Genomic DNA, 120,618 nt, shown 5'->3' on the forward strand with positions numbered 1-120,618 from the left:
ATTAAAAAGGCGGTAAAACGTCAAAGACAAAGCACACAACCCAAAACGAGGCATCCATACATATCCCATACTTACTTACTTGTATATCACGTGACATATCAATATACATAACGAACACGTGACCGACGTGACTATACAGGTAAACTCTCTCTCTCACGGACATAGTACAAACGTATATACGACAAGCTAACAATACTTATAGACGAACACACAAGAAGAACATCGCATGCGCGGCGCGCTATATCACACGCATACAAAGTTAAAATAAAACAACATTTAATTAATATTTTAATTAAAACTCTGCTACATTAATTTGACTTTTTAATCTGTGACGATTATTTGGTTCCATCAAATCTGTGAATTCAGAAGATAGATTTTTGAAATGTTATCCATTTTGACCCCTTTTGGGCCCCACCCCTCTGGCCCCTGGGGGTCGATCAGGACCAATATGGATATGATGTTAAAATGCTATCTTAGGCTAATAATTCTAACCCAGATTGACTAATTTCCTATGAAAACTAAGCAAATAATGTTCCTAAATGTGTTTTTTTTTCCTATATAAACTATAGTAAATTTGACCCCCTCCCCAGAGGGAAACATGAGACCCCAGGGTCATATTATTCGCAATTTTTGTAAAGGACTTTTAGACCTTTCCATCTATGTTTTCAGAAGAAGATTTTTGAAGTTTTAGCTTATTTGATCCGTTTGATCCTTAAGGCCCCTGGGGATCAGTCATGGAAAATTTGGTAATGAGGTTCAATGGCCATCACATAGGGGTAATTCTGACTACAATTGACTAATTTCCTATCATAATGACTAAATAATACTCAAAAATGTGTTTTCCCTAATAAACTACAGTAAACTTAACCCCCTCCCCAGGGGGAAACCTGAGACCCAAGGGACATATAATTCACAATTTTCATAAAACACCTTAAGACCTGTCCATCTATGATGAGTATTTGATTCTACCATTTCCAGTATTTAAGAAGAAGATTTTTAAAGTTGTAGCCTATTTGCCCCTTTTGGCCCCACCCCTCTGCCCTGAGGGGGTTGACCAGGACCAATATAGATATAATATTAAAATGTTATCTCAGGCAAATAATTATAAACATGTTTGACTCATTTCCTATGAAAATTGAGCAAAAAAATGCTCATAAATGTGTTTTCCCTATATAAACTATAGTAAACTTGACCCCCTCCCCATGGGGAAACGTGAGACCCAAGGGTCATATAATTCACAATTTTCATAAAACACCTTAAGACCTGTCCATCTATGAAGAGTATTTGATTCTACCCTTTCCAGTATTTAAGAAGATGATTTTTGAAGTTATAGCCTATTTGACCCCTTTTGACCCCGCCCCTAAGGCCCCTGGGGGTCAGTCATGGAAAATTGGTTAATAGGATTCAATGGCCATCTCTTACTGATAATTCTGACAATATTTCACTAATTTCCTATTACAAATGATCAAATAATACTCAAAAATGTGTTTTCCCTATATAAACTATAGTAAACTTTACCCCCTCCCCAGGGGGAAACCTGAGACCCCAGGGTCATATAATTCACAATTTTTGTAAAGGACCTTAGGACCTTTCTATCTATGAAGTGTACTTAATTCCATCACATCTGTGAGTGGAGAAGAAGATTTTTGAAATTTTAGTCAATTTTACCCCTTTTGGCCCCTCCTATAGCTCCCTGGGGGGTGGGGACCATATAATTCACAATTTTGATTGGCCTTATGCCTTAGAAGGTTTGTGCAAAATTTCATTGATATTGCTTCAGCAGTTTTGGAGAAGAAGTCGAAAATGTAAATTGTTTACGGACATACGACAGACGCCGGACAAAAGGCGATTAGAAAAATAGATAATTTAAACAAATCATCTGGGGGAATTTGGCACCCACCATAGAAAGATCTTTGTCAGTCAAAGGAAATTTCTCTTCTTTCCCTTTTTAAAATACTTTATACATACAAGACAAAGTCTGGATAGCAACAAGACAAGCCATTGTTACATACTGGGCATTTACCGGTAGCCCAGCTGTGCTTGAATTTGCTAGAATAGATGAACTAGATTTGAATAAAGCAGATTTTAAAGTAACTTCTCAAAGGACCTATTTGCTACTTTTTTTTTAAATTATTTTTTTCCAAATCAGCCTCTTGTTTTCAGATCAGATTGAAATTAACAAGGAACTAAGGGAACATAGAAACATTAAGATTTTATGAAGGACTGTCTATGAAATAGTAATAACAAACTTTGATTTTCAACAAGAGATCCCAGAGGGATCTTGGCACCCACCAAAGAATGATCTATGTCTGACAATGGAAAGAGGGATCTTTTCCCTGCTTTTCAAACTTTTTCAAGCATATATATATTACATATGAAATTTAAGACAGAACGCTTCATTACTTTCTGAGAAACAGCGGTGAAATCAAAGATGGCGGCAGGTTGGCCATCTTGTTGACCAATCAGTCCCAAAGTTACTATGCACAACTAGGGCCCAAGGGGAACCTATGCATGGAATTTGAAAGATATCCCTTCAGTAAATTCCGACAAATAGCGGTAACTATCAAAATCAAAGATAGCTGCCAGGTGGCCATCTTGTTGACCAATAAGTCCCAAAATGCAATATGCACAACTAAGGCCCTAGGTGAACCTACATGTGAAATTTGAGAATGATCCCTTCAGTACTTTCTGAGAAATAGCGGTAAAAAACTTAAATTATCTAAATCCAAGATGGCAAGCTGTCAGCGATCTTGTTGACCGGTCAGTTCCAAAATTGCAATATGCACAACTAGGGGCTAAGGGGAACCTAAGTATGGAATTTGAGAGATCCCTTCAATACTTTCTGAGAAATAGTGGTAACAAACTTCAACTACCAAAATCCAAGATGGCCGCCAGTTGGCCATCTTGTTGACCGATCGGTCCCAAAATGCAATATGCACAACTAGGGTCCTAGGGGAACCACTTTCTGAAATTTGAGAAAGTTCCCTTCAGCACTTTCTGAGAAATAGTGAAACAAACTTCAACTATCAAAATCCAAGGTGGCAGCTAGCAGCCTATCGACCATCTTGTTCACTGATCGGTCCCAAAATGCAATATGCACAACTAGGGTCCTAGAACCTACATATAAAATTTGAAATAGATTCCTTCAGTACTTTCTATAAAATAGCGGTAAGTAACTTCAATTATCAAAAATTAAGATGGTGCCCTTTCGCCTATTTTGATCATGGATCGGTCCCAAATTGCAATATGCAAAACTAAGGCCTTAGGGGAACCTGGATATGAAACAGATCGCTTCAGTACTTTCTGCATAACGGTAACAAACTTCAACAAGGACATAGTCATTCAGATCCCCCGCCAATGGAGAGCTAAATCAATTAATGCATTAATTTTATATGCTAGTAAGAGTATAGGGAAAGTATTTTAAAACCCAACTGCAATTGAAGAATATATACAAAACATATTTATGGTTTTTTTTAACAAAGTGAAACCAACTTTGAAAACATTTGCTTCTTTGAAAAATACCAGAATTGATCTTAGCTTTAACAAAGTTCAGCAGCTAACAGTGCGATTTTTTATTTGTTTTAAACAGCGACAAGTCACATAGGAATTCAGTGAATGTTCATAGTAACCGAGTTTGATATATCCGAGTTTTACTGCATGCATATTAAATAAAAAGTAAAGCATAATACAAAATTAGAAGTCCTACATAAAATGTGTCTATGAAGTTTCATGGAAATATGCTGGTTTTAGAGTTGTGATCCGGAAACGATTCTTACACAAAAATCTGCCATTTTCAGAAATGTTTCCATGGTTACAGAAAAAAGTACAAAAACTGAAAACCTTAAAATAGCAAATGGCACTACTAGACCATAAGACTAATGTGCCTATGGAGTTCCGTGCATATATCTCAAACAGTTTTCCAGTTATGCTGCGGAAACGAACCTGGTACAAAAATATGATATTTTCAGCAATGTTTCCATGGTTACGGAAAAAGTGCAAAAAATGAAAACCTAAAAATAGCAAAAGGCACTACTAGACCATAAGACCAATGTGTGTATGAAGTTTCGTGGAAATATCTCTACTGGTTTTAGAGTTATGCTCCGGAAACCATTCGTACGGACGGACGGAACCCATTTGTATATCCCCCGCCAACTTCGTTGGGCGGGGGATAACTATCAAATTCAAAGATGGAGGCCTGTTGGACATCTTGTTCACCGATCGGCCCCAAAATGCAATATGCACAACTAGGGCCCTAGGGGAACCTACATATGAAATTTGAAAAAGATCCCTTCAGTACTTTCTGAGAAATAGCGGTAACAAGAATTGTTAATGGACGGACGACCACAGACCACGACCAAGAAATCACGTAAAACAAACATCAAGTGTCAAAATGAAAGATGGCTGCGTGCACGCCATCTTGTTTAGAGATTAGTTCTGAATGCATTAGGAACGACTATGTATACTAAAAGATAACGTATATTATATAGGGAGAACCTTTAATACATGTAATACTATCCGAGAAATAGTGGTATTTAACTTCATGCTCTTGCCTTCCTAAAAACTTAAGGCCATTTAAATAGGGCCTCTTTAAAATAGTGGAACTATTACTCTTTTTATATTGTCATCTTCCTAAGGAATGCCACCAAAGACCTCCAAAAACACCCTAACTACATTCTCCACCAGTCACATTATTTGACTCCCTTTGTGTTGAGCGCTATAAGCTGGAGGGATCAGTCCCAAAATGCACGACTAGGGACCACGGGGAACATATACAATCATGAACATGTTTCAGACAGATCACTCCAAAACTTTTTGAGAAATGACGATAAAAAAAAAGATTTACAGATGCCAGACCCATGTGATGATGGTGGGCTTTAAATACCATAATTACAACCATATGGTTTTACAGTATATTCAAAACAAAAAGGCAACATACATTTGTATATATTTAATATCTTTATACTTAAAATAGTCATATGAGTCACATGGGTGTTTGACAGTATAGTATTCATTACATAATTAAGGCTTGTGCAAATCAAAACAAATATTATGATGAATGGGGCAATACCACAGCTAATCATAATACATTGCGGAGTGTTAAGAGACAAAATAAGAGAGAAATGACTAAAACGATTCACAAAATCAAAAAAAGAAATTCAGCACAACCCACAATATTTAAAGAGACAATTCACTCAGGCTAATTCTTTTACATAACCAAGAAGTGAAATATGGCATAAATTAATTGCTCTATATTTCTTATGAAACAAATAACGTTAAACATTGACAAATTCCATGTCATTGTTAAGTAATTTAATCAATATCGTTGAAATATCAAATCGTTGATCAATACGATTAAGCAGGTAGAATATGGGCGCTGTACCTATACCCGAGCCAAAGTCACGCACGTTAAACAAATGAACTACATAGCCACTGCGAAGGTGATAAAATGATTTTGAGGCAAGATAATTCACCTAATAAGGTAAACAAACTATTTTCAGAGCGATTTGAGCAGTTATAGACAAAAGTTGCATTACTCTACGAGCAAGGGACAGGGTTCGGCATACAAGAAGTTCGACCACAATGTGTAATGGCGGACAGCGAGCGAGTTTGAAAATTTCACACACATGTCACCACCATGGGCTTTTTAGGCACATCACAGTAAAACCGACTGATCTAAATTCCATTAGAACTGGGTTTTTCCGATATATGTACAAATTTTAATGTTCTCTTAGAATGAATTGTCCCTTTAAGATTATTTGATAAAGAATTTTGATATCAATTCAAACCAAATGGAAATAACTGTTGATTTTCAACTTTTTATTTCGAAAGAAAATTGCAATGGTTATTTTTGTGCTTGTCTGTACATGTGTTAATTGATCATAAAACCAATTTTTTCACAAAAGTTTGCCCAAAGTCAGTTATTTGGAATTATCATGTGTAATGGCCATTCTGAAAACAGCTAAATGATACATCATCAAAACAACCACTTCTTGATCAAAGATGTGCTAACACCTTAAAACATTAAATATAGGTAGTGGTTCAAATGGATGTTACTATAAATAAGACAAAAATAAGCAAAACAGTGACGTCCTACATTTGAGTTGATTTTCCAACTCATACATGACTAGTTCTAGTTCTAACACTAACTACATGTGCTACAATAAAACCAAAGTCTATATACAAACAACATTAAACAAATACATAATTTTGAATTTGAAATATATTAAGAGCCATTGATATCCAATCTTCATCATAATACAATTCTAAATTGAATTTAATTCATGCCGGAGACTCACTTTTATCTTTCGATAAAAATACAATATTTATCAATTGTAGCAAATCCTAGAGATTATTGAACTTAATCCGGTAAAATAAAAAAAACATGTTCACATATCTTTCCTGTGTAGGATAGTGCTTAGTACTAGCACAATCAGTGACTTTGATCCATTTTTGTATTGATTTCAAAGGAAGGCATCCGCCCAGTCTTTTAAACAATTAAAACAGTCTCCAGCCTGCTTACTGTTAGCTGCACAAGTGTCCTTTATCCAATCTCTGAACAGCTCTTCATCTTTTTTCAAAAGTAAATACTGGCCCAGGACAACATATGCCTGTAAGTATAATATGTTTTATATTATATTCATCAGTTTTTCTAACGTTAAGATATTTTCTGATTTTATTCACCATTTGTGACAATGGGAATAATTCACGCGATACCTGATAAAGTTTGTGTGGTACTAGTGTTTCCAGTGGTGATGGAATATATTTCTTTGTAATCTTACTGCTGAAATGACGTAAGCTCATGCATGATATCATCTTTTAACGTCCTTCCATCACCAACAGAAAGAATAGTCCCACAGACACATGATCAGGGAGCATCTGATCCATGAATTATTCCCAATGCATGGTGGCTAATTTGGAGGACCAACTAATCAATATTTGATCTTGAAGTATCAAGATAGTATCTTGATTAAAATAAGAATAACTTTTTATCTTGTTATAATGGCTTTGTTTCTTGTTATAATAACTTGATATCCAGATAGAACAAGTTCCTTATCTTGTTATAACAATGTACATGTAGTATTATATTATCATAACAAATTATCAACTCATTATAACTACAATCATTATCTCATTTTAATGGGTTAGGTATCTCATTATAACAACTTTTAGTTAGCATCTCATTGACATAACAGCTTATATATCAAGTTTTCAGATATTCTAGATAACCTTAAGTCGTTATAACGAGATACCTACCAACAAGATCCAAACTCCTTATAACACGATAATAAATACAATATTAAATTGTTATAACAATATAACTAACTCGTTACGACAAGATACTATGTCACTAGGAGATAAAATTATTTACTTGTGTCTTCAATCAACCATGGTACAATTGTAATTGTTATATACTTACTTTGTCAAAGCCTTTATCTGACAGTCTTTTCCCTAGAGTTTCTCCAATCCCTGACAACTCTGTTACATCTTTGTCACCCATAGGCTCAGCAACAAAGTTCCTATGTTTCTGTGATGTTGAAGACATATTGGATTTAAGTTTGTGCCTATGGTTTCTGTGGAAAAACAATTAAAAAAATATTGTTATTTTATTGCATTTACAGTACAGGATCTAGATATATAACAAGAGGCCCAGAGGGCCTGTATTTCTTACCTACTATGTAAGTCAAACGATGTTATAAAGACTACTACAGGTTTGGTGTTTATTTCCTCAAGGACTTTAAAAAATTATCTCTACAGTAGAGTGGGATCTAACATAGGAAAAATACATAATTTCCCATACATAATATTGGGCCCAGCTCCTAATGTCCCAGGAGAACCAATATTTATACAAACTCATAAACATGTTTCTGGCCAAATCTGGTTAAAATCTATGCTGAGTTCTATGACTATAGTAGCAATTTAAAGGGTATGTGTACCTTTATTCCCCATCTTGCCTAATTGGGCCCCACTCCTCGTGCCCTAGAAGCCTGCAGCTGGGAGTCGAGCCAAGATTTAAACAATCTCTGTTCCAATATCTCAAGGATGTTTCTGGCCAAATGTAGTTACAATCCATGCAGAACTATATAACTAGATACAATTTAAAGGATTTACCTCTATTTCTTCCTATTGGGCCTCAACCCTCTTGCCCCAGGGTTCTGGCGGTTTTCCTCGCCAAATTTGGTTACACAATTCATATAGAACTCAATGACTAGTAGCATATTAGTCTGTGAATTTATTTTTTTTCTTTATTTTTCATAAGGAATGTTGAACAATATTAATTTGTAATTTGTCCCTGGTTTTATTGATTTAATGAGGGGGTTTTGATAATCCTTAGGCTAAATAATCATGAACAGTTCAATGCCATTTTAATGCGTATGTTAATATAAATTTTAAAGCAAATGTGCCCAATGATAACCTTCCTAGTTACAAACTAAAGTTAGGACGAGACAACTCGGGGTAAACAGGATTAATGGCGAAAAAACCCGTGATGTGAACGGATTTAGTAAGGCCACTAGAGGGACAAACGGTAACATGGAAGTGGAATCATATGGTGGACCGGTGGGACACAGAAAAGGCTGTTCAATGCAGTTGAAAAAAAATGAATTAACAATGAAAATGATACTGAACAACATGTATGCCAAACGGGCAATCGTGATTCAGTTTTTGGTTTCGTTTCGTCATATGAACATAACTTACATATGAATCACAAGCTAATCTGATAGCGTACGTTACATCATTATCAAAGACGAATATTTAAGTTCTCAATTAAATGGCGCAAAGTTAGTAAAGTCAGTACTTTTGACTCTTATGTTCACTTACGAATGTATCGAGATTTTCTTGACTTCCAGGAAGTTGGCTGAAACTGTTTGGCGCGCAAATGCTTCGTGTACTGGTATTGCACGGAAGGGTTTCTGTTTAGAGATTATATTAGGTGCATTCGAGTAGGGACTGTTTATTTTATAATCGGGAACTTTCATCTATTTCCGTAAACGAGTTTGAATCCATGTAACATGTAATATCGTATTTGAGAGTATCTTAAGATTCAAATAGATGTAGGCTGTTAGCCTCTTATCCAAATCAAATACTACATAAATTACAGTGTTTTTGTGAACTATTTTAAGCTACGAAAAAAATTGGTCCGAGGACGCTTCCCTGAGGTATGCCGCTTAATACAAGACATGTCTTTGATGATTCTCCATTTACTACAAATTATGACTCTTTGGCGTCTATTGCTAAGAAATTCTTCTATCCAGTTAGTAACCCGGTCACTAATTCCATGTCCTTATATGGAATTCTTTATTAGCCGACGATTTGGAACTTTATCGAATGCTTTCATAAAGTCCATATATATGTTACGTACATTACATCGAGTTGATTATCCAAAACCATTAGCAACTGATGCTGAGAAGACTTCCCGGAGACGAAACCAAATTGTTTATTACTGACTAAATTGTTTTTGCCCGTATGATTTACTATGCTGTTTGTTACTAATTTTTCCAATGTTTTTCCAGTAATACTTGTAAGACTGACAGGGCTCTAGTTCCCTGCTTCTGACTTTGAGCCCTTTTTGAAGATTGCTGCTATGTTTGCCTCTTTCCAGTCTTCTGGTAATTTGCCCCCACGAAGTGATCTATTAAATACGTACTTCTGAAAGAGGGATACTAATGTGCGTACGTGGTTCTTTTAGGGTTCTCGGATGCATCATGTCTCGACCATGACATTTATTTTTATTCAGATAAAAAATGAGTTATTCAATCATTCCTGGCGAACAATTTATTTCCTGAAATTGATGACTAATGCCTCTTTCTTTGAAGTTTGGTAAATCTCCTGATGATTTTTGGGTATACACTGCAAATATTTCTGCTCGGTCTTTGTCAATCACAGCGGCTTTCTGGATATCTCCGTTGAGGCACTTGTATGTTTTCGTTTTGAATTGACATATTTCCAAAACCTTTTAGGTTGTTCTCTCATGTCTTCTGCAATTTTTCTTCAAAGTCTCGTTTGGATTTTCTAATTTTCCACTTCAGCTGGTTTCTGATTTTTTCTGATTTCCATGTACCAGGAACAAATGGTACTTGAATAAATTGATTTCATTTCCTAAAATCAGTAAATTTCTTGTATGATTCTGTCATTTCTCCCTTTAGTATTTCTGACCTGTCCTCTGGCATATCTGATCGCATGCCTGTGTAATCGCCTTTATTATATTTTAGACGTGGCATTTGATATAAAGTATCTATCTAGTTTTACAGAAAAAATGATAACAAGTACCAAATGATCGCTGCTCCCAATGGGACTTTCGTAAGCAATATCTCTTATCATTTCTAAGATCTAAGACGCTGGGTTCGGTTCCTTTCCTTTCTTTGGTGTATTTATTATCTATTATCTCACCAGCCCTGTCGTGGTTGGACGACCACGTGTTCTAATTAATTTTTGGTATGTTGATATCACCAACTAAAAACAAATGGCTATATGATGAATCAGATGATACTGATGCGATGAGATTATTTAGCTCCTTTACGTTTTCCGTGCTCGATTTTGGGCTTTTATAAAGACATCCTAGCAACAACCCGCCGAATTGATTTTCGCCATACGCTTTCATTATTTAAAATGTATTTCCTACATTTACTTCTACACATTTAAGTCCTTCCGTTATGTACCAACCCCTCTTTGACATCGTTGCGCGTTTTCATTCATTATAAATCATACCCCGAAATATAAAACTCTACTTTGTTAGGTAGGTATCTAAATATTTTGGGTACATCTCCGTGATACCAATTATTTCGGCACCTATTCCCACTAGCCTAAGTTTTAAATCCTCAAGTTTATTAGGTAGACTATCGGCATTTGTATATAAAAAAATACAACCTTAAGACGGTCTTGAGAATTTGTATTGCTTTTTTGACCTGATTCTCTAATTTCCTTTCTTCATTTGCCGTACGATTTTTCTGTCCAAGGATGGTCCCCTTACTCTTTACATCTTCTCTTAATTTCGCCTCCTTTTCTCTTTCAGTTTATATTAGATAACATCAAGTTTTTGTAGCTCTCTTATGTCTTTAAAGAAAAGTGGTTCTTATCCTCTGTTTTTCCGAATGAAGGCATTTTTGGTCTTGGTCTGGTAATTGTGGTGTTTTTTTTAATCCTGTTCTCATTTCGGAGTTTTTCCAAATCGTATTACTTCAGTGTAGTGCCATCAAATACTCCCTTGCTAAGTTTGCAAGCCGATGATATATCCCGTATCGTTCTCTCGTCATATTTCTTCCTCTAATGCCTCCTCGTTGGTTTGTTGTTCTACTCCAAAGATCATTATGTTATTCTCCATTTTCTGTCTATCCTCCAGCTCCGTGACGACTTCTTGGATGTTGGTAGATTTTTGTTTCTGTGCTGCTGTTGATGGAGGTTGTGTTTCTTCATTCATTCCAGTGGCCGTCTCCTCCTTGATAATGTCCTTTACATTTCGTTTCATCGCATTTGTTCTTAAGGCTGTCGATGCAAGTTAAAAAGTATTAAATTGTAAAAAAAAAAAACATTTTTTGTATTTCAAGAATCGTTTATGAGACTTTTCCCCGTCGAAGACTGTTATTCTTGTTTAACATTCCGACGCGCTCACCGACCCCTATATGAAGCACACGTGCGCTCAGTCTATGCATAATCACCTACTTATAATGCTTATTATTTAATTCAGATAACTCATTCAGGTACTAATTAGGCATATATTTCTGTGATTTTACTTTACTTTACAATAAAACAAATTGAGTTGTGGTGCAGTGATATCATCTCAGTTTGGCCAATGACTTTGCCGCTTTTAAAACTCCCGCGAAACCGTTTTGTACATATGACGTCATAATACTTGATGTACAATTATTTCGGTCTATAGAAAAACATCCTCAAAGATCTAACGAATAGAAACGAGTGTAACATATGAAATTAAATTATTAATACGTAAACGAAGTCCTTACCTGTAAAGCTGTACGGGGCTTGTTTTAGCAAGAAAACATGTCACCTCCTCTAAGCTGTCATTTTGATGTTTGTCAAAATAAAATTTCTACACAAGTGAATAGAAATCCAAAAAATAATCCGTCCACATATCTCCACATATATTATCGTAAATCCTAATATAAAACATGGGCCCAGTTTCATGAACATTCCTTAAATTTAAGGAATCCCTGAGCTTAAAATTCTCCATAGAAAAGCATAACAGATTTTAAGGAAGGCTCCTTAAATTTATGGAATGTTCATGAAACTAGGCCCTAGTGTATATTGAAGTGTTATATTAGCTAGTATTGGACATATTTTTGGATCTAGCCGACTACATTCATGTATTACTTCAATGAAATCATATCAGGTGAGTGTTTATTTTCAGTTTGACATTGTTATTTGCAATATCGGGGCATGTGTATCTGAGACAGGATATGTTTAGAATGACGCACGTGTGTCAAGTCCCGTGCTTTATATAGGGTGTTGGCCAGTGAAGGTAACTACGCAGAGCAAAAGAAAAATGACTACCACTTCCTTGGATATGACATTTTCCTGACAAGGTCAAAAAGGATTCGATGTGTATGCCTTGGTAAAATCGAATCCGGTCAAATCAGCGCTCCTACTACATGCTTTATAATAAACACTAGTAAACATAACGGTATGGTTGTTTGGTGACAGAAATAAGTACTGAACCCTTTTGCGAGGTAGGCTCTGGGTTCTGTCCCTGGTCGAGACACACCGTCTAACAAGAGATCCCAGAGGGATCTTGGCGCCCACCAAAGAATGATCAATGTCTGACAATAAAAAGAGGGATCTTTTCCCTGCTTTTCAAATTTTTCCAAACACACTACATTTAAAATTTGGGACAGATCGCTACAGTACTTTCTAAGAAATAGTGGTAACAAACTTCAACAATGAAATCTAAGATGGCGGCCATTGCCTATCTTGTTTACCGATCAGTCCCGAAAGGCATTATGCATCAGTCCTAAAAGGTACTATGCACAACTAGGGTACAAGGTGAACCTATGCATGGAATTTGAGAAAGATCCCTTAAGTACTTTCTGAGAAATAGCGATAACAAACTTTAACTACCAAAATCCAATCCAAGATGGCCGTCTTGTTCATCGATCGGTCCCAAAATACAATATGCACAACTAGGATCCTAGGGGAACCTGTATATGAAAATTGAGAAAGATCCCTTCAGCACTTTTTGAGAAATAGCGGTAACAAACTTTAACTATCAAAATCCAAGATGGCCACCTGTCGGCCATCTTGTACACCGATCGGTCCCAAAATGCAATATGCACAACTAGGGTCCTAGGGGAACCTGTATATGAAATTTGAAATTTGAGAAAGATCCCTTCAGCACTTTTTGAGAAATAGCGGTAACAAACTTTAACTATCAAAATCCAAGATGGCCACCTGTCGGCCATCTTGTTCACCGATCAGTCCCAAAATGCAATATGTACAACTAGGGTCCTAGGGGAACCTACATATGAAATTTGAAAAAGATCCCTTCAGCACTTTCTGAGAAATAGCGGTAACAAGAATTGTTAACAGACGGACGGACGACGGACAAAAGGCGATTTGAATAGCCCACCATCTGATGATGGTGGGCTAAAAAGTGGTAGTTTCTGCTCCTGCTTAGCGCTCAGCGAGTAGATCGACTGGTTCGCCCGTTTCCAGTAATGTGATCGGGTAGGGTGTATTGCTTGGTGTCTTCGGTGGCATGCTTCAGTGATATACCCCATTAAAAGGGCAAGAGTTACACTATACAAGAAGACACATCACTCGGGTTTTTTTCCTCCACTTTCTTGCAGAATACCAAGTAATTACTCAGAAGCACCTAATGCTCTTTTCATAGGAATGGGATTGTTTTTCTTCCTTTAGTAATGCAGATGATTAATAAAGCATATGTTCTTTCCCCATCTTATGTTGTATGGGATTTACCGATGTGCTATATGATTTTAAAGGACTTTAACACACATAAACTTTTCATGGTTAAATGTTTTTAAGACACAAGAATTTTAATCATTTATAAAAATGTTTATTAAAGTATAGCAACTGTACAAATTCCACAATGGTAAATGTTCATGACTTGTATTGTGTTCTCTCAGTAAACAAATGAATGACATCACCTGGATACAACTACAGAAGATTGATTATAATAATTTCATCAGTCACTGACGACCTTTCAAGTGGCAAGGTTAAAGGCAGATTTGCCTGACAAATAAGATTGACACTTGTGATTGATCGGAGAATGCAGTATAGATATATATTTTCTTCTAAAAAATATCACTAATTCATTATTCTAACACAAAGTCAAATGGAAATGTGCTGTTCATCATTGCAACAGCTGTTTTAATGCACATTATCATAGACCATAAAATTTCTGATACCGAGAACGTATCCATGACTGTATATTGGTCTGTACATAATCAACTATCAATGCATAGATTCTACCAACAAACACCTGATGGGATGCATACTCAAACTCGGAGCAGCCAATATCGTAGTATGAATTTTTAAGCTAGTACTTTGTAAGAAAAATATGGTAAAACAACTTTTGTATACATTTTTTGGTAAAAATTTATGATTAGTAACTGGTCACATTGTAATATTATACATTAGGAAAGGACCAATTACCTTTTGAACTTGTTATATTACCAATTCCATTTAAATGTAAATTATCACTGCCGATTGATTTTTTATGGAAAAATGGCAATAAAAACCATGACAGTTTGGCTACCTATGCCACAAGAAGGCCAAACAGGCAAGCACTGTATCATCGATTCATTCATTCAAAAAATTCTTTACAGTAATAAAAATTTCCATAAAGGTAGTTCAACAAATCAAACCATTATTCATGAGGCTTATACTTTTTAAGTAGCACTTATTGGGAGAGAAAACCTTCATGGAATTGGAAACTGCACATCTATATCTCACATCCAATGATGCTTAGGCTTACCTACAGTGGAGTTACTTCATTTTAACACAAAGGGAAGTGACTCTGATATATCAGAACGACTGTCAGTCAGCCCAAAAGTATCAATTCAACTGCCATAACAAGACTTCAAAGACAGAAACCCATGTACAGAATCCAATTCCATCTAGACTCACCGAACACACTGAGCATTCATGTGTTGCGTTGTGTTGATAACCTCAGTGTTATGGTTGTGTCGCCTCATAATATCCATACGTCATCATAGACATCAATAGTATTCCTGTGTATAATTTACAAAAATAGTTATTTGAAAAACACACAAAAAAAACCTGTTTCAACGTTTCATTGTAACAAATTGATCCCAATTCAATAATTCAATTTTGTATGCAGCTGTATGAAGTTTAAAACATTTATATACAATTATATATTATTCATATTATATATACTCATGCAAGACATTATTTTACCAGTGTCAAACTCATTGAATTATCACTGCCGATACCTAGAAGGTCACTTTGGCAGAAAGGGCACAAAGGTCATATTTATACTCAATGTTATATGTAGGCCAGTAGTATCATTATTACCGATCAGATAAAACAGAATCAGTACATACAGAGTTCAATCAGCCAATCGACACATATCCAATATGTTCCCTATCTCAAAACAACCCCAGCAGGTTAAAGATGAATGAAATTTAAAAGATTCATACAAGTATAAAAATCTGAAAAAATTTCAAAAAAATTCCATCATGTATAACAATGATTTTTGAAAGTAATTAATTTATCAAAGAATTTCAAAAATATGACAGGGTTTGTGACAATGGACCAACAAAGTCGGCTTGAACTAGATCCTGGCAATATTGATGACTTGCAGACTTTCACCAGACATGAAATTAAGATTGAGCAATAGTGTTACAAAAATTCAGACCATTAGCTGTAGGGTTGAGATCACACACTAACCCCAAAGAAGGAAGGTTTTAGCCCTGAAACTCGGACTAGTTGGACATTAACTTTCATGCAAGACACTTTGCTGTATTTCTACCCTGTATAAATGTGTACCACTATAAGATGAGCAGTTTTAAGTATTTGGATGCATGGAGGGAGACGGTTATGGCACATCATTGTGGTAAAACACCAGTGTATGTAGTACACTGGCCATGCCCCACCCAGACCCATTATTGCACGAGCAGTAAACAACCCTGTGGCATCAAAGCTTCTATTACTAACTAACTTGATAGCTGAAACCTGCAAGCCAAAAATTTGCATCTGATTAGAAGGTATGCTTTCTTCCTGAAGAGATCTATTTAGCTAGCTGTTGCTATGCAAATGGTTCTGGGAATACTACAAAAATGTCTTCCACCATGTACTTGTACAATGGGATATTTGACAAACAAAATAGTCTCAAATGCAACATCAATAAATCTTCTACATATATATCTATAAAGTTTCAATATTACATATTCATAAAATTCAATTTTCTCTACATCTAAATACATTTCTACAAAAAATCATAGTAGGTGAAAAATCAAAAGCATTGTTTTCCTTTTCAAATGTCAATCACTTTGATTTCTTTTATTATCAAATAAATATGAAATTATAACTTAAACACTAGCGTTACTTATAAATGATCAAATTTTGGAACTTTTATTCATATTAGAGATCCAAGAAAAATTGAACGAAATATATCCCCACTCAAAATAGATCATTTGAAACTGAAAAACAATGCCTTTGATGTTTAAAGAAATTATATACATATTGCATTCAGAAGGTTCACAGTTGCTTCTATCACATTTTGAAATCGTAACTCATGGGGAAAAACATGGTAATTTTTACCCCAGAACACAACACCTTCCCATCTCTTTGGACAAAGATTTTTCATCTTTCCTTATGTATGAAACATTAAGCTAGCTGGAAAGAACCAATTCATTAACAGACAAAATTACAATGGCAAAGGGAGATAATCTCTCATTTTTTCGATTAATTTTTTCTTCAAATTTATCAATTACCTGCTTCATTCCGAAACCTTCAAATTCAATTTGCATAATCATCAAAACATTTATTAGAATATTTTCACTTTATATTTTGATATACTAATTTGTTTTCGATGTAGTTTATACAAATTTGTATAAGTTAATTGGCTTGTTTATACCGTTGGACCCAGAGAGATGGGAGATTTAGGAAGACATCCCAACACATCACTGTCACACAAATACTTTATGCAAATATTTGAATTTTCTACACGATCAAAAACATTTTGATTACAACTATAGAGTATACATGTGGTTTTCAAATCTCTGACAATACAATTAATTAATAACAAGGTATATTCTCAAAATCTATTTTTGAGACGTTACAAATGCTGTTCGATTCATATTTTTATACATTTCACATCATCATACAATGATTCATAAACTCTATAATACCGTCAACAAACTCGTCTGATGAATCTTCTACTTATCTGTAACAGCACATTTCACTTTTTAACAGGTGGTAGCTTTTGAGACCATTTAACATTTGAAGCACATTTTCCCCTATATGCATCATATCAGGATAATGTAAAAAATACTTTCATTGTTTCTACTAAAATCTTTACAATAAGGAAGAGGAAAACAGTATTTTACTTTGCTTAATAGCAAATCCATATCTGTATCCTGTATAAAAATGACAAGGGTATCATGATTTGATAAATCTGCACTTTGTACAAAATAAATAATATGGATATTTACATTAACACATGTAAATAGTACAATAAATTAGATATTGCATATTGTAAAATCATGAATTGTGATTTGGCTCGATACAATCAATGAAATGCTTGATTCATTAAAAAAAAAAGAAAAAGAAAAGATGAGCATGATTTAAATTATATCAAACAAAAAACATGATATGGTTTCAAATCTTATAAAATAATGACATTCATAAAATGGACTGAACTCTACAACAATGTGACAATATGATATCTATATATGCATTTTATCGCAAAATATTAAAACCGCAAATATTGAATCAGTTTGATGTATGCAACATTCTTGTAGATGATAATTTTGACTTTATTTTGACAATTCCTCTGTTTATAAACTAAAGCCTGCTATATATCACACAAGCAAGCTTTAGACAGAGAGAAGCTTATTTGTTTCGGATCGCTCATTATAAAAAGGTAAGACACCATTGTTCAGAATTTTTCTATTTCCTAATAGGGAAGAGCAACGACATCTATCAATTATCTATATCAGTGATTTTTGGGAATCTGATACACAAGTCCTGGACTTGGCTTTATATACAGATCTGTAGCATTGACATATTCCCTTTTTTCCTGTGGGCTGAAGAAATTCGGAGAGCCACTTCACATCTTTTTGTACAGTGTGCCACATCAAAATTTGTGTACATTAACTGGGCTTGTCTAAATTCCTACAAAATTTTGCTGGTATACTATTAGCAGACAGGGTGTTAAAAGCTCTCTATTAACAGTTAGAATGATTAATCCTATCAGTACAACAGGTACAATGAAAGCATTAACACAGATCTATTTACTGACCTAAAGTTAACAAAAATAACAGGAAATGTGACCATTTGGAATGTGTTTATAGGGAAAGATTTTTGTGACTTTAAAAACAGCTTATATTGACTCTCTGGAGAACAAGGATCCTATCATTTCTTTTTGTAAATCTCAAAAATTTGTATCAACATCTATATTGAACTTTGCATAAAACAATTATTTTATTTCACAATTTTAATTATTTATCAATTCAAATCAAATCAACTAGTGATTTAATGATCGGGTAGCAGAGAAATACAAGCTTATGCATTGTTTTGAAATATGCATTCACAAAATTTCACAAAGCAATGAATTTAACGTCAGTCAGTTGGAGCTGCAACTTTATTACCAAATATTAATAAGTCTTTTATAATATCAAAATCTGAGCAAAGTTTTATAATGTTTTTAGAAATAATCTCAATGTGATGACAAGTTAATGCAGCAATGCTAACAGAGCTTTAAATGAAAAAGATTGAATCTCAATCACTTAAAATTGTAAATGATTCGTTAATGTTTAGAGGACTGGATACAGGTTCAATAAAGCTATTTTTTAAAACAGTCTCAATTTTTAGGATTATCCTAGAATGAATGTCTAGCGAGAATTTACTATAATATATTATAGTAAGCTACATATACCAAGACCTTATTCTAACTCACGTGCACAGGTTGTTTTTTTTATACTAAGTATGTGTTTCATATATCTGTTTAATCATATGATCCTGCTCTTGAAATCATATTGTTAAGAGTTATTAAGTCTTGCACAAAAATAAATAAATTAATCAATACCTATATTTTTGATTCATGACTAGTCTTATACTTTTTCTGAGCCAATATTGACAGAACTGAGATTCCACTTCGCAAAGCCATTATGTTTAAGCTTCACAAAACGGCACCCACTCTTCGTTTATGAGACAAAAAATTTCCAAAGGCATTTATAAAATAAATGTTTGTGGAATATGGAGATTCTTCGCAAAAAAGTGATATACAATTCAACTTACAATGATGTTATAATGATTTTGGTAAAGGATTACAATATCGGACATATAAAAATACAAACCATCCAACATCACACCCAACCTGAATGCATATTTACATTATAAATATGTATATTTTCACGAATTTTACACAGGACAACCATTAAATTTGACATGTACTTTTAGTTTATCAATAACAAGGTATTATAAATTGCCTGCATCCCTGCTTTTACTGGCCGAGCTTTTAAGCTGAAACCAAGACAAAAATGGAAAATATGAAATGTATTTGTCTTGCAGACCTTGAATTAGCTACACACTAATATAATTATAATCAGAAACTATACTTAAGACTTTTTTGTCAATTTGAAAAAGATGTAACAAAGTTCTTAGGACAGAGATTTGGAGATCAAACAAAGAATTGTAGTAGAATATATGTATACATGTACATCAAATGTTTGGATGGACAAATATTTTTTTCCCATTTAATACATTAATTATATTAATGTTATCAGACATAAATTGTAGTTATTCAAGATGAAAGTATTACAATGGTAGCTATTTCTTCGGAATCGGATGCTGCTTTTAAATATAAAAAACCGGGTTGATTTCACATGTTGGAAATGGCTTTGATACACATCGACCAGACAACACACATAGCTATATATCAGACCTACAACTCTTCACTTTAAACATGATTAATAAATTCACAAGTCAGAATTCTGCATAATAATACTGTAATGTTGCCTCTCTTCGTTACTACAATATAATTTTAATAAATTTATCCATGCAGCGTTAGCAGTTCAAATGAGTTAATATTAAGTTTAAAAATTTGACCAAAATTTTTATTTAATTCCCTTGGTTTCATTAAAAAAAAAGGAGAAAAACCAACAACCTTAAACTGTCATTATGTCGCTTATTAATACCTTTCATTCATAGACATACAAGATATTGGAGGAAAAAACCTGTGAAAGAATTTGAGACAGAAAAACATGTTAAAGTTGGTTCATTTTTGACATCTGAAAATTATTTCCAATAATTTACAGTGACAAAATTGTTGGACAATTTGTAGAAGGAAAAATTACAGAACCAAAATTCTTCTCACATAATAATTTCAGATATTACATGACAGGTCATGGAGTTTTAAAGTGGAAGTGTACTATCAACAGAAAAAGTTTTCATTAAACTCATACATAGTATCATAATAATGTTAAACAAGATACAATATACAAGTACAGTTGCAAGATTGAGAAACAGGATTCAATATATATAAAAACAGAAGTTAAAACAACAAATGATGCAGTATGCTGTAAATACAGCAAACTAACCATAAATAATCTTGATTTCATTCATAAATAATGACAATATTATAATATTTGCGTTTTGAGAAATAAATATAAATATATTGTATACTGACAACTTATATCACTAAACAACACATCAATATTATAATAATAATTTATATCAATTGTCTTTTGTGCAAGATTTGGACAACAAAACGTATAAATAGTCACACAGAATTGCACACATTATGGCTGCGGTGCTTCATTCCAGGATCACAACCTTATCCCTGCACCTCCAACATTCACAGCATTATGGTGTATTAAGTCTGTGAAAAATATATTTTTGAATTGATTCATTATGATTATAAGTCTAAGTACCAACTAATATTTGCATTATATTGTCAATATCTTCTGGCATGAGGTCGCTCTTACATGATGCACCAACTTGACTACAATTGCTAAATAGCGTGGAGTAACCATCATGCACAGGAAATGAATGCATAACTTCTTCTGCACTTAGCGGTGTTAATTTCATACTGGAGGCGAGTGATGAGAAAATGTCAAAATCACATGTAGATACATCTATATCAGTTAAAATGTCTTCAGTTTTCACTGGGAAGTTCAGTTGCATGTGTTGTTCAGAGTTTGTAAATTGTTCTTTGGAATCATGACAAGAGTTTTTGACTTTCAGAGGTCCACAAGACAATGAACCATTTGATAGAGGAAAAGCACTAGATAATTCAACAAATGACTCGATGGGTGGGAGTGGGTTTACAGTGTCCTTTGGAATAGTTGTAGTCTCCATGCTACTACTGATGTGGAGTTCTGATAGATCAGACTGGATGTCTCCATTTCCGATATTTTCACAATCTGGCAATACATCCATTGACATGTCTGAGTTTTCATTTAGTGTCATTGAGGCAGCTTCAGAAAAGTCGCTTGAAACCCCTTCTTTCTGCAGTTCACATTCAATGTGTTTCAGAGTGTTAAGAATTAAGACGGAGCGTAATAATGATGGCTCTACTCTTCTAGCTGGGTGGGTCTGGAGCTTGAACATGGAGATGTCTAAAACTGACTGTCGCTGTATGCCAGGCTCAACAATTTTCTCGCCACCTTCATCGTATTCATCTAATTTTCTTTTGACTCCCATTTTCCCCCTTTTTGTAGATTGGTCAATACCAAATCCTGAAATACAAATTTAAAAGGGTTAAAGAAATATTGCAAATAATCTAATCACTATTAAATCACTTAAGACATAGATATTTTTCTCTTCAAAAGATCTTTCACAAGTGTTATAGATGCCAGTGTGTATACCAAATTTTCTCAAAATCATTAATTGAAATATTGCACAAAATAAAAATAGAATGCTAAATTGAGAACATATATCATAATTGGACGATAGCCATGAACACGATTGTCATAAATGTATCGGTATTTCCCGTTCATTTGTTTCGTGAAAAGGTTGTGCTATAAATAGGTCACCTGGTGACTCACTTCCCGATTCGGAATTTTTTCTTTCTTTCTCTTTTAGTTTCCCGAAAGAATATTTCACAACATTGTTTCACATCTATTACTAACAAACAACAAAAAATAAAACACTTTTTGTTTACTTAATTAACAATCAAAATGTGCTGTTTAGCACGTAACATTTCTGAACAACAAGTGATCACACATCTTGACAGTGGTTTCTGCGTAAACAACCGTGTCCGTCGACATGTACACAGCCTCGTTCTCGATATTCTATTTTTGACTAGCCTCATATATTCCAATGGAAATAATTACATTTTTTAAGCACATGAATGGGAATTTCTGTCAAAACATGTAGCGATAACAAGAACCATAACATATATAACACATATCTGGTCGATTTCAATAGATAAATTGTCTAAATAACCATCAGATTCAGTGCAATGACTTAGTCATCAACTGGCGCCGAGCACCTTGGTTCTCACATCAAAGAGACATAAACAAGACGTTTTTTACACAACACTTACCCCTAAAATCGCAATTTTACCGGTCGAAACACTTTCTTGTTGTTGAAATGCATTTTCTCCGTGTCTTTCTATACATCGTGATAATCCTTCCTTCGTCCAACGACTTGGAGAAGATCACAGAACTAGGCCTACAACAAGCTTTCCGCTACCGAACTGACGTCGAACTGTACAAACACGGCACAAAATCTGGGCTTTCCACTGATTGGTTCTCTATCGACCAATCATTGCAACGAACATAATCAGCTAAGCGCTTCATTTTATGTTGACCTTACATTTAAGCGTAGACATGACTCGACCATATTAGCAAAGCCTTACTAAAGTCCTAGCTTTTTAAAATAACAAACTGAATTACATAAATGAATTTTCTTGAAATGTTGTACAAGAGGCCGTACAAATGTAAATATCGTTAAATAATAAACACAATGAGAATATCAATTTCTCACTAAAAAGAGATTATTGTAAGCATAAAGCAGAAGTTTTCAATTAATATATTGATTAGATTTATCAGAGATTTTAAAAATGGTTATCTTCATATATGTAGCTAAATCTCTGCATTATTTATAAATTTAGTGAATTCAGTAACACCAATTTGAGGACGTATCTTACTTATAAATCCTTGGTTACACACGTACACAGCTGACTATGTTTTAATAAAAAAAACAACGATTAATTTCCTTTTCCTTTTATCTTTCAAAAGTGCTTTTATGATTTGACAATGCTATATATGACTATATTTATACATTTTTATTCGTTAGCTCTAGTGCTGTAATTAAAGTCTGTTCTGCTACCTAAGCTTCAAAGTCTCATATAGATGCAATAATAAATAAACTGTATTAGCAGAGAATGAGATAGTATACTATCTAAATATCTGGTATTATGTATTTTCATCAGAAACATTTATTTTTTAAGAAATATTGGTAATTTCGTAATTTTTAATCCCTTATCAGAAACATACACATATATATATATACTTCTGCCCCTGTATGCATGTGTCCACTTGTTTTATTTTTTATATAATAACATACATTTTTCTGCTAAAAGTTACCCAAGTTTTTGATATATATCGAGTATTAATTTGCGGATGGTGCAGCTAGGTACAGTTTTGGAAGAAACAATAGTGTTTTGATTCACTATGCACGTTTGGATGTATGTTTTGATTAAGTATAGGTCACTATAGGAGAGAAAATATGAATTGCTTTGGACCACTCCGTCGTACATAGCCGACGATTATGTGGCTTTGGGTTTTGCGCAGAGGCGTGGGGAGGAGGTTAATTTCTTTAAGAAGAGAAGTGTTGCTATCATTTTAATATGATTAGATATGTTTATAATATTTCTAACTTACCATGCGATGATGTTTATTTTGGCGATCGTCAATATTTTGTGATTTGCCGTCAGACGTCGTCTGCTAATATTCAAATTACGGAACTGGTAAGCGAACTTTTCTTATTGGCGGAAGAAAAGTGTCAACACACACACAATTATCATGCACAATGAAATGAGAAGCGAAAAATAAAATGGGTGTTCGAGCACTGTCCTGTTCGAGCATTGAATGGTCAGGTGAGTCTACACCTTTGGCGCGAGAAAGCCAATTTGGCCAATCAGCGTATTCAATATAGTACCATGTAGAGTATGATTTTTATCGTTTTTTTTATCTAGACCTCTAAATTATGCGTCTAAAATGGTCTCATATAGAGCACTTTAATTGGTGGGTCCACGATTATATAATCTCTAACTAATTCTCAGATCCCTGTGAATTAGTTAGAGATTTTACCGGGTTAGACGTCATCAATGCCTGCGTCAACCCATGGCCGAGAACGTCATTAATTTTAACGTTTTGCAACGTCATAGACGCGAAGATGTCATAAGAGTAGAATGATGTGATTATGTTACAACAATGCAATATGTATGATATGCCTTCACAAAAACGATTCTTGCTTTTGCGTCGATATCATTAATTTATTAGATTATTAGACAGAATGGCATATACATATATATTATCATGGGTACAGGTTTAACAACAGAATCTTCCATCCTAGCTAGCTAGAAAATGATATAGCTCTGTGAACGAAAACACGTACACACGTATAGTATGTTATATCGACCAAAGAAAAAATATTGACCTTTGGCCTCGTGCAATATTTTTTGATTACCATCACCTCGGGTTAAATATTATGAACTAGACCACAGTAACCCATGAAATATTTGTATACTAGTAAGATTACCCATTCCTCAAAGTTTTGTTATGACGTTAGGTTACACGTATTATATGTGACGTCATGTTTTGACGTGTTTCTTTGTGACGTCACAGCCACCGGAAGTTGAGATTAATCGACGATAAATCGTACTTTACCAACGTTGTTTTGATATCTTGAAACCCACAATACGACATATTCAAATAAGGATATTTCTGTCCAGCTAAAGATTAAAAGATAGATATCTAACCATTCTTCAATCCTTGAGAGTGAAACAATGTTCCAAATCGCGGGTGTCTAACCTCGCGTGGATGAAAGAAATTCCAAATCTACGATATTATTAGGGATATTTCAATGTTTTTGTTATTTAATTTAGTTCATCAATAATGAAACACCACATTTTTTGACTGGGACATTGAATATATCGTCAGAAAATGATTTTGGCGAAACGGAAATGAGCATCAATATAGTTCATTACCACGCATGCGCAAGTAAACACAGCGCCATTTGTCAGAGGTTGTGCAGACGAAATGATGAATACCTCTAGATATTTCATCAAACCAACATAAATGTCTTCGGCCCTGGCTATGTTTAGGAAAGCTCCTAGTCATGGTGATATTAGGAAATCAGCACAGAAAGTATCTGACCCGAAAAAAGACACGCCGACACGCCTAAAGCATCTTCGCCAGGTGCTCGGTAAGGTTGTTTTTGCTTGTGAAGGATGCATTTGCATCCCGCAAAAATGGAGGATGAAATTTGGAATAAAAGAAAGAGTGCTAAAACTATTAAAATGTATAGTAGATAAAATTATCAAACGCTTCATATGCTCCTTTAGTACTTAAATCTTTTGGTGACTAGAAAATACAAGGCATTCTCCGAATACTGCTAGCTAGGCCTACCACACCCCCAATATTGGCCTATGGGTTTTGGAGATAGTTAGTGACGAAGCTGTCATTCGTTTCATTTTAATTTCCGATTTATGGATATGATGTTCACAAGAAGACCACTGAGATAACGAGCGGATAAACATTAAAATAAGTTTTAGCATAAAAAATAAATGAATTAGAATGATGCACCCATAATATACAGTATTCAGCCAAAAGTATTCGGTCTCAATGGCGACGTGTTTACATGACGGTAAAAACGAAACGAATTCCAAATTAATTTTTCTGATATACTACACAGTCGATGGCAAGGGTATTACACACTGACCATCAGTATTTTGTAAGATTTCCTTTCAATCTAATTACATTTAAAATTCGTTTAGTGATATACAGTTTTCAGCCAAAAGTATTTAGTCTCAATTGCGGCGTGTTTACATGACGGTAAAAACGAAATGAATTTCAAATTAATTTTACTGATATACTACACAGTCGATTGCAAGGGTATTACACACTTACCTTCAGTATTTTGTAAGATGTCCTTTCAATCTAATTACATTTAAAATTCGTTCAGTGATCGTGTTATACAAGCATTGAATGTATAGCAAGGTGTGTGATCTCGGTCCGAATCCTCTGAATCTCGGAGAACAAGTCATTTGCCGATTTCACAGCTGCTACTCGAGTCTGGAGTTTTCTTTTTATCAATAACCAAAGATTTTCAATTATGTTTAAATCTGTTGATTGAGCGAGCCAACTCATTCCATTAATTCTGTTATGGGCGATGTAGTCTTGGGTGGACCTCACACGGTGAACTGGGGCATTGTCGTCTTGGAAAAAATAGCCCCCAGTAGGAAAATGTCTGGCAAGAACTGGCCAAAGATTTTCCACCCAAACCTCCTGATATTTCGCAGCATTAATATTTCCTTCACTTAGGCTAATGTCCCCAAATCGTTCCAACAAATGCACCCCAAAATCATAACCTCGAAATGGTTTTGGGTATCACACGGCTGCACAAGATCCGGTTGCCATCCTTCACCTCGCTTTCTCCATATATAAAAACCCTGTGGTCCTGTCCAATAACTATTTTGCTTTCATCTGAGAAAATATCTCACTTCCAATTATATATTGTCCATCTCCACTTTTCTCTACACCAAGCATGTCTCTTAGTTTGGTTTCTCTGCTTCACTACAAGTTTCTTCCTAGAAACACACCCAGTATACCAATGTAAATTCACTAACTTTGGTCGCCCGCTTCTCGGCCTGTTTTCCACTGAACCACATGTACAAAATTTGTTTACAATGTCAATAACTGTAGACTTGGGTATTTTTAACATCATACCTATCTTTCGTCTTGAAAATCCACTCCTAAACATCCCTACGATCATATTTTTAACGCCCATTGACAGTTCTTTCCCTTTTCAGCCCATCTTGGCAATACACGTCCACGGGATAAAAACAGAAAGCAGATGACATCAAAAATATTGTGTGACGAAACATGACATCATACAGAAACCTAAAAATGATGCACGTCATCATCAGTGACGTTTACAATGAATGCCAAGGCCATTTTCAGCGATGTTATTGACACGACGTAAACATGCCGTCATTGTGATCGAATACTTTTGGCACGGCACTGTAGTTACTCATTAGTCAATAAATGACCAATTTATAAATGCAAAACATAATGATTACATTGTTAATAGAAATATTATCAGCATTATGCTCTTAACTGTATAATATTCATAGTGTTTCCCACAGGAAAAAAAAGGGCATGGTGCTGGGTTTTGAAAAGGGCACCTTGACCGCGATAAATAACCATCAGAGGGGCACAAAGGTTATATCGACAACTTCCAATACATGGGGAAATTTTTAAAACTGTCTTGTTGTTTATTTAATTCTGGTTCAACTTAATATCATTTAAATGCTTTAAACTCTCTGAGTTGCTAAGTAATATCAGGACATATATTTAATTATTCTGAGTGAAAAAAATGATTTTGAAAATTGTAATCTGCAGATCATATGATCATGACTATAATTGATTCACAAGAAAGATCTAAATTTCATTTATATTAATTAAAAGAATGTGAAAATTCAAAATGTATTCCTTTATTTCAATCCAATTACCTTTATTTTAATATATATCTTTATTTAAATATTAAAAATACTGTATTGATTTGAATAAGATAACATGTTTCATAATAATGGACGATTAATTAAAATAATGTTCTAAATTTACAAGCACTAAATTAAGAAAATACAGATAAGTGTGAGAGTAGTATGCAAAATATTTCAATTTAATCTGATAGAGAAAAAAGTTGATTTCTTTTTAATTTGATTTATTTTAATTACTTTGCTATTAATAATTTTATTATTATTAAAATATCTTTTCTAAAAATAAATTCACACCGAAATTCTAAAAAAATAATACCGTTTTCGTTTTTAAAAACGTGAATATTAGTAAAATCCTGAAATTCAATACCTCCGGATCTACTATTACAATACACCCAAAATGGCGGCCATTACGATTGCAAATCTTGTGACATCCATCCGATATAGATAGGCCTATTAAACATTAAAAACGTGAGTAAATCATTTACAGTTGTAAGCAGTATTTGTTTTTGAAGTAATGCTCACTAGCTGTAGTCATAAAACTTATTGAAAGGCCAGCTGATTGTTTCCTAGGCTGCCGATCGGCTGCTTGACTTCAGCTTACGTAATACACAGACCTGAAAGTGACACCACAAGCCAAGGTGGAAATAGCCCAAGGCTGCTAATTAGGGCCACTGGGGTGTTGGTCAGGGGGTCAGGGAGTGGTCACACTTCTTTTGTTTACCTAATTATCAAGCCACTACCTGGTATTTGGTAGTTTAGTAGAAGTGTACTGGGGACAAACAGGGCACGGCGTTAGGTCATAGGGGCATGGCGTCAGGTAAAAAGGGCACGGCGCGGCGCCATGCTAATCGGGGCTATGCTCTTAACTGTATAATATTCATAGACTAAGACAATTTATATATCAATGCTATATGCCTTGATTTGTGTAGTATATTAGTCCTGAAAGTGCAAGCATTCGGTATATCTGTTTTGAAAACAAAGTACATGTAGTAGCATTGAATTTGGTCAACCAACGGCGACCATGTAGCTCATTTAGACAGTAGAGCTATATACATGAATCTACTAAGGCAGTTTTCGTTTATTCGGAACAACCGGTTCAACCGTTTGTTAAAGTTATTATTTCCAGTATAAATCCTGATCATGACGGACCTGCAGTTTTTTATACAGGCCTGTGAGGGCTTTATCAAAGCTCATCTGAAAACAATATAAAATCACCATATCCGTTCATAAATTGCTTATATGACTATGCACTAATATAAACTCAAGGCTGATTCTACTATCATTTTAAGGCCGCTAAACGGCCCCATTCCCCTTCTAGTGGCCCCATATTAAATTGTCTGATTGATCTTAAAATTCCCAACAGGTTACATGTGAGCTGTGACTTTCTACGTAAAAAAGTCGTTTGGGAATTCCGGTTCCGCATTTTAGTCATGCCATTTAAAGCGTTTAGATGATGTGTAGCACTTGAGTGCAAGCTTCTATGTAATCGAAATAGCAAACACACTGAGATGAAACAATTTGTATTGAAAATTTAAAAAAGGCAAGTGGGATTTGTACAAAATGATTTAATAAATTGATATACAAAGAAGTTAGCATATATATGAACTAGCATATATGAACTAGTTTACAACACTGACACACCTTTATTTTGCCAGAAACAATTGAATGATCACCTGGCAGTCTCCACATCAGCGGCAATCTATGTCGCATCTTTCACTTTTTTTTTATCACTTTATATTTGGCTATTTATTTGAAATAGGAGATAAATAAAACATTGATGACTTTTAGTCATGTAAATAATGATATAATTATTACTAGAAGATTTGCAATATTTCCACTTAGCACTGAGTAATATGAACAGTTTGGTGGTCATCGGCGTTCAAAGTGAAACTGAAGTATGAATATTGAATAATATGACGACAATTTTCTTGGATATACCTGTAGATAAAACTGATTTCAGTCATGATGCTATCGTGTCTAAAAGAAATTATCACAGTTAGCAAATCAGTAATTCATTACATGTTTTAAAAGGTGAAAGTGATACTTCATATATTTTCTTGTATAGGAAAGCTGCTTACACCAGAAAAATAATATTTATATGTCAAATCTGTGATGGACGGCAGTCGAAAAATCTTTCCATTCTGATGTATTTGCTGAAGTCATATTGAGACAAAAGCTTAATTTAATATCCATGTCATTTTTGCGCAAAACCTTTAATGATAACAAGGAAAATTTATTGTCTAAAAGCTAGACACACAAATCAGTATATTAATGGAGATAATTATATAGAATTTAATCTATAATGTTAAAGAAAAGTGTTAGATTTCATTTAAATGAGAAAATGTGGTGAGGTCGGAAAAATTCCCCTCAAAATACAAAATTCCAAATCCAGCTGCCAGGGGCACCATTTGAAAAATGGTGGAATCAGCCTTGAAGCTATGAAACATTGTTGCATTGGACAATATAAAAATACAATAACCAATCTGATAATTGTGATATTAACTGAACTGAGTATTTTAAAGAAAAACCTCTATAAAATGGTTAAATATTATCTTGATTGAATTATGTATATCCCTAAATATAATTATCTCAATATATGTATGGTAAAAATATATGTATATACTATATAATATATATATATTTGCCAATGAAGAAATCTCCTGCTTAATTAGTTATAAAGGTAATCTGTGTCTATAATTTGTATAATGAATTACCAGTATTAATGTTGCCTCAAATCTATAACAAGATGGTTCTCACATATTTTACAGAAAACTATGAAGTTCCAGATGCCAAATCGTTTTTTGAAGCCAACTATTCCCATATTTACTTTATATTCAATGACAACTTTGCTACAGTTGAAGCAGATTTAAAGCAAAGGGGTAAGTATTAAATGCATGTTAAGTGTAAATTTTGGAAACTTGTTTCATTGTAATTGGTTCATAGGATTCAGTTTTGTTTTACATATTTTATTAAATTTATTGCAAATATTTATACAAATTAAATTCAGTCTCTGAAATAAATATATATCTATAATATTGAAAAAATAATGATAAAAGACAACCAGAAATTGTAACCTTGTATATGATGGTTTCATTACTTAGGTCCAATGTCTACATTTATCTTTTTTATTTAGCTAACAAAGCACACAGAGAAGAATTGGACAGTATTCTTCAGATATTTGAGGTTTGTTTCTTTTTATTTCTTACCAATATTATTGCAAGAAAAATTTACATACTGATATTAATAGAATCTTTCCCTACCAAGAGGATGAGATTATGATTGAAATCACAACATGAGGGCTACTTCATGAATATCTAAACTGTGGCTTGCTTGTTCTGAAGGTTGTAATTTCCTTGTCACACCCTCATCAGAAGGGAATGATTCTTTTTCTCCCATATACAAAAGAAAAGATGAGATAATAGCCGAAAAAGAAGCATTTTCACTGTGACATGAACATTGCTCCTTTGACTGCACATCAATATTCATAATGTCCACAATAAATAACAATGCATGTCCAGTAAAATGTATGAAGTCATAAAGTCATGTAACAGTTAATTGTTTTACCTGAACTTCAGATTCAAAAGGTTAGCGTGTGTGTTCTGTCATATGTACCCTAGACAAATTTCTTATACCTAAAACTATACCACTCGGTGAATAGTGGGAGAAATAATTGTCTCTGACGGTATATATTTTAATCAAACTTGAGTAACATTCTTTTTAAAACAAAGCAAATTCATTAAAAAATACATATAATTCAAACAGCTTAACCACTATCAGTCTTATCAAAAGATTTTTAAGTATTGGTTTCTCTTGAACCATTTAAGAATAAACATTAAAATGGATATATATACATGTATATTTACAATTTGATTTTTGATTTTTTTTTCAGAAAATTTTGCTCCTATTGCCAGAGTTAGTACATAAAAGATGGATGTTCCACAGTATAGGTAAATAGGATTTTATTTACAATCTTTCTATGAGTCATCAAGTACATAAATGTGAAGTCCAGGTCAGAATAGTTTTTAGGTCACCCAAGACGAAGTATCAAGTGACCTATTCTGATCGCCTTTTGTCCGTCGCCTTTTGTCCGTCGTTGTTCATCGCTCGTCGTGCGTTGTGTGTCCGTTAACAATTAACATTTTTGACTTCTTCTCCAAAACTGCTGATGTAGATTCAATGCAAATTTGCACAAACCTTCTAAGGCATAAGGGCAATCAAAATTGTGAATTATATGGTCGCCACCCCCAGGGTAATGTGGGAGGGGCCAAAAGGGATAAAATTAAAAAAAAATCAAAAATAATCTTTTCCACTCACAAATGTGGTAGAATCAAATACTATTCATAGGTAGAAAGGTCTAAAGGTCCTTTACAAAATGTTTGATTAATATGACCATAGGGTCTTTGTTTTCCCCAGGAGAGGGGGGTTAAGTTTACTATAGTTTATATAGGGAAAGCACATTTTTGAACATTATTTGGGCATTTGTTATAGGAAATAATTCAAATGTTGTCAGAATTATCAGTATGAGATGACCATTGAATCCTATTAACAAATGTTCCATGTCTGACCCCCAGGGGCCTTAGGGGTGGGGTCAAAAGGGGTCAAATAGGCTTTAACTTCAAAAATCTCCTTATCAAATTCTGGAAATGGTAGAATCAAATACTCTCTATAGATTAAAAGGTGTAAAGGTGTTTTACGAAAATTGTGAATTATATGACCCTTACGCCTCTTGTTTTTCCCAGGGGAGGGTGTAAAATTAACTTTAATTATATAGAAAAGACACATTTATGAACATTATTTGCTCAATTTTCGTAGGAAATGAGTCAAAGTTGATTAGAATGATTAGCATGAGATATAGCATTTTAACATCCATATGCGTCCTTGCTAACCCCCAGGGGTATCAGAGGAGCAGGGCCAAATATGGTCAAAATGACTAAAACTTCAAAATATCTTCTGAGTTCTCAGGTTTGATGGAAGCAAATAATCTTCATAGATTAAAAAGTAAGATCTATAAAAACCAATGACCGACTTCAAGGGTCTGTATATAGTGTCTGTATGTCTTTGTCTCAGATGACCGTTAAGGTTCATGGGCCTATTGTTTGTTATTAAAATATATAAATTGATTGTCATTATATCATCAGGGTGTTCGAGCATTTCTTAAAATGCAAAATTCTCTTTTATTTCCCCCAGGTCGTATCATGAAAAAATTGCTACATCCGAGCAATGCACTGAAGGTATGTATAATCTTCATGTCATTTGATGCTTGTATTCCTGAAAAATAACATTACAGGAACCAATGTATTTTAAAAGCTATTTTATATGTAATAATGTCCATTAAATAATATTTCAGTATACCTGCTACTTAAATTGAGATTATCCTTTTAATTTCCAGACAAGAAAAGATGGCATGAGGTTGTTTATAATATGGTACCAGATCTTACAAGGAAATGCATCAGAGGAGTGCCACAGAATCTTCCTACAGCTGGTGCCTGGTTTAGGGGACGGGGTTCAACAGGAACTTCTCAGTAGCCGTAATAGCACTACTGAACCTACAGACTGGCCAGGTTTGTAATTGTCTGCCCTTTACTGAACCCACAGACTGGCCAGGTTTGTAATTGTCTGCCCTTTACTGAACCTATAGATTGGCCTGGTTTGTAATAGTCAGCCCTTTACTGAACCCACAGATTGGCCAGGTTTGTAATTGTCTGCCCTTTACTGAACCCACAGACTGGCCAGGTTTGTAATTGTCTGCCCTTTACTGAACCTATAGATTGGCCTGGTTTGTAATAGTCAGCCCTTTACTGAACCCACAGATTGGCCAGGTTTGTAATTGTCTGCCCTTTACTGAACCCACAGACTGGCCAGGTTTGTAATAGTCTGCCCTTTACTGAACCCACAGACTGGCCAGGTTTGTAATAGTCTGCCCTTTACTGAACCCACAGATTGGCCTGGTTTGTAATAGTCTGCCCTTTATTGAACCCACAGACTGGCCAGGTTTGTAATTGTCTGCCCTTTATAGACTGGCCAGGTTTGTAATTGCCTGCCCTTTACTGAACCTATAGATTGGCCTGGTTTGTAATAGTCCGCACTTTACTGAACCCACAGATTAGCCAGGTTCGTAATTGTCTGCCCTTTACTGAACCCACAGACTGGCCAGGTTTGTAATTGCCTGCCCTTCACTGAACCCACAGACTGGCCAGGTTTATAATTGTCTGCCCTTAACTGAACCCACAGACTGGCCAGGTTTGCAATTGTTTGCCCTTTACTGAATCAATGACTGGCCTGGTTTGTAATATTCTGCCCTTTACAGAACTCACAGACTGGCCAGGTTTGTAATTGTCTGCCCTTTACTGAACCTATAGATTGGCCTGGTTTGTAATAGTCAGCCCTTTACTGAATCAATGACTGGCCTGGTTTGTAATAGTCTGCCCTTTACTGAACCCACAGATTGGCCTGGTTTGTAATAGTCTGCCCTTTATTGAACCCACAGACTGGCCAGGTTTGTAATTGTCTGCCCTTTATAGACTGGCCAGGTTTGTAATTGCCTGCCCTTTACTGAACCTATAGATTGGCCTGGTTTGTAATAGTCAGCCCTTTACTGAACCCACAGATTAGCCAGGTTCGTAATTGTCTGCCCTTTACTGAACCCACAGACTGGCCAGGTTTGTAATTGCCTGCCCTTTACTGAACCTATAGATTGGCCTGGTTTGTAATAGTCAGCCCTTTACTGAACCCACAGATTGGCCTGGTTTGTAATAGTCTGCCCTTTATTGAACCCACAGACTGGCCAGGTTTGTAATTGTCTGCCCTTTATAGACTGGCCAGGTTTGTAATTGCCTGCCCTTTACTGAACCTATAGATTGGCCTGGTTTGTAATAGTCCGCACTTTACTGAACCCACAGATTAGCCAGGTTCGTAATTGTCTGCCCTTTACTGAACCCACAGACTGGCCAGGTTTGTAATTGCCTGCCCTTCACTGAACCCACAGACTGGCCAGGTTTATAATTGTCTGCCCTTAACTGAACCCACAGACTGGCCAGGTTTGTAATTGTTTGCCCTTTACTGAACTGACCTGGTTTGTAATATTCTGCCCTTTACAGAACTCACAGACTGGCCAGGTTTGTAATTGTCTGCCCTTTACTGAACCTATAGATTGGCCTGGTTTGTAATAGTCAGCCCTTTACTGAATCAATGACTGGCCTGGTTTGTAATAGTCTGCCCTTTACTGAACCTTTCATAGTTCACACACTTACAAGCAATAGGTTTGTAGTAATCACTTGACAATAATGGTGACTATATTCAGTATAGTGGCTATTATTAAAGATGCTCCATTGCCAATAGAGCATAAATGTTATCCATCACTTGAACAATAATTGGTGTTTAATCGTGTATATATATATCTAATTAACACAAAAAGAAATATATAATAATTTATTTTGTAGGTTTTAGTGCCACGGGATTTTTTCTAGATACAGTCAAAATTGCCTTAGCGACCTTCTGAATTCAGCGACCTTCTGTCTTAAACGACCTAAATTATTCCTCCCAGCAAAAATGACTATATAATCTATCTGTATGAAATAACCGTCTGTCTTATGCGACAAGCGACCATACTTTTAGGATCCAACAACACACGATGTTCTGTATTTAACAACCCAAATCACACATGCATTTGTCTTCTATTCATATCTTAAGCCAAGCCAGTTAACTATCCTGTAGGGCTTCCAACCCAGCCCCATTAAGGCAAGACAAAAGAGCTATCCATATGGCTTGGTTATATACACGAGGTGTTCACTTTGACATAAATTAGCACTTATTCATGCATAAGTCTTTCGGCTTCGGTACCGATGGCCGAAGCCGTCTGCATGTCTGAGCTGGATATTGCAAGGAAAATGTGCTATTTTTTCACGATGTTTGTGATAAAGATCAAGAATTATCACTTCCAAAACCAACTAAAATAATGATGAACAATGATTTACTCACATAAGAACGACATGAATGTAAAAATATGGTACTGAAAATGTATCAGTGTAGCTATTAAAGCATGATGGCAGCCATTTTGGGAGATAGTAACAGAGGAGTCGGAAATAGCTGATTTCCGGATTTTTTTAAATTTTTTTTTTTCACACTATTTTTTTTTCCATTTTTTATCTATAAAATAAATGAATAAAATGATGAAAGAAAATTAAAAAAAAAACATTAAAAATTATTTTTATTTTTTTTTTCTGCTTTTAAATACATTGTAATTTTGTAGCTAATTAAGATATATAAGTGGTAGGCCTAAACAAATATTTGTTTTAAAAATTTTTAATCTTATTCATGAATAAAAACAGAAAGATAAATAAAAAATAAATAGATAATTGAAAAATAAAAGTGCCTAAAATTAAATACATAATTAAAAGATGTATTAGATTATGTGATATATTATATATTTAATAATTTCCTATTATTTTGACTGTTTTTAGTACAACAAAACTGTCAAAACATGTCCCACAATATACATTGATACATGTATTTAATTGCTTCGAAAGGGATGATTCAATTAAGAGACCAACTGTCATATGCGACCTATTTTTCAATCTCCTTTGGAAGGTCTTTTAAAACAATTTTGACTGTACAGTTAACTATTTTTTGTAATTTTAACTTGAAGTAAAATTAGAAGCTCAAACTTCCAATGTTGTGAAGTAAGTGACTTTTGTGACTGATGAACAGTACTAAATGGTCTGCTCCTGTTTTTGATGGTGAAAAAAATACCATTTGTCAGCCGTGGAGCATCTTTAAGGTCTTATTTTGTGATAACGAATATATATATTTATGTTATCTGTATCAAATGTTTCTTAGTCATGATAATCACAGGGAAAATAATGACACAGTTTTGACTTTTAAATAGACATGAATTGAAAAAAAAAATTCTTTAATACTCAAAATTGATATTTTTAGCCCACCATCATCAGATCAGCCATCTTGGATTTTGATAGTTAAAGTTTGTTACCGCTATACCAAAAAGTACTGAAGGGATCTTTCTCAAATTTCATATATAGGTTCCCATAGGGCCCTAGTTGTGCATTTTGCATTTTGGTACCGATCGTTGAACAAGATGGCCGATAGGCGGTCATCTTGGATTTTGATAGTTAAAGTTTGTTACTGCTATTTCTCAAAAAGTACAGAAGGGATCTTTCTCAAATCTCATATGTCGGTTCCCCTAGGACCCTTGTTGTGCATATTGCATTTTGGGACCGACTGGTCAACAAGGCAGCCATCTTGGATTTTAATGGTTAAAGTTTGTTACCAATATTTCTCAAAAAGTGCTAAAGGGATCTTTCTCAAATTTCATATACAGGTTCCCCTAGGACCCTAATTGTGCATATTGCATTTTGGTACCGATCGGTGAACAAGATGGCCGACAGGCGGTCATCTTGGATTTTGATAGTTAAAGTTTGTTACTGCTATTTCTCAAAAAGTACTGAAGGGATCTTTCTCAAATTTCATATGTCGGTTCCCCTAGGACCTTAGTTGTGCATATTGCATTTTGGGACCGACTGGTCAACAAGATGGTCGACAGGCGGCCATCTTGGATTTTAATGGTTAAAGTTTGTTACCACTATTTCTCAAAAAGTGCTAAAGGGATCTTTCTCAAATTTCATATACAGGTTCCCCTAGGACCCTAATTGTGCATATTGCATTTTGGGACTGATCGGAAACAAGATGACCGACTGACGGCCATCTTGGATTTTGATAGTTAAAGTTTGTTATCAATATTTCTCAAAAAGTACTGAAGGGATCTTTCTCAAATTCCATGCATAGTTTCCCCTTGTACCCTAGTTGTGCATAGTACATTTAAGGACTGATCCATAATGCCTTTCGGCACTGATTGGTAAACAAGATGGCAAACCGACCGCCATCTTAGATTTCATTGTTGAAGTTTGTTACCACTATGTCTTAGAAAGTACTATAGCGATCTGTTTCAAATTTTATATGTAGTGTGTTTGAACAAGTTTGAAAAGCAGGGAAAAGATCCCTCTTTCCATTGTCAGACATAGATCATTCTTTGGTGGGCGCCAAGATCCCTCTGGGATCTCTTGTTGAAAGATAATCTGTTATATACAGGCATTTGCTTCTTGTTTAGATTGTGGTGGATTGATAGCTGCTGGAGAAATCACACCCATCTTACCAGCTAGTGGTGAAAAGTTACCAGATAACCTAACCAAGCATTTCTTTGACTGCCTTCTTCATGACATGGTTTCAGAGGTAAAGATGAACAGTTCCTTGCAGTAAATTCATTATTAAAGAGTGATTGTCATTAAACGAAGAAAAATTTGGAAATCTGTTCGAGGAGTTATTTAGTGAATAATAAAACAAAATTTTGATTTCATAAAACTTTATTATACAGTTCAACGAAGAATATTTTCAACATTTTGAAAGATGAAGACTTATATTCAAAAAGTAGTCAAATAAAGAGAAATAATGAGATTAATGCACAAGACCTTGTGTTTTTCTCAGTGATTAGATAATATTTTTATAATGGGAGATTACTATTATGCTTATTATTTTTTATAGATAACTAAAGTTGTATGGTTGAATAAGGAGATGCAGGAGGCTAGTTTTATATTCTTGTTCAACAAATTTAAAACTACATACCTAACATGGCTACTCCCAGACTTTGACAGAAGTAGTAGTATCTATGATCCTGTTTTAGGTGAGTTCCTGGTACTGTTGTGACTTGCCAGCTATGTAACATATAATTTGTGTACAGCTGATTTTGGCTTTGCTCTTGATATTTCCTCCAATTAAAAATTGTTAACAGTTTTCATTCAATTTTGTGTATTTTTGTTGGTGTGTCTTTACTCATTGTATTAGAGAAATTGATTGAAAGTTTGCTTTAATTTAGCTATTCATTGTTATTATATTTTCCCATTGTATCACAGATCAATTGAACTTTAGCTCAATTTTAGTGAATCTTTGTTGGTATATTTTCCCATTGTTTTACAGAAATGCCAGAAAAGCGGAAGATGCAGGACATGAAGAGTAAAGATCTACCAGTCAATGTGGCGGAATGTCGATATTCCTATATCAAATGGCTAGCACTTTTCCTTGTCATTTCCAATAAACCAGAACAGCAGACTGATAAGTAAGATCATTTAGTAAAATAAGATAGAGAAATTTAATTTTGATAAAACATTTGGTTTAGTTTCATAAGTTTATTGTCCTATTAGTGTATTAACAGCAGGGACACTTAAGGATGTGCCTGGTTTAAATGATGGAGGAAAGCTGGAGTACCTGTAGAAAAAAACACTGGCTGGTGGCCAATACCTGCCATCTGCCCCACTCAGGATTCAAACTTGCGTCTGAGAGGTGGAGGGCTTGTAAGGCCATCTTAACCAAACGGCCACCACAGTCCCAATTGATAAAACAAAATTGCTATCCATATTAATAACAAGTATATAAATGTTATGGAATTTTGGTTTGAATATGTTTAATGTCTTATTAGGTGTGTTTTAGTGTTGGTTGCTAGGTTTCTCAATGCAATACCACTGATCTAGGACAACCTCCTGAGTTGGGCCTCTTAACTTGCAACCAAAAGGTGAAGGGCTTGTAGAAATTTGGACACCTTTATTTACTATTTGGCCAATATTGTCTCTCAAAACAGAAAAACAATATTGGAGGAAATGAGTTCATATTAGAATGTCTAAATTTAAAATTTTTCCATCACTGTTGAAATGAAATGTTTAATCTGGTTAGTATCATATATGATGTTTGTTATACATATTTTTTCCAGTGATGTTGGTTGTACTGTTGGAGAGTCTGGAGTGGCTGAAGATGACCAAAAGGACATAACTGACCATAAAGTGTCCACAGGTGAACACATGCCCGGGAGTAATGCCAGTACCCTGTCCACTGTGTCGCATAGTTCTGAGCCAGACTCGGCCAACTCAAGCCTGTGTTATGAGGATGTTGACAATGACAACAGTATTGTGAGAACTGTGCTTTTCTCAACAAGAGAAAATGTCAATATTGTACACGAGTCATTCAGACAGGTAAGAAATGAGAAATCTTGAATTCAGGAGATCAAAATTAATCAATTTCTAGACAGAGACTTCTTTTGATTAAAATAGTTATTTTCACATTTTTAGAATGTATTTCATTTAAATATCAATGATACTATGTATGTGTACAGTACAAATTTGGTTGACATCATAAAGAAAAATTATTCTATTTAGTGTGTTAATGCAACTTATCTAGAAAGATCTTTATGGTTGTCTAGTTATAAATCAATTTTCTATCCAAAAATCCTATACCTTCAGGATTTTCTTGAACATAAATTTAAGCTTATTTTCCATTTCATTTTTAAGGCCCTGCTCTTCTCCTTTCATCATGCAAAAGCAATCAAAACTGTTATTGGTGTTTACAAGGACTGGTTTCAAGTGAGTGCTGTTATGCTTTTTGCAAGAGTGCATCAAAACAGTGACAAATGTGTTTATGAAGTCTGGTTAACATTATTGTTCACACTAAAATGAATATATTATCTGTGTCATAATTATTATGCCGACGTACTCGAGGATATCTTGGCTGATTAAGCTATAGATAGTTGTTAAAATTGTATTATTTTTTAAAATAATTTTTATTAAATTATTTTGACCCAATTGCTCTTTGAATTTCAAGTTGAAAGTAAATTGAGTTTTCCTTCAGTTAAATTTCATTTGATAAAACTGATTAGCTCATTGAGCAAAATACTACGCTGGGCCTTCATAGAGAGGTGATGGGGTTGCCATTGGTAGGGGAGAGTCACTGTGACCTACGTTTTATACTTTTGCTAACCAGACTTCATTAAATTTAGTCTCCTGTATAACAAAACGTTTGTTGTGTATACACTTTTGTCGTTTCCTTGATAACTTATCAACAGTTTTTAGCTCACCTGGTCCGAAGGACCAAGGTGAGCTTATGCCATACCGTGGCGTCCGTCGTCCGTCGTCCGTCGTCCGTCGTCCGTCGTCCGTCGTCCGTCGTCCGTCCGTCCGTCCGTCCGTCCGTCAACAATCGACTTCTTCTCCATAACCGCTGGTCGGATTTCAACAAAATTTGGCTGGTAGCATCCTTATGGGCTACTAACTGAAAATTGTACAAATGATGGGGCTGACCCCCAGGGGCCTGAGGGGCGGGGCCAAAAGGGGTCAATTTGGCTATTTCCATATAAACGACTTCTTCTCTGAAACCAAGCATGGGATAGCACCCATAATGCAATAGTAGCATCCTTATAGGGTGGGGATTCAAAATTGTACAAATGATGGGGCTGACCCCCGAGGGCCTGAGGGGCGGGGTCAAATGGGGTCCATTTGGCTATTTCCATATAAACGACTTCTTCTCTGAAACCAAGCATGGGATAGCACCCATAATGCAATGGTTAGCATGGTAGCATCCTTATAGGGTGGGGATTCAAAATTGTACAAATGATGGGGCTGACCCCCCGGGGGCCTGAGGGGCGGGGCCAAAAGGGGTCAATTTGGCTATTTCCATATAAACGACTTCTTCTCTGAAACCAAGCATGGGATAGCACCCATAATGCAATAGTAGCATCCTTATAGGGTGGGGATTCAAAATTGTACAAATGATGGGGCTGACCCCCCGAGGGCCTGAGGGGCGGGGTCAAATGGGGTCCATTTGGCTATTTCCATATAAACGACTTCTTCTCTGAAACCAAGCATGGGATAGCACCCATAATGCAATGGTAGCATCCTTATAGGGTGGGGATTCAAAATTGTACAAATGATGGGGCTGACCCCCCGGGGCCTGAGGGGCGGGGTCAAAAGGGGTCAATTTGGCCATTTCCATATAAACGACTTCTTCTCTGAAACCAAGCATGGGATAGCACCCATAATGCAATGGTAGCATCCTTATAGGGTGGGGATTCAAAATTGTACAAATGATGGGGCTGACCCCCGGGGGCCTGAGGGGCGGGGTTCAAATGGGGTCAATTTGGCTATTTCCATATAAACGACTTCTTCTCTGAAAACTAAGCATGAGATAGCACTCATAATGCAATGGTAGTATCTTTATAGGTTGGGGATTCAAAATTGTACAAATGATGTGGCTGACCCCCGGGGGACCTGAGGGGTGGGGTCAAAATGGGCCAATTTGGCTATTTCCATATAAACGACTTCTTCTCTGAAACTAAGCATGGTATAGCACCCATAATGCAATGGTAGCATCTTTATAGGGTGGGGATTCAAAATTGTGCAAATGATGGGGCTGACCCCCAGGGGGCCTGAGGGGCGGGGTCGAAAGTGGCCAATTTGGCTATTTCCATATAAACGACTTCTTCTCTGAAACCAAGCACGGTATAGCACCCATAATACAATGGTAGTATCCTTATAGTGTGGGAATTCAAAATTGTGCAAATGATAGGGCTGACCCCCCGGGGGCCTGAGGGGCGGGGTCAAAAGTGGTCAATTTCCATATAAATGACTTTTTTCTCTGCAACTTAACATGGGATTACGCTCATAATGCAATGGTTACATCCTTATAGGGTTTGGATTCAAAATTTTGCAAATGATGGGGCTGACCCCCCGGGGGTCTGAAGGGTGGGGTCAAAAGGGGTCAATTTAGCTATTTCCATATAAACGACTTCTTCTCTGCAACTAAGAATGGAAGAGCACTTATAATGCAATGGTAGCATCCTTATAGGGTTGGGATTTGAAATTGTACAAATGATAGGGCTGACCCCCTGGGCCTTAGACGGCAATAGATGCGAGGTCAAAAGGTCAATTAGGCTACTATTTTCATATAAATTACTTTGTCTCTGAACCTATGTATTGGATAGCATATTTGTATGGTATCAATAGCATCATTGTATGGTTGTGATTCAAAAATTAAACTTTGGGAGTCAATTTTGCTTATTTTTCTAATTGTCTGAGTCTTGTTTAACATAGCAAACAAAAGCAGTGAAACACTGGTAGCATGCTTTTGTATAAAGCTTTATACAACAATAAACAAGTTATACAGGATAGTATTTCCACTTAAAATCACTGTCAGAAGCCTGTGAATCTTGGAGTACAAAACATAATAGTTTAAGTAGTTAGTGGAATGATTGAATGAAAATTACTTGTGACTAACATACTTGTTTAGATGGACATCCAGAGCAGAGAAGTAAAAAAGTCAACATTTGATGGAACAAATTTATACTAATTAGGATTAAAATCTAAGCAGTTTCAGTTCCTTAAAATGTATGTATACATTGAAAGGGGCTATTTGTGTTAGTAGAATTATTAAAGTATCCAACACTCTACCATGTCCACTCCCCTTCCAACTCGGAGTCTTGATTTGTAAATCTAAGTGGGACACTTTATTTGGACCACCCAAATCTGACATGTTCATAAATGGTCATTTTAAAGGTATAATATGACAAAAGCAAACTGTTGGAAAAACAACCAAGAATTTTATGTAACAATTGCCAATTTCCATGTTAAAGGGAAATTTTATTAAGTTAAGCTTTGAATGTTTTCGTACAACAAAACGCTATGGTTAATGATAATTTCAGTTAGTCTAACATAAAAACAGTTGTGGTAACAGTTTGTCCATATAATATATATATATATATCATAGCATTGTGTTGGTGTTGGGCAGTACAATTGTGTACATGGTATTGTAAATTAATCAAATTAAAGGTAAGTGGGAGAATAGAAAGTCTGTTCATACCGTCATCATATTCTGTATTCGGTGAAACATGGATTGGAATCCCTATCTATGGTAAATGTATGACTGTTGAATGAATATTAATCTGGCATGAGTTAAAAATGATAACAAACTATCCTATACCTGACAATGTGTATACACATAGCTTTAACTAACAGAACATAGCATGCTAGGGAAACTGGACTTCACTCTCTATACACATTCCTATATACCTGGTACTACTGACCATTAGTCACTACCGAACCTGGTCATTAGTCAAATACTGTAACAGCAGCACCAAAAGCATGACTAAGAATTCCCTTTTTAACGGAAAACCTCATCTTCTCAAACAATATCCTGTCATGGTACTTTCATTCACTTTGGATGTATTATCCAGAAACTCATGGAAAAATATAAGGTGGAACATTTTTCCAGAGTTGTTTTTATTTTTATATTTTAGGTTTATATTTATGTTCAAAATTCAATGTGTGCATCATTCTCACTATCAGTAACCATGTATATTATATAGTAAACATAATCAGTTTCTCACACTGGTAGATTATTTATATAAGCAAAGATATTTAGAAAATGTGGTTAATTTCCCTTCACACTAAAAATATCCAAAATGGAAGTGCATGTACCATAACGAAAGGACTTTGAGAGGGCAGTCACAAGCTTGGACATAGCTCCCCTGTAGTGCATGAGGCTGACTTGTCTTGCTCTTTATATTTACAACAGCATGCAGATCAAAAGCCTATCTTCATGCAAGAACCGAGTGAGAATGGGACGGTGCCGAGTCAGCGAGACACACCTGAATTCCATCACAGTCTCTCTGATATCATGGAGGAGGAGGGATCGTCTGATGTAGGTATCGACAAGGAACAGGACTGGACACAAGACTAGGGCTACTAGTCCTTAGGGATATTTCAACATAACAGAACTATTCATTCATCTTAAAGACCACCTTGTTCTGATGTCTTTAGAAATTTTCAAAATAGTGCTTGTAAAAAAATATTGCTCCTAATTTGACATTTAATTTATGAAAAAACCTATTATGCTCTAAAGTCAATCAGATGATTCTCTTGGATATGTATCCATTGCGATTGAGCTGGTAGATACCTAAAAATGTTTTTTTAAAGAAGATATAGCTGAGATTTTCTACAAGAGTTTTGGCATGGACTGTGGTACATTTTACACATATATCACATGATGTGCTCTATCAGTAAGTCTGAGATACTTGGTTTAGGGACATGTCTGCATAATTATGGGTTTGTATGTATGTGTGGAGTTAATTAATATGAATAACTATGCATGACATTGTACATTATTATGTGATAACAGCAGCATTGCACAATTGTATTCTATATGTACATATATATGTTATGTTTATGTATGAATGCTATGAATCAGGTTGAAATATACTTGGAATGAAATACATGTACATGTATGCTGAAGACCATAAATTGATCTATAGCAATAGTGGATGGACAAAGTGTAATGTTAAATGTTTTGTTGCTGTTTTTTTCCAAAGTGTACACATATATTTAGAAAATAAAATATGGGGATTTGAGATCCCAAAATGGGTGAAATACATTTTACTGTCGATTAGTCTCACCTTCCGGTGATTGTGACATAATCTTTTGACAAAGAGTTTGTGACTTTATATTCACTAGGATATGGGACCAATCGACAGTAGATTGTACTTTACCCTTGTCATTTTGGGATCTTGTGTATTCATTTATTAGACCTTGAAAAAATGTTTCTTAATCTGGTGGGATCCAAATATTTATCAAGGAATATCACAATGATTTTATTTTCTGCATCGCACCTCCCAGGTTTCCAATATCTGACTACTGTATTTACTTCTCACTATAACTTGGTTGTTTTCAGGAGTCTGTTCCCTTCACTGGCATCCGTCAGCTTATCACCCTAGATACACCACAGGACAAGTCTAAGATCCGTAATGCGTCCTACCTTGGAGCGATCCAGGAGTTGGCGGATGGTGGTGACCATAGTCAGTATGATATACGGGCTGGTATACAGAAAGTGTTACAGGTGTTCATTACCAATGCCGCTAACATCTTCCTATTACAGACCGACGAGGAAAACATGCTCACAGAACAGGTTAGACAACTACATCTTGTCTAGTCCCATCCCATCCTGTCCCTTACATAAAGTTCTGTGTTGATATATGTAGACGTTTCTATTTACCATCTCTTTCACTTGGCATGGAATTTTTTATTGACTCTGTATCCAAGGCCCATGGCAGCTTGTCAAACTTCAAATTACATCTTATTAACACTTAGTTTCCACATATTAAACTTAAATGTCTTGCTGACACATGTTCTCATTTGATGTTTTGTTTCAGGTTGACCTATGCAAGAGAGTATTAAATATCTACAGATTTTTGGTTATGAATATCAAAATGGAACAAAAGACCTGGTAAGTTTACTTCTGAATATGAATGCTTCATAAGATCATATAAGATGTATATGTATGGGTGGTATACAGATGGTTTACCTATAAATTATGTATAACATACAGTAGTTTATGCCCTTGATACATCTGTGGTTATTTTCAGTCCCCAACAAGGACAACTGTGGTCTACATATTACCCTGTCAATCCTATATTTCTTCTTTTCAATAGGACATTCTTAGGTACGCTCGGAGAGCCTGTGCACATCAAAACAATGAAACCACTCCGCGATGAAAATTAAAAGTTGTTTTGTTCATTTCACATAATACTTGATGGTATGAAAAAATAAAACCCCAATATTCAAAACCACAGACATAGAATTTGTACATACGTATACACCATGGATGGAGTGTTTTAAGTGTTCAGTTTGGACTCTATGATATTTGTATTACTCCGAGAACACTGGTCTCCCGAAAATCACGAACAACGCCTTCTTCGCTGTCTTCCTCCGCGACAGACTTTCGGTGGATTTTGGACTGTGTATGTTTATTTAAATTTTACGTAATTCATGCTAATGATTGATTATTATAATCAAATGTTAGGAAGGTAACCGCAAAAGAAAGTTCTTATAACGCTTATAAAGTTTTTTGTGTTGGTTGTATTGACGAACTATATCTGAGATATTATTGCGCAGTTAAAGTTAATAGGTTTGAGTACGTGCCTCCTCCCTTGATCTGTCACTGGGAGTTCTGTCTTTTGTTTATCGACAACTGCGGAATATTGAAAGGGAAAAAGAACCAAATCTATCAACATAAACTTACAAAATATAATGATAATATAGATCTATTTATGTACGAGCAACTTAAAGTGACAAATGAACTTATATTGCCGTGTATGGTAGCATTATGAAGACTTGCTGAAGTCCGATGTATTGCAGGAAGTTTTCTTGATGATAGCGTTATATGGCCATGTTTTATTACAAGTCAAAAGTCGGCAAAGCAAAACTCAAGATAAATGTTCTGCACGATAATATCTCGCCAACCAGTTACCGTTAGGCTTACGAAGACTTGCTTAAGTCCGATACATTACATGAAGTTTTCTTGATGTTAACGGCTAGCGTTCTTGTTAATTTAAAAGAAATCCGAGTGATATACGTAATGAAATAATGTACCTTTTATTTGGCAAAAGTATCTGGCCATGATTTATTAGTCAAAAGTCATCAAAGCAACCCATGTTAGTTTTCTAAAAAGGAAACCAAAACATATCCGGAAACCGTAATATTTCTAATGTTACATTTTTCCGAAAATATTCTTCAATGATAAGTGGATATTGAACGGTTTCATTGGTGTTGAAATCGTTATTTCAAAAATAATTTAGAAATAAAATTTATTACAGTTATTTCAGGATAATAAGTTATTCAAATTATTGTTCTTGAAGAACTTCAAATATCATAAAATTAATACGGTATATCGTAAATATTTTTCATTAAACTCCGAAATTCAACACTGCACACTTATGTATAGTTTACTAAATTCTATATTTAAATGAAAAACCAATTTCTTTATTCCTTTGTTTGAGTCCTTCATTCACAGCATCTATGAGTGGCCTTGGCACTTTGATTCTAAAATTCTGCTTGTGGGAGAAGTACCAAAAATGAAGGCAAAATTAGCATTGCATGGAATATTTTTGCACAGAAAAAAAAACAAAAAACTGAAAAGTTCCAAATTAGCATTAATTGATATTTTGATGCAGAATGTGTTAAAACTGTGTTATCAGGGAGAAGATGCTCCAGGTGTTACTCTGTGTGACTTCAGGTGTTCTACATCAAATACCAATCGACCAGAAATGGAAATTCCTCGGTGGACGTCTGGCACAGATAGTATTTCAGGTAAAATAAAGCTGGATTGTCCAAGAAAAAGACGTTAGGAAGTCTTTGTATACTGTATAACATGTAATGTTTGTGGGTAATTTCTTCCATGGTTCGGAACTTTTAAAATATTTTGCGATTAGAAATACTCATGGTTGGCCTATCAGATGCTAATTTCAATGACAGATAAACCAAATTTATTGCTTTTATATTTGTGGTTCTATAGTTGCCATGAAAGAAAAGTTTCTACACAGCGAACAATTCATGTCATACAGTTTTTTTCAATGTATATTGTGCTGTTGATTATGACTCTTGAATTTCCTTTTCATTCCTTTGCAGTTAAATGAAAACAAAATATGGTGATGGCATTTTCGGTATAGGTATCTAGTGTAACCCATACTAGTGCTAATATCACCTAGATAAATGTTGGTTTTGCCTCATCACTTGCTGAAGGTTACCAAGTGGTGGCCGAGGGACCACACAATAGTATACAAAGATGTTTGTAAGGAAAGAACATTGACAGAGCTATTGACCAACCAGTAGCCTACTAGGTTCTTATGGTATACAGATACTGCTGATCTGTTCACCTAGTAGATACCAATGACTTTGTCACCATTATCAAATTTCATAACTCCCTGTGCTTTATCTCCCATTCTCTACATTCCCTCATCTCTGACTCTTTTCTCATCACTTAATCCTTTTATAGTATCATGATTTTCTAAATTAAATGATATGAATTCATTGTTTAGTTGCTAGGGAAATATCACCACTGAAGTTTTCAGAAATTGCTTGATTTAAGAACATGTTCCTGTTATCAAATGCTTTGTTACATTTCCTTATTTGGAAATATTTTCTTGTTTGAATTAATGATTGGATATAGTTTACCATCGCCTGGTCTAAAGGTTCTGTACATTGATCATACTAGTTCTTCATGTTGTATGCCATTGTTACAGACGCTGATTGTGACATGGATCAAGGCAAATCTGAATGTATTCATATCAACAGAACTCTGGGATGAGTTTCTAAAGGTGTTGTCCTCATTGACCTCTTGGCCAGAGCTGATCCAGGAATGGGCGGTTAGTACAATATTTAGTAAATGGACAATAAGTATGATGACAGAAATGCATGGTTAGTACAATATTTAGTAAATGGACAATAGGTACGATGACAGGAATGGACGGTTAGTACAATATTTAGTCAATAGACAATATTTATGATGACAGGAATGGACGGTTAGTACAATATTTAGTAAATGGACAATAGGTATGATGACAGAAATGCATGGTTAGTACAATATTTAGTAAATGGACAATAGGTACGATGACAGGAATGGACGGTTAGTACAATATTTAGTCAATAGACAATATTTATGATGACAGGAATGGACGGTTAGTACAATATTTAGTAAATGGACAATAAGTATGATGATAGAAATGCATGGTTAGTACAATATTTAGTAAATGGGCAATAAGTATGGTGACAGAAATGCATGGTTAGTACAATATTTAGTAAATGGACAATAGGTACGATGACAGGAATGGACGGTTAGTACAATATTTAGTCAAAAGACAATATTTATGATGACAGGAATGGACGGTTAGTACAATATTTAGTAAATGGACAATAAGTATGATGACAGGAATGGACGGTTAGTACAATATTTAGTAAATGGACAATAGGTATGATGACAGGAATGGACGGTTAGTACAATATTTAGTAAATAGACAATAGGTATGATGACAGGAATGGACGGTTAGTACAATATTTAGTAAATGGGCAATAGGTATGATGACAGGAATGGACGGTTAGTACAATATTTAGTAAATGGACAATAGGTATGATGACAGGAATGGACGGTTAGTACAATATTTAGTAAATGGGCAATAGGTATGATGACAGGAATGGACGGTTAGTACAATATTTAGTAAATGGACAATAGGTATGATGACAGGAATGGACGGTTAGTACAATATTTAGTAAATAGACAATAGGTATGATTACATGAATGGACGGTTAGTACAATATTTAGTAAATAGACAATAGGTATGATTACATGAATGGACGGTTAGTACAATATTTCGTAAATGGGCAATAGGTATGATGACAGGAATGGACAGTTAGTACAATATTTAGTAATGGACAATAGGTATGATGACAGGAATGGACAGTTAGTACAATATTTAGTAAATAGACAATAGGTATGATGACAGGAATGGACGGTAAGTACAATATTTAGTAAATGAACAATAGGTATGATGACAGGAATGGACAGTTAGTACAATATTTAGTCAATAGACAATAGGTATGATTACATGAATGGACGGTTAGTACAATATTTAGTAAATAGGCAATAGGTATGATTACATGAATGGACGGTAAGTACAATATTTAGTAAATAGACAATAGGTATGATTACATGAATGGACGGTTAGTACAATATTTCGTAAATGGGCAATAGGTATGATGACAGGAATGGACAGTTAGTACAATATTTAGTAAATAGACAATAGGTATGATGACAGGAATGGACGGTAAGTACAATATTTAGTAAATGAACAATAGGTATGATGACAGGAATGGACAGTTAGTACAATATTTAGTCAATAGACAATATTTATGATGACAGGAATGGACGGTTAGTACAATATTTAGTAAATGGACAATATTCATGATGACAGGAATGGATGGTCAGTACAATATTTAGTAAATAGACAATAGGTATGATTACATGAATGGACAGTTAGTACAATATTTAGTAAATGGGCAATATTTATGATGACAGGAATTGACGGTTAGTACAATATTTAGTAAATGGACAATAGGAATGATGACAGGAATAGACAGTTAGTACAATATTTAGTAAATGGACAATATTTATGATGACAGGAATGGACGGTTAGTACAATATTTAGTAAATGGACAATAGGTATGATGACAGGAATAGACAGTTAGTACAATATTTAGTAAATGGACAATATTTATGATGACAGGAATTGACGGTAAGTACAATATTTAGTAAATAGACAATAGGTATGATGACAGGAATAGACAGTTAGTACAATATTTAGTAAATGGACAATAGGTATGATGACAGGAATGGACAGTTAGTACAATATTTAGTAAATAGACAATATTTATGATGACAGGAATAGACAGTTAGTACAATATTTAGTAAATAGACAATATTTATGATGACATGAATGGACGGTTAGTACAATATGTATTAAATGAACAATAAGTATGATAAAAGGAATGGACAGTTAGTACAATATTAAGTATTAAAATAGACTAAAGGTATGATTACATGAATGGACGGTTAGTACAATATTTAGTAAATAGACAATAGGTATGATAACAGGAATCGACGGTTAGTACAATATTTAGTAAATGGACAATAGGTATGATGACAGGAATGGACGGTTAGTACAATATTTAGTAAATGGACAATAGGTATGATGACAGGAATGGACGGTTAGTACAATATTTAGTAAATGGACAATAGGTATGATGACAGGAATGGACGGTTAGTACAATATTTAGTAAATGGGCAATAGGTATGATTACATGAATGGACGGTTAGTACAATATTGAGTAAATGGATGATATGTATGATGACAGGAATGGGCAGTTAGTACAATATTTAGTAAATGGACAATAGGTATGATGACAGGAATGGACGGTTAGTGCAATATTTAGTAAATGGACAATAGGTATGATGACAGGAATGGACAGTTAGTACAATATTTAGTCAATAGACAATATTTATGATGACAGGAATGGACGGTAAGTACAATATTTAGTTAATGGGCAATAGGTATGATGACAGGAATGGACGGTTAGTACAATATTTAGTAAATGGGCAATAGGTATGATGACAGGAATGGACGGTTAGTACAATATTTAGTAAATGGGCAATAGAATGGGCAATAGGTATTATGACAGGAATGGACGGTTAGTACAATAATTAGTAAATTGGCAATAGGTATTATGACAGGAATGGACGGTTAGTACAATATTTAGTAAATGGGCAATAAGTGTGATAAAAGGAATGGACAGTTAGTACAATATTAAGTATTAAAATAGACTAAAGGTATGATTACATGAATGGACGGTTAGTACAATATTTAGTAAATAGACAATAAGTATGATGACAGGAATGGATGGTTAGTACAATATTTAGTTAATGGACAATAGGTATGATGACAGGAATGGGCGGTTAGTACAATATTTAGTAAATGGACAATAGGTATGATGACAGGAATGGACGGTTAGTACAATATTTAGTAAATGGACAATAGGTATGATGACAGGAATGGGCGGTTAGTACAATATTTAGTAAATGGACAATAGGTATGATGACAGGAATGGACGGTTAGTACAATATTTAGTAAATGGACAATAGGTATGATGACAGGAATGGACGGTTAGTACAATATTTAGTAAATGTACAATAGGTATGATTACATGAATGGACGGTTAGTACAATATTTCGTAAATGGGCAATAGGTATGATGACAGGAATGGACAGTTAGTACAATATTTAGTAAATGGACAATAGGTATGATGACAGGAATGGGCGGTTAGTACAATATTTAGTAAATGGACAATAGGTATGATGACAGGAATGGACGGTTAGTACAATATTTAGTAAATGGACAATAGGTATGATGACAGGAATGGGCGGTTAGTACAATATTTAGTAAATGGACAATAGGTATGATGACAGGAATGGACGGTTAGTACAATATTTAGTAAATGGACAATAGGTATGATGACAGGAATGGACAGTTAGTACAATATTTAGTCAATAGACAATATTTATGATGACAGGAATGGACGGTTAGTACAATATTTAGTAAATGGGCAATAGGTATGATGACAGGAATGGACGGTTAGTACAATATTTAGTAAATGGACAATAGGTATGATGACAGGAATGGACGGTTAGTACAATATTTAGTAAATGGGCAATAGGTATGATGACAGGAATGGATGGTTAGTACAATATTTAGTAAATAGACAATATTTATGATGACAGGAATGGACGGTTAGTACAATATTTAGTAAATGGACAATATGTATGATGACAGGAATGGACAGTTAGTACAATATTTAGTCAATAGACAATATTTATGATGACAGGAATGGACGGTTAGTACAATATTTAGTAAATGGACAATAAGTATGATGATAGAAATGCATGGTTAGTACAATATTTAGTTAATGGACAATAGGTATGATGACAGGAATGGGCGGTTAGTACAATATTTAGTAAATGGACAATAGGTATGATGACAGGAATGGACGGTTAGTACAATATTTAGTAAATGGACAATAGGTATGATGACAGGAATGGGCGGTTAGTACAATATTTAGTAAATGGACAATAGGTATGATGACAGGAATGGACGGTTAGTACAATATTTAGTAAATGGACAATAGGTATGATGACAGGAATGGACAGTTAGTACAATATTTAGTCAATAGACAATATTTATGATGACAGGAATGGACGGTAAGTACAATATTTAGTTAATGGGCAATAGGTATGATGACAGGAATGGACGGTTAGTACAATATTTAGTAAATGGACAATAGGTATGATAACAGGAATGGACGGTTATTACAATATTTAGTAAATGGGCAATAGGTATGATTACATGAATGGACGGTTAGTACAATATTTAGTAAATGGACAATAAGTATGATGACAGGAATGGACGGTTAGTACAATATTTAGTAAATGGACAATAGGTATGATGACAGAAATAGACAGTTAGTAAAATGTTAAGTAAATAGACAATAGGTATGATGACAGGAATGGACGGTTAGTACAATATTTAGTAAATGGACAATAAGTATGATGATAGAAATGCATGGTTAGTACAATATTTAGTTAATGGACAATAGGTATGATGACAGGAATGGGCGGTTAGTACAATATTTAGTAAATGGACAATAGGTATGATGACAGGAATGGACGGTTAGTACAATATTTAGTAAATGGACAATAGGTATGATGACAGGAATGGACGGTTAGTACAATATTTAGTAAATGGACAATAGGTATGATGACAGGAATGGACGGTTAGTACAATATTTAGTAAATGGACAATAGGTATGATGACAGGAATGGACAGTTAGTACAATATTTAGTCAATAGACAATATTTATGATGACAGGAATGGACGGTAAGTACAATATTTAGTTAATGGGCAATAGGTATGATGACAGGAATGGACGGTTAGTACAATATTTAGTAAATGGACAATAGGTATGATAACAGGAATGGACGGTTATTACAATATTTAGTAAATGGGCAATAGGTATGATTACATGAATGGACGGTTAGTACAATATTTAGTAAATGGACAATAAGTATGATGACAGGAATGGACGGTTAGTACAATATTTAGTAAATGGACAATAGGTATGATGACAGAAATAGACAGTTAGTAAAATGTTAAGTAAATAGACAATAGGTATGATGACAGGAATGGACGGTTAGTACAATATTTAGTAAATGGACAATAAGTATGATGATGATAGAAATGCATGGTTAGTACAATATTTAGTTAATGGACAATAGGTATGATGACAGGAATGGGCGGTTAGTACAATATTTAGTAAATGGACAATAGGTATGATGACAGGAATGGACGGTTAGTACAATATTTAGTAAATGGACAATAGGTATGATGACAGGAATGGACAGTTAGTACAATATTTAGTCAATAGACAATATTTATGATGACAGGAATGGACGGTAAGTACAATATTTAGTTAATGGGCAATAGGTATGATGACAGGAATGGACGGTTAGTACAATATGTATTAAATGAACAATAAGTATGATAAAAGGAATGGACGGTTATTACAATATTTAGTAAATGGGCAATAGGTATGATTACATGAATGGACGGTTAGTACAATATTTAGTAAATGGACAATAAGTATGATGACAGGAATGGACGGTTAGTACAATATTTAGTAAATGGACAATAGGTATGATGACAGAAATAGACAGTTAGTAAAATGTTAAGTAAATAGACAATAGGTATGATGACAGGAATGGACGGTTAGTACAATATTTAGTAAATGGACAATAAGTATGATGATAGAAATGCATGGTTAGTACAATATTTAGTTAATGGACAATAGGTATGATGACAGGAATGGGCGGTTAGTACAATATTTAGTAAATGGACAATAGGTATGATGACAGGAATGGACGGTTAGTACAATATTTAGTAAATGGACAATAGGTATGATGACAGGAATGGACGGTTAGTACAATATTTAGTAAATGGACAATAGGTATGATGACAGGAATGGACGGTTAGTACAATATTTAGTAAATGGACAATAGGTATGATGACAGGAATGGACAGTTAGTACAATATTTAGTCAATAGACAATATTTATGATGACAGGAATGGACGGTAAGTACAATATTTAGTTAATGGGCAATAGGTATGATGACAGGAATGGACGGTTAGTACAATATTTAGTAAATGGACAATAGGTATGATAACAGGAATGGACGGTTATTACAATATTTAGTAAATGAGCAATAGGTATGATTACATGAATGGACGGTTAGTACAATATTTAGTAAATGGACAATAAGTATGATGACAGGAATGGACGGTTAGTACAATATTTAGTAAATGGACAATAGGTATGATGACAGAAATAGACAGTTAGTAAAATGTTAAGTAAATAGACAATAGGTATGATGACAGGAATGGACGGTTAGTACAATATTTAGTAAATGGACAATAAGTATGATGATAGAAATGCATGGTTAGTACAATATTTAGTTAATGGACAATAGGTATGATGACAGGAATGGGCGGTTAGTACAATATTTAGTAAATGGACAATAGGTATGATGACAGGAATGGACGGTTAGTACAATATTTAGTAAATGGACAATAGGTATGATGACAGGAATGGACGGTTAGTACAATATTTAGTAAATGGACAATAGGTATGATGACAGGAATGGACGGTTAGTACAATATTTAGTAAATGGACAATAGGTATGATGACAGGAATGGACAGTTAGTACAATATTTAGTCAATAGACAATATTTATGATGACAGGAATGGACGGTAAGTACAATATTTAGTTAATGGGCAATAGGTATGATGACAGGAATGGACGGTTAGTACAATATTTAGTAAATGGACAATAGGTATGATAACAGGAATGGACGGTTAGTACAATATTTAGTAAATGGGCAATAGGTATGATTACATGAATGGACGGTTAGTACAATATTTAGTAAATGGACAATAAGTATGATGACAGGAATGGACGGTTAGTACAATATTTAGTAAATGGACAATAGGTATGATGACAGAAATAGACAGTTAGTAAAATGTTAAGTAAATAGACAATAGGTATGATGACAGGAATGGACGGTTAGTACAATATTTAGTAAATGGACAATAAGTATGATGATAGAAATGCATGGTTAGTACAATATTTAGTTAATGGACAATAGGTATGATGACAGGAATGGGCGGTTAGTACAATATTTAGTAAATGGACAATAGGTATGATGACAGGAATGGACGGTTAGTACAATATTTAGTAAATGGACAATAGGTATGATGACAGGAATGGACAGTTAGTACAATATTTAGTCAATAGACAATATTTATGATGACAGGAATGGACGGTAAGTACAATATTTAGTTAATGGGCAATAGGTATGATGACAGGAATGGACGGTTAGTACAATATGTATTAAATGAACAATAAGTATGATAAAAGGAATGGACGGTTATTACAATATTTAGTAAATGGGCAATAGGTATGATTACATGAATGGACGGTTAGTACAATATTTAGTAAATGGACAATAAGTATGATGACAGGAATGGACGGTTAGTACAATATTTAGTAAATGGACAATAGGTATGATGACAGAAATAGACAGTTAGTAAAATGTTAAGTAAATAGACAATAGGTATGATGACAGGAATGGACGGTTAGTACAATATTTAGTAAATGGACAATAAGTATGATGATAGAAATGCATGGTTAGTACAATATTTAGTTAATGGACAATAGGTATGATGACAGGAATGGACGGTTAGTACAATATTTAGTAAATGGACAATAGGTATGATGACAGGAATGGACGGTTAGTACAATATTTAGTAAATGGACAATAGGTATGATGACAGGAATGGACGGTTAGTACAATATTTAGTAAATGGACAATAGGTATGATGACAGGAATGGACGGTTAGTACAATATTTAGTAAATGGACAATAGGTATGATGACAGGAATGGACAGTTAGTACAATATTTAGTCAATAGACAATATTTATGATGACAGGAATGGACGGTAAGTACAATATTTAGTTAATGGGCAATAGGTATGATGACAGGAATGGACGGTTAGTACAATATTTAGTAAATGGACAATAGGTATGATAACAGGAATGGACGGTTATTACAATATTTAGTAAATGGGCAATAGGTATGATTACATGAATGGACGGTTAGTACAATATTTAGTAAATGGACAATAAGTATGATGACAGGAATGGACGGTTAGTACAATATTTAGTAAATGGACAATAGGTATGATGACAGAAATAGACAGTTAGTAAAATGTTAAGTAAATAGACAATAGGTATGATGACAGGAATGGACGGTTAGTACAATATTTAGTAAATGGACAATAAGTATGATGATAGAAATGCATGGTTAGTACAATATTTAGTTAATGGACAATAGGTATGATGACAGGAATGGACGGTTAGTACAATATTTAGTAAATGGGCAATAGGTATGATGACAGGAATGGATGGTTAGTACAATATTTAGTAAATGGACAATAGGTATGATGACAGGAATGGACGGTTAGTACAATATTTAGTAAATGGACAATAGGTATGATGACAGGAATGGACGGTTAGTACAATATTTAGTAAATGGACAATAGGTATGATGACAGGAATGGACAGTTAGTACAATATTTAGTCAATAGACAATATTTATGATGACAGGAATGGACGGTTAGTACAATATTTAGTTAATGGGCAATAGGTATGATGACAGGAATGGACGGTTAGTACAATATTTAGTAAATGGACAATAGGTATGATGACAGGAATGGACGGTTAGTACAATATTTAGTAAATGGGCAATAGGTATGATGACAGGAATGGATGGTTAGTACAATATTTAGTAAATAGACAATATTTATGATGACAGGAATGGACGGTTAGTACAATATTTAGTAAATGGACAATAGGTATGATGACAGGAATGGACGGTTAGTACAATATTTAGTCAATAGACAATATTTATGATGACAGGAATGGACGGTTAGTACAATATTTAGTAAATGGACAATAAGTATGATGATAGAAATGCATGGTTAGTACAATATTTAGTTAATGGACAATAGGTATGATGACAGGAATGGACGGTTAGTACAATATTTAGTAAATGGACAATAGGTATGATGACAGGAATGGACGGTTAGTACAATATTTAGTAAATGGACAATAGGTATGATGACAGGAATGGACGGTTAGTACAATATTTAGTAAATGGGCAATAGGTATGATTACATGAATGGACGGTTAGTACAATATTTAGTAAATGGACAATAAGTATGATGACAGGAATGGACGGTTAGTACAATATTTAGTAAATGGACAATAGGTATGATGACAGAAATAGACAGTTAGTAAAATGTTAAGTAAATAGACAATAGGTATGATGACAGGAATGGACGGTTAGTACAATATTCAGTAAATGGACAATAGGTATGATGACAGGAATGGACGGTTAGTACAATATTTAGTAAATGGACAATAGGTATGATGACAGGAATGGACTGTTAGTACAATATTTAGTTAATAGACAATAGATATGACGACAGGAATGGGTGGTTAGTGCAATATTTAGTAAATGGACAATATTTAATTATTAAGAGAGGCATGTCCAAGGCAATAACCCTATATGTGCAAAATAATGTTTATTGCAAAAACATCTGGGTAAGAATGCCTAATTGAGATGTTACAGTGATAAAATGACATTTAATGCGTTGTGAAATATTATTATTCTACATGCTGGAAAGTCTGTGATGTTGAACAAATGCAGATTTAATTGATAAAGTTTTGACAATTTTCATTAAAAATGCTATAAAGTTAAGAATATTTCTGTTTTTACTTGTAGAAAACGATGGAGATCCTGACCCGAGTATTAGCACGGCAGGTTTATAACCTTGACCTCAATGATCTGCCCCTACAGCGGCTTAGTGAGCAGAAGGCCAAGAGAAAAAGGGGCCGGAGTCAAGGTAAACCATGAAGTGATTGAGGGAGATAACTGCATCATTTGCACATGAAATCTCATAGATTTGCTAGCCTTAATGTAAGTCTGTTTAAAGCCTTGGTCCTAGGAATATTATGCGATGTTAGACTAGAGCTTCTCTTTGGCAGATAAAATTGTTGTCAAATTAGAACATATCTGTCATTTGCCAAGTTGAAAATACTTTAAAGACTTAATTTTAAGACTTTCATGACACGGCAATCTGATCAATAGAATGTTAATTAAACTAATTGACAGTCAGAAATAAGAAAAAAAATCCTTTTTGTATCGCCCGCGACGATAGTTTGCGAATGCGATACTATGGTGTTACTTTTCTGGCGGCCGGTGGTCGCCGCAGCGTTGTCCTCAACATTTCACTTTCAAGTTTTGCGTTTAGCTCTGGTTCTCAAAAAGTTTAAGTCCAATCCTCACCAAACTTTAAACATATCTGAAGGACATCATTATCACCTCAACTCACCTTATAATTGCAGGATTCATTTCAGGCCGTGGGATACAGAAGCTGTGAAACTTGGGGATGCTAAACTATTTATAAGACTTGACTGTAAAGTTCTGCGTTTAGCTCTGCTTCTCAAAAAACTATAAATCAAATCCTAACGAAACTTTAAACATAGCTAAAGGACATCATTATCACCTAAACATACCTAAATGTTGCAGGATTCATTTCAGGGTGTGGAATTCAGAGGTTGTGAAACTTGGTGATGCTAAAACATACTTAGCTTCTTTTTTTTTCTTTTCTCAGATGTTTTTAAATATTCCATTATAGTTATGTAATCAATCAACAATGTGGTATGGCCGATACTTATAATTATGTGTAATTCTTGTTCTAACTTTGCAATAACATATATAACAATCTTTGACAAATTTACAGTCAACCTTTGAGTTCTTTGTTAGAGTAAGCAGTAAACATGTTTGATTTTGCATCCATTGTTACAGATATCCCTAAGACAAAGAACACTGATAAAAGTTTCTCAAAGAGTTGGAGTAAGAATGAGCCACAGGGAACTAGTGTAGAGAAGTCCTCATCTGTTACTTTGGGTGGATTTGAACGCGGCAAATACAAGAGTGATGGTAAATGCTACTGAATCCTGAGGATTACATTTAAACATTTGTAAGCCCTTGACTTTAAAGTGGGATAGATTGAGGATGTCAGTGTTCCCCATATCTGTTATGTCAACCTGTCCTAATGTAATGAAAGCATTTTGCACTTAAATCCTGTGACAGATCTTGGTCAATCTTCATGTAAAAGTGAAACATTATTATATTCCTGACATTATCAAGTCAATAGTATGCACATGAACAGGTATAATCACTCAACATCTGTCTAAATATATGGCTTTGTGCTTTGTGTGTGTGTGCATGTTTCAGGGTATCAAGATATATTTTTTCCAACACTGAAATAGATATCATATAGCAGAGGATGCTTTGATTTCTTGCAGACATGTTCCTGTTGTTTATATGTAAAGGAATGTACATTATACCCGTTAATTTTGAATGTTCTGAAGTATGCATGTAACATAGAACTCTTCATTTGATACTTCAGGAGCAGGTGGAGGAAGGCCACGCCCTGACCTGAGCAAACAGAGGTCTCTGAGCGGGGAACCCTCCCCCTCTCATTCCCGCACCCCCTCTAATGCCTCAGACACAGTGCTTTATACTCGCAGCAGTAGTGATGGCAACTTAGCTGAAGCCAGCGAACTTGTGGAGCGACTAAAAGGTACAAAGGGCATTCAGTTTTATAAGTGGGTTTAATATTAAAGAACTTTTAACACATTTTAGTGGGGCTATTTCTTTATTGATGAATTAAAAATCTTTGATGGAAAGCTTGCAATAAACTTGAATTGGTATATAATATTACATTGTGGTATTTGTCACTGTTTGTTGCTAATGGAGATACTAATATTATGCTATCACTAATATTTTACAACAATAAGATAATATTTTCCAATATATTCACCAGTATATTAACAAGGAGATATAACTAGAGCTAGATTTCAAAGGTGTTGGCTTTAATTCTGATAATATCTGTGGGAGCACTATTGTTTCTGTCTTAAGTGCTTGCTGAAAAGCTTTCAGACTTCCCTTACCTGCTTTGTTTTGATAGTTTAGTACTTGAGTTGATTACTGTTGTATATATTATATCCATGGAAGCCCAGTTTCTTAAAAAGTAAACCACAATTTATTTTAATGAGATATTTATACTACCTTATGTTAAAATTTCAGGGCACATCAAAATAAATCATGTTTTGTTCCCATGTAAATTACAAAAGAAACCTATTGCACATGTTTCTAATTATCTATGCTGGACAGCTAACTAGGAATGTTTTAGGATATTGAACGAAGCTGGGTTTACCGTTTTAGTTGTTATGAGATATAAACTACTTTTTGATATGTTATTTTGAAGTGATGACTTTGCTTCTGTTTACATTCAGTATACATGCATACAATCTGTATTTCTGATTCTGCTGTTTGTATTGTATTCATTTGTAAAACTAGTTCTTTGTAGAAGTTCTTCTCTTACTACAAGAAAAACAAAATCAAAGTAATAAAAATTTAAGTCAAAGGGCATGTTGTAATATTTTAAATACATCAATTACTCAAAAATAATTGAAATGAATAAATGAAACTGAATTGAGAAAGAATTGCAGGGCTAGTAGTAGAATGTCGGACACTTGAGTAGCTAAATCTTCCCCCGTGTATTTGTCTTATCAATGTATTTGTCATAAAGTGAATAGGAGCATAAGCATGCAGCATAAGAAGGTCCAACTGTAAATATTGTGATCAAATGTTGTAATTATTTCTCTAGTTGTATAGAAAGATGAGTAAATTAGCATTACACACAATCGTTGTGGTATGTATCTAGATAATTTTTGTTGTAACATCTAGTTCTGTCAATCCCAGTTGATAAAACATTGCTATGTGGATTTACCCAGTCTTTATGGCATATATCTGTGTACTAATTTTCATTGAGAACATATTGTGTTGTTTCAATCAAGTTGATGATATAAATGTAAATCACATTTACTCCAAAAACCAGTTATCTAGCACCCATAAAAAGAAAGGTTGAACACATTTTTTATTTGGAAGCATTTTGGTTCATAAATAATTGAATATTAATACACAATTTTTAATGTTTGTTTCTTACTGAAGTCAAAAAAGAAACTTTGCCATCAATGACAAAATTAACCTTCGTTCTGGCCAGTCCTGGGTATAGTTGTGCAGTTGACAGCTAGAATTGGCCTAAAGCATCGTGGTAGAAGTTGTTGTACTCATACCTATTAATTTAAGTTTTGTTTTACATAACAGGTTTTGATATTGATAGTGTTGCTAACAAGAAAAGCCTGGATGGCTACCCAGCATGTAACATAACCATATCGGTATCTGCCTATAAGATATCTGATAGTGTAGGTATGTACCGGTCAATGCACGGTCTTCTCTTCTGGGCTGACTAACTTTTGGCAAAAAATGTTTTATATATCTTTGTTTCCCTTCATTACTTTGGTTTGCTTTATAGCGGCAGTAAGCTTCAACATCGTAGATGCTAATTCCCTCTTTACTACTAGTACGTATATTCTGTTTTTGTGTGTGCGTCTGTTAACAGAAAGTTTGTTTTTGCATGATTAACCTACCTGAATAACCCAAATGCTGCAGTATTGTGAAGCTGTGTGTTAACAATACATTCAAGTTTTCGATTAATGGATTTTAACTATAATTCAGGAAATAACATCAATTTCTTCAGAACTCAACTAACCAAGAAACAAAATAATATTTCTATAGTGTGTCATGGAGAATGATCTGCTGAACCCTGCTGTATCATTTTGTGGTGCATATTTTGAAATCTGTCTCTGCACACATAGGCATTTTATTCTCATTTTGGAAGTTACTTTAATATTACTTCATACTATTTAGGTATATATATAAATGACTTGGTGTCAGTTAAGACAAACTGGAGCAAGGCTACACATATGTCTGTGCATGTTATTTAAATATTAAGTAAGATCTAATCTGACAACTTGTATAATCTGACCACAGTCTCAATTACATAGTGTCGGTACAGTATATACATGCTCAGTGTAGATCTCATGTCTTACATTAAGAAAGTGTAGGATCAGATATTCCTTATCAGCTATTCAAGTGAAAACACATATTAGAATGCGGAAATAATGCACATTGTAGTAAAGGAAAATGAACACTTGAGTATTACAGTATTGTTTCCTTTTGTGCGAAGTTGACAGGAAGTTGAGACTGGGTTAATAACCTTGACTGAAATCTTGTATTGCAGGCACATGTTCAGTAGCATGTAATATCATATGTATCTGAAGTTGTTTTAACCCAGGGTTATCTTGTGTGTAGTAGCTTATACTGGAACCATTCACTGGAACAAAAGGATTTCTTTTTCTCGTTATTAACACATGTGACTGGAAATGTTGACTCGATCACAGTGACAGTGAATAATTGGGAACATTCATAGTGCTAATAGGAATGCAGTGTACATGTTATATAACACATTTTCATGATTGTGTGAAGCTAGTGTTTTCTCAAATCTAACAACAGCAACCTTACTTGAACAAAAAAAGTGTTCATAAATGCCTTGCAATGTTTACCATATAACACATTTCCATAGATGAATGAACAGAAAACTTCAGGAAATATCAGCATGTTTACATTATTGAATACAGATATTTAACTTGAAGCTTGGATTTATTTAACGTCTGTGTCAAGTAAATAAATACTCGTCTGAGAGATAGCTTGTAACTCTTTCTGACATGTGGGCTAGAATTTCCAAGAAATTGAAAAAATGGCCTTCAGGTAAAAGGGATTCAGGTACAAGGAATTTTTCTTCATTGACTATAGATTGCATGTGTTGTTAACAAGTTTGTTTTTCTAACAGATCTAGAACCACTCGATACATACATTTAATGTTAGTGATATGTTCAGGAAAATATGATATTTTAATGTGAACAGAAGAAACAGAAGAAATTTACTGATTCATATCCTCTTTCAATTTACAGATAATTAATCAGTTAAACATAAGAATTGGGTTTGGTTTGCTTTATGTCCTATATTAACAGAGATTGCTGTAGATATATTATGTAAGAATGATGGAAATCCCAGAGAATACCAACCTATATAGCCGGTAATTGAGAGACAGCCCCACTGCCAACTCAAACTTTAAAAAAACGTGGTCAAGAGATGGAGGACTAATGGTATATTGTCATACACATTACCCATCCCACCACCACAATCTCTTAGACAAATGAAATTATTTGATATCACTAGAAGTAATGTTGAGACAAAAAGACTTAACAGTAATGAAAATCTTAATTATGGCTTAAGTACATTTCCTTTCTCTTTCCAGGCTGATACCATTTTAGCATATAAGCCATGTATTTGTTTAGGTTACAAGACAATAGCATAAATTTGCGTTTAGATAGTCATGAGGAGAATTTATGTAAAATTAAATATTTTTGTACTGTATGAGTGTGTTTAAGCATGATTAATTTGTGGATAATATTAGCATGTTTTTGTTTTGTTCCCATTATGGTGTTGTTTTCCTGCTTTTTAAAAGTATCTTATATGAGTATTTCAGATTGAGTTATTGTGTAAGACCAGTATTTGACTTGATAGAAGTTTATTTTAAATTTAGCGACAGCATGAATGTGGCTGTGAAAATAATCAGCATCCTAACCTTAAATTAAAATGGTATTGTTTGATTGTATGAGATTTGAGTTTAATTAGTTAACAACCCTAAAATATGTCTAGTACATCTATCCATGTGCTATTTTTTTATAATTTTTTTAGTTGGTTTCTTTTTTAATTTTTTTTCTGCTGTTAGTCTAATATTTAATAAAGCTTATTTTGATTTGGCTGCTCCAGGAGCTGCCACTCCGGAGGACCAAGAGGTGGCAGAGATCACGCTAGCCTCTAGTCTACCCAATGCCCATGACATGGAATACAATGTGGAAAGTCTGGAGAGGTCTGAAGAATCAGCATTTAGGTGTAAGTAGTGGAGTCTGCAGAAACAGAAGTTAGGTGTAAGTAATGGGTTCTGGGGAAGATCATCATTGATTAGATGTTCTTATTGCTGCCTGACATTGGAGATGCGTGACCCCTATGCTTACCATGTCCATTTGCCTATCTATTTGTCTGTCTAGATTTCTTAGAGAACCAAATGTTGTATTGCTTGAAATCACATATGATAATATAGACGATGGTATGTAGATATTCAGTTTGAATTTTGTCTTAGAAATTCAAAATGGCCACAATGGCCCCTAGTGGGGTAAAAATGGTCATCCGATTACAATTATTGAGAAACTAACAACCATGGCCCTAGTTAGCTCACCTGGCCCGAAGGGCCGGTGAGCTTATGTCATGGCGCGGCGTCCGCCGTCCGTCCGTCATCCGCGTCATCCGTCCGTCAACATTTCCTTTAAATTGCTACTAGTCATAGAGTTCTGGATGGATTTTAACCAAATTTGGCCAGAAACATCCTTGGGGGAAGGGGAACGGAACTTGTATAAATTTTGGCTCTGAACCCCCTGGAGCAGGAGGGGCGGGGCCCAATAGGGGAAATAAAGGTAAATCCTATAAATCGCTACTTGTCCTAGAGTTCTGCATGGTATGTAATCAATTTTAGCCACAAACATCCTTGGGGGAAGGGGAACAGAACTTGTATAAATTTTGGCTCTGACCCCCCAGGGGCAGGATGGGCAGGGCCCGATAGGGGAAATAGAGGTAAATCCTTTAAATCGCTACTTGTCATAGAGTTCTGCATGGAATGTAACCAAATTTGGCTACAAACATCCTTGGGGAAAGGGGAACAGAACTTGTACAAATTTTGGCTCTGACCCCCTGCGGGCAAGAGGGGCGGGGCCCAATAGGGGAAATAGAGGTAAATCCTTTAAATCGTTACTAGTCATAGAGTTCTGCATGGAATGTAATCAATTTTAGCCACAAACATCCTTGGGGGAAGGGGAACAGAACTTGTATTAATTTTGGCTCTGACTCCCCGGGGGCAGGAGAGGCGGGTTCCAATATGGGAAATAGAGGTAAATCCTTTAAATCGCTACTAGTCCTAGAGTTCTGCATGGATTGTAACCAAATTTGGCCACAAACATTCTTGGGGGAAGGGGAACAGAACTTGTACAAATTTTGGCTCTGACCCCACAGAGACAAGAGGGGCGGGGCGCAGTAAGGGAAATAGAGGTAAATCCTATAAATCGCTACTTGTCCTAGAGTTCTGCATGGATTGTAACCAAATTTGGCCAATAACATTTTTGGGGGAAGGAGAAGAGAACTTGTATAAATTTTGGCTCTGACTCCCTGGGGGCAGGAGAGGTGGGGCCCAATCAATTGGGGAATAGAGGTAATTCTATAAATCACTACTTGTCCTAGAGTTCTGCATCAATTGTAACCAAATTTGGTCAAAAACATCCTTGGGGGAAGGTGAACAGAACTTGTATAAATTTTGGCTCTGACCCCCCAGCGATGAGAGGGGTGGGGCCCAACAGGAGAAATAGAGGTTAATCCTATGAATTGCTACTTGTCCTAAATTTTTGCATGGATTGTAAAAAAATTTGGCCACAAACATCCTTGGGAGAAGGGGAACAGAACTTGTATAAATTTTGCCTCTGACCCGCTTCGGGCAGGTGGGACGGGGCTTAATAGGGGAATTAAAGGTAAATATTAAAATTTCTTCAGAAAAGAAACAATGAATCTGTATTCAGAACATTACTTGGCATTACAAACCAGGTGAGCGATACAGGCCCTCTGGGCCTCTTGTTTTGAAGGGCTGCTCTAGAAAAGGAAATCTTAACATGAATGGCAAGCACCTAAAGGGGTTAAATAAAACACTATAGTCTTGGTATTGAAGGGTCTGGAAATCACTGCTGCGTAGATTCACTTTATCAGGGCCCTTGTGATGGATGTCACTTTTCTAATTTCACAAAGAAATCCTAGCAAATCAGTGAACTAAATTAATTATTGTAATACATTTAATTGTACTAAAGGACTAGACTGTAACATGTAAGCCTAACATATATTTTGCTATCTTTAACATATTTTTATTCGCTGTATAGATTCTCGTACTCCATCACCTCAATCACTTCACTCGAAGTCACGGTCACCCTCCCCATGTAGTGAACTTACAGTAGAGGGAGTCAACAATCACAAAGACTGTCCCACGCCTGACCGTGACAGTCTACATATAGAAATTGTGACTACAGAGGAAATTCCTATAGGTAAAGGTAAGGACCTAGCCATCCAAATAGCTTTGGCATATATAGGAATGTTTGCTCAAAATAGTACTCAAAGTAAGAAATATGAATTTAATCCTTTGGAATTTTTTTCTGCTTTGATCATTTCTGTTTAAAATAATGAAAAAATGTCCATTTGAAGAAAGGAGTAGATAAGATAGGATCATTTCTGTTTAAAATAATGAAAAAATGTCCATTTGAAGAAAGGAGTAGATATGATAGGACCAATATTTGGCCTTAATTTTTCAAGTCGAAAAATATTAACTTTGATCCATATCAATTTCACATCAATAAATACTCTCATACTTGCCATTCATCAAAACATAACTTTTTATAACCATGTACACGATGTGCTCCACCTATGACGTCATCAAATTGATGATTTTCCTCTTCTCGCCAAATTTTGCTAGAAATTCATCATCTTTAGGTTAGAAAAGGCTTGAAATGGATTTGGCTGCCACCTTGGAGCAACTTTATATTTTGCATGGATATGCGTAAATACACGATATACAACATGTGAAAATCTCTTTCTGCTCCACGAAGGCGGCCACATTCATTTTTAGAGAAAACCACTCAAAAAATATGATTTTTCAAGGATTTTTGTGAAAAATGGTGGGAAACTGCATGTTGATGACGTCATAGTGAACATAATTGGCACATGCGGGATATTTTCGGGATGTAATGTGTTAGCAAATGTATTCAACTGTTATATGGCAAAATATGTTGTTCTTTACTGGAGAATTAATTTTGCGGCCATATTCGAGTCTTAACGTACCTTCTCCTTTCAGTATCTTCTTATTTTAGGTTACAAACAAAATAATGTTTTCCATGTTTGTTTATAAAGAGTCAATGGAGGACATGAAGAGTGTATTGGCTGGTGGAGCGGTGATTGGTTGGACACCAGATGTGGCGGTCGTGATGTGGAGGAGGATGCTGGGCTCTCTGGGAAATATTAATCAAATAGAGGATGGGGAAAACCACGCTAAAGTTTACGAGGAGCTCAGCTACTTGCTAGAGACTCTTTATAAGGTAATGGTGACCGAGAACTCTTAGGTATAGGTTATTGGAATATCTAAAACTGAATGATTAAAAGTTCTCTTTTAATTTCTCAAAACTAATCTTACTGCTCAATTACTGCAAATCTTTACAGGTTTTGTAAATCTTGCATACATAGTTAAATGATATTTCTTAAAAGCTATCCTTTAAAGATCGAAGGGTCAGGATGACCTACTGTCATCATGCACCGTCCGTCGTCGTGCGCCGTGCGTAAACTTTTCATTCAAACGACTTCTTCTCAATAACCGAAAGGCCAAGGGTACTGATATTTGGCCTGTTGCATGCTGGGACAAAGGGCAACCAAGTTTGTTCAAATGAATGACATTGACCTTCATTCAAGGTCACAGGGGTCAAAAAGGCTAAAATCTTTAAACGACTTCTTCTCAAGACCCAGAAGGCCTAGGGTACTGATATTTGGCCTGTAGCATGCTTGGATGAAGGGCTACTGGCTATTTCCATATAAACGACTTCTTCTCTGAAACTAAGCATGGAATAGCATCCATAATGCAATGGTAGCATCTTTATAGGGTGAGGATTCAAAATTGTACAAATAATGGGGCTGACCCCCTGGGGGCCTGAGGGGCGGGGTCAAAAGGGGTCAATTTGGCTTTTCCATATAAACAACTTCTTTTCTGAAACTAAGCATGGGAAAGCACTCATAATGCAATGGTAGCATCGTTATAGGGTGGGGATTCAAAATTGTACAAATGATGGGGCTGACCCCCTAGGGGCCTGAGGGGCAAGGTCAAAAGGGGTCAATTTGGCTATTTCCATATCAATGATGACTTCTCTGCAACTAAGCATGTGATATATAAATATAGCACCCATAATGCAATGGTAGCATCCTTATAGGGTGAAGATTCAAAATTGTGCAAATGATAGTGCTGACCCCCCGGGGGCCTGAGGGGTGGGGTCAAAAGTGGTCAATATGACTATTTCCGTATAAACGACTTCTTCTCTGTAACTAAACATGGGATTACGCTCATAATGCAATGGTAGCATCCTTATAAGGTGGGGATTCAAAATCGTGCAAATGATGGGACTGATCCCCTGGGGGCCTGAGGGGTGGGGTCAAAAGGGGTCAATTTGGCTATTTCCATATAAACAATGTTTTCTCTGCAACTGAACATGGCATTACGCTCATAATGAAATGGTAACATCCTTATAGGGTGAGGATTCAAAATTGTACAAATGATAGGACTTACCCCCCTTTGGGCTGAGGGGCGGGGTCAAAAGGGATTTCCATTTAAACGACTTCTTCTCTGCAACTAAGCATGGGAGAGCACTCATAATGCAATGGTAGCATCCTGATAGGGTGGGGATTCAAAATTGTACAAATGATGGGACTGATCCCCACGGTGGCTGAGGGGCGGGGTCGAAAGGGAGCAATTTTTGCTGTTATCATATGACGACTTCTTCTCTGCAACTCAGCATGGAAGAGCACTCATAATGCAGTAGTAACATCCTTATAGGATGGGGGTTTAAAATTAAACGGTATGGCAAAGTATAGGGCTGACTCCCTGGGGCCTTAGACGCGGGGCCAAAAAGGTCAATTAGGCTACTATTTTCATATAAATTACTTCCTCTCTGAACCTTTGTATTGGATAGCATATTTGTATGGTATCTATAGCATCATTATATGGTTGTGTTTCAAAATTAAACAAATTTTGGAGTCAATTTTACTAATTTTTCTAATTGAAAGAGTCTTTGTGATAATTACAAAAAAAAAGAAAAAAAAAAGATGAGAGATACAGGCCCTCTGGGCCTCTTATTAAAGAGAAGAATGAGAAGAATGAGAAGAATGAAAAATTACTGAATTCCTAATTTCATTTTGATGAACAGGTTTATGCATGAATAATTTGAATAGAATATGTCGCTTAATCTTTGGAAGACAGCAGCTATTCCCTAAAGTAAATTTTACCATTGATTTACAGATGCGGGATAACCTTGGTGTGACAGTAGACAACATGAACTCCCCCTCTCCCCCTGAACTTCTCCCACCTATACATCTGTATGCTCCATGGCTGTTTGAGGTAAGCTCTGCTCATTTCAAAGTTCCCTCCTATAAGATTTACTTCAATATTGCATTCCTTTTGTGGTGAAATACTGAAACTGACTTGTGCCTTTGTGTCTGTATTTCAGTGTCTGACCCTGTCAAACAAGTACAAGCGTGGGAAGTTACTGGCGTACCAGCTCATGTGTCAGATGGTGGTTCAGCGTCACCCTGTGTCTCTTCCCTCGGAGCTCATCTCCCAGTTCTATCTGGCTCTCCATCAAGGCCTCACCTCTAATGATCAGGTAACGCTGGTTATCTCCCTTGTATATCCTATTAATGTCATCAGTAAGAAGGATAACTGAGTATACCATAATACTTAAATAACATGGTTGGTCATCATTTTGTCAATTAATTGTCTGAGAATTCACTTTATCTTGATTTTATCCAATTTGAAGACTTTGTTTGTAAAATATATTCTGACTCAAAGACTTAATAGATAACTTGGAAATTTTATCAAGATACCATGGCCTATTGAATACGATTACTTATTCATCATTGCTATCAGTTGAAATCAACCAAAATATCCGGTATTCATTAAAACTTCTGTGAATCTCTACACAGGATATCATCAATGTGTTGGTTCGCTATGCTGGGGCCCGCTTTTTCTCCATGCCTTTACTAGGGTCAACTCTACTCATCGCTAACTTTATCCACGCAGCGGGAGCTGTACTCTCAGCAGTAGACATCACTGAGGTAGGTTTACACCATTAGCTTTGTGTTGTTCTTCTTCAGGTGATCATTTAGTTGTCTAACAATCTACCACTACTGGCAGGTGACCAATTCTTGCCAAAAGCCCATTCTTGTCATCGCATTTGTATTTGTATGATTACACACGCATTTTCATAAATTATAAAAGTCTTACCCTGATAGCTCCTTTGTGGGTAGATATCCATTGTGACGTCATTATTTTGGGGGCACAATTCACATCATTTTCTCCGAAAAGTATGAGGTTACGCTCGCAAAACCATGACGTCACAATAAATACCTACTCCCAAGGGCAGATAACTCTGTTATATGCAAATACAGAAGAATACATGAACTTGTGTGTACATAAACTGTGAGGCATTATTCAGAAAAGTGGAGTACTAAGTTACCTTCAAGTTGTCTGGTGATGAACATGTCAATAAATTGTTCTTGATGTACAAATTACTCATGTAGACTATTTCTCCAACAGACTCCACGCACTGAGGCTGTGTCTGTGTTAGGAGCTCTCCTGTGTTTCCCTAACCATCTACATGAAGTCCAGGTACTCCAGCATGCTGACCTCTCCATCAACAGTTTACATTTAAATGAATTTAAGGTGAGTAGTAATCTGAGGCCTGATCATACTTCAGAGTAAACATGTGTAGCAGTTCGAAGTCAACTCTCAAAAGATTTTAATTTGTTCCATAGGCATAATTTCACATGTCTTTGTCTGAATTTGCCAACTGAAGATATTTTGCCTATAATTCTGCTAGCTGTAACTCATGTCTTTTCAAATGGTCACTGAGAAATAAGACACTACATAAGATACATATTTTCATACATTATAGAATATAGTGGTGTGCGGTATTATCGGTATACCGATATATCCAGGTTCATTTTGAAAATGATACGTATCGCGGTACGATTTAGTCGTATCGGTTCACTCGGAATCATTCGGGGATTTCCCGTATATTTCAGTGAAAATTTCGTTTTTGACGGGAAATATTTTTAAAATGAGAATTTGTATAAAAATTAAAACTAAAACAACATTTCAGACAAATGTACAGGTTAAGATGGATTTTTGTGATGTTATCATACGTAGATTATGATTGATCTTGTGCTTAGTAACGTTTCAAAATGGCGGCCTTCATAGGCACGAATGATAACCTCGTAAAAAATCCGAAGCAAAGGCGGTTGTATGGCAGCATTTTGGCCTTACAGTACGTAAAGGGGAAAGAAATAACGAGGAAAGCATCGCTGGATGTCGATTGTGTACGGCAATCGTTAAATGTAGTGGCGGAACAAGGAACCTGACGACTCACTTGCGTCGCCATCACCCAGCTACTTAGTCCCGTCCAGTAGTAACGTTAAGTGTTTGCAAAACATCGAGCGGAAGTAACACAGACATTATCTCGCATTTTATAGATAAAAACAAGAATGAAAGTGATATATTGACAAAACATTTATTTCATACTCTTTTTAGGTGATTGACAGAAAAAAAACATGCAATTCTTATTATACAAAAATAATACCAAAATATCATGATATGTATCATAATACACTTATGATGTATCGTGATATATCGCGATACAAAATTTTTCGCGATACCCATCCCTAATAGAATAGCAATTGTATGATGGTTCTCTTTTGTCTTATCCAGGAACAAGTCATCAACACACTTCTGCGGGCAGGAAAGAAGGAGCCAGCTGGACTGGCTAGGTGGGTTAAAGCCTTCTGAGCTTAATATTCTGTCTTCTCCTAGGGCATAGTTGTCTCCCCTGTTGTAATATTTCATTAACTGTCTTCTTTCAGGGCATAGTTATTGCCCTTGATCTAATATTTGATGCCTCATGGGGTAAAGTTCATTATCTAGGTACTAAAGTTTGACTTATGGGCAAATAATATTTTGAGCATCATCTTTAATTAACTTAAGGAACTGATACAAAAATGATTTTAATGTTTTAGCCTACCATCATATGGTGGGCCTATTAGTACCGTACCGGTGAAACCGAATGTCATTATAGTGTTTTTTCCCGTCTGTCTGTCTGTTTGTCTGGATTTGGTTTCCAGATGATAACTTAAGAACAAAAAAAACTTCACACAATGGCAGCATATTTGAAAATACAGTTTGGGATTAGATTTGGGGTCTAAAAGTCAACTACAAAGGTCACTGTTAAAAATAGATTGTTACACAAATTTTTTTTTTTAAAAACTCACACATTGGTAGCATATACAAGAATACAGCTTGGAATTTAATTTAGGCTACAATGGCCACTGTTACTAAAAATAGATAGTTACACAAACTTTAGTTTCAGGGTGATAACTTCAGAACACATCAACAGAATTTGTTCAAACTTCATACAATATCATAGGAGATCACATAGCTTTAGATTTAATTTGGGGTCAAAAGGTCAACTACAAAAGCCACTGTTACTAAAAATCCTATTAGTACCGTACCGGTGAAACCGAATGTCATTATAGTGTTTTTTCCCGTCTGTCTGTCTGTTTGTCTGGATTTGGTTTCCAGATGATAACTTAAGAACAAAAAAACTTCACACAATGGCAGCATATTTGAAAATACAGTTTGGGATTAGATTTGGGGTCTAAAAGTCAACTACAAAGGTCACTGTTAAAAATAGATTGTTACACAAATTTTTTTTTTTAAAAACTCACACATTGGTAGCATATACAAGAATACAGCTTGGAATTTAATTTAGGCTACAATGGCCACTGTTACTAAAAATAGATAGTTACACAAACTTTAGTTTCAGGGTGATAACTTCAGAACACATCAACAGAATTTGTTCAAACTTCATACAATATCATAGGAGATCACATAGCTTTAGATTTAATTTGGGGTCAAAAGGTCAACTACAAAAGCCACTGTTACTAAAAATAGATTGTTTCAAAAAGTTTCGTTTTGGGACGATAACTTGAGAACACATCAACATAATTTATTCAAACTTCATACAATGATAGTATAACTAAGCAATAATAAATTACCATAGATTAGGAACTGTATTTGATGTCAGGGGACGTGTGTTGCTTGCAGCACTTACTGTAAGCTTGTTTGAATCATATTTCTTCTGTGGTCTGTTGTCGTCCATGTTCTGCAGTCCATTGCCATCATCGATAGATAATTCCTATTGCTATTTCTTAAAAAATACTCAAGAGATCTCCCTTAAATTTTAAAATTTCATATATATTTTATATCCTCTGACCCTAGTTGTGCCTATTGCGTTTTTGGACTTATATGAAAGATGGCAAACAGATGATCATCTATAACTTTGACATTTAAAGTTTGTTTTCACTATTCCTATGAAAGCATTAAAGGGGTCTTACTGAAATTTGAAGTTTAATTTTGAAAATTTATTATTAATTCCTATTATAGTGTGTTTGTATGTTTATAGGTGTGTTGCTGTCAGTACTATAGGGATATTTCTATATGAAGAGTTGAGCCATGGAACACTACATCCTAAACTTAATGAGGCTGTGACTGTCCTACTGGGGGCTCTAAGAGTAAGGAATCATATCTAACCCGGTTCTATCATTTACAAAAACATATCTGACATTAAAACTGAACTAACAACAAAAGTGAAGTAATTTATAAATATAACAAAGTACCCACAAAGAAATCTTTTTCACATAGATATGTTGACAGGTCTTTCTCATAGTAACAATTTGCTTAATAAGTAATTTTATTTATACCCCATTATATTCTCCCAGGCATAATTTAGATTTTCCTGTTCTATTTCTTGAAAAGAATTAGTAATTTATATATATAACAAAGTACCCACGAAGAAATCTTTTTCACATAGATATGTTGAAAAGTCTTTCTCATAGTAACAATTGGCTTAATAAGTAATTTTATGTATACCCCATTATATTCTCCCAGGCATAATTTAGATTTTCCTGTTCTATTTCTTGAAAAGAATTATTTAAAGAAAGAACTTTTCATTACACACTTTTTGATATTCATTTATCCCAAATGAAATTTTATGAAATTGAAAATATGTTTATTTCAGTGTATAAATCGGATGGTTTCTAAGTTGGCATCTGACATGCTGTGTATGCTGTGTGACCACTCTGACAAACTTCTCAGCTATGATCCAGCTCTGCCAAAACGCATAATTGAGGTATATATACATCAAAGCTTACCAGCATTGAGGACCTTCATTAGGATTTGCTATTACTCTTAATCCAAACATTATCTAAAAAAAAATTAAAAAAAAATAAATCATTTCTTTTGTGGATATACATAGCTCAAAAAAGATGGTATCATGAAGGATGTTCAATTTTATCTTCAACAATTTAAGCAGATTGCAAAGATAGACAGTGGGTTCATTCAGATCAACAGATCATCAGCTTATGTGAGATATGTGTGATAATGTAGCAACTATTATTACTGATTGTTGAAGATGCTTGTAGTGAGGTGATCCTTAGTGAGTTCATTTGGTACCTTTTTGTACCTAAATTTATATTTTGTAGGTCATAGCAGCGACAGTATCCACTCTCATACCATTATCAAGGGGAACAAACTCTGAAGAGGAGAAGAAGGTGATTATCTAATCCTTTAGAGAGAAATGTAATCACTCTGTTATGATATATACATGTATAATAATCAGATGTTTTACAAAATAATGTGACATTTATTTAATTTTTGAAATTAAACTGAAGAAAACTTTTCTAAATGTGTATTGGCTGATTCAGTGGAAAATTACTTTCTGTTTCTGCATTAACTTATTCCAAGACAAGTCACCTGATTTCTTTCAACCTTTTCCCCTTCACTTTTATTGTATGTACAAGATTCTCTCTCTACACACATAAATGTACCCATTCTATAATTATATTGTGCATTTGATTTGAAAGGATGATGTAAGTATAGATATTGCAACCCATTATGTTTTGTGGTACCAGGAACACCAAATGTGGTTATTTTTGTGGAGTAACTAATGCTAGGTTTACACTATGTTCACGGTGGCCACGGCAGCCCAGTGGCCACAAACAGTCTCCTTGGGGGAGGGGGAACAGAACTTGTATAAATTTTGGCTCTGACCCCCCCGGGGGCAGGAGGGGCGGGGCCCAATAGGGGAAATATAGAGGTAAATCCTTTAAATCGCTACTAGTCATAGAGTTTCTACATGGATTGTAACTAACTTTTGCCACAAACATCCTTGGGGAAGGGGAACAGAACTTGTATAAATTTTGGCTCTGACCCCCCCGGGGGCAGGAGGGGCGGGGCCCAATAGGGGAAATAGAGGTAAATCCTTTAAATCGTTACTTGTCATAGAGTTCTACATGGATTGTAACCAAATTTGGCCACAAAGATACTTGGGGGAAGGGGAACAGAACTTGTATAAATTTTGGCTCTGGCCCCCCGGGGGCTGGAGGGGTGGGGCCCAATAGGGGAAATAGAGGTAAATCCTTCAATTCGCTACTAGTCATAGAGTTCTGCATGGAATGTAACCAAATTTGGCCAGAAATATCCTTGGGAGAATAAGAACTGAGTTTGTATAAAATTTTGGCTCTGGTCCCCGGGGCAGGAGGGGCGGGGCCCAATAGGGGAATTATAGGTAAATTCTATAAATTGCTACTTAATTGTCCTAGAGTTTTGTATGGATTGTAACTAAATTTGGCCACAAACATCCTTGGGGGTAGGAGAACAGAACTTGTATAAATTTTTGGCTCTGACCCTCAGGGGGCAGGAGGGGCGGGGCCCAATAGGGGAAATAGAGGTAAATTCTATCAATCGCTACTTGTCCTAGAGTTCTGCATGGATTGTAACCAAATTTGGCCACAAACATCCTTGGGGAAGAGGAACAGAACTTGTATAAATTTTGGCTCTGATCCCCTGGGGGTAGGAGAGGTGGGGCCCAATAGGGGAAAATAGAGGTAAATCCTTTAAATCGCTACTTCTCATAGAGTTCTGCATGGATTGTAACCAAATTTGGCCAGAAACATCCTTTGTGGAAGGGGAACAGAACTTGTATAAATTTTGGCTCTGACCCCCAGGGGGCAGGAGGGGTGGGGCCCATTAGTGGATTTAGAGGTTAATATTAAAATTCCTTCAGAAAAGAAACAATGAACCTGTATTCAGAAAATTTATTTGGCATTACAAACCAGGTGAGCGATACAGGCCCTCTGGGCCTCTTGTTTTTGTGGAGTAACTAATGCTAGGTTTACACTATGTTCACGGTGGCCACGGCAGCCCAGTTTCAGGCCACCGTGGACAAAACGTGGTGACCGCGAGACAACATGAGACAGCGCAGAAGGTCGTGATTGACAAACGTGAGCGGTTCGTGATTACCATGGATACCGTGCCAGATTTTTAAACTGTCAAAAAATTTGCCACGGCAGTCACGGTACAGATGGTGAACGCCACAGTACGTAATAAAAAACGGGAGTGACTTAACAAAAATGTAACAGTGCGTTCGAGGTCATAACAAAACTTCCAACGGACGTGATGGAACGGGCAGCAAGCACGTTTACCACCCGGAATCCTACGGTGATTTCAAGTTTTGTGACCTTCTGTTGCATTTTTTCCACGATTTATCACAGTTGATGCAGATTGGCTGCACGTATTATGCCAGTTTGTTCAGGTTTTGTCAAGGTTTTGACGGCAAGCCAAGGTGGATGATAACCGTTTTGATGCGTTCTGTCAAGGCACATCCACAGCTTGGGAACGGTTGAAATCCCGACGTGATACGGCGTGTTACGTCTTAATACGGTCTTACGTTGCAAGCAATATATGGTGGAGTATCATTATCTGGCCTGGTAACATATTGATACTTCATGGAATTATTTGTAGTAATAAATAGAAATATTCATTATCAAACACATTTAATCCCTCAAATCACACCAAAGCTATCATTGCAAAAGGCAGATTAAGTGAGAACATTACAGAAAAAAAAATTTGCGTAGAAACACTTTGCTCTAATAATTATATATTTATACCAAATATAGTCAAGATTTTCTTTTCTTATAACATATTTTGTAATTAAAACCTGTTTGAAAAAGAGATTTTCGGCAATAGATATTGTTTCATTTGCTCCAAAAAAGCCCGGCATCAGACTTTCATACCTAGTAAGCCGTTGCTGACCGTGAAAAACGTATCGGGAGCTTGATCAAAAAGTGTAAAACGTAGCAGACCTCATCAGATCGTAACAGGCCTAGAGAGAACGTAGTGGTATCCTTGATAGACCGTGCTAAAAGCCGTAGTGTACCTTTAACCTCCGGTAACAGCACTTTCCCCTATATCCATGGTCTAACACATAATCCGTAAAAGACTATGGCAAAACTTCACAAGACCTAGCTCAACTTGAATACAGAGACAAAAATAGCCAAAATTCCACAGCGCACCACGTTTCGGGCAAACGTTGCTAACGTGGTTGCCGGGAACATAATGTAAACCTAACATAAATGTTCATGCTTTTTGTTAATAGATTAAATCTGTCCCTTTTGGGCTAAAACTGTGTATGTTGCAATGGAATTATTATGAATATTTTTATTACTTTCTGTGGTAAAGGGTATCATTACCAAAATTGCTTTAGAGTTTTTAGTTTTGTATTATGTTAGATTTGTGGATTTTATTTTGGGAATTTTGCTTATTTTCAATTTGTTGTTAATGTTATTAGACCCCTACAAATATAGCATTGTGTTCATCCTTCCTTTTTCTAACGTAACTTTCCTTTGGACCTTCTTGCTGGAGTTACAGGTTCACCAAGGCAAGGCCTTGTGTCTTATACCAAAAGTAGGTCACTGTGATCTGTATTCTGAACTTTGACCTATATAGGAGATAATGCGTATCTTGGCTATTAGGTTTTAAAATTACTTGTCACTGAATCATCCCACTTCGACCCTTCCATTTTTTTTGTTTTTGTATATATCATATAAATATATATATATAAGTAAAAATGTGTTTCCGTGAATGTGTAACATGTCTGTTTATTTTTGGTTTGGAATGCAGTTTGTGAATGTAATGGTTTATTTTATGATCTTTGAAAGACCCAAACATTGCTTTTGAGAAATTACTATATATTTATTGAGTGGTGAAATTTTAGTAGTTATTTTTATGGTATATAGCATATGAATATTTTAAATTTTGATTCTAAATGTGTATCATGTGGATTAAGATTTGGATTTTGGATTTAGATTATAGACAGAGGTTGGAATGAATCCCATTCTGCCATCAAAATTTTGAAACAATTTCTATCTTTTTTATTAGTTTCATGCACATGTTTCCTAATACTTTACACAATCATTATCAGACATATTGTGCACTCAGATGTTGACAGATTTATTGATTTTTGTATTTCTAGCTGATCATAGTCCATGATGTTTTTGTATGGCTGAGTGGTGTTTACGAATGCCGATACACCTTCTCCTGGAGACAACCGACACAGACAAGGGATGTGTTTATAAGGTGTTCGAGGTCAGTCTAAACTTACAGGTTTTGTTACATAGTTTCTGTCCGTAGTATTTCATGAAAAACATATTCTTTTTACCATTTTCTTCAAGGGAGATAATTATCATGTTATCTCACCTTGTTTATATTTGGATGTTGAGAATGATCTAATGGTAGCTGGCTCATACTTTAGATTAGAAAATGTCATACCTGTTCATGACATGAAAAATCCATATTCATGAAGAGATTCAGAGAAGACTGGTGATATCTCACAGGTGTCTTTCATCAATAGAGATATCTCAACTTTAATGTAGCAAACATTTTGGCTGGTCAACATGAAGGTTGGCAAGTGCTCCCCAACCAGATTCTTATAAAAAATATTCCTGTCTTTGTAACATATGTATAGATAATTTTGACAAAAAGAACAGTTTTTTGCGAAATCTTTTATCTCAACAGCCCAGGAAGTATAAATCAAAATTGATGTTAGTATTTGTGAATTCGTGGAATATAACCTGAGTTGTACTGATGGACAATTTTATTATACTGTTGGGATTACACTGAAGGTTTTTGTGTGTAACAGGTACTGAACACAGCAGTGAGGGGCCATACGCAAGAGTCACTACTACAGGCTAGACAACTCCTGGCTGGCATGATTCAGGACTCAGACTTTGAGTACCTTAGGGACATGTACAGGCTTTCTCCGCAAGGCAAGCACCGATTCACTCAGCTCCCAGACAGGATCCCATTCTGGGGAACAGAGCCAGGACAGGAACTCTAACATGGAACCAGTGGAGCTCGCTGCCAGAACGGTGAGTCTTATTTTGTTATGTAAAAGGGTTTTACTACTGAGATGTTTAGTCTAAAATATATGGCTCTAAGTATATTTCTCTTATATGTCATAATTTCAGATTCTTTTAAGATTGCAGATATTGATGCATTCAGCATAACTGCAAATATGTGCTTCTGTATATTAAAAGCTCTCACCAGATCTGAAGGACCAAGGTGAGCTTATGTGATACTGTGGCGTATATTTCATACATTTCCATCTATCATCTGGGTCGAGAGTTTGAATACCATGTGGGGCAGTTGCCAGGTACTGACCGCTGGTTGGTGGCTTTCCTCCACTCACAAACCTGGCATGTCCTTAAGGTAAATCAAATATTATTTTAATAATTTGAGAGTTACAGCTGATTTATCTCCCAGTGAAAATTACATGATTTCTTGTTACAGTTGATTGGTCACCTTGTGAACCATCTGTGCCATTTCCCAATGGGAGCCGGGGCAGCACGGCTGAACAGTAATATCCAGGAACACCATGACAATGAGCATTGTGAGATAGACGACCTAAAACAAGAGATCTTTTATGCCTCAAATATCCAGGTATGTTTTAATCATTGAAAAATTGTCCAATGATGTGACAATAAAAAAAGTCTCTCAAAATCAAAATGGTACTTGGACTGTCCTTATAATAAAGGTATCCTTGCTGTAATAAGTGAAAATCAAAAGGAAAATTTGTTTTGCTTGATGCTATCATAATGCTGTGTGGAAATTCTTTTATGCATTGAATTATCATATTAATATGAACAATTTTGTTTTCTTTCCAGTTTTTTGTGCTGAATCAGAAGACATTGATATCCTTTATAGAGTTACCAGCACAGGTAAGATTGGACTTTTTAATAAGCACAAATAAAGCGTTAATTAAAAAAAAAACCATTTTATATAATTTTAGCTTTTCCAAGATATTATGAATTAATTCATAAATACTTTCTACTTTATGTAATGAATTGACACTAATCATGTCACTTTTAGATGGCACTTTATAGTTTAATATTTGTAAAAGTAGACATCATTCATAAGAATTATAATTTTCAAATTAAGATTAACATGCATTGATTACTGAATGTTTGTGTGCCCAGTTGGATGTACCTGGTGGAGGAGTGACCGCTGGACTGACCACGGCCAGGAGTGTTGGACGTGTGTTACTGAGGGATCTGACCGGGAAGTATTCCTGGGAGAGTTCTGTACTCTATGCCCCTCCATGGTGTCAGCAAGGATCCTCCACACATAGTATGTATTCTGCTACTTATTACACATTATCTTATGGAAAGATGAGGTGGAATTAAAATGAAATTGTTGTAGACAACATGGACATGGATTAGCTTTTACCATGATGTGACATTTGCTGTCTGATATCTTTTTAGTCATTGTTTAACTTCTTTCCCATTGTCATAATTTGATTAAAAGCACTGATGTTGTATATGTGGTCTGTGTTTTGCACTGATGTTGTATATGTGTTCTGTTTTGCACTGATGTGTTGTGTGTTTATATGTGTTCTGTGTTTTGCACTGATGTTGTATATGTGTTCTGTGTTTTGCACTGATGTTGTATATGTGTTCTGTGTTTTGCATTGATGTTAATATGTGTTTTGCATTGATGTTGTTATGTGTTCTGTGTTTGTACTGTTGTTATATGTGTTCTGTGTTTTACACCACTTATGTTGTATATGTGTTTTGTGTTTTTTCACCACTGATGTTTATATGTGTTCTGTGTTTTTGCACTGATGTTGTTATGTGTTCTGTGTTTTGCACTGATGTTGTATATGTGTTCTGTGTTTTGCATTGATGTTAATATGTGTTTTGCATTGATGTTGTTATGTGTTCTGTGTTTGTACTGTTGTTATATGTGTTCTGTGTTTTACACCACTGATGTTGTATATGTGTTTTGTGTTTTTTCACCACTGATGTTTTATATGTGTTCTGTGTTTTTTCACCACTGATGTTGTATATGGTCTGTGTTTGCACTGATGTTGTTATGTGTCTGTGTTTTGCACTGATGTTGTATATGTGTTCTGTGTTTTGCACTGATGTTGTACAGGTGTTCTGTGTTTTGCATTGATGTTAATATGTGTTTTGCATTGATGTTGTTATGTGTTCTGTGTTTGTACTGTTGTTATATGTGTTCTGTGTTTTACACCACTGATGTTGTATATGTGTTTTGTGTTTTTTCACCACTGATGTTTTATATGTGTTCTGTGTTTTTTCACCACTGATGTTGTATATGTGGTCTGTGTTTTGCACTGATGTTGTATATGTGTTCTGTGTTTTGCACTGATGTTGTATATGTGGTCTGTGTTTTTTCACCACTGATGTTGTATATTGGTCTGTGTTTTTTCACCACTGATGTTGTATATGTGTTCTGTGTTTTTCACTGATGTTATATTTCACTTCTTTGTTGCAGATGCTAAAATCTTGTTAGACTTGTTAAATGATGGAAGCCTGGAGCCGCTCATCATACACGAGGACCCTGAGGCTCTGCCCCTCCCTACCAGTACAGCTGTGGAGCGTCTAGTCAGTGAGATTCCTCACTACCGCTCAACATGTGTTGGCCAGGATAACCTCAATGACGTTAGTAAATTAATCTTGTAGTATTATTTCCCTTTGTTGTATTTCAATGCTTTTTCACTTCCAAAATGAAATGTAACTCTTCAAGAATTATGTAACGTGTGCAAGGCTTGAATGCCACCACCATGAAGTGGAGGGCAAACAGTGTAACCAAAGTCTATCGCATTCTGTCATGTTGCATCAAGACCTAACTTACACAGAAAATTTAAGGTTTTCTTTTTACCTGGTACTTGTAAATAATCTGTGTTTCTCCCACCATTTACTGATTTGTCAATGGTTTTAGCTGTGAGAGATTTCTCTGCCAACCCCTAGGGTGTGACTGGAAGTTCCGGCATAACAATTACAGGATATCATGAATTCATGTAGCGTAACTGTGGCATGTATTGTCAACAAGAATTTTGAGATTACCAATTGACCCTTTTCTTTTCTATGTGGGAGAAAAATAACCTTTCCCTACTGTGAGGGAGTGACAACAAAATAACAACCCTTGAGGCATAATTCTTGAATTACCCTTTGCATTGTGATTTCTTGTTGTCACAACCTCAAGATAAGAAAAGATTGTATTCTTTATAATGAAAAATCCCTGAACTAAACAAGGTAGTTCTTAATTTAATGGTCAACACAAGATTTTATATGTAAATAGTATTATTCGATATCCTTTTGTATCAATATATACAGATGTTGAGGTATATTGGTTGTGCGAGCCCGGAGTGTCTCCTCATTCCGGGTGTTGCCCTAAATCTGGAGGCTCCAGCTCCCGAGGGATTCAGTGAGGACGCGGAGAGTAACATGACTCGTATGGTGATCAAACAAAAAGAAGCGGAGCTGAACTTTTACAACCAACACAAACGGGACTCCAGGTAAGGCTGATTGACGTATGATCCATTGATTCACATATCACCAATGTGTCCTCCATAACAAAGATTTATGAGTCGGTAACAGGTTCAGTTATTCTGGGTAGAAAGAGAAATCTGGAATGGGTATAGATTGCATAGATTTCTCACAGGCATTCGTTGTGACTGGTCTATTTGTTAACATGAAATTTAATTTAATTTAATACATGTTTTCATATACTAAATTTTAGTGTGCATAGGCCAATAAAGGACAAGAATAGATTCAGTAACATGTCTTGTATGGACCGTTTTAATATTTGGCCTGAGGGTAGAAGACTGATAGGTTTATAAGAAAAAAGAAATGAAAGATAGGTATTAAGGGGCGAAAAATCAAATTTGTTAAAATTACCCCAATATAAACATTCCGCTCAATAATTCACCAATTTCAGGGAGCTTTCCACAAAAACTTTAAAATTTAAACAAAATATTGAGTCTTTCATATAACACTGTTTGATCAAGTGTTTTAATCATCAGACTTTGAGGCAAAATGAAATTTTAGTGTTTGATGTCTGTTGTCACATGTTGATCAAACAAGTTGAACAGTGGTTCAATAGATTCTTCAGAATTTTTTGTACATCATATTTTCATTCTGAGACTTCTATATTTATTTAAAATTATTAGTTAATACAATCTTGAGTTATTTTTGCTTTTTTCAAGCATCGTGGATTGTATTTGATAATGTATATTTTGCTGAGATTAAAATATGTGTTTGCTTGTACAGATGAACTTTGTTAAATAGCAGTCAATAAAGAAAATGTTTATTAAGTGTTAAAAAAGACTATGACTGATGAAAAAAGTCCAGGGTAAATTAAATTTCATAAGACCTGTTATTAAGTGTTAAACAAAGTTCACCTGTACACTTGTGTAAATACATTATAGTGCATTTAAGATTAACTATAATAGTGTTATGTTTCAACTGAATCAGTTGATGCAGAACAAATTGTTACGATATGCATGAATATTGTATTTTGTTGTATTAAGATAACTTTTAGTTATTGAAAAAAATAGTCCATGTATAATGTGAATTCAATTTATTGAGTATGCAAATTAGTATTTTGGTATGCATGAGCATCTTTAACAATTTTCCTCTTTGCTTTTTTTTATCAGACGAAAGGAAACATTAATTCAGTAAGTGCATATAGATAAGCACATAAAATCTGGCAAAGTGCAACTGGATCTGTCAGCCCATCATCATCTTTATCTTTCTCTCACGATAGTTTTTTAGCTCACCTGGCTCTAAGTGCTGTGTGAGCCTATGTTATGATGTGACTTCCGTCTTCTCTAAACTCATTATCTTGTTCATGATCAACTTCTATTAGCAAGACAATCTAGTCAGTTCCACTGTGATGCTCTATGATATGCTCCAATACAAGATCTAACAACTCTCCATTCGGGGTCACCTGAATATGACCATGGTGGTCAGGTGTCATGCAAACGGAGAGCTATTAGATCTTGTATTGGAACGTATCACATAGAATCGTAGTGGAGCAGAATTACTAGACTAATTTTAGAATAATTAGAAAGACAAATGTTGATTTTAAGAAGGAAGTGTAGGATTGACATTTGTATAATTGAATACTTTATACATATCAAGTTCACATAATCATGATTTCAATGTTTCAAGACCACCTAGTATACTTGTTAGTTATTAGCCCACCATCATCAGATGGTAGGCTATTCATCAGATGGTAGGCTATTCAAATCGCTTTTCGTCAGTGGTCCGTGGTCCATCCGTCCTTCTTTCCGTTAACATTTTACATGTAGGTTCCCTTAGGGCCCTTGTTGTGCGTATTGCATTTTGGGACCGATCGGTCAACAAGATGGCCGACAGGCCGCCATCTTGGATTTTGACAATCAAAGTTTGTTACTGCTATTTCTCAGGAAGTAATGAAGGGATCTGCCTCAAATTTCTTGTGCAGGTTCCCCTAGATCCCTAGTTATGCATATTGCATTTTCTGACTGATCATAACAAGATGGCCGACAGGACGCCATCTTGGATTTTGACAATTGAAATTTGTTACCGCTATTTCTTGTGCAGGTTCCCCTATGGGTCTAGTTGTGCATATTTCATTTTCAGACTGACCAGTTAACAAGAGGGCTGACAGGTAGCCATCTTTGATTTTTAAAATTGAAGTTTGTTACTGTTATATAGATGTATCTCAGAAATTTCTGAAAGGATCTTTTTCAAATTTCATATGTAGTAATATGTAGTAAAAGTTTGAAAAGCAGAGAAAAGATTCCTCCTCTTTCCATCGTCAGACATAGATCATTCTTTGGTGGGCGCCAAGATCCCTCTGGGATCTCTTGCGTTTAAAATAGTCATAGTTGGCAAAGTTGGTTTGAAATATTACTGTGTCACAAACTTTTTTGATAAGAAAATGGTTCATATGCAACATAAAACTATAAAATATATTTCTGCAATGAAGAATCCTATCAAAGTGTCAGATTTTTTATAATAAGCTTTTAAGATTTTGCTCAATGTAATTGTAGTATTTTTTTCAATTTCTACTTGTCCATTTGATTAAGAAAGTTCATGTCAATATGAGCATTAGAGACGGCACCTGATTTTCTCACAGTATAAGTATTTATATAATTTAAAGCCTAGAGTGGTACTTTTGTTTTGTTGTTTCCCTGTCACACTTTCTGTTGCTGTCTCATCATTTTAGCATGTATCAGTAATATTCTGTTGCTATATTTGGATATTGTTTGGTGTTAGAGTGTGAAGGTGTATTAAATTAATGCTGTTTGGATATTTATACTGATCAACTGTTATAACACATTAAGGAATTTTTGTAAAAAAAAAAAAAAAAAAAAAAAACTGTTAAAAAGACTTAAGTATGTCAGTCATTTTGATACAAGGGACATTTTGAAAAATTTAAGAAGAAAATACGTCTGAAGGATAAAAAAAAATCCCCCGGACATGTCATCTGTTTGTATGTATGGATGTGTAACAATGTAGAAAGCTAGCCATGTACAAATCTCTATCTACCTAGACAGAATTTACTAGTCTAAGATTTTAGAACATGTTTTCTTTCTGTCGCAAATGATTTCTATAAATTTGTTGTTTGTGTTGTGAGATGTTGTTTTGCTGTCTTGGTAATCTGCTGGTGCTGATTGAACGGAATTTAGAGCTAGACAGAGAAATTTATGTTGCTAAATGGAAATGTAACCAGTGGAAAAAAACTAACATAAATGAAAGTTTTCTGAGCCAAAAAGTATTAACAAATGATTAAAGGTGTGGTTGGGATTTTAATGTTATTTTTTAGCTTACTTGACCTGAGAGCAAACGACCTAATGTTGCAGCACAGAGTTTGTCTGTTATTTGTGGTCTCGTCCTTTTCTTATTGTCGTATAGTGTAAATGAATTTGACCATAGTTAGTCAGAAACATCCTAATGGATTAGAGAAACAGATTTTGCATGATTGGTAATGCTGCCCTTGCCTTGTATATATACTGATCATGAGGGACTTTAATAATAGTGGAAATGGGTTAAATATCCTTTGTCCTAAATAACTGAATAGCATTTTGGATGAAATTGTAGTCAGATCAGAGGAATTTAAACATTATTGTAAGGTTGTCCTTTAGGACAAGAAAACTGGTTTGACATGGGAAGCATTGAGATTTCTATTGTTTTCTTATTTAAAAGTTACAGGATGACAGGCCCTGGTTCTTTTTATTTGATCCATTGTAATTGTCACCTTAAACCAAGACAAACCAATATTTGTAATATTGGTATATGAGCAATTAACCATAAAGACTGAGATACAAATATAGTCAGATGGGCAATGCTGGTCCTTTGTGCCTCTTATTACAGGTGTATCCTTTATCTTATGCATACAGTATACTTACCTAATGATTATTAATCTATACATATCTGCCATATACCAATACTGTTTATAATCTTCATCATATTTATTCTGTGTTATCTTTTGCAATAAGAAAATGACAAATGTTTTTGAAAAGTTGACCCAACAAATATACAGGAATTTTGAGATATTCATGATATTTGAATGATGTAGAAAATAAACTATTTCTGAGGTAGCTACAACATTTAAGTTAACTTCCATTTATGTGAAATCATATATCCATATTATTTTATTTCATATGTTGAAAAATACCAAATTGACTTTTTCCGATTGATTAAAGATTGATTTTATTCTTCAGTTGTAATTTTCTTTGATTCTTACTTCTGACATCCCTTTCAAAATTGTGATATTTAGATGTGTACAATAAATTGTTTGATATTTTGAATTGTTTCATGTTTTGACATTGGACACCACAAATTTATTATCATTTATGTAATTGATATTTATCTTATGATATGCAGATGTAATATTAACATTTAATGAATACCCTAAACATCTTTTGAAGCAATTCTTACTAAACTTATGTAATTATTATTCAATTATTTGGAAGTATTATTTCAATATCTAATATTTGCCTTTCTTACTCATCTAACAGTATGTCTGGATTTTTATGAAATTTGTGTAATTAAAGATTTCTTAAAACACTATTTTTTTTGAAAAATTGCTTTTTTAATCATTCTGTATTATATCTATTGAAGTTCACTTCTATATCTTATAAAATGAATTAAAAGGTACTATCACATTTCCTGATAATGAAATGTGGCCCTGAATTTGAAAACTATATGGTAACAGTTATTATCATGATAAGATTTCATCAGGAATTGAATTCTGGTGAGAATAAATAAGTGTAAGATTGTACAGGACAAATTTACATAAAGATATGACCAATGGTTCCTTTAGCAATAAATGTCTTGTTTGATTATGATTTCTAATATGCAGAATATAAAATTGATGTGTTTAAAGTTAAAAATCTACATATTTTCTCCTATTCACAGTATGCTGGCAAAGTCTCAGATGCCAACAGAGATACAAGATCCTGTTTCGCCTTTCCAGATCTGTCGCATGTTGGTCGACCAGCTTGGCCTGCTGGCTTGGGAGAAGAGGTATTAAAAACCAAAAATCTGCAATGAAATAGCAATGCAAACACTTTTAATTGGACGCTAGTCCATAACTTGTGATATGTTTACTTGTATCATGATTCTCATGAAAGATAATGATAATGATAAATATTAGATTTCCTCTGATTTTCGCATTGGCCAATACTGGTACATGGTCACATGGAAATCAATATTAAGCATATTGGCTCAATGTTTCCATTTTTAGCCCACCATTTGAGCCCACCATCATCAGAGGGTGGGCTATTCAAATCACTTTTCATCCATGGTCCGCTGTCCGTCCGTCCGTCCGTTAACAATTTTTAGCCCACCATCAACAGAGTGTGGGCTATTCAAATCGCTTTTTGTCCATGGTCCGTCGTCCGTCCTTCCGACCGTTGCTCAAATTTCATATGTAGGTTCCCCTAGGGCCCTTGTTGTGCATATTGTATTTTGGGACCAATCGGTCAACAAAATGGCCGCCAGGCAGCCATCTTGGATTTTGATAGTTAAAGTTTGTTACCGCTATTTCTCAGAATATATTGAAGGGATCTTTCTCAAATTTCACATGTAAGTTCCCCTAGGGGCCTAGTTGTGCATATTGCATTTTGGGACAAATCGGTTAACAAGATGGCCGACAGGCCGCAATCTTGGATTTTGATAATTTAAAGTTTGTTACCACTATTTCTCAGAAAGTACCGAAAGAATTCTTCTCAAATTTCATGTACAGGTTTGCCTAGGGCCCTAGTTGTGCATATTGCATTTTGGGACCGATCGATAAACAAGATGGCCGACAGGCCGCCATCTTGGATTTTGACAATTGAAGTTTTTTACAGCTATTTCTCAGAAAGCACTGAAGGGATCTGTCTCAAATTGCATGTGCAGGTTCCCCTAGGGGCCTAGTTGGGCATATTGCATTTTGGGACCGATTGATGAACAAGATGGCCGATAGGACGGCCATCTTGGATTTTGATAGTTAAAGCTTGTTACCATTATTTCTCAGAAAGTACTCAAGGGATCTGTATCAAATTGCATGTGCAGGTTCCCCTAGGGGTCTAGTTGTGCATATTGCATTTTCGGACGGATCAGTGAACAAGATAGCCGACAGGACGCCATCTTGGATTTTGATAGTTGAAGCTTGTTACCACTATTTCTTAGAAAGTACTGAAGGGATCTGTCTCAAATTTTATGTACAGGTTCCCCTAGGTCCCTGGTTATGCATATTGCATTTTGGTAGTGATCGGTGAACAAGATGGCCGACAGGACGCCATCTTGGATTTTGACAATTGAAGGTTTTTTCCGCTATGTCTAAGAATGTACTGAAGGGATCTGTCTCTAATTGTATGTGCAGGTTCTTCTAGGGGTCTAGTTGTGCATATTGCATTTTAGGACCGATCGGTGAATAAGATGGCCGACAGGACGCCATCTTGGATTTTGATAATTGAAGTTTGTTACTGTTATATATCTCAGAAAGTAGTCAAAGGATCTTTCTCAAATTTCATGTGTAGTAATATGTAGTAAAAGCTTGAAAAGCAGAGAAAAGATCCCTCTTTCCTTTGTCAGACAAATATCGTTCTTAGGTGGGCGCCAAGATCCCTCTGGGATCTCTTGTTGTTACTGCTATTTCTCAGAAAGTGCTATGGGATCTTTCTCAAATTTCATATGTAGCTTCCCATAGGACCCTAGTTGTGCTTATTGCATTTTGGGACAGATTGGTTAACAAGATGGCAGCCATCTTGGATTTTGAAAGTTAAAGTTTGTTACTGCTATTTCTCAAAAAGTGGAGATAGGATCTTTCTATATAGGTTCTCCTTGGGCCCTAGTTGTGCATATTGCATTTTTGGCTGACAGGCTGCCATCTTGGATTTTGATTATTGAATTTTGAAAAGCAGAGAAAATATCCCTCTTTCAATTATCAGACATAGATTAATATTTTGGTGGGCCCAAGTTCCCTCTGAAATCTCCTGTCCAAATGTTGAGTTCATCAGGGTTATGTCTTAAGGCTATCATTCTTCTTGTCATGCATATTGATTAATGATATTTACCTTTTTTTAATGAATTCCTTATCTGATATAAAAATCAAGGATATTTGATTCGGTCAATATAGTGTAGGTAGAATCTAAAATAATGACTTCATGCTATGCCATTACGGTATTTATTTTCCAGGGTGGTATAACACCATACTGACCCCAATAATGGTCCATAATTGATCAATATTGCGCATTTAATTAAAGTTTGCATCATTTACAACATTTGACTTTCTGATCTCTTAACTATAATTTCAGGTGTCATTTTGATCTATTAAAAAAGAGTGACAAGTTGTTACGGGAGATGAAGCATTTAGATAATCAAAAATGGTAAGTGTTGTTTGACCTGTTATTTAGGATGTGGATTTCTATAAATTACAAAAATGTTCTAAAATAGGCAACTCGTTAAACATGCAATGCAAAGTTTAATATGAAATTTGGACTTTTTGTAATCCAGAGTTATATGGCTCTTCTCACTGTCAGAATTTTTATACCAAGTTATGTGATTAATTTGTGAGAAATCAATGTCATTTCATCATGCCAACAAAACTATATAGTAATTTGAACCTGGTCACAAAGAAAGTTAATAAATAATTAGGAGTGTAACTGCATTGTTTGCATCCTCCTGATAATCATTGTCTTGAATATTACTAATTGTAGAAAGGATTCATTTTGTTAACTGGAAAAGCTTTTGTTTCAGTCGGGAGACCCATAAATTTGCTGTGATTTATGTGGCTCAAGGACAAGAAGATAAAAACTCCATTCTTTCTAACTCGGGTGGCAGCAAGGCTTTTGAAGAATTTGTATCCGGTCTTGGCTGGGAGGTAATGTAGCATAATAAAGACATGAATTCAGTATTATTGTCATTTCAATGTCTGATTCTGTTAGTACTGTGTATTATTTCATGTTTGGTTAAACAACATTTCATGGTTAAACAACATTTCAGATTTACGCTTTAATTAGGATAAATATTTGAAGTGTTGCTCTCTGACCGTTGCACCAGACGTGACATATGGATAGTTTCTGGATGATATGCAGTAAAATTTATCTGTGCTAAAAGAAAAATAATGTGCAATTTGATTATTTTCATTAATTTATTTCCAACTCCTGTTCTGTAGATTGATTTGGAGACACACCAAGGTTTTATTGGTGGTCTACAACAGAACAGGACGACTGGGGATACAGCTCCATACTATGCCACATCCTTGTGTGAGTGTATATTCCATGTGTCCACACGCATGCCATCAGGGACGGATGATGCCAGGCACATCAAGGTCAGTATCACTGTAGTTCAACGATTCCTGTAAATTTTAAATTTATTCAATAATATTATTCATATAAATGTTAGTCAATGCTAATGTTTAGAATGAGCGGATTTTAGCGTAAACGCAAGTACAGTCAAACCTGCCTATAACGACCACTGAAGGGGAGACAGAAAAACGGCCACTATAGACAGGTTGCCTTTATAGACATGTTGGGGCTTTCATGCCAACCAGCAAACCAGTAAATAAAACAGAATTATATTAATGCAAAACAGACCTGCTAATGGATTTTTAGGTCACCTGAGACAAAGTCACAAGTGACCTATTCTTATCGCCTTTTGTCCGTCGTCGTGCGTTGTATGTCCGTAAACAATTTACATTTTCGACTTCTTCTCCAAAACTGCTGAAGCAATTTCAATGAAATTTTGCACAAACCTTCTAAGGCATAAGGCCAATCAAAATTGTGAATTATATGGTCCCCACCCCCCAGGGGGCTGTGGGAGGGGTCAAAAGGGGTAAAATTGAGTAAAATTTCAAAAATCTTCTTCTCTACTCACAGATGTGGTAGAATCAAATACTCTTCATAGATAGAAAGGTCTTAAGGTCCTTTACAAAAATTGTGAATTATATGACCCTGGGGTCTCTAGTTTCCCCCTGGGGAGGGGGTTAAGTTTACTATAGTTTATATTGGGAAAACACATTTTTTCTCATTATTTGGTCATTTGTAATAGGAAATGAGTCAAATGTTGTCAGAATTATCAGTATGAGATGGCCATTTAATCATATTAACAAATTTTCTATGACTGACCCAGGGGCCTTAGGGGCGGGGTCAAAGGGGGTCAAATAGGCTAAAACTTCAAAAATCTTTTTCTGAAGTTCTGGAAATGGTAGAATCAAATACTTTTCATAAATAGAAAGGTCTTAAGGTCCTTTACAAAAATTGTGAATTATATGACCCTGGGGTCTCACGTTTCCCCCTGGGGAGGGGGTCAAGTTTACTATAGTTTATATAGGGAAAACACATTTATGAGCATGTTTTGCTCAATTTTCATTGGAAATGAGTCAAACTTGGTTAGAATTATTAGCCTGAGATAGCATTTTAATATCATATCCATATTGGTCCAGGCCGACCCCCTGGGGACAGTGAGGCGGGGCCAAAAAAGGTCAAATAGGCTAAAACTTCAAAAATATTCTTTTAAAATTCTGGAAATGGTATAAACAAATACACTTTATAGATGAAAAGGTCTTAAAGTTTGTTTATAAAAATTGTAAATTATATGACCCTGGGGTCTCCTGTTTCCCCTTGGGGAGGGGGTCAAGTTTACTATAGTTTATATAGGAAAAACACATTTATGAGCATGTTTTGCTCAATTTTCATTGGAAACGAGTCAAACTTGGTTAGAATTATTAGCCTGAGATAGCATTTAAATATCATATCCACATTGGTCCTGGCCGACCCCCTGGGGGCAGAGGGGCGGGGCTAAAAAAGGGTCAAATAGGCTAAAACTTCAAAAATCTTTGAAAATTCTGGATATAGTTGAATCAAATAATTATAGATGGAAAGGTCTTAAGATGTTTTATAAAAATTGTGAATTATATGACCTTGGGGTCTCACTTTACCCCCTGGGGAGGGGTCAAGTTTACTTTAGTTTATATAGGAAAAACATTTTTGTGAACATTATTAGGAAATGAGTCATACTTGATTAGAATTATTAGCCTAAGATATAGCATTTTAACATCCATATCCGTCCTTGATGACCCCCTGGGGGACCAGAGGGGCAGGACCAAACAGGGTCAAAATGATTAAAATTTCAAAAAATACCTCTAAATTCACAGGTTTGATGTAAGCAAATACTCTTCATAGTCTAAAAAGTCAAATTTATAAATCACTGACCAACTTCAAGGCCCAGCATATAGTGTTTATATGTCTTTAATTTGTTTCATTATTTGTTTAATTATATATTCTAACTCAGGTGACCGTTAAGGCCCATGGGCCTCTTGTTATATATTTATTGCCATGCGTTATTTAAGAAATAATTGTGTCAGTATATTTCCATGATTTGTATTTGTTTTATTTTTTTTTAATGTTTGAAAGTGGCTTTCAAATGCTATCGGAAATTTCTATCATAACAAAATCAACTCGTTTTGATACATAGTAGATTTTTTCAGCTATGAACAAAATCATTACATAATTACTGACTTCACATGGCCTGGAATTATTTGTGAACGATTATTTTCAGACAATGTATGCCTGTAATATCTTTACAAAATATTCGCTGGCAAGTCGTATGTATTGTTGCCGTGTAACCAGTTTTGACGGATTAATCTCAGAACATGAAAGATCTCACAATATGCAGCTTCAAAACTATTAAAATCACAATGCAGGTACACATATTAACTTTCAATAACATTTCTACCAAGTATTGGGACCGTATTTTATCTATAAACATATCGAGAATACCCAAGTTACATCAGGCGATAATCCGACTGACTTTAATCGTAAAGAAATCGAACATAAATTTATAGGCCTAATTTGAAATTGGTTAAGTACAAGTCATTTCTTATTAAAAAAACAATGCTTAATCTCGACAGTAAATAACGGAACACATTAAATAAATCGGCATGTTTTATTTTGCCTACCGTATCATCAGAGTTGTGGCTTCAAAATTACACTTTACAAGTGATCATTTCGTGCACATGGCGTTCGTGACCAAACATAATTTCAGTCTTTGATAGGCATAAATGGTCGTTCAAATTTCCATCCTTAAGTCGGCAACCATATTTGTACCTCAAATGTTACGACCATTAGGTTATAAACCATACAGTCCTGTATAAACAATTCATAGCTTGGGCTTCAGTAATGGCTGCCATTTACTTACTAAGGGAGTTAATTACAGGAAGTAGGTCAAAGGGATGCTTCTACGCGCACACTGTACTCGCTACTCAAAAAGTCAATCTCAGCAACCGGTCGTTAGACAACCTTGACAGGGCTAAAATGACCGGTTGTTAGCCACATTAGACAGGTGGTCGTCATGCACAGTGCCATTATATAGTATAAAAAAAAGCATGGGGAGTAAAAAAAAACACCAAAAAAACGGTCGTTATAGACAGGAGGTCATTATATACAGGCGGTCGTTAGAGCAGGTTTGACTGTATAGCGAAAACAAACCATCCGTGAAATTTAATTTGTATACAGTACCAAAATGTAACTGTGGTAGCAGTACCTAAGTAAACCTGCTATCAAAGGTTTGTTTTATTAATGATATATCTACATTGCTAAATGTACCGGTAGGTCTAATCAAGCTTGCAGCTGAATTAGGTCTTATATGTTCAAAGATTAAAATTTAAACATCATAACTCATGTAATATATGGGTTGATAATCATATTGTATTGTTAAAGATTTATTTGTTTGGAGCAAGTTGTAATAATTTAAAAATGAGATTAGACTGTTACACTGTAGAATTTGGTTTTACAGATGCGGCATCTTGGAAATGATGAAGTTCATATTGTATGGTCAGAACACAGTCGAGACTACAGACGTGGTATTATACCGACAGAGTTTGGTGATGTCCTCATTATTATATACCCACTCACTAACGGACTATACAGAGTCCAAATCAACAAAAAACCAGATGTAAGCATTAACACATTTACAAAATATGACTTTAGTATTCTGGTATATTTAAATTATTTGCAAAGATTGCTTTATTTTTTATATTAGTAAATAGATTTTTAAAAAAAAGAGTAACCCTGTGTGTATTGAAAAGAATGAGATATTGATCTCCTAAGTTTTAGGATTATTCTCGGTTTAATGTTATGATATGTAGCTTGACCTATACTTGCACTATGTATGATTTTTTTCCAGGTTCCATTCTTTGGTCCTATCTTTGATGGGGCAATACTGGATCGTAAAGTGTTACCAGGCCTAGTCCGAGCTACAGCAATCAATGCTAGTCGTGTGAAACGAAGTCTAATCCCCTTCTACCATTCATTGTATCCTTGCTCAATCATACTTTTAACTTGCAGTTAATTTTGTTATTGTCTGATTATGGACTACAAGTCACATGCTCCATTGGTTAAATACTACAGGAGTGACTTAATGTTTCTCTTCGACTCTGAGCTTTAGTAATGTAAAAAAAAAAATGAAATTGAAGAAAGTTGTCTCCCTTTATTTAGGTTTTAATCAGTTTCTGTCCATTAAGACCACCGAAAAAAATGGTCTTTATTGTCATGTGGTCAAGTTTGACTGTAATTGATTGTGTTTGACTTGTTGTCTCCCTTGACGGCCACACAGTTATGAGGAACGTGCCAAAAGTTTCAACATGGTGGTCCAGCACCATATAGATCTGACCATGTTTGAGGATTTCTCAGCTAGTGTCTTCTCACCTGTACTGCCTCCTAACTCCACCAGTAAGTAGTATCCATCCGTTAATATCCAAATCCTGTCAACTTATTTGTCTGTTGATCATATGACTCTTTCATATGTTCATATGTATGATAGAGCTATTCCACCTGAGGGTACAGAATTTTGGGTCAGAACTGAGGCTTACCAAGGTTTCTGACCCAAAATTCTGCACCCGAGGGTGGAATAGTTCTATCTTACATAATTTACATATGAAAGAATTATTTTCTCATATTGCTTATCGAATTACTTGCACGAAAGGTGAGGCAGCCATTTTGTGACAAAATCTTAATTTCTTAAATAATGGATCAATTTTAAAAATAAGAACGCCATTCGAAAGAGCTCATCAAAATTTGGTTGATAATATAAACAAGAAATCTTAGGTAAAACAGTTTGAATTGCAAATTAAACAAATGAAAAGGTTAAAGTGAATAGTCGGGCAAAGAAAACCAGTCTTAATGCGTTCATTGGCCTTCCAAAAGTTCTCACATATTAATATGACGGTCAAGTTCTGCTTAGTTTCCCAGTTCTGACCATTAAAGTAAAGAAAAGTTGAAAGCATTGAAAGCGAGGCTGCGTGGAAATGTAACCACGGACATAGTGAGCTGGGAGGACGTTTTAGAATTTCCATACTTTAAATTAATTTCTTCGTACGCAGACAGATTTGACGGGAGATTTTATTTTTCGATTTTATAAGAAATTATACTGGATACATTCACACCATTTTTACCGACTTTAGTCATCCTTGCCCGACTGTTCACTTTAAGAAATACGACAAATCAATCAAAATAGAAGAAGAATGACGTCAACTTTGTCGTGATCTGACGTCATCTCATTGTTTTTCAATTGTAACGTCATGGCTATTTAAGATAGATTTATCTTGCATAGTTGTCTTTCATGGCACAACTCTATCTTACATGGCCAGCTAAGTGAGAAATTATGTTCCGACAGAGTTATGTCATGATTTAAAAAAAACAACACTTTTTTCTCAAGCAATTAAGAGCAGATAACTTCGTAAAATGGAAAGATTCATTTTAATGATATGTAGAAATTATAGTTAATTGAAGATGAACAAGATACTTCATTTTTGTAAGCATGTAGATAAAAAAATTGAATGAAATAGTTGTGACTAGATTTATCTGACAATTAATAATAGAATCGTTATCAAACTGATTTGTACTATGAGAAACAAAGTCAGTTCTTGGATTAGACAGGTTTCACTGTATACACATAATTACCTTATCAAATATATATTTGTATGTACATATGGAAAGCCATCAACTGATTGTAAGAGACATAGGTCGTCAAATCTTTGCCTTTTCTTTTCATTGACAAAAATGACTTTATAATGGTAATAAAAAAAAGCTAATTACCCATTACTGAGTGTTCCTTGTTTGGTGTTCAGTTTCAGACCAAAGCCTTGACTTGCCTCCCAGTGCTAGTTCTAATTCTCTGGAGCTGACCCAGAACACTGGACCAGAACAGGTGTCTCCACCAAGTGGTCGCCAAAGCAGAGGTAGGAAGGCTCAATCAGCCCTGTGGCACAAAGGAAGGGACAATCTAATTTTCTTTTGAGCTTGTCATAGCTGGCAAGGTTTTGTGCAAAAATTTGGTGTTGATTTGTCTGTTGCTGTGCATGTTTTCTTAATGTAATAGCTGTGCAATATTAAATTGTTAACATGCCATGGTAGGGACACTCACACATTTTTCAAAACTCTATTAAAAGTTCTATACAAAATCCTCTCAGTTGATATCTAGATCATGTATAGATTAACACATTTACATTTTTTTTTATATTACTATGGGTTATAGAAGGGTGGTGCATTGTCTTTAATATTTAAAAATGGCACTGTGTACAAGAATGTTTTTGTGTTATTTATTTGACCGATTACTTGAGTTTGTTGTGATTTGGTTTAACTGTGAAACATGCTGTTCTTGTTGAGAGTGTGATTCATAATTGAAATGATTTCTTTTCCGGAAACAGAATTTTACTTATTCAAAGTTTTCAAGTCACAAGTAAATGTGTTCTTTGAGTTGTTTTTTTTTCATCAGAGATTTTAACTTAAAAATGCTTTTAGAATGTATTTATTCCTAGAAGTGTTCTTAATTATTTTTAATCCAATTGTAAAAAAAAATTTATAATGTTATGTTCACAAACACGTGATATCATAATCAATATCTACCCGCAAGGGTAGATAACTCTGTAATATGCAAATACAGGATAATAGCATCTCCAAAAGCAGAGCTATACGGGATAATGAAATCTCTTGAATCAGAGCTTTTAGTCAGTATCTTAAGCCTAGGCTCACTCGTAATCAAACAAATGATGTTATACAGGAGATTAATAGTGCTAAAGAAAAAATATTTTTATTGAAAATGAAATTACATAATGTATAATATATGACTTGAAGATAAGGACAAACAGTGCATGATTCACAGTTGATTGTCAAACTATGAAGTATGACTTACTAAGTTTATTTCTCAATGCTTTATGTATTGTATACTCTGATGTGAAAATCTGGGAATTCAACTTTTGACCTTTCAATGACATGTTAAGCCCCTTACACTTAGCTGTTATTTAAATTACCTCCTTCAAATGACCTTTGTAAAGGTCAAGTGCATCAATAGATAGTTCCTTCACAGATTTTCAGCACCAGGTATGAAGTATGAAGCATCTAGCAGGCTAGTCAGATTATAATTAACTGATTACATATACTTTACTCTATATATAACATCATATCTTGTGTAACACCTTTATATGTAGTAAACATTAATTTCATACAAATATTCTTATCTATATCATGATATATTTTATGTGGTTTATGAACAATTCCTTTGGTAACTGAAAAGTAACCTCTCTGTATACACAAGGGATGGTTTAAGTCACCGTCATCAAACTGTCTATTATGTAAATCAAACTAATTTAAGAAACGAGAATAAAAACAGTACAAATTAATCAGTTCAATTTGTTAATTCTCTATCAACATTTTAGATGTGCAACAGCAAAGCGAGATATTAATATATGAAATGAATTATATTATCAGCAAACAAATTGAACTTGGTGTAAATTAGATCTGAAACAGCTGATTAGCTGTCCCTTAAAAATCTATGTTCACTAAAAATGTATTCTTTTATCTGATTAATACATACTATTTATTATATAAGATAATTCAGAAACAAAATGTTAGCCACTTTTTCTTAATATTTAAACTACTAAATCATTGGTCAGGGTTGAAATTGAGACACTCATGTGTAAAGTTATTTACTGGTAAATTTATCGTAATTTTTATATTTTTTATTGAAAAGAAAAGTTCCAGTTGTATGTATGTGCCCCTTGTGTGTGATGTCACTGTATATTGTAACCATGGCACGTGACAACCATGGCAACGTGGGAGGCTGGCTCCTCCTCTAGAACAAATCAATAAACAGTAATATGGTCCTCCAAAAAACACTTTGTCATTCATTTTCTATTCCATATTTTGTCGTTTATTTTCATTTATGGTTATTTCTACTGTTTTGTCCACTGATGACAATGCCTAAGTTAGGCTGGCTTACCTTAAAAGAAGGTATGGACAATACTGTTGAAATTAACATTCTAATATCACATTCTATTGATGATATTCCTTTTGGAATATTGACCAGTTTTCTGAAAAATCACAAAACATTGAGCTGATTCACCAGTGGTCTATACAATCAAAATTTTGAGAGAGAAAAATCACTGGGAAGTTGTTTCAGAAATATAATATTTATGTAATAAGGCAAAGAAACATGATTTTGAGATATCTTTTTGCCAAAAGTGTGATGAGATCATGTACATGGGTACTTGAAGATATGATAGCACCTCTGTTTTGTATTCTAGTAATCCAGTGCCATGACTATAACACTTTGCCTGGGAAAACGATCATACGTCGGGTGCGACAGCGCCGGTCCGCCCCGGATACACTATAGGTACACACTGGAATGTCCACTCTGTGTTGGCCTGTGTGTGCTATAACTCCCTATAACTAACAATAATGTAACATATCCAATTCAGTCTATAATACAGGTCTGGAGACAAATCATAACTGCCTTATAACCAAGCAGAAAGCTTAATAGAATGCAGTCATTTGATAAAGTATGCATGTAAATGTTCTTAAGCAGAATGGAAAAAAAATGACAAAATTATTGGATATTATAATAGAAAATTTCCCTCCTAGTTATGTAATAAGAAGGAATGTAGCAATGTTTTACCCACATTTGATGATAAGTGAACAGTTGTCACTAGAACCAGTACTTAATTCATTCCATACATGATGGTAAAGACTAGAAGTAAATAACAACGAAGTATAGGTGTACCAAGTACTAGTACAATATATGGTGTTGATAATGATGAAGAATATACCCAAGTCCTGAATAGTGTCAACGAAGTAAGGAGCGGTGACCAATACATTATGTATGAAGACCACCCTATCACCTCTTCAGCCTCCAGACCAGGGTGAGTTCTGGATATTGTCTGTGGCTGTCACATAAGAGATGAACCGTCGTAGATACTTTTCTTACTCCATGTGGAGTCCTGTGTACTATATTTAGACTTCTACAGTTATATATATCATCTATTTCTTTTTCTTCAAAGAATAACTTTATTTGCTCATTTGAAAAATGAATTAAAGTTACATTGTTTGACTCCATAAATTTTGGTCTTTGAATTAAGAACATATCTTTGAATAAAAACATTCAAAGAAAATTAAGTGAAGATCATAATATGATGTATGATGTTTTGATAAAACAAAAATAAAGATAAAATGATAATTGTGTTGCCTAAATGTAGTACACAAGACATGTGAGGTTCAGGAATTAGAGAGTGTGTATAAGTGGTTGAATTTCATTGCATGGGTACATTTGACTCTATTTCTTGTATTGTATAATTTAATAGTTAATACATGTTTAGTATGAAGTACTGTAGTATAGAGATAGTCTAAAATTACTTTGTTTTTCTCTGGGGAAGGTCGAGCATTCTGTGGATGAAACCTAAAAAATGTCTCGGCTTGTGTTGTTTTTCTCTGGGAAAGGTCATTCTGAAGATAAAACCTACATTGCATCTCAACTTGTGTAAGACAGTTATATATTTCAATAAGCAATAATTGTTAATGCAAAGATATAAAGCATAGAACACAAAATAAAAATCAATCTAAAAACAGATTTTTAAATTAGCTAGCAAGAGAAAGAAAATGATTTCTTAGTACATATATTGCAAAGTAACATTGATTAACAAATCAAAACTAGGTCTATAAAAAAGAATATTTATTAAAGATATTTTTACCCCTATGATACAGTGCTTTTATGAAAATATTTGATTTACCAAGTAGGAAGATTGTCTGAAGGGACGGTGAGGGGTTCAGTTTTAGATTATCATTTTGGCATATTCATATTTCAACACTGGAATTTGAACATGTCGCAAAATCAGGAATGCATCACACAATTCAAGGAAATAATATGAAAGAAATGTTAGTAATGTGATATTGTATCATATTAGTTGATGCTAAAATATATTACCATATAATGGCGCAGGGAGTGGGGGTAGTGCCAGTTGAAGAGACAATTTGTATTGCAGTAGTAATGTCGTTGGTATTCATCAAGGTGTAGGATCAAACAAAACAGTCTATATAACTTTGCTGACCCTTTGACCCCCCCCCCCCCTCCCCTTTCAAGCTCTTGAAACCCTCCACAGTGCCTTTCCTCACATGTTCCAAATCAATTTTTTTCTAAAATCAAGCCTTCTGTTATCTTAATTCTAATTATAATATCTATGCCAATTAAACAATATTAATTTGGTATTATAATTTTTCCTCATGATGCATGAATTATTCTGGCAATCTTTACAATCGATATTGTGTATTGCCATGTAAAAGGTCTCCGATGTTTTTGTGTTGATTAATAATTAATATATTTAAGACACTAGTTTGCCTTATATATTTTATGTTGCATGCTTTTTTACTTTGAAAACCAAGGAATTTATTATATTTCACATTTATATTTAGTTATTGTGCCAATTTCATTTCAGAGCTTTGAATCCACGTTTGTCTGTAATCATTAGCTTAATTGTATTACTGTACAAGTTTTCATTTTTCTTTGTCAAATGGTCATTGTTGGTAGAAAATAACGTCTTATAGCAGGGTTGCCACCCTCCAGAGATGTCAAAGTGGGAGATCTCCCACCAAAGCATTGTCCAAAGTGGGAGATTTTGCGCGGCGTCATTTTATCGACATTTACATGTTTGCACAACAATAATATAACAAAACACTCTTTGTCTTCTGCTTATTCATCTTACAAGCTGGTTTTGTAAGTTTTTCAGTGCATTGAACAAATTCTTAAAAAAAAGGATTATAATTAAATTAATTAAACATGTTTCACAATTATGGATAATGAAGCAATGTACTTAATTTTCATAACAACATAAGAACTAATTTAAAAAAATAGTTTCAGACCTGTTACAGTAATAATCAAAATGTAACTTAAAAATCTAATCTGAGAGAGAGAAAAAAGGTAAAATTTCATTGAAATTTCATTTATTTAAATTCAAAATTTACTATTATTTATTTCATTATTTGATCAATATTTTGTCTAAAATTTAACCAAATTTCTGGTAAAATAATCCCCTTCCTAATTTTTAGCTCACCTGGTCCGAAGGACCAAGGTGAGCTTATGCCATACCGTGGCGTCCGGCGTCCGTCGTCCGTCGTCCGTCGTCCGTCGTCCGTCGTCCGTCCGTCCGTCCGTCCGTCCGTCCGTCAACAATCGACTTCTTCTCCATAACCGCTGGTCGGATTTCAACAAAATTTGACTGGTAGCATCCTTATGGGCTACTAACTGAAAATTGTACAAATGATGGGGCTGACCCCCCAGGGGCCTGAGGGGCGGGGCCAAAAGGGGTCAATTTGGCTATTTCCATATAAACGACTTCTTCTCTGAAACCAAGCATGGGATAGCACCCATAATGCAATGGTAGCATCCTTATAGGGTGGGGATTCAAAATTGTACAAATGATGGGGCTGACCCCCAGGGGCCTGAGGGGCGGGGCCAAAAGGGGTCAATTTGGCTATTTCCATATAAACGACTTCTTCTCTGAAACCAAGCATGGGATAGCATCCATAATGCAATGGTAGCATCCTTATAGGGTGGGGATTCAAAATTGTACAAATGATGGGGCTGACCCCCCGGGGGCCTGAGGGGCGGGGCCAAAAGGGGTCAATTTGGCTATTTCCATATAAACGACTTCTTCTCTGAAACCAAGCATGGGATAGCATCCATAATGCAATGGTAGCATCCTTATAGGGTGGGGATTCAAAATTGTACAAATGATGGGGCTGACCCCCCGGGGGCCTGAGGGGCGGGGTCAAATGGGGTCAATTTGGCTATTTCCATATAAACGACTTCTTCTCTGAAACTAAGCATGAGATAGCACTCATAATGCAATGGTAGTATCGTTATAGGGTGGGGATTAAAAATTGTACAAATGATGTGGCTGACCCCCCGGGGGCCTGAGGGGCGGGGTCAAAAGGGGTCAATTTGGCTATTTCCATATAAACGACTTCTTCTCTGAAACCAAGCATGGGATAGCACCAATAATGCAATGGTAGCATCCTTATAGGGTGGGGATTCAAAATTGTACAAATGATGGGGCTGACCCCCCGGGGGCCTGAGGGGCGGGGTCAAATGGGGTCAATTTGGCTATTTCCATATAAACGACTTCTTCTCTGAAACTAAGCATGAGATAGCACTCATAATGCAATGGTAGTATCTTTATAGGTTGGGGATTCAAAATTGTACAAATGATGGGGCTGACCCCCGGGGGGCCTGAGGGGCGGGGTCAAAAGGGGCCAATTTGGCTATTTCCATATAAACGACTTCTTCTCTGAAACTAAGCATGGTATAGCACCCATAATGCAATGGTGGCATCTTTATAGGGTGGGGATTCAAAATTGTGCAAATGATGGGGCTGACCCCCAGGGGGCCTGAGGGGCGGGGTCGAAAGTGGCCAATTTGGCTATTTCCATTTAAACGACTTCTTCTCTGAAACTAAGCACGGTATAGCACCCATAATACAATGGTAGTATCCTTATAGTGTGGGGATTCAAAATTGTGCAAATGATAGGGCTGACCCCCCGGGGGCCTGAGGGGCGGGGTCAAAAGTGGTCAATTTCCATATATATATGACTTTTTCTCTGCAACTTAACATGGGATTACGCTCATAATGCAATGGTTACATCCTTATAGGGTTTGGATTCAAAATTTTGCAAATGATGGGGCTGACCCCCCCGGGGGCCTGAAGGGTGGGGTCAAAAGGGGTCAATTTAGCTATTTCCATATAAACGACTTCTTCTCTGCAACTAAGAATGGAAGAGCACTTATAGTGCAATGGTAGCATCCTTATAGGGTTGGGATTTGAAATTGTACAAATGATAGGGCTGACCCCCCGGGGCCTTAGACGGCAATAGATGCGAGGTCAAAAGGTCAATTAGGCTACTATTTTCATATAAATTACTTTGTCTCTGAACCTATGTATTGGATAGCATATTTGTATGGTATCAATAGCATCATTGTATGGTTGTGATTCAAAATTTAACTTTGGGAGTCAATTTTGCTTATTTTTCTAATTGTCAGAGTCTTGTGATAATTACTAACAAAAAACCAGGTGAGCGATACAGGCCCTCTGGGCCTCTTGTTTATAAACGTGATAATTAGTGAAATCCTGAAAATTTGTACTATTCCGGATCTAGCTATTACAATTACCCAAAATAGCGGCTATTACGATTGCAAAGTTGTTTGCATTGGATAGTAAGCCTAGGCCTATTAAACATTTAAAACGTGAGTAAATCATTTACCGTTATCAGCAGTGTTTGCTTTTGAAGTAATACTCATTATCTATAATACACAACATTCCTTGATAGGCTATATATGCTAGATGATTGTTTTCCAAGCACTGGTCGACCTATGTAACACGAGTGAATGTGACACCAAGCCAAGCAGGCTGCTAAATTAGGGTCGCTGGGGTGTAGCCAGGGAGTGTTCACACCTCTTTTGTTTACTTATCTATCAAGCAAGTGTCCCAGGTTCATTCCAGTCTAGCCAACTTTTTAAGTGAAACATCATTCCAGTCTGGCCAACTTTCCTGTTTTCACACCTTGGTCAGCTAGACTTGGTCATACCTGAGTGACCATCAGGTAATTAATTATGTTCAAGTTAAAAGTAGTCACTTACCTATATTTATTTTAATATTTGATTCTACTGTTCACAATACTATATTTACATAATGTACTTATTTTTATCTTTTTACAACTTATTAGAATGAGGAAACAAACATAATGCATGTATATACATATACAGCAATAATGACGCGTCGCAAGATACCAATGATACTTAATATTATAATACCTTTCAGCGTAGCTAAACTACAAGGTTCTTCATCTTAATTGATACAAGATGGAACACTTTTCCTCTCTTTCTATTCAACTCTTTTACGACTGGAAATAACCCCACTAAGACTTTTGGTATTCTTAGATTGAAATTGCTTTGATCAGTTTTGAAAATATACTTAATATGAAATTGTTTCATATCAAATGAAACGTTACCTATTCTTTGTAAATTCAATTAAACTCTGGGTATACCATATGTATTGTGTGCATAAATGAGAAAACAATGCACAACTTTCAAATGTTGAAATCGTAAATAGTAATGTCTCAAAAATGGGTATGTATATCAATTACATGTATAATGGACCTTTAATTTGACAATGTGCGCAGGACAACACCCTGATGGACTAAATGATTTAACAGTGATATTCTGATGGAAATGTTTGATCTTCATGGGAGAATTGGCGAATGTTACTTTGGTAAATTTCATGATGTGCTGAAATGAGTTCATCTTCAAACGAATTGAACGAACTGACTCAAATGAGCAGTTCATATTCACAGAAACATATATACATATATGTTTCTTATATTCAATTTATTTCAAAGGGAACTCAATTCATCACCCCATGAAATCGACCAAAGCAAGATTCAATCCTTATATTTCAATTCAATCGTATTTAATTGATAGATTAGAATATTTCTGTATAATGATAAATGTTTCTATCTATATCTCACTCAGACACACTAAATGTGTGACAAGAGGTCCAATGTATAATACTGTTGGTAACGGTTTTTGTTTAACTTCGTTCTTTAAATAGTTAATATGTGGTACACAAATTTTCTGATAAAAAATATTTTTTGATCAACATGATCCATTTGAATAGCATTTGTTCTATTTCATGAAGTAAATACTAACAGTTTATGGATGTACAATTTATTTCATTACAAACCAACAATAAACCAAAAGTGTATCATTCTTAATCAAATATCGACATCTAATGAATATCTACTAGGATATGGTTTTCCCTGGGATTTACCTGGGCTGTCAGTGCTGTGCTAGTAGAACCTGTGTTGTGTTTTAGTAAAACACACCTATTCCACCATGGCCAACCTTTTACCCTACCTGTTTCTCACCTAAAATCCCAAAAGTTGGCTACTTATTTATCAAGCAAGTGTCCCACTGCCGGGTGTTTTGTAGTTATGCCTAGGGCTGACGAATTTAAGATTTAATCGTATGAAGAAAAATCAGGACTTGCTGATAGTTTTGGTTGGTGGGAGGAATTATCGTAGAACGTGAGTTGGTGGGAGGAAATATCGTAAAACGTGAGTTTTTCGTCTCGCGTCGCGTGGGATAAGTCTTCGTGGGAGAAATTGTTCAATATCGTGAGTCTCCCACCGAAAACGTGAGAGGTGGCAACGTACCCTGCTTATAGAGGAATTTTATCATAAAACTAGTAACATGTGAATATTTGTCCAGTTTGAAGTTGTTTAAAAAAAAAAAAGAAAAGCAACATGACTTTGTAGTATTACTGGATACCAAAGGAGAGAAAGTGAAACATATTCTTTGATTTATTCATGATTACTGTTCTATCAAGTGCATACTCCAATGGTTTGAGAGTTAGAGTGCATTTTAAGAAAGAATGAAAATATCCTATGATGTTGTTCTTGGCTCAACTAAACTTTAAAATTGTACGGCATTATCTTCACAACATTACTGTATCCAGAAATATACACATTAGGAAGTATTGGTTCATTGAACAAACTTTATTTTTGTTCTAAAGATGTATCTGAAGTGCCTGCATATTCTCAGTAAATGTTGAGTTTGTTAAGGATTGTGCTTTAAAGAATAATTCCAAAACATCAAAAATAGGTCCAAAATTTCATATTCAACTAACTTTGCACATCTTGGATGATTACGATGGCAATTGATGAATTGAGGGGCCAATAAGGGCCCATTCATAGTCCCTTTCATGATGACACCAATGCCGTTTATCCTGTTCGTAAAATTGTTTTCAGTACAGAGGTGGTTTTTTTCCCGCATTTATGTAAATTAAGACCATCCATTTCCATGTATTATTTTTAGTCTCATATCATGATTATCCCCCTTCCATGAATTGGTTGGGGGGGGGAGGGGGCATATAGTGTGTTGCTCATGTCCACATCGTGCCACACTTAAAGATGACAGCTAAGCAGTAGCACTTTACAGACATTTCAAATTCTACACACAGTGAATCTAAGACAATAGGATATCATATATTTCCAATGTAGGTCTCAAATCATTTGGAAGGAAGCAGTACATATGCATATACAGTGTACTTGTTTACTAGTTCATAACTGTATTTTTTCTGGAAAAGTATCATTAGGTTTCTAGTTATATTTTGGTTAGATTGCTATAGATAAACAAACTTCTTTGATCGAACTCTAAAAGAACTCTTTGTTAAAGTTCACAACCAATTAATTTCCTTTATTGAATTTTGAAAATTAATTCATCACTATTTTAGTTACATCTTTTGTCACCAATTCTAACAAAACATTTTGATTTTTTATATCATTTCTTTTTGTTAGTCTTGTTATATTAGAAATATTATCTGTGTGTGAATTCATCACAAACCATAGAGAAAATGTCACTTTTCCTCAATATTCAAGGTTTGTTAATACACCTTGTCTTTCAAGCTAACTTATTATTTTTTACTGTGGAATTTCCCTGGAATTACCTCCCTTTAATTATCTCCCTTCATCTTTGAAAGCAACCAGTATGTGTTGGCAGTATATTATTTTTAACATGGGATTGGAGTAGAAATCAACATTAATCTTATCTGTGACCCACATGTGCAAGTATATATGAATTGTGATTTGTGTTGGATAATTGTCTCGTTTAATTGTTTCATGACTTAAGTGTAGAGAAATAATGTGTCTCCTTTATAACTGATCCTTTTATCGTTGTCTAGTCTATAACTGATCCACGGAAGCAGGTGGTCAGCTGGTAAGTCATTCACCATCTGTGTTGTCAACGTATAGTCTCCTGTTGATGGCTCGTAGAATGTTTAGTTTATAACAATTCAAAATGACACATTTATCACTTCATCTTCTACAAATCATCTCATTAAAATCATCATTTAGACTAATCATTATCATGAAGAAATGGCATTTCCATCTTGAGATTTTTATTGCACATATTGTCATTTTCATGTCTTTTATAAGGAAAAAGTAATATCGATAATCTTATTCACACAATTATCATCCACATTACAATTTGTCATTTTGAATATTTTTTTTCTAACATTTTTCAGTTTGTTTATGTTGCATTGTATATTTTTGTTGAGAAATTGCAATCAGGCATGTTTAATGCATGTATTGATTTCTATTTTAGATATTCCTTTTAAAGTTTTGGCTTAATTATATTATTTTCCAAACTGAATGTGATTTTGAAGTGTACCCAGAACAGTTTTCTGTTCTATCATTTATGGAAATTAGATACCAACCAGCAGGCAATACCTGGCAACTGCCACACATAGGATTCGAACTCACCTTGAGGAATTGGGAAAGGGTGAAAATGTTTAGAAAAGAGCTCACCTTGAGAAAATGGGAAAGGGTGGAAATGTTGTTGAGAAAAGAGCTCACCTTAAGGAAATGGGAAAGGGTAGAAATGTTGTTTAGAAAAGAGCTCACCTTGAGGAAATGGGAAAGGGTGGATATGCTGCAAACATACATACAGACAGCAGTTGATCAATAGGAGAACAAATTATATTTCAGAAGATAGTATCTGCTGTTGTACTGGACCAACCAATTATAATAAAGATTTCAGCATTTATTGATAGAATGTATCGTATATTTACTGTACTTGGTACACTGTAAATCATGACATGTTTTTTCCCTGCCCCCCCACTATGCAGTGTTTTATGTCACAATGTTTTAATTTGACGATTTAAAGTTTTATACATGTTATATGTTCTGCACATATGTTTTACTGAAAACTTAGTTCAGTCATAGTCTCAAACAAATCCGTAAAACAAAACACTATTCATATATTTTTAACATAACAGTATACAATAAAGAAAATGTGTTTATCTTCGTGATCAAAAAAAAGGAAAAAGAATCATTTGGTTTTGTAATTTAAATTTAAGTTTTAAAATCAATCAACAGTGAGTTACATGACATTTATCTGTAGTCTATTTTCCCATCGTTATATTAAGTATTTACTGATTATTTTTGTTTCTACATGCATTTCTGGATAAATACTATAGTACAGGAAAACATGGTTATGACGAACCTCTCGGGATCAATGAAATCCCTCCGTTTAGTTTGTTATACAAATGTAACATGCATCTTATAGGAACCTTGATGGGGAATGAAAATGACTACGCTAGAATGGCCACGCTGGCCATTTTGAATTTTGATATATGAAGAGAGGCTGAATATAAAGTCTGCCAATGCTATCATTTTATAGTAGGAAAAAGGAAGAGCAAAGGAAGAACAGCCTTTCACTGGACCAATAAAATCATTGAATGTAATTAATGGCAGACATCAGAAGATCACATATATACCTAAAATCAGGTAGTCATACACTTCCAATTCAAGGTTTCCAGATGCCAAGCAATATGTGTAAAGTACCATTTCTGTCATTTAGTCCCACATCATAGTGATGAGTTATCGCAAAAATCTCATCAAAATATGAGATCGTAATCGCCGGATGGTTGGACTGATCTCTGGTAAATTGTATTTTACCCACATTATTTGGTATCTTGAAATTGATGTATTGAAATAGCATTTGGGAATAAATAAATAAATGACATGCTGAAAAGGAAGATGAAGTCCTGTATGTAGAAGGGTGAGGTTGATGTTTTCATGACGGTAAGGGATTTATTTTTAAGCTCCTTGTTTTCCTAGTTGCCTGGCTGCTTGTAAAGTATTCGTACCAGTATGTATAGAGTAAATTAGTACCATGGAGAATATTATTGACCAATGCGTGCTTTTCTTGCACGATCATCTGTGCAAATGATTGGCCTGTTGTGCATGAAATTTTCTATTGCAGAATTTGAAGAATACACAACCCTATTTCTGTACTCTGGACTGAATACTGTTGCTCATTGTTATTTCAGCTCAAATTAATGACAATGGGGACTAATTAATGTGCCATGTGATAGCTGATAATGTTTGACTAGTATGTCCAGTAACGATGGAAAGTAACACTTTGTAACTTTCCCGCTGAAATGACTTTAGCACAGGATATCATCTTTTGACTTTATTCCATCACCTTGAGAAAGAATAGTCCCACACAAACGTTATAAGGTATTACATGGTATGTGAAGTAGTCCCATTATTACCTGCTCTGAAGAGTTGATAATTTGGCCTAATATGTATTTATTCTATTCTCGGGCCTGTTGCCTAGGCTGGTGTAAGCTCTTAACAGGTTCTAAGTCTGAAAAAAAAATCTGCGAGATTTTTGATTTACATAAAAAATGTCTACAACTGAAAATGTTTATAGAGAAAATGATGAATATCTGGTCAGCTTGTTTTAAAATTATCAAATTTGTAATCCCTAGTCCCTAAATTAGTCTGCTATACCAGTATATCATACACAACATCAAATGTTGTATGGAGATATGGGAGATTCTGTTGTTTGTGCACGCTTCTTTCTGTACTTTATATATGTAAGCGAGCTTGGTGTTGTAAATTTTTGTCTTTTGATCCAAATACTGATGATAATGATATGGTGCTCTCGAGTAGTATGCATAAAAAAAAAGAACATCACTCAAAACAGTGATCTGGGAAAAAATCTGAAACTATCAATGAAGTATAAACTGATACAATCAGTAGGTTGACTCTTGGAAGAATCTATACTACTTGCATTTCCTTAATGAGAAAAAACATGCCTCTAGGCTGTATCTTTGGTTCCTCCAGTACTGTATCAAGAGTTATAGTCCTTTACTCTCTTGGTATGGGGATGGTGTATTGCTATTTAAAATTCAGATCATATGAAAACTGTGCATTGGTTTTCAATTTTGAAATGACATTGGATGTATCTTGCTTCAGAGAACTGATGATATAATCATTGAGTGATTGTGTCAGTAGCATGATAATGTTTTTACAAATATTTGGAAGTTGTTCATTCATCTCGAAATCATAGCATGGAATGAAATGTTTGCAAGGGTCGATATATGACTTGTATCTCTTTTTGTTCAGTACAATTGAGTGGAATGCTTTTACAAGATTTTCATTCATCTACTTTAAAGGTTACCTGTACATGTACATATTTGTATTGACATTTTATTTTCAAGTCGTGACTGAATTATTCAATCCTTATGAGAATAAATAATTTATTATCTTTAATGCTATTAATATAGAAACTATTTTATATTGTGTTGGTCTATTTTGTTTACATGTTTAAACGTTTGTTTACAAAGATGTTAATTTTTACAGGTTTTGGGTGGTATATGAGATGTCACAATGAATAATATACAACCAATTGTAATTGTGTGACACAATGTGTTTCAATTATCTTTACTGCCAAAGTACTTAAGAGATATTCTCCAGATAAATCCGACAAAGCCACTCTCCATCATGGTGTTATACTGTTATGGAATCCAGGCTGTATGGATTGTATTTGGGCAAGATTAATAGGCAGTGTTTTATCCCAATGATTTTAGTGGGGTCTGGGAGATCATTCAAGCAAAGGTTAAGGAGGGGGGAACTCTGATTGTGTAACAGGCAAAGGTAATCACTATCAAAGTGTTCATGGGAGATAACTCTGAGAGACTTGCCCATCATAGTGTATTCATTGGTAGTAGGGTAACTAGAGAAAGACTCACTGCTATTGAGGGTACGGTAATTTAGGCAAAGGTACTCGCTACAACGGCTCTAGACGAGATATATATTATTGGAATAATATCAGTACATATACTTGCCACCAAAGTGTTTGGCACAGAGAACTAATGGCAGACTTTATATTAAGGGACAGTCTTCTGCTTGTTGTGATGTCTTTAGCCTATCATCATGCCCCTGGTATACTGGTCAGAGAGTATCTAATCTATTGGGTGCTTCCTGGTCCTTTCTCAACAACAATCCTTGATCAGTTTAGATATTTAAGGTACAAAAATGAATATCTAGAATTCATGTAGATCTAGCTGTATATAACAGGGTTAAAGTACAGATTTAGTGTACACAATTTTAATTCATGACTGAAGAATATAAACTTTAGCATGATTAAATTTTAATAAATCACTATTGTCAAAATTGTGCACAAAGATTGTAATAACTTTTTGAATAATCTGTACTTTATACATAATTGTTAAAATATATATTTGAAAAAAATGAACAAGGATTGTCAGAGACTGCTTGGAAGTAATGGTCATTTGTGGTGTGGTTTTGTGGGTACATGTCGTGATAAATATCTTTGATTATGAATAGTGCAATAAAAAGCACATCCAAAACAGCTCTCAAACTGAGACCGGACAACAGAATGAGGAACATTTAATTTCCACCATGGTAGTAGATTTTAGACATCTAATGATGTCGGAAAACACTACTAAAATCATTTTTGATATACCGTATGTACATTTAATTTAATGGTATTTTATGTTATTTGATATCCCCAGCGGAAAACTAATTGCTACATAAGAAGTACTGGTAGTGCCTTTATATAGTATTGATCAAATTCTGTAATTTCTACATAAAATTCATAATGAAATAGTTGAAGATAATGGAGAAGGTTCTGCAAAATGTTATATTTTTGTAATATTGATGTCTTTGTACCTACAGGTAGTGATTCTGGAACAATATTTGACAACAACATGATCACTCGGACTGCAAGAAGGCTATCCCTAAAAGGCCGCAAGTCATCCTCTTCCAAATCCTCAAGCGTAACTACTCCACCCGAGAGTCCGAATATGCCCAAGAACAAGAAAAACTGACAATGCGAGACTTTAGGAATACTCTACTATTTCTGTGATATTTTCTTATTTATCATAATTATTTAGTATTGAATATTTGACCAAATTAACCTATTATTAATTCATTCTTCAAAAGACTGCTTTAGACTCTCTGCTGTATGTAATTCAGTTGAGTTATTGGTCATTGAAGCAAATGGACATTCTTTCAAAGACTTGTGCTGTTCCTAATGTAAAGGATTGAACATTTTCTTTGACCAAAGAGGCTTTGGAGGTCATTGCACAAGAGACTGGACTTTGTTAGAACCAAAGAAGGTGTGATCAGTCATTTTACGTCATTTTACTCACTTGGCATATGCGACCAGGAATACATATTTATTTTAAGCAAAAATTGTGAGAAGTCGTTTAGTGTCATATGTAGTTAGTAATGGTTACAGAAGCTTTACATGTGAAGTGAAGTATTAATTGTACAATAGAGATACAGTGTAACTTGTCTAAACAGGATGTCAATGTGACCAGCATATTAGGTTGGTATTGCCAAGTTTCTGGATTATACAGGCTATAAGTACTATAAATAAGAAGGAAAATGCCTTACAATTAAGCTGGAATAGACAGGGATCCTGATTAGACCAGGACCAATTTGGATAAGTTATACTGTACAGACAAATGAATATTGTTGTAAATGAATTACATTGTATAGTCTGTATACGCAGGCTACATTTTACAAGGGTCTGGACAAGTAACCTGCGTTTTTACAAGTGATATCCTATTGCATTGTACTCTGATTTTACATAGGATTAAGAGCCAGTGAAGAAAGTACATTTTACAAACTGCACAATTTTATCAATAAATGATGCTGTAATTTGTAGTATGTAACATATGTGAGCCAGATCATCTTGTCCTTTAATTTATTGCTGTTTGTATAAAGTATTTTGGTCATGTACAAGACATACGATGGATTGTGTAAAAAGTTTGTCTTTGGCTGGTCCAAGAGCAAAGATTCTTTCAATGACAAAAAAAAATAAAATCAATAAATTACGCAAGGCTAATTGAGATGATGAATATCATCATTAATTTGGTTTCACACTATGGAAATTCATTTAATTTGAAGGCCAAACATTTGACAAAAATACAATTTTCAGGTTAATTATTTATTTAAAACAGAATTCATTTTAAGAAATTTCAATACTGTGAAATTTGTGCCAAAAGTACGGAAGCGTATTAGGCTCACGTACGAAAAATATTTTTTAGGATAACGAAAATGTTTTATTTGGCGTCCGCCATATAATTATATGGCGGATTATATGGCGGCCGCCAAATAAAATATTTTCGTTATCCTGAAAAATATTTTCGTACGTGAGCCTAATACGCTTCCGTACAAAAGAGATTATAGTTAGTAATTTTCATTAATAACATTGATGCTTTGAATTTTTTACACAATAGGCAATGTGCTTTCCATTTCTTTAGTCAGTGACACATTTGAGCTACCTTGGCAAAATTAACTTAGATTTTCTTTCAATTGTTTTATGACATAAACAAATTCTCAGGTATATTTTTATTCAAGGTTGGTGAAACTTTGGTTACATGTTTTAGTAAGCCTTAATGGTGACCACAATATTTATATGCTATAGTGTCATTCACAAATCATGTACTTAATATTGGTATTATAACATGGTAGTTAATAGACCAGTAGCAGACGACTCATTTCAAAGGCTTTAACATGTTGGGATAATGTTAGCTATTCATATTGACCAACATTGATTGCTATAGACTCTCATTCAAGATGTTTCCAGATTTCTGTGTAAAATAAGAACAGTGTTGTTTGTGCCATGGTATTGAGTCAAGAATGGTACTAAGAAAATCTTCTTTAATTGTTGATTAGCATTAAGGATATATGCTACCAAACTTTGCATTTTACACAGACAACATTTTCAATGAAAATTAATGGGAGTGCTCGCAAACTGGTTAAGCTGTTTGACATTCTACCACTCTCGAGTTCCCATCTCTAGGTGATGAGCTTGAACCCTTAATCTTGTACACCATTGATGATAGATTACAGGTAATGGCAGTGTTGACTTGCTGGGAAAAAAACATTTGGTCAATATAAATAGTCTTCAGTTTAAGAAAAGATGTGTAGAAAATGTACATACGTATGGTAAACTCAATCTGTGCCAAGGCTTTGTAGCATATTCCTTAATAGTGGATTATAATTTGAAATGGTTGCTGATATTCATTTTGGATATCATATTTATTATTTTAACTACGCATTCAGATATTGTCTCTTTAAAAAGGAGAAACTAATATTGGTTGTTTTCTCATTTCATCATTGTGAGCAAGTTTCATTCTTTATCTACAACAGGACAAAGTTAACTAAAAATTTAGGCTGTGGTGACAGTCAAATTACCTCCTACATTTCTGTAATTTTCAAAATGAATTGTTCCATTCCAAAAGTAGGAAGCATTAAAACATTTGTAGAGGTTCAAAGTTTTTATCTGAAAGACGATGAAAGATCTGACCATTTTTTTCTCTCATGTTATTTTAATGTTTTGGTTGTCTTTTTTTCAATCTGGAGAACTATTAATATTGTCATGTGTTCATTAGGTGTCACTCAAACCTCAAATTTAAACATGTCACTTACTTTGGTACATGAACTATATACTTGAATTTCATTCATAATAAAATTTCATTGCTGATTATGACAATCAAATATATAATCATATACAAGTTATAATATGTGCATGTATGAGAGCCATTTTCTTTAACATTGTTTTGGGTGAATTATTATTTCAATGATTTAGAAAGTCTTATCACGATAGTGTTCACACTGTTGTACACAGTAAGAATTTTAGTCTTGATTTGCTCAGGAAATAATGCTCATCTTGTCACATTTTGGGCTTAGGATATTAAATTTGTAATAATGTAATGTTATAACTGTAAACGTTTGTATAGCTAATGAAATGGTGAACATTGTATTATGGTTGTTTTATTGCATATTTAAAACAACGTATGCATGATCAAATTTTAAACTCTTTACATGTAAATAGTCTAACTTAATTAACAAAAGTTCAAGTGCTATATTTCCTTCATAAGAGCATCACCATGTGTCTAACGATGGTTTTGAAGTGTCTTTTTAAAGAATACCAAGTATGCTAATTATCTCTAACGAAATTTAAAAAAAAAATGGATGTTAATTTCACAATTGTTTCTACTACATTGTATTTATTGTTTGAATAATTTCTATTTATTGATTAATACACTTAACTAAGTTAAATGAATTGGTTATCGATAGTTTGAGAAATGAAATTTCAAACTAGACTTGTGAGAATTTATGGAACACGATTTTCACTATGGAAATAATGATTTAAAGTTACATGTGATGTATTTTTCATACTCAAGAATCAAGAAGAGCTTTTCTTATGCTATTCACTACCAAAAGTTTGAGAAATGCAATACTTTCAATATATGAGTTTCATTTTAAAAGTACAAGTAAAAGCTGAAACTGATTTTGGCAGTATTTTCACCCAGTCACGGCACATATAACTTTAAACAAACCCTTTGTATTTCCTATATGAAATTGGTAGCCATGTCTTTATTGACCTTACAATGACACATTGTACTCATATGGACACTATGACAACAGTTTTTGGCACAAGGGAATTGAAAAATATGTTAAAAGATGTTACATGAATGTTTTGTAAGACTTTGACAATGGGGTTTGTGCAATTTTCTTTGAAGATTTAATATGTGATATTGCTAGGAATATTGATCTTTAAATTACCCTGTTGACTTAATGATATGAAACCAAATGATCTAGGCCCAGTTGTTCAAAACACGATTAGGATAATATTACAGTTTAGTGAAAATTTTCAAACCAACATGATATAATTCTTGCAAAACGAACTTAACAAAAATATGATAAAATTCTGATGTATTCCATGATCTATGTACTTGCTCATTTTCGACAAGATATGATTACAGATTTTGTAACACAATGTGAATCGCCTTTTGAACAAGCTGACCCTAATCTCTATTTAATGTGTTGGTAAACACTAGCTGGTACAATGAATCCAGGGGCCGTGGGCTGTGTGCTCTAGCTATCCCATCATTCTATTTGGGGATGTGGCAAGTGCTTGTCATATACTACCAATGTAGTAGCAATGGCTATTTTTTTTGAAGTTGAAAAAAAAAAGATTCAAAATTTATGAACAGCACAACAGCTTTTAATGTTTTATGCGTATGTATGGACCTAGAGATTTTTCTCAAACTTAAACCTATAATTAAAATCTTGACCAGACACCATCTTAGGGTTGTTGCCCTTCTGAGGATTGATATATCATTGTTACAGGTATTTAGAAGAAAAAAAAAAGTCATTTTGCCATAAGACATGGCATAAGACAAAGCTTAAATTACAATAAAGACCTGCTTACAAGAGATTAAGACAACTATGATTAGCAAAAAGAGTGAGTTAAGACATTTTGTACAGAATAACACAACCTTTGAAGCAGGGTAGAATTACATTCTGACCTGGAAAGATACATTAAGTACGTTACTTTTAAAAACAAATGACACAACAATCAAAACCTGTTCTCAAGAAAAGTAATTCTGCATAATAAAAGACTGATAGACAATCAAATCGCAAGTCTGTGTACATTTACGGTATAATGTTGTGATGTCTAAAAAATTAGTATCTGGTCACTTTGTATCCGTGTTCAAAGGTCTAAGTGCATAGTAATTATAGACATTGTACCCCAAATACATAATACATTATGTAGTTGTTATTGTTGTGATATGATTGGTGGCCACCGACATATTTGTTGTCTGTCTAGGGCCATAGCGTTGGTAAGAAAAAGAAACTCGTGTTGTTTCAAATCATTGAAGATATCATTTGAGCACATCAAGTCGCATGTCTAAGGACAGACTGACGTCACTGATATTGTAACTAGTCTCTAGTCCACTTCAGGGATTAGACTTATAATCAAAGTAAACCAATAACAATAATAAAAACGTTTAAAAACAGTACAGGCCTTTTTGTTGTCTTATATTTATGATAATCAAAGTAAATCAATAACAATAATAACAAGAGCTGTTGGAGAACAGCAGAGCTCGCCTATTCAGAAGAAGTTGATGTTCAAGTATTTACTATTTAATCATGGAAATATGACAAATCAACAGACTCAAAAAAAACCTAAAAGGCCCCAAATTGGTTGTATTATCACGTTCAGCATCCATACACATTAGGAAAATAAAATCATAAACATTTATGATGACTTAAGCTTAAACAATTGACGAAACAGAAACTTGCTCAAAAACTTTAACATAAAATGGGACGCCGACGCCGGGGTGACTACATTAGCTCCACCTATTCTTCGAATAGGCGAGCTAAAAACGTTTAAAAACAGTACAGGCCTTTTTGCTTATATTTATGTAAAAGGACGTGGATTTTAAAGCTATGTTTTAGTCATTGAGACTAGAAATATGCTTAATATAGTCATCTATAGTCAATCAGCTCGTCCAGAATAAACATTGCTGAAAATGTTACAATGTAGGATTTCGGCAATTTTGTGTCCCAGTTAGACCACAGTGTATTTGGTTCTTGTAAAATGCTCTTGTTAGTCGATGGTGCCAGAGTCGTGCATTGCTATTCTCGAACAACTCTTGCTCCAAAGCCATGACTGGCCACATATTTTATAAATATAACAGCAGCCAGGCACTGAACAAGTTATACATGTATATTCTTTGACATTTCCACTCGCTGACACAACCTTTATAGCCATGGACGTAGCTTTAACAAAACGTAAAGCAAAAGAACAATATGGCTATGTCCAAATTGATTGATTGATCTCTTACACATACCTTGAACAAACATGGGGTAGATAGAAGAAATTATAAAATTCCAATTCAAATGATTCTTGAGACTACGCAAGTTTTGGATTTTCACCTCAACGATAATCGCATGTCAAATTGTTATACCAAAATTTTCGGATTCTTCAAAGGTTGTGAGGTCAAATTGGCTTCTTACTGCATATCGTCTGTATGATGTTACAAAAGGGGAGTCAATAAGTATCCAGCTGACATGTCTTCTAAGGCGGCAATCTTCATATTACAATTACGGATCCAATCTGTTACATAAATCCAAGACTTTGATTTTAATTTACTGCGAGGATTTATTAGTGTACTAATTATTGACAATTTATTAATTGACAACAGAATTGGGCAGCTTGAAGCATGTTCAAAGTAAGTTTCTGCTGGCCTGTAATAGTGAAAGTAACCATTGGGGTATCACCTCTGCCTAACGACAGTCACCACATGTAACCATAGGCATTGGTTGTTAGCATGTGTAGTTGGCATTAGCATCGCATAATGAGTCTAGTGCGGTTTGGAATATCAAGGTTCCAGCCTCAAAGGGTAAACAACAAAATCTCTACTGTACCACTTAACCTGCCGAAACAAAGACGTGCATGTCAAATGTTGATGGTTAAACTATGTTCCATTTGATTTTTGGAGTAAATAAACAATACAGAAGCTACTGTATGAGTATCGATCCCTGTGATCCAGATGTCGCACATATATCAGCTCTGGTGTATAATAACCGGTCGGCTAATATAGAAACACCTATTTATATATCAGATACCGCCAGAATATTTTTAAATATATACTGTTATTACCGACACGCGTGTTAAACTTATATGCTTAGTACCATAAACATTGATTACAAATGAAATATTTACTTGGTAAAACTACGGAAGAGCATTA

General features: G+C 34.9%; 3 protein-coding genes across 3 annotated transcripts; 1 reads left to right on the plus strand and 2 right to left on the minus strand.

The window, feature by feature from the left end:
• Positions 1 to 4,933: 4,933 nt before the first annotated feature.
• On the minus strand, positions 4,934 to 8,990 carry LOC138318437 (barrier-to-autointegration factor-like). Its single transcript, XM_069260782.1, has 3 exons — positions 8,818 to 8,990; positions 7,418 to 7,571; positions 4,934 to 6,608 (listed from the first exon to the last, which is right to left on the minus strand). Exons 1-3 carry the CDS (start codon positions 8,973 to 8,975, stop codon positions 6,462 to 6,464), a joined length of 459 nt encoding a protein of 152 aa, XP_069116883.1. The 5' UTR covers positions 8,976 to 8,990; the 3' UTR covers positions 4,934 to 6,461.
• A 5,008-nt stretch (positions 8,991 to 13,998) lies between these two features.
• On the minus strand, positions 13,999 to 22,888 carry LOC138318438 (SERTA domain-containing protein 2-like). The gene is made up of 2 exons (XM_069260783.1): positions 22,700 to 22,888; positions 13,999 to 21,890 (listed from the first exon to the last, which is right to left on the minus strand). The coding sequence occupies exon 2, from the start codon at positions 21,853 to 21,855 to the stop codon at positions 21,076 to 21,078; it is 780 nt and encodes a 259-aa protein (XP_069116884.1). The 5' UTR covers positions 21,856 to 21,890; positions 22,700 to 22,888; the 3' UTR covers positions 13,999 to 21,075.
• A 2,497-nt stretch (positions 22,889 to 25,385) lies between these two features.
• Positions 25,386 to 118,882, plus strand: LOC138318439 (ral GTPase-activating protein subunit alpha-1-like). Its single transcript, XM_069260784.1, is given in 49 exon segments — positions 25,386 to 25,587; positions 30,652 to 30,762; positions 31,017 to 31,066; positions 31,773 to 31,830; positions 33,071 to 33,114; positions 33,273 to 33,444; positions 38,004 to 38,125; positions 38,435 to 38,573; positions 38,867 to 39,005; positions 39,654 to 39,912; positions 40,228 to 40,299; positions 44,282 to 44,407; positions 45,434 to 45,667; positions 45,912 to 45,985; positions 47,736 to 47,847; positions 48,780 to 48,902; positions 59,040 to 59,160; positions 60,126 to 60,260; positions 60,733 to 60,906; positions 62,496 to 62,597; positions 65,067 to 65,189; positions 67,268 to 67,435; positions 68,289 to 68,473; positions 70,435 to 70,533; positions 70,643 to 70,798; positions 71,118 to 71,249; positions 71,731 to 71,856; positions 72,901 to 72,959; positions 74,651 to 74,759; positions 75,266 to 75,376; positions 75,729 to 75,807; positions 79,571 to 79,671; positions 80,225 to 80,332; positions 80,334 to 80,453; positions 80,875 to 81,024; positions 81,249 to 81,302; positions 81,561 to 81,711; positions 82,882 to 83,048; positions 83,724 to 83,905; positions 85,046 to 85,066; positions 88,800 to 88,907; positions 91,184 to 91,255; positions 91,626 to 91,749; positions 92,044 to 92,199; positions 95,664 to 95,822; positions 96,054 to 96,181; positions 96,483 to 96,598; positions 97,996 to 98,106; positions 113,738 to 118,882. Coding segments are annotated over 49 exon segments (6,021 nt in total). The 5' UTR covers positions 25,386 to 25,460; the 3' UTR covers positions 113,890 to 118,882.
• The last annotated feature ends 1,736 nt before the right edge of the window (positions 118,883 to 120,618 follow it).

The sequence above is a fragment of the Argopecten irradians genome, chromosome 3, assembly GCF_041381155.1.
Source record: "Argopecten irradians isolate NY chromosome 3, Ai_NY, whole genome shotgun sequence".
Lineage (NCBI taxonomy): Eukaryota > Metazoa > Mollusca > Bivalvia > Pectinida > Pectinidae > Argopecten > Argopecten irradians.

Bases quoted from the DNA above. Each gene is read 5' to 3' on its own strand.
- LOC138318437 (XM_069260782.1), bottom strand. From the start codon at position 8,975: ATGAAAGTTCCCGATTATAAAATAAACAGTCCCTACTCGAATGCACCT. The intron at 7,572-8,817 runs GTAAGTGAACAT...GTTTTTCCACAG, and splicing joins AAGAAAATCTCGATACATTC to AAACCATAGGCACAAACTTA. The intron at 6,609-7,417 runs GTAAGTATATAA...TTATACTTACAG, and splicing joins CAGATAAAGGCTTTGACAAA to GCATATGTTGTCCTGGGCCA.
- LOC138318438 (XM_069260783.1), bottom strand. From the start codon at position 21,855: ATGGGAGTCAAAAGAAAATTAGATGAATACGATGAAGGTGGCGAGAAA.